The 107,753-nt window shown below is 46.3% G+C and overlaps 1 protein-coding gene and 1 non-coding gene across 5 annotated transcripts; both read left to right on the plus strand.

Moving 5' to 3' along the window:
• The first annotated feature begins 3,268 nt into the window (after window positions 1-3,268).
• Window positions 3,269-63,622, plus strand: Cdhr3 (cadherin related family member 3). Of its 4 annotated transcripts, none has more exons than XM_076942008.1 (20): window positions 3,270-3,431; window positions 10,216-10,418; window positions 13,779-13,944; window positions 15,458-15,555; window positions 27,733-27,827; window positions 28,566-28,670; window positions 33,816-33,964; window positions 37,107-37,296; window positions 43,401-43,572; window positions 44,733-44,835; window positions 45,891-45,989; window positions 48,353-48,579; window positions 51,123-51,294; window positions 52,719-52,963; window positions 55,200-55,381; window positions 57,406-57,443; window positions 59,000-59,031; window positions 61,352-61,400; window positions 62,844-62,995; window positions 63,234-63,622. In XM_076942008.1, the coding sequence occupies exons 1-19, from the start codon at window positions 3,326-3,328 to the stop codon at window positions 62,990-62,992; spliced, it is 2,580 nt and encodes an 859-aa protein (XP_076798123.1). In that variant the 5' UTR covers window positions 3,270-3,325; the 3' UTR covers window positions 62,993-62,995; window positions 63,234-63,622. The 4 variants fall into 4 exon arrangements, with proteins under 4 accessions (XP_076798125.1, XP_076798123.1, XP_076798124.1 ...); XM_076942009.1 differs by having other exon boundaries at window positions 63,399-63,622; XM_034514447.2 differs by having other exon boundaries at window positions 57,406-57,419.
• A 35,014-nt stretch (window positions 63,623-98,636) lies between these two features.
• On the plus strand, window positions 98,637-98,761 carry LOC117717430 (U6atac minor spliceosomal RNA). Its single transcript, XR_004607917.1, has one exon. It is a non-coding gene; the product is annotated as a U6atac minor spliceosomal RNA (small nuclear RNA).
• The last annotated feature ends 8,992 nt before the right edge of the window (window positions 98,762-107,753 follow it).

Raw genomic sequence — 107,753 nt, forward strand, 5'->3', positions numbered from 1 at the left:
GTGGAGGCATGTGGTCACTTCCAGCCCTGACCTCGTGCCCTCAAAACTGTTAAAGGAGCAGAACAATTCACTGCACCGCTTCAATGTCTTTGTCTATTTCTTTCAGGTACATATAGATTACAGGAGAAAAGTGTGTTCCAAGTTCTCAGCCAGCAAATGTCACTAATACACCAGACACTGGAGCTTCCCCCAGGGAGGTCCCTTGAAGTATTCCAAGCCTGACCAAGCTGCTGGGCCAGCCTGGACTTTGCAGAAGACTCCCTGGCTCCAAAAGTTCTGGCCCAAAGCTCTGAGGTCCCTCACTCATCTTCCTGTGGAGATAGATGCTGGTGAGTAGAACACTTAGCACCCTGAAATCCAAACAAGGAGCTTGGGTCCCTTGTAGCCTCTGTGACTTGTGACGGGGTGGGCTCCTCCATCTGAACCTTGTGCTTTTAGAAGGAGCAGCAGGAGCTAGCATCAGCATCCACTCTGGGGCTGGAAACAGAAGCTGTTTATAAAAGAAAACAAACAAACACACAGCCCCTTCCAAATTTGGCCCCCACGCTCCAGGGGAGCTGTGTTGGGTCAGGAGGAAGTGGGGTCTACACGAACCCAGTGAAAACAGGGCAACATTAAAACATTGTGTAGTCAGGCTGAAAATTAAACAGATGTGAGTTTCTTTAATTCAAAGCCTTAATTATTCTGACGTTTTCCATAACTTAATCTGAGCCGTCGCTTCAGCTTTAATTATGCATAATGAAATGGATTATTTACAGTAACTAATATGACAAGAAAAACTGAGGAGTGAGAATTGGTAACTTGGCAACCATTGTATACTCCTTTTACTCAGCCAGGGAATACTGCACACCTACTATGTGTCCCTTGCCTGCCTTGTAGATGTCCCTCTGGGGTGAACAGTATGTTAGGCGTTTATGAGCTGTTTGCTTCACTCCCTTGTCTCATTCTCTGTGCTGTAATACTGGATAGCAGCTCTTACTTTCCCTGACTGATGGGTGGGCATAAGAACTGAGATCTGAAAGGTTCGGTAATGTACTTAAGGTCACACAGTGAAGCTTATGTTTTGTTTTTGTTTATTTATTTTTTTTTTAAAGTTTAGCTGCTTCAAACAGAAGCCTCCAGACCAGCATTCCAAATCTTCCTGATTAAGTTAGCTAAAGGGCAAAGTGCTTTGTTATTTTAGCTGCAAAGTGAAGGATCAGAATCATGTTTTGGTGACGAGCCTTAAAGTTTCCTGTAGGAGGGCTGTGGAGATGAGCTGTCAGAAGCAAGGGCCTCAAGCCAGTGTGGAAACGCAGGCATCTTGGAGGAGACTGGTGAGAGGAGCCAGCCTTGCTGTCCTGGGTTTCTGAAGAGAGCACTGACTGTCAGTGTCACCTGTCTCTGAGCCTTAGTTTCCCCCAGCTGAGGAGGACCTGGGAGCAGCTCTCTGAGCAGCACCAACTCAGTGAACTCTGATATGCTTTGTTCCCCTCTCCTGGCTGTTTTCAACAAAGTTCTGTTACATTGTTCTTTTCTCTTTCCTTCCCCATCCTCCTCTCTCTCATCTGTTTTTGGGGTTGTATCTTCCTCTGCCACTTATGGTAGCCCCAAACTCACTATGTAGCCCAGGCTGGCCATCTTCCTGCCTTAGCCTCCTGAGTGTGGGGATTGCAAATGCAATGCTTGAATCTCCCCATCTTTCCCTTAAAGCACCTTCCTTTCCGGTCACCTGCAGTCGGTTATTCATAGCCAGCACCGATCAAGCGGCTACAAATATGAATCTAAGCCTCACCTCCTTCCTCTCTTCCACTTCCAGACTCGGGTAGCTGGCACTGGGACTCCGAGCATTCCGCATGGCTCCGACCACCTCTTCTCTGCCATACAGGTTTTGAGGAAAGGTTGGGCAGAGAAAGAGAAGGACAAAGGGCCATCCCATCTCTCTATTCTCTCTAATCTAACCTTTCCCCAAACCTGTATGGCAGAGAAAAGGTGGCAGAGCCTTTAGTTATTCATAGCATGCACCATTCAAATTCCTACAAATATGAGTCTGAGTCTCATCTCCTGACTGACCCAGTGTGCATGCAGGGTGCAATTACAGTTCTTGAGAGCACCTGGGATTCTCCTAACATTTCCATCCTGATTCGGGGTTTGGCTGGACTGTTCCACATCTGGGGCTACTGGGCTATCCCTCCCCTACAGCAGGCTGGTACCCATTGCAGGGGAGTGGGTGGAGAAGGTGGTGTTTCCACTGACCCAATTACTCTTCTCACTGCTCCTCAGCCTTCTTCCCTAAGCCTTCGGTTACCATTTTTCTGAGTGAAGGTGGAGCCAAACTGTGATAATTCACTCACCTCTCTGTGTACCCCAGCACAGTGCTGCCACAGTCACGGAAATGTTGTAAAGGACCATACTCCCTACTGGGCAGAAGCCTGACTCCAAGATTCTTCAGCCACCCTTTGGGCTCTGGAGGGGCTGTGGTGGTAGATAGCATCTGACATGGTTACTATTGTTGACAGTAGCGAGAATCACCTATAGCCTTCACCTCCGGGTATGTTTGTGAGGTAATTTCTAAACTGGCTAACTGAGGTGGGACATATTTAAGGTCTACGTGAAATATGGGTGGCACCATTACACAGGCTGGGGTGGCAGACAAAAAATGGGAACAAGCCAGCTTAAACCAGCACGCATCCCCTGCTGCCTGACTGCAGATGTAGGCAGTGTGACAGCTGCCTGCTATTCCTGCCATGATGACTACTCCCGAGAACTGTGACATAAAATAAGCTTTTCATTCCTCCCGTTGCTTTTGTCAGGTGTTTTATTATAGCAACAAGCGAAGTAACTAATTTACAGCATCAAAGGGCAACATCAACCAGGTGTCTGCTTTACGGAGCCATTTGGTCCCAGCGCTTAGCTATTGTCTTGAGAATGAGTTTCAGTGAGTTCCAAGTCTGCACCTTCACCTCAATTCAGGTCAGTAGAGACCCCCTCACTTGCGGCCCCCACCTGGGCAAATGACAACAGGCTCCCTTATAGGGCGGTGACGACCACCGTGTTCATGACAAGGATGTGCAGCTTTGACTACTTTTTTTGGATCATATTTTGCCCTCGTCTGTCATGAGTTCTCTATGGAGACTTATGGATAAGGGGTTTGGGGACAGACCTGGGGCTAACTAGGATGGGCTAGCTGGCCTATTGGGTAGCAGGTTATCACACATGTAGGTCATCAAGGAACAAGCAGACAACAGTGTTTAGAGTCTCCCTTGGTTACCATAAGAGCCTCTGTTTGGTTTCCTGCCTGGCAACAAAGTCAGGAGGGAAAGGAGTATTGTGTCGTCTAGAATACATGTGGACTAGAAGACTGGATGAAGATCTCAGCGGCCGTACACACAGGGAGCCGTCCAGCATGCAGGGGGCAGTCATTGTTCTTGTTCTCCTAGGGATCACCTCAGGTAAGAGTCCTGTGAGCCCTGTGCAACTGCAAAGCCTTGCTTGGACTGCTTGCTTTGCAGGACACCATTTCGTGAGACTTTCCCCAGAGGCGTGGCCACTGTGAGGGCTTCTCTGCAATGACATGGGAGAGGTAGCGACCCTGGGGAGGCTACACCCTAGGGTCAGAGGTTCTGGAACAGACATGCCTAAAGGACTACAGCAGAGTCTAGGCTTGTACAGACCACACTCTGCTATGGCTGGCCTGTGTGAGGAGTCTCTCTGAGAACTAAAAGTGCTTCTTAGAGCTTAGCTGACTGCAGACGCCTAGTCAGTCTTTGTGATAATTTGTCCTTCTTAGCGGCATTGAACTTGGCAAGTCATCCTTCAGGGAAACAGATATGGAGGGACAATTGTCTTCCTAAGAAGCAAAGGCCAGTCCTTCTGATAAAAGACCCAAGATTCCACCTGGCACTTCATATCCACTCTCTCTCCATTCAAGGGCTTCAAGAATGTTCCATGATTTTTTAAGAATACCTTTGGATGGTTGAAATTAAGCTTTTTAAATGAAATGTTATGTTTTGAATAGGTAATGTATGCATAATATATTTACTCGTGTTAATTTGCAGGTTAATTTAGGAGTGACTTACCTCCTTGATGAGTTATACAGTAAAATACTAAAAGCAGTGCCTAGGAACATAGTAAACGTTGTACTGATGACTTATGCTGCTCGTCCCCAATCGGAGTTCTAGGTATTTGCTCAAATCTTCCTCTCTTTCCCGCAAAGGTAGTTCAGTCTCCTTTATGTGAATATTTACATTCAGATCTCAATGTTTGGGTGTGTTTTTCTTTCTTTACTTTTATAAATAAAATTTTTTTTCCTCATTCATCCTTTTGCTTACTGTCGTACAATATATGGACACCTGTTAAATTATCTCGCCTTTTCTAACCGTGTCTCCTTTAATTCACTTGTACTTTCCAGGACTGAAGAGAATGAACATTGGCAGGTCCTCTGTGCTGGTGGCCATATGCGGCATTTTCTTTCTCTTATCTAATGGCCAGGCCCCGTCCTTCCTGGCCACTTTTAACTAATAAGAAAAGTGTACATTCCTGTTTCTGTGGCCCAAAGCATGATGCCAGCTTTTGGCATAAGGTAGAAGTGTTTTCTACATTTAGGAGATGGCTTTATCTAGATGATTAGTTCTAAATCAAAGCAGATTTTTAAATCAAAATGCTTTTTCAAGATCCATAAAAGTGAATATTTGATTTTCTTCTTTGATCTGCTAATAAAAAATAATAATAACCGAGCTTCCGAATATTGGCCCTCCTTAGCCTGAGGCTTTAGCTGTGGAGGGCAAAAAGTCTACAGAGTGAAAACAGGCCGTGACCGGTCCAGGCTCTTACGTGAAACATTTGGAAGTTCCCCCAGAAATATGAGCTTTGAGCTATAATTGAGGTAAGAGGTGACATTTAGTGTCACTAGGGAAGAGTGAGGTTAGACACGTGCTGTCAGTGGCTTTCACTTGAACACTGTCATTTGGAACGCTGTCATCAGATGTGTGGAAGAAACAAATTGCACAGGTTTACAAGCACTGTACTTGGGATTTCCTATAGAAAAGTTTGTCCCACCCTCTTCTGGCCTAACAGACTAAACACTCCCACCACGGTCAGGATTTTTGATGGACTTCTGTGATATAGTCTGTTTTTTTCTCTCATCTTTTGTGAGTCTGAGAACCTGAGTGTAATGATTGCTCTAGAACTGTATAGGTCTGGGGGGATCTGGGTGTGGGGGCAGACAATGTACACCTGCCTTCAGCATGAATGACAGCACCCTCAAAGAAAGCAAAGCAGCCTCCTCTTTTCTTTCCTTAGGTCTAAAGTTTCTTAAAGGCCCATGTCGGGCGTACCATCCCCTACATCCTTCCCACTTGTTCTGGTTCATCATAAACCTTCTTCCCACTGCACCCTGAAATGGTCCTTGCCTCTATCCAAACAGCTCAGTACTATTCCCAAATGCTCAACAAACTGTTGTGAGCTCTTTAAGTCATCTTTAACATCCTGTCTCTTCAACTTCAATGTCAGCCCAACAATGTCAGGCTTTCACATTTCTAGTGCTCCAAGGGCCTTACCGTCATGATGTCATGATGGCATCCAGAATGTATTTGGTTGGATTGAACATCACCTTTTTAGAGTCTGGTGCATGTGTGTCATTCACACTCACTGGTGAACATTCACCAAATGTAAAGCCTCAAATCTTCTGCCTACTTCACATCTGTATGCACATCTGTATTTGACTCAGCTTCTGTCCTCCCTGTCTCCTTGTGAGATGAGGAAAAGTGGAAGTTTCTGTTTGAGAAGCAATCACGTGACATTCTGACAATGACTTGCAAGGGAAATCCCCAGAGAACAGAAATGAGACAAGCTCTTGACTGTGTCTATGGGAAAGAGTTGAGACCAAAGTCTTTGCATTCCATAAGCACCAGAGGGCCAAATGTCCTTTGCCAGCCAGAAAATGGAGGAGCCCTCAGAGGACCCCAGTGTATTTAAACCCTCGGTGCATGGGAGATGTCTATGTTTTTAGAAAGCCTCCAGGGAACTAGATTTTGTGCCACATGGAAATGAGACAAGTCACAACACACATTGGGTCACTGTATAGAGTCAGTTCCCTCCTTCACGTGGGTCCTAGAAGTCAGGTCATCAGGTTTGTGCCCCCAAATGCTTTACCTGCTGGGCATCTTTCCAGCCCATGTGGCTTCACCTTAACACTCTCATTCTCTTGGTTTGAACATTCAGGAAGAGAGTCAATTTCCAGAAAGTCTTTCTGTGGTACATACGATACTTCAAGAGATTGTAAAAGGTTTCTCTTCCTTTTTTAGAGCTGGTCTCAAAAGAGCTTTCCTCCCTGCTTTTCCCTCTCCCCACCCCCATCGCCCACCTCTGTGGAATTGGGAAAAGTCTAAAGGAAACACCTCTTCTCAAGGCAACAGCAGGGTGAGGCTCCCAGAAAAACACAGTCTTTTCTTGTTAACTACAAGCTAATATGATGGTCAGAATCAATACTGAGGTCTTTTCTTCTGTGTCCTACTGGAAACTTGCCATGAATCTGAGGTCAGCCTGAGCTACATAGTGACTTCCAGGACAGCCTGAACTGCAAAATGAGATCCCATCTCAAACAAACAGCAAGCTGGGCCTTTTTCTCACTTGAAGAGGGCATATTATGGAACAACCAGAAGGCCTTGACCACATAGCAACCCTCAATTAGGACCTCCCAGCATGTATAAGTATAAGCCAAAGAAGTTCATAATGTCTATAAATTGCCCAGTTGGTGGTATCTTGTTATTGCACCACAAAATAGTCCAAGACAGTATTTATGCATGCATCAGTGGTTACTAATCCAAGAAAGTACATTATGCCAAAGCCCTTAGAGAAAAAGTGACAACAGATCCTGCCTGGCCCGGGCTCTCTGGATCTCTTGTTAAGAGGTAGCCTTCAGCTGTGATGAGTCTCTTTATGTTTTTGCTCTATAGTATTTTTTTTTCTCTGAAACAAACTATAGACTTGCAGATTCTGTCATTAGGCTCCTGTGGGCGTTCCTTAGCAACAGAACCCTGATTAGCAGCCACTTGGGTGGTTCCAGTGCCACAAGAGAGGTGACACTGGAGTCCCACAGAAGTCCAGCAGTCATATGTTTAAGCAGGAATGAAGTGGAAGGGTTCCCATTTCAAATCTTTGCTTCAAAACACTGGCTTCCTCCACACTCTTTGATTAAGGGAGAAAATGAAGGACTACGTGTTTATTTGTTATTACTGTGTATATGATGGGGGCATGCCGTAGCATGCACACAGACATTAGAAAACTAACTCCGAAAAGTTGCCCTCTGACACATGGAGAAAGAAAAGGCCTGTAAAGATGGATTAGCAGTCATCTCTCAGGTGAGGGTTGTTTTGTGCTCAAAAGCAGGGCTGTAATTTAGAGAAGAAGGCTGCATATTACCACTTAGTGTTGCGGGCCTGGAGTGGTCAGCTTTCTGCCCGTAACTGAAGCCAGTGAGGCCTCAAGGGTCTCAACATTGTCTCTTCAGGAGGATCCCCCCAGATGTTCATTCCTAGAAAGGCAAACAAGGGAAAACAAGTGCTTCATGCATCAAGATGTCGCAGCCAGCTCTATGACTGCTGATCCATTTTCAAGTGCCTTTTCTTTTTCCATGTGTTAGATGCCGGCACTTATGATTCTCAAAGCGTTAAGAATCACGTGTAAGTCAAATTCCGTTAAAGCCTCCTGTCTGCTCACCTAACTCCATAAGAATCTTCTAGAAGACCAACCTTAAGATGGAAATGAAGTGTCTTAAGAGGGAGAGTTGACCTTGGGCCTCTGACCACTCTGCCAGGGCTTGGCTGGTCACCTCTGGATACATCACTTTCAGCTGGGTGCCTTGGGGCATCCCTCAATCTTACCTGTGGAATGAATGGGTTAATGCTCTGGGTATTGCATCTCACTAATGCATGCAATGCCTCTTGATTTTTGTAATTCCTATCACTGTCACCACCTCTTTGTTGGCAGGGCACCTGGAGAATGGGGCATATAGATTTTACAGTGGCTGTCAGTATCTCCAGTGAATGCTTCCAAGGATTTTTTGTTTGTTTTTGTTTTCCTTCGTTTTCATTATCCTGGCACATGACCTTATCCTGAGAAGAGGTCACCAGAAGGATAGGACATCTTTTGCACGAATGTCAGCAAAAAAGGGCATAGCTAAGGAGAGCCTTACCTTTATCCGTAAACAAAATGAGCCGTTCCTGATACAAACTGCTTGAGGTTACTGGATCTATTTGCTTCTTCCAAAATCTCTCCCTTGCTGTCATTCAAAGCATGACATTTAAGAAGGACCGAGGATGTCGATCTTGGAGTTAAGCTCCTCAGTTGGAGTGCCATTTCTCCCAGGGAAGTAATCTCACACTCCGGTCTTCTCAAAGATACGATCAATGCAACAAAGTCAATGCGTCCATCCCAGCAACGCCAGGGGCTGTCAGTGGCCAACAGAGCTTCCCCGTGTGGGGAACCGAGCTTCTCTAGCCTTAAGGAGACACGCCAAGGTTGGCAGCCGCAGCCGTTTTCCCATTGGGTATGAGGCTGTGGAAACCCAGGTGAAGCTTGTTAAGAGCTTCAGGCTCCCACCAGGCTTACATCTTAGCAGAGTTGTTTGCATGTTCATAGGTGTGTAGTACTAGGGACTGAACCCAGACCCTTCGTGGTAGGAAAGTACTCATTTTCTGTGCCACGTCCTCAGCCTTTTTTTTTTTTTTTTTTTTTTGAGATAGGGTCTCACCGAATGGCCCAGATTGGCTTAAACTCACTCTGTATATACGTGTATCTTGAGCTTTTCATCCTCCTTCCTCTCTGGGAGCTAGGATTATTGGCCTGTATCACTATAACGAGCTTCCGGTCCAACTCCGTGCTTACATTTTTGCTGCCGTGGATGGCCATTTATTGATGGCTACGATGATATCTTCCCAATCTCTTCCTCCTCTGCCCCACACCCTTCTTACTTTGTATGTTTACTTATGAACTGACTGCTTATAGAGACGCAGGCCACTGGACTAAGTGGATGCCTTCATTCCGTATGTACACCTATAAAGAAGCTATTTCCATATAGGGAATCATTGAATTTCTGTGGGACATAAATCTTTGGAGGACACTAGTCACCCCAGCCCACTGTAATTAACAAGATTGTAAAATCATGAGAAAATATGGCCTCTGCAGTGGCCAAATCTGGCATAGTATCATAGCCACCTTGGAATGGTCCTAGTCTTTCCTGGGAGAAGCATGTGGTCACTTAAATAATAAAATCCCCTATCTCTAGCGAAGCCCAAAGAAATCCATGTGCCCTCCCGACTCTCTCATTTTATACTCTGTGAAATGAGGATCAATCACGCAAGAAATCCTGACTGACTCTCTAAAGGATGCCCCAAAACAGTCTCTAACAACAGCCCATTCACTCTCCTGACGTTGTTAATGGCTGAGGAGAAATCTCCCATGATTCTGGAGTTCTCTAGTCATGCACACTGGATTCTCAGATGACTTCATGAATTCAACAGTGCCTCAAGAAGGAAAAGAAATTTCCAGAATCTTCAGGGCTCCTATAAGAGAGAAGATGCCATTAGCATGCTATGGCCTTTAAGTGATTCTTTTCCCGGGGTTTTTTCCCCCTATTTATTTATTTATTTATTTATTGGATATTTTATTTACATTTCAGATGCTATCCCCTTTCCCCATTTCCTCTCCCTAGAAAACCCCTATCCCATGCCCCCTTTTCCTTTTTGCTTTTATACAATTTTTTAAATGTTAATCAAAGGCTTTATAAGTTTAGTAGTGCTCAATCAGAAGTGTAACCCAATACCCAACCTAGAGATATATCAACTATCTTTGACTGGTGGAGACATGTGAACATCTGCCTCCATGTCCCCCTCTCTTTCTCTCTCTCATCACCTAGCTTCTCCTCTCCTTCATCTTCTCCTCTCCTTCCTCTCGGTACTCCTTCCCCCTTAGCTCCTGGGAGGGCAGCAAGGAAGGGGTGAGGACTGAAGGCTTTGTTCTCCAGTGGCATCAGATTTCATACCTGTTTGGTCTGGCTGTTTCCTTGGCTCCCAGAAGACCCCATGTTTTCACTTCCTGTGCTTAGTGAAAGCATTCAGTCTTGGGGAATGAGCCATCTCCTTTGTTGCTACAAATGAAGTCACAGGTCAAGCCATGAGCCTGTTTCCAGCCAAAGGCTTTGTGTTTGTGTTACCCTGCCTCCATTTACATCTGCAGGAGGAGCTGCTCTACACCTGATCCACCTGCCTGCCACTCGCAGCGTGGCAGAGGATGCTCCACCTGCCACTTTGGTGCATAAGTTTTCTGTGAATTTATCAGTATCCTTGTCACCTGTGATCCTGGGATTTCCCATGGTAATCAACCCAAGGCCCTTCACGGAGGCCTTCAAGGTGAACAGCCTGTCAGCAACCAACTTTGAGGTAAGCTGCCTCTCACTTGTGCCCCCATGTCTGCAAAGAAGATATGCACAGAATCTTGATCCAGCCATACACAGGACACCATCTAAAGTGGCTCCCAGCAAACCCACCAGTGAGACAGAACAAAGGACCTGAACCCAGGGTGATGGCTACTTCCTCCATCTTTACGAGAATACTCCTGGGTGATTGACACCCACACCCCTCCACCCCCGCCCCCGCCCCCGCCCCTGCCCCCGCCCCCGCCCCCGCCCCCGCCCCCGCCCCAGACTCACAGGCTAGCAATTAGATTCAACAGGACAGCGAATGTAATTGCCCCTTTTGGCTCTTGACTATGTAACTGCATCCTAATTGGCTGAAAAGTTGTATCTAAGTTATTGTACTAAACAGTAAAAGTTAGGTCTGCACCCAGATGGTGAGCTCCAGAATCTGAAATCCCAGGTATTCTTGTGGGTCCTGTCTCTGATTTCCCCCCATTTCCTGGACCCGGCTCTGACAGGTGAATCTGACAGTTTGGGTCCTTGACTTTGAATCTAGGAAGTCTACTGTGCTGTTCTTAAATCCAGCTCCTCCTCCACATCATAGGAGAGCTTCAAAGAAGCAGGAAGTTCAGGGCCCTACAGCTGGTCTGCAGAACCCATCCCCTGGGTCATCGTCTTATGGAAGTTCCCAGGATCCAGACCCTGGTCCAGGACTCAGCTGCCCTGTCTATCTATTCATGACATCTGGCCTGCTTTTAGCAGCTGCTGCCAGTCTGTTCCCCTAAGCCCCGCCAACTGCTCACACTTACAGAGTGCTGGACACCACTGACAATGATTCTCACACTCCTGCTCTTGAAATCCTCAGGGCACAACGGCTGTGACTTAGTGTCCCCTCCTATCCACAGATGAGGAATCGAAGCACAGAGAGGCTGTGTAGTTTGTCCTAGCTTTCACAGCTAATGTGTAGCTGAGCTGTGACTGGAAACCAGGGCACGTAGCCCTGGGGCTCTCGTTTTTTAACTTCTTTATTGAACTGTTAACTCACAAGTAGACGTCATTACTGACAAGCTGAAGGTCTCCTCGGCCCTATAGGACTAGTTATGGGTCTGGAGTTTTCTCCTGGACTCTATAAGGAAAGCTCTGAACCATCCAGGCAGAGGAGGGACAGCAGGTAGGGCCCAGCAGCGCAAAGGAACTCTCCAAGGTCCTGTGAAGGTCTTTCTCTCCTTCATCCTCCCATGGCTTAGTGGGACTCCTCTTTTTCCAGTAACTGTTCTGAGAACTGTGGACCCAAACAATTTTTTTCAGCTTTGTTCAGGATGATGTCAATGTCTGCAAACCTAAAGCCAAATTTACTGTTTACCCCAGAATTCTACAGCCAGATTTCCATCAGCCAAACTGAAGGTCCCTATTCTCCTCTGGTGCCTCACTCATGAGAGCCCTTTTTCTCCCCTCCCCTCTTCTCCCCTCCCCTCCTCTTCCCTTCTCTCTCCTTCTCTTTCCCCTTCCCTTCCCTTCCCTATATGTGAAGCAGAGAGACATTCTCCATCTTACAGTTGTTGTGATAAACAAAGTGCCATGACCGGCTTGGCAAGAAGCAGCTGCATAAACATTTGATAGTCACTGCTAAGGACAGTTTTTCCATTCGGGTTGCTAGGAGCACCATCTCTTTGGTTCTAAGATATAAACGCTGGACACTTGAGAGAATCTTACCTGCTTCCTGTAGGGTGTTCAAGCTAGTTCCTGAGGGTGATGTGGAAGGAAAGGACCATCTAACTGGGGACACAGAGGAGGGCTCGAGCCCACTCAGGAAGCTGGTGTATAAATGAGGCAGCACTGGAGAGTCTCTACAGGAGCCTGGTCAGGTGGATGTGTACTCCTCAGGCAGGAAACCAACCCTGCCATAGACAGGATAGATAGCCCAGCTCTGAATGAGTGGCTATGAGGCTTATCCATAGACAGGCTGTCTGCCGACACCAGGCCACCTTGTCCCCCTTTCTGCCCTCATCCTGTCTTCCTCCACTGCACACATTCATTTGTGGCTGTCATCTCTTCTCATAACCAGCCTAGATCTTACAAGGTCAAACGTGGTACCCACCACCTCTTCCATGCAGCCTTCTCTAAATAGAGATATGGCTCACAGCACTCTTCTCCCCCCTTATCCTCACCTCTGCTGTAAAGTGTGAGTTGCTCACTTAGCACAGGAATGATTTTCTTTGTTATAATCACATGGGGGAAAAAGCTGAAGGGACAGGAACTCCCCTGGGTTTACACGGAAGTTCAGCAGAGGAATGGGACCAGAGCCAAGTGCTTTCATCACACCATGAGGAGTGTCTCAGTCTTGCGTGTAGTAGCAGCCAATGTTCTAGAAGAAATCCAGTGCTTCAGCTAGAGTTATAGTGCAGCAGTAGCGTACTTGTCTAGTGCTGGGTTCAAGCCACATTTGTGTGTGTGTGTGTGTGTGTGTGTGTGTGTGTGTCAGAGAGAGAGAGAGAGAGACAGAGACAGAGACAGAGACAGAGACACAGAAAGACAGACACAAAAAGACAGCGATAGAGAGATAGAGAAATAGGGAGATAAACAGAGAGGAGAGAAGATTTAGTCCAGAATGTCTGCCTCAGTCTGACTTTTACTACTGTAACGACATACCATAGACTTTTTTTTTTTTTTTAATGAAGAAAAGAAAGTGATTTTTCATGTTTCTGGAGGCTGGCAAGTCCAATGTCGATATCTGCCAGGTTGGTGTTGATATCTGCCAGGGCCTTCTTGCTGCACAAGAACATGCCCAAAACACTATGGTGAGGGGACAAGGAAGAGAATAAGAGAGTCAAACAAGGAAAGCCTGGGAAGCTGGCCTGAGTTTGTAACAGCTCGCTCTCAAGATAAAGCATTGGTTCAGTCTGGAGAGTGGCACCCTCACCACCCACCAACCCTTCTTACTGGTTACCTCACACTAGCCAGCGCTGTGACACTGCTCATTCCATTTCAACACGCATTATAGACGAAAATTAAACCATAGCAATGTCCCTGGGCTTGTAGGACTTGTGTCCAGGGCAGCTGAGGGGCCTGTCTGGGGGTCTAGTGCTAAGTACAGCAGGTTTTAAAATTCTGCCATTCCATCCCTGGTTAATTACAGCAGAATGTCTCCAGAATAAGTTTCTTTTCTATGAAGAGCATCACCACCCATGGGAGGGACTTCTGAGAAGTGTCACAGGGCTTAGTAACATTGGAATGACTAAGGCAGAAGAGTGGCTGCCTCTGACAGTGAGTGACAAGTGGTCACCAGGTGTGGGATGCTTCCTTCTTAGTAAAAGCCCCTTTCGAAATGCTTGCCCGAAAAGCTGGCCTTTCCTGTAGATGCTGAGAATCTTATGTTTCATTTTAGGTTGTCACCACTGGGAAAGAACAACTAGATTTCGAAACAGGACCAAAAATATTTGATTTGCAGATTTATGTTAAGGATGACGTCGGTGTCACAGACGTGCAAGTCCTGACTGTTCAGGTGACAGATGTGAATGAGCCGCCTCAGTTCCAAGGCAGCTTGGCACAAGGTGAGACATACCCAGGCAGCGGCATCAGGGAGGACCCTGCGGGACAGAGCCAAACAGTAAAAGTAAACGAACAAACAGCTGCTTCTGCAGAAAAGGCAGCTGCCTAACGAGCAGGGAGAAATGGAACGTCTTCCTCTCAGCATGCCCGGTCCTGACACCCAGCAGCTTTTAGAGCTTTGCATCTGTGCTTCTCTCTGCTTTCTGGGTCCCAGAACAATGCTGAATATGGGGAGCTCAGAATGGAGCATTTTAAAAGAACCTGGGCTCAGCCCACCATAGGTTTGTCCCCATATTCTGCACCCATTAACCAGCTGTCATATTCTCTCTCCCTCTCGGACTCTGTGGGTACTTCGTGCCCTGGGCCTGCCTGAGGGACAGGTAGGGGACAATCTACAGAGATGGAAGGCTGGGGATGTAGCTTTGTGGTGGGATGCTTGTATCACATGCCATGGGTTCACTTCCCAATCTCACAAAAAATAAAAATAGGGGTGAGGCATGGCTCAGCAGGTAAACCTTCTTACGCAAGCCTGGCAACCTGAGTTCAATACCCAGCACCTACATAAAAGTGGAACGAGAGGGCTGGCCCACAAAGCTGTTCTCTAACCTTCACATGAATCACATGCTCTGGCATGCAGACCCACATGAATCATACACACAGGTGTGTGTATGTATTCACACACACACACAGAGAGACATTAATGTTAAACAAACTTCAAAAACCAATAGAGATGATGGAACCTAGCGTCACTATTCATCAGATTTCACCAAGCTCCTGGCTGTGTGTGCTCTCTGCACAGTGAGAACCCCAAGTCCGCTGTTCCTCTTGGGATCTCTCTGAACTCACCACTCACACACTCATCTGTTTTACCCAGTGTCTCCTGGACCTCCAAAAGGCTTTTCAAACTTAGCAAGACTCTCAAACCAAGATCTTTTTTTTTTAAATCTTGTAATTATATTTATGTACAGAAAACTTAGTGTACATTTTAGTGGCGAGTTCTTTAGCCTTTGCCTTTTCCAGCTTGGCAATGCGAGCCACAGACTTAGGACCCAGGACATTGCCTCCCCAGTGGATCTCGTCATATCTGTCATTATAATTGGTCCTAGTAGCTTCCACCAGCTTAGTCAGAGCACCCTTGTCTTCTGGGTTAACTTGAGTGAAGGCAAGAGTGGTTCATGTCTTCTTGTGGACCAGGCGACCCAGCCTGGTCTTTCCCTTGATGATGCAGTAAGACACCCCCATCTTTCGACATAGGGCAGGCAGGAAAACCACCAGCTCAATGGAGACTACATCATGGGCAATCACCACCAGCTGAGCCTTCTTGTCATATTGTAGAGATCTCCATAAACAACTCCGTTCAAGTAGATTTTCCCAGGGTCTTATCCTTGCTGCTCTCTGCCCTCTGCCCCGTGATACCAGCGAGCCTAGTTGGTTCCATTTAGTTGCAGCATCTGGATGGCTGGTGTTGAAGTTCTGTCTGATGAGACACTTTTATGCTTCTTTGACTTGCAACAGGTTTAAACCTCTATGTCATAGAAAGAACAAACCCTGGATTCATTTACCAGGTGGAGGCGTTTGACCCAGAAGACACAAGCCAGAACATACCCCTCGGGGTAAGTATCCTAGGCTGCTGTTGTCCAAACGAGCTTTGGGGCAGAAAACTGATAGCCAAGCCTGGCAGGTGGGCATCAGGGGCAGCAGGTCTGGCCAGGGCTCTAGTGTTTTGTGAATTTTTTTTTTTGGTTTTTCGAGACAGGGTTTTTCTGTATAGCCCTGGCTGTCCTGGAACTCACTCTGTAGACCAGGCTGGCCTTGAACTCAGAAATCCGCCTGTCTCTGCCTCCCAAGTGCTGGGATTAAAGGCGTGCGCCACCACGCCTGGCTGGGCTTTGTGATCTTGTTGAGCACCTGTGCCCATGACAGCAGGCACGCCTTGCTCATGTGACAAGCTGCACGAGAACCCACCCGGCCCAGGCCAGGTCAAGCTGGAGGCATTTGCTTTCAATCCCATACAAAGCCACCTCTGTTATTTTAAACATAAGCACTAAAGTACACCCCGAACCAAGTACTAGCATCCTTTCTAAGATATGGAGTCAAGCTTGTAGCCAAGACATTTTTTTTTTTTAAGGGAAAGTAAAGAAAGTCTCAAGGGTTTTTTTTGGTGCAGAGCAGGGTCTGAGTCCAGAGAGTTGAGAGACAGCTGAGGTCTCCTCACTCCCATTTGAAATCAGATTCCTTCTTAGCTGAGGCTTTTAGACCCAGCAGCCCCAGGTGAAGCCTCTTAGCTGTACCTCAGAGGGCGCCTCTCTTTGCTTTGCTGAGGATGAACTTGCTCTGCAGCTGCCTGGACCTGGATAGAGGAAAACATAATGGGAGGAAAACATTCACCAAGGGAGTGAGTGCCCAGCTGCCAACCCTACCGTCTAGAGAGGAATATGCTCAAACGGGACAGTCAGCCATTGGTAACACCACAGCCTGCTGTTCTCATTCACTGTGGAGTTGCAGCTCCAACAGGACTGGTTTTTCTAACAGGAAAAGTGATCCGTGGGAATAATCTCCAGCACCAATGTAGGCACATGGGTCTGAAACAGCTGCTGGAAGATTATGGCGGGCATTTCTACAATAATGGATAGCTGATCTGCCTAGATGATGTCCTTCTGTTCAAAAACGTTCATTCATTCATTCAAGATACATTCGTGTCAGCATTTGCATAAAGAAGAGAATATGGGATGGGTGGGCATCCACTCTAATGAAAGTAACAATGTTGTGTGACAAAACTTTCCCTGGGGAGATGCTACACATACGTCAACTCGCCCTGAGACAGACCAAAGCATGGGTACTGAATCCTACTTGGTGAACCAATGAGTTTTATTGGACTTACAGTAATATGGGCGAGGGGTTACTTGTCGCAGCAGGAATGACTCAAAGACAGGGGCATCACCAAAGCACACCTCAGCATGGATGACAGCCTGGGAGCCTGGGGCACACTGCACGGCCTGCAGGCAGCCCAACAGGTTGGAGAGTGTTCTTTCCAGGTGCCTCCCCTGGTCTAAGCCTCTTCCAGGCTGCTATTGTGCTCTCTGTCTTCTTTATTGTTTACTCTGGCAGGGAATCTGGTCCATTTCAGGGACTTCCTGAAGCTCTTTTTGAGTTGTTTACCTTCCTGCTTAAGGAGCTTCCCTACAAGGTAGAATATTTCAATCTCTGAACAAACTGTTAAACAACAAACAGTAAGTGCTTTAAATGAGTGTTTACTAAAAGCATACTCGTTATGGAGGGCAAACATAACAGAAAATGTAACCACAGTGGAGGATAGGAGGTGCGTGCGTGTGTGCGTGTATGTGTGTGTGTGTGCACGCGTGTGTGTGTCTCGTGTGTGCATGCTTTCACAGAGGCCAGAGGGAGAACCTCTATCAGTCTTCGGCTTTATTCCCTTCAGTCAGGGTGTCTAACTGAGCCTGACGATAGGCAGAGGCCAGCAAGCCCTAGTGAGGCTCCCATGTTTGAACCCCACACTGTTAGGATCACAGCCACTTTCAACCTCACCTGGTGTTTGTTTGTTTGTTTTTACATGTGCCAGAATCTGGACTCAGATTCTCATGTTTGTATACCAAGTGCTCTTACCCTCTGAGCTGACTCTCCAGCCACAGATTACATGGTACATACTCATGTTCCATGAAGAAGTAGAAATTTTTCTATATAAATTAAGTTTTTCTATGTAAGGTATAATTTGATTTAAAAAAAAAAAAACACCACAAATCAAAAACAAAGGGGTGCCTCAGTGAAGTGAGCCTATTTAGATTCCTCTGAGCCTTGGTGTATAAAGCAGGAGGCCCCTTGTGCCTTTCTTCACTTTTCTCAATTTCTAAGGTGCCATGTTTGGGGTACTGTGTTCTGTTCGTGGTGTGCGTGAGCATTCAATGATGCTCACTGGGTGGGACAAGGACTGTAAAGTTAGCATAGGCTGCACTGAGGTCTCTATCAGTCACTTTTCTGTTGCTGTGATAAAATACCATGAACAGCTGGGTGCTGCTGGTGATGGCGTGACCTTTAACCCTAGCACTTGGGAGGCAGAGGCAGCAAGATCTCTGAGTTTGAGGCCAGCCTGGTCTACAGAGTGAGTTCCAAGACAGCCAGGGCTGCAGAGAGAAACCCTGTCTTGTAAAACCACCCTCCCCAAACAACAACAACAATGAAGACAACAACAACAACAAAAACCAACCAACCAGAGAAACAAACAAACAAAAGCCAATGTAAAAGAAACAGGAAAGAAAAGAAAAGAAAAGACTTCTTAGAGGATGACATAAACTCTATTTTAGGGCCAGGCCTGACTTCAAAAGGAAAGTCATCAGTTCCAGGAACTGGCCACCATGCCCCGTCTTTTCAAGCCATCAGTCCCAGGAACCGGGCTATAAGTCACCAGCTCCAGAAATAAGGCCATAAAATCCCCCATCCAAAGAACAGCCTGGAGATAAACACAAGGACAGGAACATACCTTATCTCAGGATGGGCCATCTATGCTGGGCATCCTTAGATGGTTTGGGTATCTCAACCTGTGGTTAAACATTCATGACATAGGAATGCAGACCACAGACCACCTGGCATAAGTTACCCAGAAACCAACCATGAACTTTTTCATGCACCCACCAATGAAATTTTAGATTACCTAACCCACTTTCTTAAGGTCTCACCAAATATAGAAGAACTTATATAGTAGCCAATCAAAATTGTACTAATATCAGGGCTTTGGCTCCTATCAATCACATTAGAGATCACCTAATCCTTCTAGAGAGATCCCCAGTTCCCTGTTAGAAGGCCTTTGTGCCTTTGCCTGTGGTCGCCATCTTGATGCAGTGGTGACCCCTGCATGTTGGTTGTTTCTGTGGAATGGCCACTATTTGCCTTTGCATACTGTTTGAGTCTCTGCTCTTCCTCCAGCTCTTCTTCAGTTCTCGGCCCCTAACACTATGACCAATGAAACTTAAGTAAGAGTTTATTTTGGCTTATGATTCCAGAGGGATAAGAAGAGTCACTCATGGCTGGGATGGCAGCCAGCTGCAACTGCTGGCACACCTCTTAAACTGCAGACACAAAGCAGAGAGCAAACCAGAAGTAGATAAGGCTTTGTGCTCTCAAAGCCCACCCTTAGTGCTATACACTTCCTGAACTTCCCAAAACATCACCACAAATTGTTCAGATTCCCAAGACTCTGGGGAACATCTATCATTCAAACTACCACAGGGTTTGTGTGTGTGTGTGTGTGTGTGTGTGTGTGTGCAGACTGTCTTCAAACTCACAGAGATCCACCCATCCCTACCTTCTGAATGCTGAGACTAAAGGCGTGTGCCATGACACCCGGCTGTTTCTTTGTTTTTGGTATTTTCAGACAGTGTCTCATAGCCCAGGCTGGCCTCAGCCTTGCAATCCCCCTGCAGCAGCTTCTCAGGTGCTGGACTACAGTATACTCTACTATACCTAGATAAATTTCTATTTTAAATTTCCCTTTTAAAACATCTCCAAGTTATACAGCTGGCATAAGGGTCCATTTTGTCAGAAACCCATTCCAGGTACAGTTGCCCTGGAAGGGAGGCAGCCCTCTATAGCTATAAGCCAAGGTAAAGTCTTACGTTCCTTGTCTCCAGTGCGACAAAGTAGCTCCTTTTAAACTGTACAGCTACGTCAAAGTTGTTTGGAAGGAAATGTAAATCTAGGGCATGTACAGACTGTGGGGTTGTTTGGAGAGACGGACTTCTGGTTTGTCAGAGAAAGCATTCATTAATGCTCATGTGTGGGACGATACAGCTCTATGGATAACTAACACTGTCTAGAAGGATCAAAGACTAGAAAAAAAAAAAAGTAATTTTGGTTTAGGCAGTACCAAGTTCTCCCTGGCCTTTGTACTTAGATGCTTGTTTCTGGGAGGGGCAGGGAGGGAAGGGTGCCAAGAGGCATGGTTTTCTATGAAAAGCAGAAAGAATACAGTTAACTCTCAGTTGATTAGGTCTATACCAATCCCCTTTGGCTTGAAATTGCAACCTCCGGGGGACTTCAAACAGTCCCAGGTGTCCTGCTTGCTCAAGTTACCAAGAGTTTGGAGTTGCAAGGTCTAGATGTAGTGGGGAGTCTGCACAGCGGCCAGTTGTTAGGTCAGAACGGCTAGGACACTGATCTTGAACGCTTTCTCACGTTTAGCATATGCTGAGAACAGATGAGGCTGCATAAGGCATGCAGATTCCTGCACTCAGCAGGCAAACACTGAATTAGCATGCAAACTTCAGAATGGTTTGTAGTACAATGCTCAGAACCCCAGAGCTGAGCTGAGCGAGGATAGACTTGAGTAAGCAACCAAAACACATCCTGAAAGCCACCTGGGCTATGTCTGTGCCTGTTCCCTTTGCTGATGGGCTCTGTAAGATATTCATCCCCCGAATGAAGGGTAGATTCAACAAAGATTGAACACACACACACACTGAAATCCTGGGCTCTCCGAAGGGAAGAGCATTCCAGTCCATACCCACGAACTTACTCCTTCATTGGATCCTTTTAAAAGGAACCTGATAAGCATTCCATTGTGTGTTGTTTCTGACCACCCTTGCTCGTTACTGTCCAGACCTATGCAACTAGAGATGAGTACTGCGTATGTTGTTTTAATGTTTTAGTGGCCACATTAAAAATACAAGAAGCCAGGAACCATTGATTGCTGTTAGATCACAGACATTCTAGCTGCTCCTTTCTCCATCCCAGAAATCAGGCCACACACAACCCTGCAGTCCGTCCCTTGGGACAAAGAACCGAGAGGTGTCTGCAGTGACTCAGCTCAGCCCCTTCCGCTCCTTTTGTTGCCCAGTCTGAACTAGTACCTGCCTCCTGGAAGGAGGCTTTCACTCCCACTGCATCCCTCTCATTGCCGATGGCCTCCTTGGAGACTCTGGGGATACTAATAGGTTTTACAGCTGGAGGCAAAGTGATCTAGTCCACGGTCCTTCCATCAAAGGGCTTTCTCAGACCCTTCCATTAAGGAAGGCCTTTTGCATGAAAGGAAGTATACTTTGTCTTTGCCAGGGCAGACAAAGGATTAAATTAAAAGAGCAATAACCTCACTGTGAGTAGAGCCACAGAACATCCTCACATCTTCTTGCTCGTGGCTCTGAGGGGAGCCTAGCTGGTCCTTCTTCCCGTGAGTACTCTATGCTGAATGGACCGATAAAGTTCATGAATAGATGGCATGCTTATCTGTTTATTTACTGTTGGCGTGTTGGGAGCATGCATGTGAAAGGCCAGAGAACAACTTTGAGGAATTGTGCTCAGGGATTGGTGGGTCTGGGTGGGTTTTCAAGCCTGGAAGTGGGCTCAGACCTTTTACCATACACTGCCACAGTGCCTCATCCTTTTCTTCCTGATAGCTTTTCCACCACATCCCATCCCCCCCCCCCCCCCCATGTCTTGCCTGGGAACTCTGAGGTCACCCCTTGAAGTCATAGCAAACAAAAGTCACTGTACTCTAGGTCTTCATGTGAGGCTCACAGAGGAAAAGCCCTCAGTCTTGGACAATTCCACCCCTAAACCCACAGCTGCTGATGGCTGTGCATGCTTTTGGGGAGACTCTCGGGTCAATGGAGATTTAAGACTGGCAGAGCCAGGGTCTCAGAGACAGGACTCAAGACTCCTTGTAGCTTTCCTCCCAGAGAAGGAACGGGCATTAGAGCTGCAGCTTTATCAGTAAAGCAAACACTAGTAAATCAGCGTTGGGCGCTGAAGATGTAGCTCAGCTGTTAAAGGGCTTGCTTAACACGCACAAAGCCCTGGGTTCAGTCCTTAGGATGCCATAAAACCTGTTATATAGCAAGGTGGAAGCCAGCCTGGGATACATGAAATGCTGTCTCTAAAAACAAATAAGCAAGCCCTACAGAACTCCCAATACACAAGTTTGTCAACGTCTCTTAAAAACACTTAAGTGGCTGCCATCCCCCACTTAGCTCTTCCACACAGACAGACACCAGGGTGCGCCAAAGTGGGGCAGCTTTAGACCAGTGTTGCTTTCTTCAGTAAAGTCTTCCTTCTCTCCCCTCACCTGCCACGCCAGAGCTGGAGTGGGAATAGCATAGAAGAAAAGAGAAAGGGGAATGGTTGGGCTTTTTTTGTTTGTTTGTTTGCTTGCTTCAAAATATTCCGCTTACACCACTTACACCGATAAGTCTAACAGACTCGTGGTACTGTATTTTTAACTTCCAGCTTGATTGAAAGACCCCATTTGGTGTACTGCTCCTCTGGGTAAGGCTAGGTTTGTGTGAAAGGTGGTGGCTTGGGACTTCCCAAGACCAAGTTCTCCACAGAAAGGAGATTTATTTGTCCCATAGATACAGAGGGCAGAGAATAAGAGAAAAAGATAGGAGAACGAGGATGAGGGGGGAAGGGAAGGGAAAGGGAGAGAGGGGTAAGGGATATTTGTCCTGGAAGGAAAATAACTGTCTCTGGACAGAAAGGAGACAGATGTGGCCCATAGACAAATGGCAGTTTATAACAGTAAAAAAAAGGAAGCCCTGTGTTAGGATGAGGTGCTTAATTTTAAATTGGCCAAAGGGGGTCTCGTGACTGCTGGACTGCAATACTTCGATAGCTGGACTTTGGTAGTCAGCCTCAGGATGATGACATGGCCAAATAAGGGAATAGACCTTGCTGGCTAGCTTTAAGAATGTAGTCTAATGGTTTTCAGCGAGGCAGAGGGAATGGGGAGATGGCTAGTGCACCTTGAGGGGACAGGGGTCCTGAATTCAGTGTCTTGAAGTGTCATTGTTACTCCCTGGACTTGGGAGAACAAGAGTTCTCGCTTCTGTCTGGAAACTAGATCAGTGTGGCGTGGATGCCCTGCTCCTATGAGACAAGGCTGAATTCATGTTGATTTTTGTGCTGAAGGGCTGACAGCCAGGGATGGCTGGGTAAGACACCCCTGGTTATATCGCCAGCTGCTCCCACGCTGTAGCAAGGAGCCGAGAAGAGGTTGCTAGCCCCCTGGGAGCTGACATTTCTGGAAACTGGGCCACTCCCCCCCCTTCCCTCTGGCTAAACAGAAAGGATTCTGCAGAGTGAATAGGGCAGGAAGGATGGCCTGTGTCTTCCAAAAGGAAGCTTTTGTGACCAAGAGCAACCAGGAGCCACCAGGAGCCTACAAACAGAACAGTGGGAGGCAGGCAGGGATAGTCCCAGAGGAAAGCAGAGTGCTTGTCTGACGAGCAATTGTTCGCTGAATTGATCTGATTACTCAGGACTTTTCTCAGCCAGGATTGGGGCAGAGAGGGGCTGCAGTTGCTTTTCATTCTATTTAATTTCTGTTTTCCAAGAATGAATATCAAGGGAGAGCTTTGATTAAACAAGCCTTTAAAAAGGAGGCGAGGATGCCAGGTTTTACAGAAAGCCTTACTGAGTCGCTGGCAGGGGGCCACATGACACAATATTTCTAGTCTACAGATAGATATTATCTTCTTTCTGAGCACTGTGTGCCCGTGAACAAAGAGTGGAGACAGAAGGAAACGAGAATTAGCCTAGCACTGATTATGCGTATATACATACATACATACATACATACATACATACATACGTACGTATGTACATACATACATGCATGCATATATACATACATTCATTCATACATACATGTAAAGATTACCAAGATTCTAGGAAATGAAGAATAAACCCTCGTGCTCCCAGTCTCTGTTCACCAATGCCAATTCTACCTGTTGCTCTTTCCTTGATTCTTTCTTTCCTATAGCAGTTGTTGAGACTCTAGGCCAAACTCATGGTTTCAAATCCATATAGCATTACCGCACTTAAACAAAATGGTTGGCATGATTTTTTTTTTTTATTGTTGTTTTTGTTTTAAAATTTTTAGTGATGCTGTGGTTGGCTTTGAGACACCAAAGGATCTCACTTTGAAATGCAAGCTGACCTGGACTTTGTGGCCATGGCCCCAGCTCTGCCCTGTGAGTGTTGGCATTACAGACGACACACAGCACCATGCTCTGCTTTTTAAAGATTTTTCAGAGATAGAAATGTTGGTCTCTCATCAGTGAGAAATTAGAAAGAAGAAAACCCCATTTTTTGGATATCTAACAAACACCCACTGCACACCTGTGTAGGAGAAGCTTCTGTTACACACTGGGATCCTGGACACAAAGGCCACCTTTTCCTTCAGGAACTTACTCTAATTTTTAAGGTGCTGGGGGTCAGGGGTTGAACTCAGGGCCTTGTATATGTGAGGCAAAAGCTTTGCCCCTGAGCTACATCTTCATAACAGAAACTTAGATTTTAGCTGAACAGTAGAGACTACCACCCAGTATGGGTCCAACATATTCCAAGCATTATCATGACAGTATGGAGGTTTGAAAAAGAATGGCCCCCATAGGCTCATATATCTGAATGTTTAGCTACCAGGGAGTGCAAATGTTTGAAAAGATTAGAAGGACTGGGAGGTGTAGTCTTGTTGGAGGAAGTGTGGCCCTGTTGGAGGAAGTGTGCTATTTGGGGTAGGTTTTAAGGTTTCAAAAGCCCATATTAGGCCCAGCTCCTCCCTGCTCTCTGTGGGATGTAGCTTTCAGCTACTGCTCCAAAGCCATGCCTGCCTCCTGCTGCCGTGTTCTCTGCCGTGGTGATAATGGACTAAACCTCTGAAACTGTAAGCCACTCCCAAATGAGTGCTTTCTTTTATGAGTTGCCTTGGTCATGGTATCTCTCCACAGCAATAGAACAGTGACTTAAGACAAGCATGTTGTAGACTCTTCCATAGTAGGTCCTGTTACTATTATCCTACACAAACTCACAGAGCTAGAAATGGTGGGACCAAGGGTCAAATCCTGGAGGCCTTTCTCCAGAATCGCATACACAATTTACTGTTTATGGGTCCAACATATTCCAAGCATTATCATAGCAGTGTGGTGGTTTGAAAAAGAATGGCCCCCATAGGCTCGTGTTAGGTGAATGTTAGCCACCCGGGAGAGCACGTGTTTGAAAAGATTAGAAGGATTGGGAGGCGTAGTTTATGACATTGTATCTCAAATGTGTGTAAGAGGTTTTGGTTCCCATAATTGCCTATACCAGCTCCTCCTGCAGTGCCTCACCTGTATCGCTCTGCTCCTTCAGGTTACCATAAGCTTTGAGAGGCAGAGCATATTTGCATCCCAAGGTTCCCGCTGCGTAGAACCCAATGGATAGATTTGTTTCCCAGAGTTTTATAAAAACACTTGCAAAGTTTTGTAAAAGATTCTGATTCTGATGTGCGTGGTAAATGTCCCCCGTGGATCCATACAACCTCATTTTCCCATCACGCTCATCAGGGGCCTCTGATTACTGGTGTGTGAGGATTCTCTACAGGGAAGACTCACCCCAAAGACACAGGACTCCTCTGCATGTGGGTAGCTTATGGCCAACTATTGCTGTTCAGGCAAAGAACTACTGAGATGGTGGGGCTTGCAAAGTTGTATCTACAATAGAGAGGGGTACAGTCCTGAGAGAAGGTCCCAGAAGAATGCTTCCTGGCATTGCCCAACTGTCTCCTCTTGAAACTGGGGGGGAAAAAACCCTAAATGAATACCAAGAGGATATTGTTAAATAAACCCATGTTTAAAATGCTGTGCTGTCATTAGCTAGTTAGACTGGACAGTCAGAATTAAGGAATGAGTCTGAGTCTCTGGGCATCACATCTGGATCACACTTGGTCTCTTCCAATATCAGAAGTTAATCCAGGTTGATAGGTGACACAGGGCTATGAAGAAATGTTCAAGACAGAAATAAAAAGAACACAATATTGCCATTCGATTAGCATATCATCTTGAGATTTTGAAAGGTGTGTATTTGCACAGAAGGAACAAGAAGTAATCCATCAAAATGATGAGATTTCACACATGGATTTCAGTTAGTGACTTTTTAATATTTTTCCTGTCTTCTCCCATTTTTGTGTAAATGTGTGCTCATTACAACAAGAAAAATATCATTATATAACAAAGAAAAAATAAATACTTCTCAAGCATGGTTTAAAGACTCTATATTGGCCCAAGATGAAACCTTTAATCTATTTTCTGGCCACTCTTTTTTGGTCCTAGGAGCTCCACAGTGATCACACGCCACATCCGTGGTTGAAGACCTTGGCTGTGTGTCTTTGATCCTAGTCTTTGGGGTCCGTAGTTCTAGTTTCAACCCCTCAACTGCATATTGAACTCACCATCTAAGGCCTTAGGGATAGATCACCTCTCATCTTAGCCATAGATAATGAAACCTCCTAAGCTCAGAGCCCTTTGCAATAAAGGGTTATAAAGTGTGCTCTTATTGCCCCTCGTGTTTAACAGCATGGATTCTCATTTAGTTTCCCAATGGAAAGTGCGGCCTTTGTTTGCTACTTTGTGGGTTCTTTGTTCTTCCATGACTCTCCACCCTTTCAACCCCCTAACATTAGATAGGAGAGGAAAAAGGATAGAGGGGGAAAGGGGGGTCCTTATCATCGGACTGCTTCCTGGTGATTACGGTGTCGAGTTCCTTGGGGTAGGTTTGATATTTGTCATCAGGATATCTAATTTTTTTCTTGTTTCTTCTTTGTGCCTGACTACTTAACAAACCTCAACCATCAGTAACCCATAGCAACCAATCACCAACCAACAGCCAATAGCACACCAACAACAGAAAGGAGTGGAGCCATTGGTATTGTCCATAAGTGACAAGGCAAGAGAAGGGTCAGATCATGTACTCAGCCCATCTGATGCAAGCCCTTCTCCTACTTCCTTGACTCCATATCCCAGACAAAAAAAAAAAAAAAAAAAAAAAAAAAAAAAAAAAGCCATCTTGATGAGCACTTGTAGAGGAGCACAGACATAGTCCTGTGGCCTGGACCTTAGTGGGTTCTATGTATAAGCCTGTGTTTCTATTAGATTTCATGGATGTGACAGACAGCTGTCAAGAGAGTAGCACTGGGCACTGGTATCAAGGACAACAGAAATCTTCAACTACCCACATACACAAGAAGACTACTTTTATTGGTGGCCCTTTACCAGGATAAAACCAGAGAGCAGTGTATCCTCAGTGCTAAGTCCTGCTGTCTCCCACATTCTCAAGTCACAACTGTCTCTTCTCTTTCCTTTGTATCATTTCAATGAATAATGCTTGGGTACATGTTTGTACTTCCTTTTTGTTGTTGTTGTTTTGTTTTTGTGTTTTTTTTTTTTTTTTTTTTTTTTCCGATACAGGGTTTTTCTGTGTAGTCCTGGCTGTCCTGGAACTCACTCTGTAGACCAGGCTGGCCTCGACCTCAGAAATCCACCTGCCTCTGCCCCACAAGTGCTGGGATTAAAGGCGTGCGCTACCACTGCCCGGCTATGTTTGTACTTTCTAATTGCCAACTCTTTCAAGAATAAACACAAGGTCTCATACACTCTGGGCATGGTCCTACTATCTAAGGTGACACAGCAGTGTTGATTAAAGTCAAGTCATAGTGCTAGAACCTGGTAAGCAGAAGTCAGATGACAGGGACATGGAGAGGGAGAGAGCTAGCAGCAGAACTTACCCAGGCAGCAGCGGCCTTTGGTAAATTTTCAGTAGTTGGAACAGCTCTTTAGAGAGTCCTCCTCAGAGGCAGGCACTCAGAAGGACCACATCTAAAAGTCTTTCTCCTCAACAACCATGAAGTCTCAGACCTGCCTATTTAGACATCTTCTGAAATCATTCAAAATGTTGTACACACACAGACAGGACGTGAACAAATGCACCTGAGGCTGTACTGACTAATTCTGACTTTCCCTTCTTGTGTACAGTATTTCCTCATTTCTCCCTCGAAGAACTTCAGAATGTCTGCTAATGGCACCCTCTTCTCCACCACGGAACTGGACTTTGAAGCAGGGCACAAGAGGTAACCTTGCCAATGACCTCCCCTGAGGAGTGGCTATCCAAAACACAAGGAAGATGAGGGACTAGCCAGATTCCAACAGGTTGCTGGGTCCCTGCGCAACCTGGGGTATGGCTAGGAGTTCATCTTCAGAATGCCAAAAACCTTGGTCAGACACAGGTGGTGCAATGGAGGATATTCCCAGAGCTGGGGACCAAGAGAGGGAGAGGAGTGACTGGAGCATCAAAGGCAGAGAGTGTAACAAGAAAGAATTTGAAGAGAGGACAGGCTTTGAGACGGAAGCCATAGGCCTTGGGAAAGCCAGGTGAAGCTCCTGGCTCTATACTAGTCAAGAGAAGTAGAGTAGTTATTGAGGCTGGAGTATAGGTCAATGGTGGGGTGCTTCCCTAGTACAGGAGGCCTTGGCTTCCATAGCCAGTATCTCAAACAAATGAATGAATCAAATGGGAGCCTCGTTTCCTTGAGAGTGCAACAGGCCCATTGCAGGGACATTGTAAAGGCAGAGGCTTGGCTGGCTTGAGTGGACATTTGTCCAGGGAGATAGTAGCCATGAAAAAAACCCTCCAGACTGAGAAATGAGAAAGGGTAAGAGGCCACGTTTGACCTTTGGAAGTTGCATACGAAGCAGGCATCTGGAAAGGAGGCTGCTCGCTTTACGCCTTCCACTGTGATCTTTCCCACTCCTCTTTATAGTGGGGTCAGCAAAGCTTGTTTCTCTCCCTTGGAATTTTCCCCTGGCAGCTTCAACCTCCTTGTGGGAGTAAGAGACAGCGGGGATCTTGAAGCCTCCACAGCACTCCAGGTGACTATTGTGAACATCAACGATGAGATCCCTCGCTTTACCAGGTAGGCCTGAGAGCATGCAGGACAGGCCTCAAATGGTTGGCTTTACAGCCCTCACAAACACATTCCTGACAAAGCACAGAGCTGTGCTTTGCCCTGGCCTAGACAAGAAATCCTCAGTAGAGATCTCCAGTGTTCTTTACGCCTCTTATCCCCATGTTCCCCTTTGCTCTCCACAACTCCTGACCCCCACATTCACATGCACCGTGGGACTGTGGGCAGGGTGGAGAGAGAGGTGGGGCTGGGCACAATACTTCTGTGATTCACTGTACACACAGAGAAAATAAGTGCAAGACAGGCACCTGTTTAACCAAGTGCCTTATGCTAATGGAACCCTAAAGCCCACATTGGTGTCACCATAATGGTGTCCTAAGGCCACTGGCATACCAAAGTTTCTTCTTGGCTTGGTGGAACCAGAAAGACACCTGGCTATGCCTGTTGCTTCCACATAGATCTGAGATGAGGGAAAGAGCGTGTGTTGGGAAAGAGGGTAGACCTGGCCTCATCTCGGGTCCAAAGGAAGACCATGGCCTACTGCACACAGGGATTCAGGAAAATAACTGGGGATTTAGAGCCAGCAGATGACCTAAGCAGCCTGACTTTCTGCTGCCCTGGGTGGGTTCAGGCCCCAGCCACAGGGAAGCACAGCATCATCTTGTGCTTGGGGGTCAGCAGCATTAATGACTATGAATGAATAGAGCACAAGCTACTCTAGCAAACGTAAGGGCAGGAGACAGTTATCATCTGAGAAGGAAAAGTAAGAGCAGAGCTGGAAAGATGGCACAGCAGTAACGAGTGCGTGTTGCTCTTACAGAGGACTACAGTTCAGTTTGTCAGATTCCAGAACCTATATTAGGCAGCTCACAATAGCTTATAACTTCAGCCCCAAGGGATCCAATATAGCTCCTCAGTCACCTGTACCCACGTGTTTGCACATACACACACATACACACACACACACACACACACACACACAGAGAGAGAGAGAGAGAGAGAGAGAGACAGAGACAGAGACAGAGACAGAGAGACAGAGAGAGAGACACAGAGAGACACAGAGAGACAGAGAAATAAAATCTTTAAAAATATTAAAAATAAAATGAAAATATTTGGAAAAGCCACAAGCATGAGAGCAAGGTAGAACACTTGCAAAAACTTTTTAAGAGTACTGGAGAGAAGGCCCAGTAGGTAGAGTACTTGCTATGTTCCATCCTTGGAGCCCATGCAAAAAAACCTGGGTGTACTTGCACACTTATAAATTCTGGTGCTGGGGAGATAGAGACAGACAAACATGGGGCTCACTGGCCAAGCACTGTCTCCAAAAAAGAAAACCTGGTGGACAGCCCTGAGGAGTGGCATCCAAGGATGTTCTCAGTTTCCATATGCATATGTACCTGCACACATAAAAACATGCAAGTGCACATGAAAAGAAACATGCTTTAAGACTGGGAGCTATTAAGCCCACTGTATCTCCCAGGTTAACCTCGTGGCACTTGGTAAACACGCCACAGTTGAAAAGTTTCTGGTCATTTACACTAGCCCCAGACTAACTCTGGTATGGTGACTACAGAAACAAGCAATCTTCCCCCGTCCCCACTCCCCCGCCCCCCAGGATGTTTCCATCAGGTGCCCAGTACTGGTTTCCAGAGAGCCTGGACATTTCTACAAATGGGATAGCCTAGAAACACAGCAGTAGGTTTCTCAAGCCAGTTGGTTGAAAAACGGTTGTGATATACCTGTACAAATTCAGGCTGAATCATTAGTCCACCCAGCTCTGTGGTTTCACCCAAAAAGTCTAGGAAGGTGATAGCTATGGGGTTGGCAATCAAAGAGCCTGAAATAGTCTCCATAGCACAGACTTAGAAAGGAAACTGATAGGATGGTGAAGAGAAGACAAGCGCTCCTCTGGGCTCCAATCTGCTTTGTACCGTATCTTCTAAACTGTTAGCAATCTGGCAGAGAGAGAAGATGGCCACCCAGAGGCAGCTTCAAACTCCTTGGTCCTCACTTGTAATTTTAGAGATGGACCTTTTCGGTTCTGAGTCAGCTTTGCTTCAGTGTTTATGGATGGCATCGGGGTGTGTGTACAGGAGCCTGCACTCAGGAAAGGTCAGGACACCACCTCGTTTTGCTCAGGGTGTTCACTTACAAGCACCCCCATCCCTCAACAGCCATGAGTTGAGAGGATGCATTTGGGGTTACACTGGATGCTGAATGGAGAGCTTGCCTGATCTCTTACGTTTCTTATTTCCTTGTCTCTCAACACTTCTGCTAGTACGAACCATAAATTATTGCGAGATTAAATATTCAAGCTGACCAGGTACGACCAAGTCTGAGTGTGAGGCAGCCACGGCAGACATGGAAACAGCTCTTCATCTTTGTGTCTCGTTAAGGCCACTGCAGCAAGTGCTGTTTCTGCTGTTGAGACTGTCTCCCCATCTCATCCCTGAGTGAGATGTCTGACTGTCTGCTTTGTGAGTGTGATGTGCATGCTGGGAGATTGAAAACACGGACATATTTACTCTTTCCCTGTGTGTGGTGCTGACTGAAGATCGCTTTATTTCAGATGTCAGCAAGTAACTCTTCCCCACTCTGCCTGTTTTCTTTGTACTCACTGGAAGTCCTCTTGTAAGGGGCCTGGCGGTGCCTTCATGCAAACTCATCCACAGGGAGGAAGTCTCCCCCCCCCCCCCAGAGAATGTGGTCACTGGTCCCACATGTTGTGGCCCTGAGTTCTGGCAGTCAGGTGTAGTGAGGAGCTGAGTGTGGAATATGAATGATAATCGTATTTGTTCTCTCTGTTTTGGAGGACCTAAAATTAGGCCATTTTGTTGGATAGGTGTGTATATATTTACAGACATAAATCTTAGATCCCCAAATCAAATACTAAAACATTTAATCTTCTGCCACACTTGCTGCCAGAACAACCAAGTAAAGACTGTTTGGCATGAGAGCCTGAGACACTGTCCCCAACAGCTAGCCCTGTTCCTTTCATGGGGACTTGGCACACCCAGCATACACTATAGAGGCTTCAGCGCAGAGTTTAAGTTGCACATCTGACTTGAGCCAGATGCTTCTCTGTGACAGGGCTGTCCCGTGTGAAGGAGTGTGTTTAGCAGCACCTCCCTCAATATGGGAAGAGCAGCTCCCTCCCCAATTTGTGACAGCCAAAAAATGTGTCTAGGTATGATCATCTCCCAACTTGGAACCATTGCCTAGAAGGAGTCAAAGATAGGGTTAAGGACACATTCCCTCTATGTTGTCTTACATTGTCCTAGGAAGCCTAATGGGCACCTCTGACACTGGCTTTCTCAGTGGATATTCAGATCTCCATTAAGGGCTCATCAATCCACATTTCCACTGAGCTCACTAGTGATGCTGGCATTGCTGGTCCGGGTAGTAATGTTGAAAGCCAGGACCAGTCTGTGCAGGCAGCAAAACATCTGTATTATCCTTTTCGCTTGCCGTGGTAAAACATCACAGCCAAGGCAACTTACACAAAGAGGGGTTTAATTGGAGCTTATGGTTCTAGAGGATAAGAGTCCATCACCATCATAGCAGGAAAACATGGCAGCAGGCAGACACGGCAGCTGGAATAACAGCACAGGGCTCACACCTCTAACCTTAAACTGGAAGCAGAGATTACACTGGGAAGGTGGAGCCTTGGGTAACCTCAACGCCTGCCCCTAGTGACAGACTTCCTCCAGTGAGGCCACACCCTCTAAGACACCCCCCACCCAGAGAAAAGTACCAACTGGGGAACAAATATTCAAATGCCAGAAACTCTAGGAAACATTTTATCATTCAGACCACCAAGCATCCTGTGACCCTGGATAGGAAGTTACTAGACCCAATCTACCAGATGGGAGAAAAACCATTCTGCAGTAGAAACAAGATTCTGCTGGTTATAGAAGACATGCTGCCTCTTTCTTCTAACTCTGTCTCTGGTCCCTGCTGCCCCTGGCTTTGCTGGTTCAGCCCACCAAAGTCACAGACTCTGAGGGATACTGGGCAAGGAGGCCCAAGCATTGGTGCTACCTTTTAGACAAAATAAGTTCACTCCTCCCCAGTGATGAGATAGATGATGGGAGAACCCTCTTCATGCACGATATTGGGCCCAGAATTCAGGGCAGGGCCCAGTGTGAGGTGCTGGCTTCAGATTGTCTCTGCTTCTCTTGAATCCAGCCTGAGGCTCTCTCTTGTGTCTGTTTCCTCTGGCCCTCCCTGTGGGACAGCTGTGGTGAGACAGGAGCAGCAAAGTGATCTGAGCCCCCAACATGAAGGCAGCCATTTAGCGCAGAGATGATGATTGCTTCCCTTCAAGGAGGGGCCGCATGGGAAAGTGGCACCTTAAGGAAGGGAAACTAAAGGTGACTCCGCTCCTCTGAAGTGATCTCACTGCTGACCTTTCACAAAAGCATGGAGGTCTGAGAAAGGTCAGTAAGTGGGCGTGTGGAGTTATAATATGCACAGTGCCCCTTGAAGAACAAGGTGGTGACTCTGACTGCCAAGGGGCCTAGAGAGCTGGCTTCATGGTAAGTGCCACCTGGAAAGATGCCCAGGTTCCATATGGAAGAGTTGTATCCTCAGGCAAAGAAGAAGGAAGAGGAGGAAGAGGAAGAGGAGGAAGACAAGGAGAAGGAGGAGGAAGACAAGGAGAAAGAAGAAGAGGAGCAAAGGCCAGAGATTCTAGAGTAGACACAATACTGGGCTTCTGGCATCATCCACAGAGTGGGAGTCAAGCACAAATTAAGAAGCCTGAGGCTCTGAACATCTTATCCAGATGGGTTTTTAAAAAGACACCTTTTGAACAGAAACTGGGAAGGGAGAAGCTGACTGGGTAGAGGAAGTGTCTTTATGCGAGAGGATGTTAACAGATAGGAAAGGCATCAGGCAGGCAGGCAGGCAGCGGCTGTGGCCTTCTAAATTGCTGCAGTAATAGCCTGGCATTCTTCTTTGTATCCGCAAGGATGTGATCTTTGGAAATACAGACAGCAGTCACCCCTCCTCTCAGCTGCTGTGTTCTCTCTGCATGTTGATGCAACTCAAGCAGTGCAGTGCTATATTTAGCGCACACCAAAATACCTACCACCCAGTCTGCACCCTCCCCTGCCCTGCAAATTAGCCACGGCTGCAGTGTTTCTGTTTCAGCCCAAGGAGAGTGTACTCCATCCCAGAGGAAGTGCCTCTAGGAACCATGGTGGCGAACATCACAGCAGTGGATCCTGATGATGAGGGATTTCCTGGACACCTCCTCTACAGCATCAGCACCACCAGCAGCTATTTCATGGTGGACCAGTGTGAGTCATGGGCAGTACCCTCTCCTGCATCCTCGGATGCAGCTGCTGAGTGGTTATTACAATCCTTTCTCTTCCCTCTGGCACTTGGTGTGCCTTTCTGTCTAGGTTCACCCTTTCTTGTCAGGGAAGGGGTATATTAAAGGCAGCAGACACCAACCAAGATACATCTGAGCTAGCAGGGCTAAGTGTGAGCAGCTGGGTCACCTTTCACCTTTATGGGGTTTATGAAAGTTTTTTCTTAACTGTCATTATGATTTAAGGTTGAATACCCTATAAATAGAACTCGTGCATCTTCATTTGTATAGAAATGAAGACTTCAGGACATACGGAAAATTATGTTTTGTGGTGGGTTGCTTTTTGTTTGTGTTTGTTTGTTTGTTTACTTATTTATTATGTTTTGGCTTTTTGAAACAGGGTTTTTCTGTATAGCACGGGCTGTCCTGAAACCTGCTCTGTAAACCAGGCTGGACTCAAACTTAATAACTACCTGAGTGAGGGATTAAAGGCATGAACCACCACTGCCCAGAGATATAGATGATATAGCATAGAGAGGAATGGGGAGGGGGAGGGGGAGGGGAGGAAGGAGAGGAGGGGAGGGGGTGGGGATAAGGATAAAGATAGAGATTGGTTTTTGTTTTTTTTTTTTGTTTTGTTTTTTTTTTTTTTTTTTTGGTTTTTTCTAGACAGGGTTTCTCTGTGTAGTCCTGGCTATCCTGGAACTCACTCTGTAGACCAGGCTGGCCTTGAACTCAGAAATCCGCCTGTCTCTGCCTCCCAAGTGCTGGGATTAAAGGCGTACGCCACCACTGCCCGGCGAGATTGATTTTTTTTAAGACAAGGTCTTGCTATGTAGCTCTGGCTGGCCTGGAACTTGTAGCTATGAATTATAGCAACTCATGGCAATCCTCCTGCTTCAGCTTTTTGAGTACTGGAGTTACAGGCATCTACCACCGCACATGTCTGGAAAAACTGCAATTTTTATACTGAGTTTGATGAGGAAGTGAAAGGACAATTATAATTGGATGACCAAGTGTCTAAGGCTGGAGTAAATTGTGAAATTGTCTGGTGCTCAGGTGTCTCTGTCCTCCTAGACGATGATGCTGTCATCTCTGGGAGAATCTCTCAAATGAAGGCCTGCTGCTCACTCAGAGGTGAACAGAGTAAGGGCAGAGAGGTCTTCCTGCTTCTGCTACTGTCTAAGACATCAGGGCGCCGTGTTGTAGGGTAGCATGCCCCAGCCCCATCACTCTGAGGAAGGTGGGCCTGTGAAGATACATGAGCTGCCTGCTCCATCCACATATTCCTAAGGATCCAGAAGAGAGGAATGATATCAATGCTGAGATAGAATGAAAGCAGATGTGTAATTTCAGTATCTTCATTAGTCTCATTTTTAAAAATGAAATTGAGCCGGGCAGTGATGGTGGATGGTGCATGCTTTAATCGCAGCACTTGAGAAGCAGAGGCAGGCAGATCTCTGTGAGTTCGAGGCCAGCCTGCTCTACTGACCGAGTTCCAGGACAGTCAGGGCTACACAGAGAAACCCTGTCTCAAAAACAAGCGAACAAACAAAAGAAGGCAAAAATCAAAAACAAAATTACTCTTAGGATCCAAAATATTGTCATTACAACATAATTGATATTTAAAAATAATAATTGAAATATTTGTGATATTTTGTTTGGAAGCTTGTTGTGTGTTTTATACTGAAAGCATATCTTACTTTAGACTGGCCTCATTTCAGAAGGTAAAACATTGCCTGTGGCTGACAGTGGTGCACAGGGCAGTGTCTCTACATCAGCTTGCTAGATTGTTGGTGGTTATGTTTCCATATGAATAGCTGAGTACAGAGAATGAGCTTCTTCTCCTCTGAGACAGCCACTTTGGTAGGGTATTAGTGCATAATACTCACCAGAATATTAGTACATAATACTTACCAGACATTATGTAGAGGGGCCACATGCATTCCATGCTAGGTACTCACACAACCCAATGGACCAACACAATCCATAGTTTATAAAGGAAAACCAAGGGCTAAGAGATCCCCAAACAAGTTCAGTGGTTGCCCAAGAGCCCCAGCTTATTGGGTCACCTTGACATCCAAGATAAATAATTCTAGAGCCTCTCCTTTTAGCCACTATACTGTCCCATCACTATAAATCCAGGTCATGTCAGCCCAATGAACTTCACTTTACATCATGGTTTTGTGGAAGCCAGCATTGGACAATCCCAGACCACATGGCATCGGCCATGGCATTGGCCCCATACACTGTTGAGCAAAGAATACCTATTCTAGGTCTATGGAAATGACGGACATGCAAAGCCAGCAGCTGGGATGAAGGAAACATCTGAAGGCTTTGACATTGACGAACTCACACAGCTAAGAGTATAGGGACAGATGATGATCTTGGATGAGAATTCTGTTCACTCTGATGTTGCAAAATGAACTTTTAACAAGTACACACACACACACACACACACATACACACACACACACACTCACACACTACATGGTAGTGCTGGGGGTTGAACCGAGGACTGCATCCATGCTAGGCAAACATTCTACCTCTGAAACACCCACACCTGTTTTTGAGTATTTAAACTAAGACTCTGGTTCCAAGTGATAAAAACAACAGCAAATCTAGCTAAGTGCAAGACAGTAGAAAGGAAGAGAAGATAGGAGAGGAGGGGAAGAGAAGGGAGGGGAGGAGGAGAGGAAGGGTGTGAGCCAGCACTGCTCCTAGGGCCTCAGCAGCTCAAGCTCTGGGCTTTTGCCTGCAGCTCCAGTTGTAGCTCACTCACTCTCCGATGTGTGTTTCTTAGCAACAGATTCTCCAATACAGAATCCAGTGGATCAAATTGAAATCAGCTACCCACCAGTTCTGTCAGCCATGGACAGTGCTGTAGCCAGGGCCCAACCCCGAAGTCTAAGGTGTGACTTTAGAGAAAGATCAGGTCTGGTGTTCCAATAAATATCAGACTCAGAAACACATGCAGTTGTACAGGACATGTCTGTATAGAGGCTACTGCCAGTGCAAGCAGGTCACTGTTCTGGCACAGTCTTTTCCTGTGTTCTCCATGTTTTCCATGCTCTCCATGGCCCCTGAGCTTTTATTCTTCATTTCTCTCCTAATGTTTGCCTTCTTAGTGACAGGGACAATCCAAGTGGCCCAAAGGCTAGATCGAGATGCGGGCGAACTGAGGCAGAATCCCATCATTTCTCTGGAAGTTGTGGTGAGGGACAGACCCTCTGGAGGTCAGGAGAACCGCATGCAGATAACCATCATCGTGGAAGACATCAATGACAACCCTGCAACATGCAGAAAGCTCACCTTCAGGTAGTCATGAGTTGGAATGTATTTCCTCTTGGGTGGCCCTTGACCCCTGGCCTCTCTGATATGGCATGTCATTGGGGAATGGCTCTCTACAAGCAGATTTGGGGTGTCCCGTTTTGTTCAAAGATGGTTTTGTCATTCATTTTCCTTACCCCTTTCCTTCCCTCCTCGTTATTTCTCCCTCACCTTCCACTTCTGGACTATGTCTTTTCTTCACTTATTGTCACTAGGGGTGAAATGGTGCTGTTAGCCGTTGTAATAGATGCTGGAGAGTCGAGATTAATAACCAGGCACTCCCAAAGAAATCTCAGAAAATAATATGAGTAAATCAAAACAAGTCGGTGGGTAAAACAAAACAAAAATCTAATTCACCTGATGCGACCTAATTGCATATGTGTGAAGGGGAAATGCAGAATGCAGGTGGGGCATGGGTTATTACATATTTTCCCTTGTTCTTTGACTCACAATTCACAATAAGTTTCAAGTAAAGCCTTTTAATAATTTATTTTTATTTTATGTATGTTAGTGTTTTGCCTGCTGTACATTACATGCCTACTTGGTTCCCTACAGAGGTCAGAAGAAGGTATCAGATCCTCTGGAAATAGAGTTATACACAGTTAGTTACGCGTCTCCATGGAGACGTTGGTCCTCTGGAACAGCAGAAGTGCTCTTAAACACTGAGCCTTCACTCCAGCCCCATAAAGTTCTTTTTGATTCTGGATTACTGCACATACACACACACACACACACACACACACACACACACCCTAGCTTGTCTTTCTGCTATTTTGTCAAAAAGCCACACAATTGGGAATTCTTCCATAATAGCTTCACCTATATGGTTTCCTGCCAGCCAGTCTCTGGAAATCTCAATTGGGTCAGTTTGGGGATGGGGTGCATCTCGGCAATGACCCTTTGTGGGCAGTGTGCCCTGCATCCGAAGTGAGGCTGAATATCAGAACTGGCCTGTTTTGATGACCCTATTGGCAGAGTTTCTTGGGGGTATCTTTGACTGTTCTTTCAGGTTTGCTCCCAGTGACTTTGGGCAGATTTAATACATAGCCTGGCCACACAAAAGACAAAGAAAGCTAGACAGAGGCTATCTGGGGTCATCAATAGCTATTATATTCATTTCATCAGTTCCCAATTTTCCTCAACTTTCATGCTCTACTCAGTGCTAGAGGATCTATCTGTGTTGTGGCTGGCAATCTGTCTAGACACAACTTAGATCCACTCTGCAACTTGCCCTATGCCCAGAAGGCTGCCCACTACCTTCTTTGCAGACCATCTTCTCCTGACCAGTGGGGGAGCTTTCCAAAAAAGGGGGAAAGAGTGAGACTGGCTGTGGTCCATCAACTGCCTCCCTTTCAACCCTGCCCCTTCCATGTTCTGAAGGGCTCAATTCCTGTAAGGCAGCCCTTTGCACACACTTAAAGTCTCTGGGTTCCAGTTTTAGGGACTTCTCCCTCCACTGGTACCTTCCAGTCTCTGGGTAGCAAGGATGCTCCAGGCTTATTAGACCTGAGAGATGTACCAGTCCTTTTCTACACAATACGCTTTTGCAATCATCTGAATCTCCTAGAAGCATCCTCATTTGCTGTCTATTTCCTACTGAAGTCCTCCCTGGTTAACCCAGTCACAGGCTGAACCATGCTGTAGACCACTCGACCAGCTTGAGCATTCAAGATGCTCAGTCTCTTAGATGGGCAGGGACGGGGGTCATAGATAATTAGGATGTAGCTTACACAACATCCGTGCACAAACTAAGCCCACACTCCGCTAAAGGAAGTCTGGACCCTAGAGATAGAGTAGAACTTTGCAGTCACCCACTTCCCTTGAAAATCTACATCTATGCTAGCCCTCTGCAGGGGTTCTAGTGTATCCTGGAAAAGTCTTCTCTCCTAAGCCCTCGGGCTCTTCTTTGTTCCTTTGCACTTCGGGTATCAGTGCCTGGAGCAGAGTGTGCTATCTCGGGATCCTTTGTTTGTTTGTTTTCTCTTTTTCTCAAATCACTTCATTGATTCTGGCTTCCTGTGGTCCAGAGTCCCCTGAGGTGGTAGGACAATTTGCAGTGTTCCATATTACCTGGTGAAATCACATTTTAAGGTCCTCCAGGCAAGCCCACAGAGTCCTGATCTTCTCTCCAAATTAGCCCTGAAGTCCATCACACTAAATCAGTAACTATGCTAATTATATTCATTACTGAAGATAATTCCAAACAGTGTGGCCATCATCTCCAGGCTTTTCCGATGAGGGTAACTCCCAGCTGGGCCACTGAAGGCTTAGAAAGTGAGGGGGGTTCTTTCAGCTGGAGAGTGGAAATCTTCACTTCAGGAGCTCAGCCTGCATGTCCCCTCCCCCCAGCCCCTGTTCCTGAACATGCCAGACCCATCCAGTGTATCCACCTCTCCAGCCCCACCGTTACAATGCCAAGCACGAAAGCAAAACAAAACCACAGGACAAAGAAAATGGAGCTCCACATCCTCTGACATTTATACTAGAATACTGTGACTTTTGAAGTCTCTGCAGATAGGCTGGGGAGTGGGTGGGCTGGGTGCCAGCATTCATTAACAGCAGCTGGGGGATAGCTGGAGGCGCAGAGTCTGTAGGTGGGTGGGGCAGGACAGCCAGGAGGAGGCAGGCCCTTACAGGCTCCCACGCCCTTGCACTGAGGGCACAAGTATTTCCCAGGTGGATGATGAATGAGCCCAGGGCTCCAGTGGAGGCATCAAAGGCAGCTCAGTGGCCTCTGCTCAGGTTGTACATTGTCAAACACTTGGCTGAAACTGTTTTGCAAGCTGCTCATGAACAGGGGGTGGAGTCAGAAAGCTACCGAACATAGTCATCTTTGCACAGGGAGGGCCCCAGTGGTCCGATGGCTGTGAGAGAGAGAGCACGGCACAGCAGCTCCCCTTGGAGGAAGGAAGGGAATTGATGGATGAGGAGGGTGTGGCTTTCCAAGAGAAATGTTTGTGGGAAAAATACCAAGTGTCTGAGAAAAATGAAAGAACATGTCAACACTGCTGATGTAGTTTTAAGTGTGTGCCTAGCATGCAACAGGCAGAGTGGTGTGTGTGTGTGTGTGTGTGTGAGAGAGAGAGAGAGAGAGAGAGAGAGAGAGAGAGAGAGAGAGAGAGAAAGAAGAAGAAGAAGAAGAAGAAGAAGAAGAAGAAGAAGAAGAAGGAGGAGGAGGAGGAAGAGGAGGAGGAGGAGGAAGAGGAAGAGGAAGAGGAGGAAGAGGAGGAAGAGGAGGAGGAAGAGGAGGAGGAGGGGAAGGGAGGGGAGGGGAAGGGAGGGGAGGGAAGGGGAGGGGAGGGGAAGGGAGGGGAGGGGAGAGGAGGGGAGGGATAGAATCTGACACCAGGATCCCGAATTTTCTAGATGATGCACTCCCCCACTTCTGCAGTATTGTATTCTGATCTTAGATCCACAAACATCTATGGCCTAGATATAATTGATATAATTGATGACATTATGGGGAGCTCACAATAGATGACCACTTAGACATAGTGTGCAGCCAATTAAAATTGATTTATTCAAACTAGATGGGACCACACCCAAGTGGGTATGGACCTAGGTGTAGCCTGAAGTATCCAGAACATGGAGTGTTTTAAGGCAGAAACCGTGCCCTGCATCCCTGCAGCTGCAGGGGCCTTGGCAGAAGTAAGCCCTTTGAAGCAGGCAGCCTCACAGAAGCAAAGATATGTGATTGGCTAGAGGGGGTTCCACAGAAACGAGCAGTTTACAGAAGCTGAAATAAGTTAGCTAGGATATCCTGACCTTCAGTTCCTAGAATAGAGCTGGGTAGTTTTCCCTTGATCCTGACCTTCTGTTCCTAGAATAGAGTTGGGTAGCTTTCCCTTGGGATTCTCCATCAAGATCAAACTCTAGTTAAACCTGAAATGGCCTCAGCAGGAAGACAAGATGGAAGAGCTTCTGCACTGTCTTGCTCCATCACAATGGAACCTGAAGTCTGCAATAATCCTAGCAGACAGCAAAGAATCATGTCCAGAGGCTTTCACTTTCTTAGATTAGCCTTGAAACCCCTTCAAACTCCTCTTTGCTTTCCTGTAAGATGAGGACAGGAGTACAAACCTCTTGAAAATGATGGAATTATAGATACTTCTTAAAGCACACAGTATATAATAAGTAGTCCCTATTCAAAGAATCAGTGACTGAAACCATGGCATTGCACAGTGACAACATAAACAAAAGGGCAGATATGCTTTCTGCCAGTGTGGCCTTGTTGACATACAGGGACACCTGCGCTCTCTCTAGCAAGCAGATGCTGTTAACGGTCACAGCCCAACACTCTCCTTGCTCCAGAGTTGCTGAGCTGTCATAAGAAGAGACTGTAGAGTGTAGAAGGAATATACTTTGGTTGGAAAGAGATACTGAGAATCAGAAGACTTTACTTACACCCTGTCGTAGTTTGAATGCTCTGAGAACCAGATGCAATCCTTTTCCACCCCTAGTCCTGAGAACAGGCCTACCCCAAACCTCCATCCCTAATCCAGCTTTCAGTGATCACAGACACTAGCCATGTCCAACCAGAACCCAAAGAGCTACCAGATGACCCATAGAATAGTGAGCAGCAGTAAATGCTGTTATTTCAGGCCACTAGGATCGGGGCCAGTGTGTCATGTAGCAAAAGCTAATGCCTGTTCTGAATATGGAAAAGAAGAAACTGGAGATGTGAGCATAGCCCTCTAGAGACTGAAGCCTTCAGGAGTTAGTTTTCCTCAGCCTCTCTCTCACAAAGCTTGGCTAGGCCAGAGGCTGAGGCTAGGACTTAATGAACATCTTTTGGATAAAAGAGACAGGAGAAAAGAAAGGAAGAAAAAAGAAAAACAGACAGGAAAGAAGGAAGGAAGGAAGGAAGGAAGGAAGGAAGGAAGGAAGGAAGGAAGGGAAGAAGGAAGGGAAATCTGAGTCTGTATTAAAGATTCTATGATACCACATGGTTGAAGTTCATGATTATGGAGAGTTAAAATATTGCAAACCAGAGACAAATTATCTTGGGCTACTTTTAGTTCCTTTGAAAGTCATTTGTTGCCCACCTGTGTTTGGTCTAACATCTTTGTGACGATCAAAATTTTAAAATGTATTCCTAGCAGGACACTGGGTTACGGCAAAGCAGAGGAAACTGCAATATGTTTCAGATGCTATCTGATGCATTCTTTGGTCTCAGATTGGTGGAAGCCAGTGTCCTGCTAAGAAATGAAAATACAGATGAAACAGTGGATAGGAATTATTAATATTTTTTTTAAAGAATGTGACATTAGGTTAGAAGCTCAAGGAAATGAAAGAAGGAGGGCGTTAGTCAGTTTTCCAGCTCTGTAACAAACACCCAAGAAAGATTAGTTCAGCTCACAGTTTTGGAGATTTCAGATGGTAATTGGTTGGCCCCACTGCTTTGGATCCTACAGCAAGATAACAAATTATGGTAAGAGCCCACAGTAGGGTAGAACCACTCCCCTTATGACTGAAGATTGAAAGAGAGAAAAGGGTGGAGTCCCACAGTCCAATTTGAGGGCATGCCCACATAACCAAACTTACTCTCAGATGAGTCCTCCACCTTTAGAGATTCCACCACCTCCCCAGAGCAGCACCCTAGGGACCAAGCCTTTGCTCTGTGGGACTCTGAGGAACACTCTGGAGATCTGCCAGAGGAGCAGTACAAAGGCAGGAGCAATGGCCCTGGGGCTAGAGCCTTGGTGGCCTGTGTCAGGAGCAACAAGAGGCCAGAGCAGTGGTGGAACCGTGAATAAGGAGGAGCTGAGGTCAGAAAGATAAACTGGGGGTGGGGTGGGGTGGGGTGGTTTGGTGGCCCAAAGTTAGGATGGTGACTGAATGGAGGAGCTTGCCAGGTCTCAGGAGCATGCTGTCATGACCTGACACTAACAAGATACCTTCAGCTGCTGTGTTAAAAGCACTCAGAAAGGACTCAAGGGCAGGGATGGTGAGACCAGTGAGGAGGATACTGTGACAGCCAAGAACTTGCAGAATTGGAAATGAAGTAGAGGTAGCTAGCCTCTGCCTAGGTTAGAAGGCCTACCCAGTCACCATTTGTTAGGGGAAAATATTGAATTATGTCTTTTTGCCAGCATTATGTTGCCTGAAAGAGCAGCCAACGAGACGTTGCTTTTGGACCTGAGCAAGTTCTGCTTTGACGATGACAGCGAAGCTCCAAACAACAAATTCAACTTCACCACGCCATCTGGAGTGGGGAGCAGCCGCAGATTTTCACAGCATCCAGCTGGCTCCGGGAGAATTGTGGTCAGTTTATGGTCATTGTATCATTAAAAGGACACCGGGGAAGCTGGTCCAACATGCACTGTGCTTTTGCTACCCTGCAGAGAGAAATTTGCAAGGCAGCCTCCTCTCAGAGGCAAGGTAGCAGAGAGACTTAATAGTGGCTGTGTGTTCCTGGGAGCTCTTTATCTCACCCAGGCTTCAGCCTCTGTTCATCACTCAGAGCTGTGCTGGGGGGCTCAGGACTTTGCTTGGCTTGTGTTTGCATTCGGATTAGTGAGCCATTGTAGACCCTGCAGTGCCCTCTGTACCCAAGCTCCTCTGTTATTTGAGTGCCTGATCCTCAAATGAGGTACAAGGGAGAGAAAGCAGGGCCTGGGCTATCTTGATGGATTCCGTATCACAGAACCACCAAATCCTACAGAGAGTCAAGCGAGGAGCAGGTGGAAAGTATGTACAGAGGCAAAGGCAGATTGGATGGACAGCCATGAAGGGCAGGGTTCGGCAAGCTTGTGAGGCCCTGTTCACACCGGGTGTGAGGAAAGGAACAAGAAGGAAGGACAGGGCAAGTTGTGGGGCCTTGAGGGGTGTTTCCAGTGGCCCTTGGGGATGAGAGCAAGCTGCCCCACCACATTCCTCCTCAGCCTGCCTCCTTTCCTACATCCCATCTCAAGCTGTCTTCAATCCCCTAGAGAATAATGGTATCATAAAAAAAATCTCTATTTTGGGGAAATTCATATTTTTCTTAGGTTCTTAATCCATATCCATCATTTTAAAATGTAGGGAGCACTGAAGAGCATCACCATGTCAACAGTGTGATACATTTTTCTTGTTTCTTTTCTATGTGGTTTTGTGTATCTCTATATATTTGTATAAGTACATTAAATAATGGAACTCTTCCTGTATAAAAGGTTCAGTACTGAGCTTTTCTTCCACTGACCTGAAAGTCTGAACCTTGTTTGTTGGGCAGAAGTGCTCAGTATATGGACATCCTTGGAGACAAGTTTCTCTGCTGCCGAATCCTGCGTGAGTTCTCTATAGGTGTCACAGTGTGGTCTCACAGCTCAAGTGCCCTGGCAAGTGCTTTCTCAAAAGATGCCAGCCACCGACTGTGTGAAAACAGATCTGTCAGCTCAATAATAGGGCTGTTTTTGCCATGTAACCTATTATCTGTCTTGACCTAGCTGATTGGTGATCTAGATTATGAAAATCCAAGCAACCTCGCAGCTGGCAATAAGTACAGTGTGATAATCCAGGTACAAGACGCGGCACCTCCATATTATAAAAGCAAGTACCTTTTTTGACTTACTTCATATGGCATCCCCATGGGCATCAATGATTAAACTGCACTTAGTACTTCTAGGTTTGGGGCACAGAGTCTCCTTGTTACATCAATTGGTCCCCGATAGCTACGCCCTCTTGGCTGAGTTACAGCACTTGAGTGTTCTTCAATTTTGCTCCTTTTCCACAAATGGTTCTTCTACAAATAGCTTCACCATTTCTGTCAGTGATTTTTTTTTTAAATGCAAATGCCGATGTACCACTCCCTGTCAAGTTCTTGGTTAAACTCTTGGGTTTGGCACACAGCACTTCCATGATCTGACTACTGCCTAACTCAATGGCTGCACCTCCCCGCTCCCTCCAACTCCCCCTTTCTTCAAATCACTTGCAGCTGCCCTGAGAGAATCAAGGAGGTGGTTTTGTACATGGCTAGAACTCTTCTTCCCATCCTATATTCCTCCTTTTTGTACTATCCTAATTTCACACTCTCCTCTCTCCATACTATCCCCATACCTCATTGTCCACCGTTAGACATTATTCCCCAATGCACACCATCCCATCCCATATTCTCCTCCACCCCATACCATCCCCTATCCCACACTCACCCCATCCCACACCATCCCCTATCCTACACCATCCCCCATCCCACACCCTCCCCCATCCCACACCATCCCCCATCCCACACCATCCCCCATCCCACACCATCCCCCATCCCACACCATCCCCCATCCCACACCATCCCCCATCCCACACCATCCCCCATCCCACACCATCCCCCATCCCACACCATCCCCTATCCCCCACTCTCCTCCATCCCACACTGCCCCTGTCTTTATACTGCCCACTTGCCCCTCTTAATCATTGTCAGGGTCATCTCAGACTTTCTCCTCCAGGTTCCATAGTAGCTTGTACTTGTGTCAGAGAGCCTACAACCAAGCTTCTTGAAGACAGTTTTCCACCTGTATCCCAGAGTCCACACACAGCACAAGGTACTTTCACAATGCTCACAGAACAAATGAGTACACGTTGTGATTTGGATTTGTTTCTATTTCCATTTTTAGATAACATCTACATTTCTATCCTAACAAGCCCAGAAAATGAATTTCCTCTCATCTTTGAGAGACCATCCTACGTGTTTGATGTGCCAGAGAGAAGACCAGGTAGGTAGGGACCAAGTCCCTAATCATAGACTCTTGCCAGGCTTCATCTGACTTCAGGCTCTGCAGAGGCATGGCTTCTGCCTCTCCTTCTCCTTCTCCCTCTCCCTCTCCCTCTCCCCACTTCTGTTCCCCCCTTCTTCCTCTCTACCCCTCTCTTGAATTGCTCTCACCACTGCAGAGACCTCCAGGTGAAACATGGATTTTGAAAACTTGATTAAACTGCATTTCTCTGAATGGCCTGATTGCTTCCCTTTCTGTCTGCTTGACTCTGTTGATCTGTCTGATTGATCCTACAATCCTTGGTGTTGTAGACTGAGGTTTTTCTTGGTCTCTTCTGTGGTTTTTAACCTGCTCACTGGTTCACCAGCTGGAATTTCCAACTAGGGAAAAGGTTTCCCACTTCTCTAGTTTCTTTATTTAAAGGCAAAGAGCACTTCCTCCTTCTTCCTTAGTTCACTGACAGTCTTATTTTCTGCCTTTATAACTGTACTTTGATTTTTATGGGTTATTGTCCCATCAAGAAAAGATTCTCATGGCTGACATAGTGGCACACCCCTGTAATCCTAGCACTTGGGAGGTGAAGGCAAGAGGAACAGGAATTCAGGGCCATCCTCTCTTACATAGCAAGTTCAAAGTCAATGTGAACTACGTGAGACCCTGAGACACACACACACACACACACACACACACACACACACACGGTGGGGAGAAAGAGATGCTATAGATGATAGATAGATAGATAGATAGATAGATAGATAGATAGGTGATAGATAGATAGATGATAGATAGATAGATGATAGATAGATAGTAGATAGATGATAGATAAATAGATGATAGATAGATAGATGATAGATAGATAGATGATAGATAGATAGTAGATAGATGATAGATAAATAGATAGATTGATAGATAGATAATAGGTAGATAGATAGATGATAGATAGATAGATAGATGATAGATAAATAGATAGTAGATAGATGATAGATAAATAGATAGATTGATAGATAGATAATAGGTAGATAGATAGATGATAGATAGATAGATGATAGATAGTAGATAGATAGATGATAGATAGTAGATAGATAGATGATAGATAGATAGATGATAGATAGATAGTAGATAGATAGATGATAGATAAATAGATAGATGATAGATAAATAGATAGATAGATGATAGATAGATGATAGGTAGGTAGGTAGGTAGATAGATAGATAGATAGATAGATAGATAGACAGATAGATAAATGATAGGTAGATAGGTAGATAGGTGGATGATAGGTAGAAGATAAGAACACACACATATGAGAGAGAGTCAGAGACATTTCGAAACACAGAGAAAATCCTTGCTCCCAGCTTCAGTTTCTCCTCCTCTTCCCTGACTTGAAGATAATAAGTGTTAGCTTTCTATGTTATCTGGCATATTCTGTCAGATATAACAGATCCTCCCCAGCCATGTGCCTTGAGATCATGGGTATTTCTTCTATAATGAAAAACAGAGCCAAATCAGAAGTAGAGCCTCCTCCGATTATTCTGATTCATTTTCTTCTCCTTGTGACAGTCTCTCTTTTTCCGATATGATGTTTCAAAACAAAACACACACACACACACACACACACACACACACACACACAAATGGTCCAGGGAGCACGTTTAGCTCCTTACACTTGCCCAATGTGTTCTACATATTCAATAGGACGGAACATTTAATAAACCCGTTGATCTCGCCACTGTGACTCTGGCCTTCTTCTACGGTCACACACTGGATGCTAGCCCATAGGAGTGAATAACACGGCCTCCCTCCCACAAGAATGTAATTTATGATAAAGAATTTCTGCAAAACAAGAACTTCAGTAGCCATATCAACTCTTATAAACAGAAATAACAGAATTTAAACATCTACACTCGTTATTCATCAATGTTCTTTTTCTAAGATTTATTTATTTTATGTATATGAATGTTTTGCCTGCAGGAATGTTAGTGCATTGTGTGAGTGCCTGGTGCCTGCAGAGGCCAGAAGAGGGAGTCAGACTTCCTCAAACTGGAGTTACAGATTGTCACAAGCCACCATGCAGGTGCTGACAGTCAACCTGGGCCTTTTGAAAGAGCAGCGGGAGTTCTTAGCCACTGAGTCACCTCTCTAGCACCAGTAGCTCATTATAGAAAATTTGAAAAAAAAATGCAAGAGACTTTTAGACAGCACAATTACTAAACGTTGGGAGTGGGGATGACATGCTCACTTGTACCATTTGAACTTCATCTATAAAACACACAGACGTGAGACAACTAGGCCACTTCTAAACATCTGTCCGTGGCAGTGAGGATACCTCCCCCAGGTCAGAACTAATTTGTACTCTATTCCTGCAGCTAGAACCCAGGTTGGGCAGGTGCGAGCAACCGATGCAGACTTCCCCCAGAGTCCAGTGGTATATTCCATATCCAAAGGAGGGGCCAGCCTCCAGTACCCAAACATATTTTGGATTAATCCCAAGACTGGAGAACTCCAACTAATAACTAAAGCGGACCATGAAACCACTCCTGTCTACATTCTCACAGTCGAGGCCTCCAACGGCGAGGACAGGAACTCGGTCACTGTGAGTGGGACGGTTGGGAACTGTCTCTTAATGTTCACCCAGCTGATTGACTTGGGGTCTCCTTCACACCCTCAGCATGTGGCTACGGCAGAATGAGTAGATAAAGCGAAGAGTAAGAAGCAGTCCCCAGGACATAAAGGTCCACAGCTATTTGAGGCTCACATTTGTGAACAATTGAGAGACATGCTAAGACTGATGGCAAGACACTGGCATATCTACTGAAGCCACAAAGCCACTTTGTGGAACAAAGTTTCTCTTAGGGCATCTTAGAATCTTGCTTTTCTTCTGTGGGCTGGTGGTGAGTGGCAAGCTGCCAGAGTGATTGGTTTCGTAGTCCTTGATCTCTTCCTGAAGTAGCCTTGCCTGATACTGCCCCACCCCCTACACACCTGATGGAGTAGATATTACAATGATCCTGTGACTCAACCTTGTACCATGATGATAAAATCACATAGTGACTATGGCTGAAGTAAAGACAGGTACCCTTTGGCTCCCGCTTCTGAGAATTCAAGCCCATCTGTTTGCACCTTTTGGTGAAGGTGGCATGTGGTGGGAATATGTGTTTTAGATAATGCTCGTATTTCAAGAGTCTGGAAGCAAGAAGAAAACAGGACAGGGTCTCACAATCCCGTTGAGAGTGTCCCGTCAATGAACCATGGGCCTCCTACATGCCCCTACCTCCCAGAATTATCGTGTTCCACAGCAGAACCAGATTGGTTACAAGCCTTACTCACATTCAAACCACCGCAGATGCCTGCTGAGACATTGCTTCTCAGAGGTCTATGTTGAGGCTCTTGTTGAACACAGGTTCTCAGTGCACAGTGTGTAGAGTTCACACATCACATCAGACATGCTTCCAAGGGGGGGCTGGTGCTGCACACAAGCATCCCATGAGTCCCTGGTGGGCCTGTGGGGGCAGTTCTTAGGATAATCTAAGGGCCATGTGATGGCCATAAAGATCCATTCGTGATGGGAAAAGGTATTAGGGAAGTGACTTAGCTGGCAGCCCTTTGTGGGAGGGGCAGCAACGGTCTTGCAATGAGGAGAATGAATTCATTTCTTAGTCATGCTCCCAATTTTCTGAGAGGGTATGGACACGGTTTATCTCTGTGACCCTATTTCTGTGGAAAGTCACATGACTAACCAGTGCTGGATAGTTCAGTTCCCCTGGCGACCTGCTTTGAGTTAATGGGATGGTGCACTCAGTGATTCATGAGGCCCAACATTCCTATCCAGGGAAAGTTGGAGATAATTGCTGTGTTTGTTAGGGTGTTCTTCTCTCTCTCTCTCTTTCTTCTTCTTCTTCTTCTTCTTCTTCTTCTTCTTCTTCTTCTTCTTCTTCTTCTTCTTCTTCCCTCTCTCTCTCTCTCTCTTTAAGACAGAAATGAATGGACTCCACTCTGGAAGCTAACTAGAGTGAATATTTCAATTTATTCCCAGTATTAGAAATAGCTGAGATCCCTACATTTCAAAAGTAGAATGAATAGGACTCAAAATTCATAAGCCTTTATAGAACATGATGAGCCAAAATGATCACGTAAGTCCCTTTCAGGACTGAGACTGTGGGGTCCTCTGCTGGCAGGTGTCCTAGTCAGTTCACCAGGCCTGAGAGAGACTCAGCAATGAAAGATCTGCCCTCCTGCTCCTGGCAGCCCAGCTGGAGACTCACTGCAGATCTATCAGCCCAGACCACAAGTGAGGCCATGGCAAAAGCAGGCCAGGCTGCATGGTACAGCTGAAGAACATAACAGAAACTGCCTGGGCCTCACCCTCCAGGGACTCCAAGTGGGCCCAAGAAAATGGATCTAGGGTTGAGAACCATTGTGATGTACACCAAAGTTAGAGACTGATTGCAGGTTCACAAGGGACAGTATGCACACACACACACACACACACACACACACACACACACACACACACACACGAAAACTCTCTCTCTTTCTCTCTCTCTCTCTCTCTCTCTCTCTCTCTCTCTCTCTCTCACTCACACACACACACACACAGGGACACAGGGCAGGGGTAGAGAGAGAAACGGGGAGGGAGAGGGGAAAGGGGAGGGGAGAAGGAGAGGGAGAGGGAGGGAGGGAGAGAGAGAGAGAGAGAGAGGCAGAGAGAGAGGCACATGCAATTGGAGCAAGACAAAACCACACTAAAATTTTAGCTCAGCCTCTCACTATTTGAATGGTTTTATGTCAATTGCTTGCTGTCTCTGAGTTCCCTCTTTTCTCATCTGTAGATGGGAGTTATCACTTTCTCTCTCCCCCATGAGGTTAAATCAGTGAATGCATGCAAATTGCATATCCCACGCAGTGAGCGAGCAGTGAGCGCTTGGCTTGGTGCATTTTAGCTTTTAAGGCTTGGGCTGATGTTACGGCTCAGCAAATAAAGGCGATTGCTGCCAAACCTGAAAACTTGAGTTTGATCACTGGGATCCACATGGTGATGGGAAAAAACTTCCAACCACAAGTTGACTTCTCCCCCGCCCCCCACATACACACACCGACTAACAGGTAATATTCTAAACCACCCTCCTGCTGTTCTAGGTTACTGTGAACATCATTGGAGAAAATGACGAAAAGCCAATATGTACTCCAAATTTTTACTTCATGGCCATCCCAGTGGATCTAAAAGTTGGTACAAACATTCAGAATTTCAAGCTGACGTGCACTGACCTTGATTCTAGCCCCAGATCGTTCCGATACTCCATCGGCTCAGGTACTGCACTCAGTATCAACCATTCTGGGCTATTCCGGAAGGAACCAGGCAGTGGGTCTTTGCTCACACAGTGCTGGCGGGCACAGTGTTGGGGTGGGAGGGCATATTTTACATGAAGACTCCCAGGGTCCCTGTGCTTCCCAGTGCTGTCAGCTTCTCTGTCTTATCTAGTTCTCCCAGAACTTCCCACAGCCAGACTTACCCCCACGTGGCTGTTACAAAACCCCAGGAAGGATGAATCCTTTTAATGGAAGGCTCCCCCCAAATTCCCAGACTATAATGAGTATGACATTTTTTTTTATTTCCTCTCTTCAACTACCTCTTTTCCTGAAAAAAGTGCCGTGGGGGAGGGGACTCCCAGGCCTCTCTCGGGATAAGAATAGATTAAGTAGATTAAATGCGTTCTGAAACACGTCCTCAGCAACACTCCTCTGCTCCATTCATTTTCTTCTCTTCAAAAATATGCCATTGTGGGAAGGAGGGGGGTAAAGAGCGCCCCTCAATGGGAATGAGACCAAAATAGCTCATCTAATGAAGTGCCGGGGCCAGAGATTTAAACCCAAATAAGCATGAAAGACTAAAAATCCGTCTCTGCCACCCGCTGAGCCTGGCAGAGCAGTGGGAAACCTCTGAGCCAGTGTGCCACAAAACCCAGGGGCAGACAGCGCCTGGAGACCGCAGCTGCCTGCCGAGGATGGAGCTAATCCACGCTGTGTCCCGAGGACTTTACGGAGCATTTTTGCTGCTGAGGAAGTAAAAATTGCATCATCTGCTCCATTTTCTGGTTTTTCAGTCAGTAATGAGTCTGGAGACACTGGAGAATGAGCAAGAGCCATGCTTGGGCTGGCGTTCTTCCTGCCTTTTAAGTTGTGGGCCCCAACAGAGCTCTCTCTCTCTCTCTCTCTCTCTCTCTCTCTCTCTCTCTCTCTCTCTCTCTCTCTCTGTGTGTGTGTGTGTGTGTGTGTGTGTGTGTGTGTGTGCTATGAGCATGTGCACTCAGTGCGTGCATATGTAGGAGGGAAGTGGAGTGAATTCACACAAGGACGGGGCCTGAAGTCCTTGTGACATCAGGAGGTATCTTCCTTTAGAGGACTTTAGGACCCTTGACACCAGGACGGCCAGACAGGCTCCACAAAAGGCATAAAGAGAACATGGTCCATGGTTAGGGGTATGGCTCACTCTGCAGTCTTGCTGCCCACACACCAGGACAATTAACTCTCCCCCTGGTGGCCCTAAGACAGGGTACTATGGTTTCTTATCCAGTGCATCCTTAGTTGCAAGATATCACAGACTCAACCCTGTTACATAAAAAATAAAGTGTAGACATTTGAGAGAATAAAAACAAATGCAGTTTTCTTCTGAATCTTTATTTTATCCTCTATTTATTTCTTTTTAACAACATTCTTGGGTCAAATCTCCTTTAGGCAACATCAACAATCATTTTGCCTTCTCTCCCAATGCTGGCTCCAACATCACACGCCTGCTGCTGGCATCCCGCTTTGACTATAGTAGCCTCGATACAGTCTGGGACTACAAGCTGCTTGTCTATGTCACCGATGACAACTTGCTGTCTGGCAGAACAAAAGCTGAGGCTCTTGTTGAAACAGGGACAGTGACTCTGAGTGTTAAAGTTGTTCCTCACCCAGCCACAATCATCACAACTCCCAGGGTAAGGATCTGGGACCTGGAATCTCCAGCCATAAGTCCTTAGGACGTATAGCAATGGAACCCTTTGACCCAGGCAAACAGACTGTGTGAGGCATTTGTTTGGAAGGGCCATTGATTGGCAGATGGACATCTGTGCAAGAGCTTGGACACGTAGAGCCACTGACCTCTCACAGAAAAGAAAACTCTGAGCTGGGCAGTGGTGGTGCATGCCTTTAATCTTAGCCCTCAGGAGGCAGAGACAGGTGGATCTCTGTGAGTTCAAGAACAGCCTGCCTGGGCTTCAGAGCAAGTTTCAGGACAGCCAAGGATACCTAAAAAGAAAATAAAGGTGGGGGGGAGAGGTGGGAAGAAAAAGCAAAATGAGGAAGAAGAATGTTTCTATGTGAGGATATGTGGTAGACCAAAGATGGACCACTGTGGGAAAGCCCCGAGGTAAGGAACTTCAGACCACAGGGTATGGGCCTGTCGTGAGGGAGGGCATCAGGACAGAGAGGGTGCACTCCTCCCTTACCCCCTCCTCCTTCTCTTCCTCACCTTCCCCTTCCCCCCTCCTTCCACATCCTCCTCCTGTTAGAAAACGGCCTATGAATGCAGCTATTGTCTGCTTCTCAGAGCCTTGCCAATAGCCGGTAACGTTCACCTCTCCTTTGTTGCAGTCAATCGACCCCAGTAGCAGAGTGATAATGGCACGTACCTTTAATCCCAGCAGGCAGAAGCAGGTGGATTTCTGAGTTTGAGGCTAGCCTGGTCTACTGAATGAGTTCCAGGACAGCCAGGGCTACACAAAACATGCACGCGAGCGCGCACGCACACACACACACACACAAACAGAAAGCAAAAAAAAAAAAAAAAAGAAAAGAAAAGAAAGAAAGAAGGAAAAGAAAAATAGACCCCAGTGAGTAGAGACCAGGGTAGTCCCATTGGCTTTCTTTTGCATAGCAGTGACCAGTCTGACAGAGGAACTGGAAAGGAGGAAAGATTTACTTTGGCTCATAATTTTAACAAGCTCCCAACTGTGGTTGCATTACCATGTACACTTGGGCAAAACGTCATAGCAGCAGGAGTGTGTGGTGGAGGAGGCCCCTTACCTCATGACTTACAAGAAGCAGAGAACCTGTAGCTAGGCCCCGCCTCCTAAAATTCCCAGGGCCTGATAACATAGTGCTAACAGCTTGGGGAGCAAGCAGTGCTTTTAATGTATTCAATTGCAGGTTTCTTTATGTTTTATTTATGCTCATGTGTCTATGCTTGCATGTGTGTCTATGCATCATATACATGTAGATGCCCACAGAGGCCAGAAGAGGGCACTGGGTTTCATGGAACTGGAGTCACGGGTGATTGTGAGTCACCTGGTGTGAATAATAGGTGCTCTTAACTGCTTACCCATCTCTTCAGCTTCTCCTCTTGAGATTTCTATGGCATTTCTTTATTTCTTTCTTTATTTAGTGTGTGAGTATGTGTGTATGTGTGAGTATATGTATGTATTGTGTAAATGTGTGTGCATGCGTGCACGTGTGTGTGCATATGTGTGTATGTGTGTGCGCATGTGTGCATGTGTGTGCATTTGTGTGTGTGGGTGTGTAAACCCCACATGTGTGGGAGTAAGAGGACAACATGTAGTAGTCGGTGCTCTCCACATACCAGGTGGGCTCTAGGAATCAACCTAACCCATCATGCTTGGCAGCAAGCTCCTTTACTTCGCCTGTGGGGGTTTCATTCTCAAACCACAACAAACACTGAGGACCTTTACAGTGGGGAGAGCTGGCAGGCGCTCCTCGGGAAGAAATTGCCAAGTCTCTTAGGTTTACAGCATAACCGACCTCGACATTTCTGATTCTGAGATCTCCATGACTCATTGGTTATCTGTCTCCCGCTCTAGGAAGCAGATGTCGAACTTGAGGTCTCACTGTGATCACAGCCCACTCATGTGGCAGTGGCAGCTGGATCGAGTGAACACTGAAAAGCTTACAAGGTATTAAAAACAAAAAAAAAAACAAAAAAAACCTACAGCCTTCATGGCTCCTGCCTTCCCAGTGAGAGACAATTCTGGGTTCTGATCTAATGGATAGAAAATAAAGAGGCCAGGGCTGGAAGCAGGAACTACAGGCTCACGGAGGTTGGATCTGCAGAGCAGGAGGGAAGAGTGGCCTAGACACTTCACATGCTGCAACACTGAATGTCAAAGATGCTCCCCACCCCCCACCCCCATCTCACTCTCCATTTCTCCTCCCTCCAAGCCCAGGATTACCTACCAGATCCTCAGGGAAAACATATACTCTTCATCTGCATGGTATGTGCCATTCACCATCACTCTGGGCTCCATAGCTCTTGTCGGTCTTCTGGGGTCCCTGATGGTGCTGCTGGCCAAAGCAGTCTACAGACATTGCACCTCCACAACCAGGAAAGACAAGAAACCTCTGTAAGTTCTGGTGGACTGAGACTTTCCTTGTTTTTGCTTTTGCTTTTTTTGTTTGTTTGTTTGCTTGCTTGCTTGCTTTTTGTTTTGTTTTGTACAGGGCAGGGTACCCAGCTTGAAGGGGAGAATAGGAAATGAAGGAAAAGAATTCTAGCTGCCCTTGGGCCTGGGGTAGCCACTTTGTCACCTGTGGGGCTAGGACTCTGGCCTTTGGCTTTCTCTGGCAGCTTACTCCAGCCTTGATGGGATTTAGTAAGTGGGCTTCCAATGACCTTGCCCTGGACAAGTGCTCCTGAAAAGCCCCTCACCCAATCCCCCTGAAAAGCAGTAGAATATAATGTGTTCTTCTCTGCAGAGTATTTACAGGAAGGGATGTGAGTAAAGGAAGCAAAACCAACCAACAACAACACAACAGATTGAAAATTAAATTTTGAGTGCCAGTAGCCCACTTAGGCCCGTATTTCATTAGACTATGTCTGTTCTCCTGCGTGTGACTCTCATCTCCCGCCATCTTGGAAATACACAGTAATTGCACACCAGGTTTCTCTCTTCCCTTCTCTCACTTGCTCAGACATGTGATTCCTAAGAGAAACTGTGTGTGTCACAGACTTCTCCAGGGGCCAGATTTATTCTCAGTAACTCTTATAGTCAGAGCACAATGGTTTTGAGCCAGGTTTTTTGGAGTTGGTCAAGTTCCAGGTTCAAATCTAAGCTCTCTCATTTTCTGGGCACCTGACTTTGGGCACATGAAACTCTCTAAGCATCAGTTTCCTCCTCTGCAAAACTAATGGAGCAAACGCAGGGAAAGCACTGGGAAGCAAGCGTTCCTGACACCAAGCTAATGCTTCCGCTGCACAGCAATGGTTTTGAAGTTGCTGCAGTTTTAACTTCATAGACAAGATCCAGTGAGCTCATGGTTCTAGACTCCAAATTTAACCATATGCCTGAATGTCCTGAGCTGGATGCCCTGACATTCAGGAGCTCTCAGTGGCAAAAAAGAAATGAAAGATAAGACTCAAATGCCTCTTTAGAGTATTCGAAGATTAACTATAACTGCCCAGTAATTTTACATGTCTAGATGTAAGATGGTTTAAAAGACATTAGCTTAAAGCTGTGCATTGCATTCCACTATATTTATTGGGGGAAGTTTGCACAATTGGAAACCTTGACTTCGGGTAAGAAATCCTTGAGCATCTACTGAAATTTAAAAAGACATTTTTGTTTGCATTCTGTTTACAAATGACTTTGAGAAAGGCAGAAGAAAACCTACCATCTTTCTAAAAGGGCTGTATTTAAGCCTGTAAGGATGATGATGTCACATATGGAATTTGAGTAGGCATTCTTAAAAGATGTATAGTGATCCAATAGACACAGCAACTTACATGCAAATTATAGCTTTGTGGTTAATATGCACCTTGAACCTGGTTGTTCCTATTCCCATTCTAAATACAGTCTTTATCATGGCCCAATCCAAAAGAGAAAATAGCTAAAAATTCAGACTCAGACTTGTACTCTCAGAAAGTTAGTTGTACCATGTGGCAGTCAACACTTGTCAAATAGTGAGGAAAGAAATTAGAATTTTTGGACCCCAGGCTTTTATGAGAAGGGCACTAAGACCCAGTCCAGCTATTTCATGTTATAGGAGACTGAAGTTGTCAGCCCTCTAACCTCCCTGTTCTGAGACAGCTTCTCTGCTTTGATGGCTACTGGGGGGGATGGGCAAATAAGAATGGGCTGGTGGACTCACTGGACTGGTTTTGCCTTCACCAAAGTCACTGTATTCCCTGGAGTTGTAAGAAGCAATAGTTTCAAACTCCTAGACCCTCTGTAATTCCAGGCTATCAACTGCCAAACTGCTTGATTCAGAACAGCTAGTGGCCAGAACTTTTTGATCCCCATACCTAGCCCATTTTCAAACTAGTCCCCAAATTCCAAGAAAGCAGCGGCCTAGAAGTCCTGTGTTGTCCTGTGTGCATATGTATGTAGCATACTGTCCAGTCAACTAATGCTTATCCTTTCCCCCTTAGGACAAAGAAAGGAGGTATGTACAGCGCATGTTCTCATGGTTTGTTTGCTGTCTTTTGCTTGCTCTGTTATACTATGCTAAAAGGCTCAAATTTGGATTCAGTCAGGGAATATCCATGTCTTTAAGGGGGAAGCAGAGAGCACCTATTGCTGGAGGAAGGAAAGGCAGGGTACAAGATGCAGGGTGCAGGTGAAGGGTGCAGGATGCAGGGTAAAGGGTGGGGTGCAGGGTGCAGGGTGAAGGGTAAGGTGAAAGAGGCAGGGTACAGGGTGCTGAATGCAGGGCACAGGGTGGAGGGTTCAAGGTACAGGGTGAAGGGTGAAGGGGAAGGGCAAGGGTGCAGGGTGAAGAGTTAGGTGCAGGGTTAAGGATGAAGGGTGCAGGGTACAGGGTGCCTTTGGCTTACTTGGTCCACTCCCTTGGGCCTTGCCCACTTTCTACCCATGTTCATCTCCAGCCAGCTCAGTTTAATCATCTAGGTCTACCTCCTATGGGACCTAGTTTGTCCTTAGTGGAACATGCATTACACACAGCCAGCATTTCCTGCCTGCTGCTCATGGAGGGAGTGGCTGCTCCCAGGGACAGTGAATGTCATGAACAAGTGCCTCTTCTGAAAGAACACTACACTCTCTTCTCAGATTGTAATGGATTTGATCATCGTTCCATAGTTCATTAGGTCAGACTAGTTACCTGGTAAATTGAGCAAGATCTACCAAGAGCCCCAGGCCCAAGGAGATATCTCATCCTAACCCAGATGAAGAGTTGTCACCTCAAGGCTATTCCAAGCTATGGAGAGAGACAGGACATAGAATTTACAATTCTATAATTATATAAAAAAATTGCTTACGTTATTGTATCCATGGGGGTATGTTGATATGCACAAAGTATATAAATGCAGGGCTTAATTTTTTTTATTGTAATGGTTATTGATTACATGGAGGGAGTGTATCTTAATAGAAATGCCATAGACTACCTGGATTCCTAGTTTTTGAAAATAGATTTATTCATTTCATTTTGTGTGAGGGTTAGCACCAAGCATATCTACATGCTTGATGCCCTCAGAGGGCAGAAGAGGGCATTGGAGCCCTTGGAATGGGGTAATGGATGGTTGTGAGCCACCATGTATGTGGGTGCTGGGAACCGGACCTGGGTCCTTTGCAAGAGCAACAAGTGTTCTTTGCCACTGAGCCATCTCTCCATCCCCAAACTCAGTTATTTTTAATCAGGCTATAGGGAATGGATGTCAAACATCCCTTGTTATAAACATATAGTCTTCTTTTTTTCCTATCTATAAATCATTTGAGAGCTAACTTCCTAAGACCAGTATTAATAACTTAGAAAAAGTTTTGAAATTTTAATCATGTGGTATCCATAAATGTGTATGATTTCTAAGAAAGCTGAAAGCTGTCAAGTAACAGGCATGCAGACAAACAAACAAGCAAACAAACAAAAACAACAACAAAACAACCAAAAACTTTGGTATGTCTGTAAGACTGAAGTCAAAGCCTGTTCAGGGAAATCACATTGTGAGTGGAACACTAAGGTCAGTTTGGCATCAAAGAAGCTTCAATGCTGGCCTGTTCTTTTTTCTGCAGATATGAAGAGTATGAAGAGAGAGGCCATGGTGGTAAGTGTGGTCAGCCACAGGAAACTTGCTTGGGTGCTGGGTAGTGTCATCCTGTCTCTGTCTACACACAGAGAAACCAGGCCCTGGAAGAGTATTTATGCATTCTGGGAGGTTCATGCCTTTGGCCACTAACATAGCTTGTTGCGTGGTGATAGGATTCCTTCCCTCACTGAACATGTCTGCTCATAATATTTGCTCTTGGCTTCATAAATATTGAGTTGTGGTGTTTATTATCCACACTAGCTCTCCAACAGGGTCCTTTGGGGAAGCAGAGCTTAAGGACCAGAACAGGTGCTGCAATATTCCACGGGATTTCATTTTTCTCAACTCTTTCACAACCTTGCAAGAAAGTGACAGAGAAAGTCCACAGCATGGTCTGGTCTTGGCTCTACCCACCCCTTAGCCACGTGATCCCGTGAACCCCCAAGTCTTTGGAAGCTTTAGGTTCCTCACCATGAAATGGGAGGCAGGACAACCACTCTGAGACAGCAGCTGGGGAAATCTCATGAGAAGTGCCAGATGTCTCACTATGTGCAGCACACAGGCAGGCTAGAGTCACGCCTTCACTGACTTACTTTTCTATTGCTGTGATAAAACACTAAAGCAACTTAAGTGATTTATTTGGGGCTCACAGTTCCGAATGACTTGAGCGCATGGCTGTCATTGCAGGGAAACATGGCAGCAGGCAGGCAGGCAGGCATAGCACTGGGGCAGTAGTGCCATCTTTTTAGGAGCTGAGGGTTATATCTTGAGACACAACCTTGTTGGGGGGATGGGAGAGTTAAGGGGGATGGGAATGGTATGGGCTTTTGAAACCTGAAAGCCCACCCCCAGTGACACATCTCATTCAACAAGGCCACACCTCCTAATCCTTCCCAAACAGTTCTACCAATTGAGGACCAAGTAATCAAACACAAGAGCCTATGGGGGCCGTTCTCATTTAAAGCAGCACTCTTGTCTTACTCTCTCCTGCTTTCTCTTACTGAGCATGATAGACTCAGTGGGAAGAGATAAAACTTGATAACTTCTCTGATCTCTTTTCTGCTTCCCCCATGACAAACCTTGTTATGATCTAAGACACACACTTTTGGTAAATATGTATCGTGGGGAGGGGTGGTGGTCAGTGCAGCTAAAGGGAGAGCTTTGCTTTATACTCAATATCTTAGTGCTTCTACTTTCAGGTTAGTCTACTAATGGGAGGAAAAAACAACCTTGGACCTCCAAGGTCTTACCATCTAAAATAAGCACCCTAGGGTACCTGGGTAATGCCACTCATAGATGGCCTTCAAACTATGCTGCATTGATCTATTAAATAAGTAAATAAGCATATAATGTAGGGCTTCTTAGATGATCTAGTAGTTGAAACACACGAGATTCTTACTTTTCTTCAGCATCCAAGAGCTATGGGGAAGTGGATAAGTGGTACCTGTAAGGAAAAGACACATTGAAATGGCTGCTACTCCCTAAATAGCTTCTTGCTAGCATGTTGAAGACCTTGTTTTTGCTACTTTGGGGGCAGGGTATCAAATAGTGAGAGGCTGGGCACAGGCACCTTAGACAGAGCTCAGATCTGAGGGATGGCACACAATACCAATCATGGAGGGTGGAGCTTAGAGAAGACCTAGCTGTGGTACCGTTGGCTTTTGTGAGGGCAAGCAGTAGGGCAAGGCAGGTAGCTTCAGGGCAGAGTGCTTGGCTGGGATGCCAAGGCCAAGTAAGTGCTTCTGTGGGCCTACTTCTGACTCTGCCTGGCGGTGATGCCCTGAGGAGATGTGAATCTTAGTCCAAGGCACTTGGCATTTTAACTCTTGCTTTTACATAGCTTAGGTAGTATTTTTCTTAGGGCTCTTTCTTAACCCACAGGTCTGGATTAATTGCTTGCCACCTGTCCCATGGCATCTGACACTTCTCCTATCATAGCCATGTGTCTTCATTATAGCCCCTGTTGGTCAGTGGCAAGTTATGTAGACAGACATACCTGCTTGGCTCACCGTGGTGTCCCTAACATATGGCCCAGTGGCTGTTGAATAAATCAATATCTCAAAGCTTGCTTTGAGCAAATAAAAGTCAGGCATGGTGGTAAAAGCCTGTAATTCCAGCACTTGGGGGTAGAATCAGGAAGGGCAGATTTGGCTACATTTCAAGTTCAAGACTAGGTCTGGGCTTAGCCTTGTTTAAAAATAAATAAATAAATAAATAAATAAATAAATAAATAAATAAATAAAAATAAGCCTTTTGTGAGGAGATCAGCCTGAGAGAATGGGTAGCCTTGGCTGGGGAGAACCTTGGAATTGTGCTTGAAGTATTCTGTTTGCCTTAGGAATCTATCCAGATGAATTCTGTCTTTGATGGAGAAGCCATAGACCCAGGTAACCAAAAGATAATACCACCTATGGGAATGCTGCCTGTGTTCTGGGCTAGAAGAGTTGGGAAGTGTATCTAGTATCCTTTTAAGTACTGGTCAGCACCTTGGCCACTCATTTATAATGTGAGGCTAACCGTTTTAGGCTATAACATGGCTGAGTTGGGTGCGGAAGGGAGCTGGGACAGACTTGTGGGCGTGGCTCGTCTCCCCACCCCGCCCCGCCCCGCATGCCTCAGCGCTTCCCACCTGCAGGCTCGCTCTCCAGGGTGTGATTTCCTCCCCCTACTGCCCATTTACAAACTAATATACGAAACTAGTTAATTCAAGAAGTCATATTCTTTCCCCTGCTCACTGATCCTCTCTCACCTACTCGGTCCTTCCTGCATGCGTCTGGTGCCATCTTATTAGTAGCAGAAGTGGCAAGTCTGGCTCCCCCACCCCCAGACCGGGGCCAAGAATTTGGTTGACATGAGGAACATAAGGTAAAGCTGGCCTCCAGAGCTCTCATTGCCCCCCTGAAATCGGCTCCAAATTTAGCTCCTTTACACACATCCCTCGGCTTACAAAGGCTCAATTATAGACGTGAATAAAGGGAAGGAAACCAAATTCAGGAGGCAAGTGTGCTGGCTCCCTGCCACCCTCATATGCAAACTCCAGTCCTCGGAAGGAGGATGGCTCCTCTCCAGTGAGAAGCTGCTGCTGTTGGAATTAAATTTCCCTCTATTATTAGGTACTTGTTACCATAATGTGCCCACATTAGCATAAGTGCTGGTGGGATCCTGAGCCGAGAGAGGCCACTTGTGTTGCTTTGCAGTGGCAGGAGCCCGGCTTGCCTCAAACCCAAGCTTACAAAGAGAAAGCCAGGGAGGACTTTTGCAGTTCTTATGTGCCTGAGAGAAGAAAGGGGGAAGAAATGAGCCAACTGGCCTAATGTGAACAAACACATCAATTAGTGTCTGCTGGCTCAGACACAATAAAAATGGCAGCCCCTCCTCATCCCCAGATCAGTTTTTCTGTGTCTACACTCTGCCAGCCCGGTGGATTCAAAGGCTCCTGCACTTACTTAATGAATTCCTTTTTTTTTTTTTTTTTTTTGATGGAGGATACAAGGATCTTTTAAGAACAAAAATAAATCAGATCCTAATGGGTAACCCCACTAGAAATTGAACCTAATTTATTGGACGGTCACAAGGAACTCGAAATTTACATGGCCCCCTCATTTGCTGAGCCTGCAAACCTTCCTATCCAGAGAAGCACTGTGTGTCTGGGCTGCACAGCTCTGGGGGAAAGACTGTCTGAGCTCCTCACAAACTGCTTTCCACCACAGGAGCTTATGTCTTCTAGCCTTCTGCACCCTTCCCTGATGATCAGAACAGGGGAGAAGTAGGTACAAGCAGAACTGTTTAATTTTTTGTTTCCTATGATTGCTTTATTATCTGCCCTCTAGTGACCGGGGAAATATATGAATTCAACTCAAAAACTGGTGCCAGAAAGTGGAAAGGCCCATTAACCCAGCTGCCGAATTGGCCCGAGCCCAATGCCCAGCACAGAGGCATAGCTGGAGAAGCATCAGTCCCTAAACACACAGGGAAATAACAGGTGTGTATTTGCCAGCCCCCTCATGAAGGGCCAGGGCAAGTCTGTGTGTGTGATGGAGGTGGGGGAGTGTCTCCTTAAATTCCACAGGGACGGTATCAGTGTTTGGTACAGAGGCACAGATATATGGGCTGAAGGGATTCAGGCAACTAGAGTCTCAAGTAGGAATCTGCCAAAACATTTAAAAGTAGTTCTGGAATGGGGTTTGATAACATAATGCTCCTTTTCTGAAATGGCACAGGAATGTTTTCTCGCCAAGCTCATAGCTACCTGGGTTCATCATCAGAGAGTGTCTACAGTAGAATGCCAAGCTACCCCTTACGTGACAGCCTGGAAGCCCTTTCAGCTCAGCCCTCCACCCCATTTCCTCTAATATGTCTGTCCTTGTGTTCACTTATAAATACAGCTCAAGAGCTAAAGAGATGGCTCAGCATTTAAGAGCACTGACTGCTCTTCCAGAGGTCTTGAGTCCAATTCCCAGCAAGCACATGGTGGCTCGAGACCATCCATAATGGGATCTGATGCCCTCTGCTGGTGTGTCTGAAGAGAGCAAAAGTGTACTCTCAACACTCATATACATAAAATAAATAAATAAAGCTTTAAAATAAATAAATACAGCTCAACATTGTACACCCTTGCAAAAGACCATGAGTCATTTTTAAAAGACATAGACAGTACACAGTGGGCTATTCATTTGGGAAGAAGAAATACGTTATTAGTTTTTTTTGTTTGTTTGTTTTATTTGGAGGTATCTTGCATTTGGAAAGCATGCCGATCTGAGGTGCTTATCCTGTTAGTATGCATGTGTCTCCCAGAGACAACCACTATTCTCTTTCATTATAGATTAGTTTTGCTTTTAAAAACTCATAAAAGTAGGAGACTACCATGGTGAGCTCATAGCAGTGAGCCAGTTCTCTATCTGATGCCCTTCTATGACTTTGCCCCAGTTGGAGGAGGCAGAGAGCCACGGGTGGACACAGCCTCAGAGCTCTCAGGAGGTAGCTCCATCATCAAAGACAGAGGGGTCCATTTGCTCTGCTTCCTTGCTGACTCTTGGGATTGTCGGTCCTTTTCATTTTAGCTATTCGAATGAAGATGACACATGGAATGAAACACATATTTTTTTCAAAGCTGAAATAATACCAGGCTAAAATAATATAACCCCTGCCTGCTTCTTCCTGCTTTCTGCCATCAGGTCTAAGTGTATATACCCGGGGAAGCTCTGCCCAGCAGCAGACCTCAAACTCGCTGTTGGCCTGAGCACGGAGGTAAAAGTTGTCATAATGGGTTTGAACGAAGCTGTGCAGCAGAGGCCTGGAAGAGCTGCACAGGTCTCAGTTGCTTTCCGTGTCTTCTTCCCCGGCTGCAGAGGCTTTAGTGCAATAATTACCAGCAAATGTCAGTGAGCATCCATCCCTGCAACACCCAGTGGGGAACACTGTGGAGGTCTCACAGCAGAATCCTCCCAGAAGACGAAGACCTCAGAGAGCATGAAATCAGGTTTTCTCTGTGTGCCCGAGCCAGCGCAGCCTCTCAGGAAAAGCAGACGTTTGTAAAACTGACCTAGCTGGAGACATGATTTATTAATAACATTGGGCTGCCAGGGAACTCCCTTGAATGGATATAAATCTTGCAAAACAAAGCTGAACCATTCCCTTGTGGGGTTAGAGTGGGTGAAATGGCTGATTACCCATTTTAGACACCCCCCCTTTTTTTTTAAGTTTGTGGAGCCCTGACTCAAACACCTGCTTCAGAAATTCTCAGTATCCATGCAAGTAAAATGAAGTTCTGTGACAGCATGCAGGCCACTGGGGCTTCATAGCAGCTTACCAGACCATTAAGGATATACAAAGTTGGATGTAGGAAGCTCTCCGTTCTTTGTGACAGAGAGGCACCAGGCTTTGAGAGAGTCCAGGTTTGTGTGAAGAAGAGAACTGATTGTCCTCAGCTGAGATCAGAGGAGTTCAAGGAATGGGGCAAGAACTTCCTTTTGCATATTTGGCCTTGTGAGTTTAAAGTCCATGGCTGAGAACACTTGGAACTAGCTGCCTGCCCTTTGTCTGTCATGATAGACTGTAGGCTGCAGATGAACTGTCCCATTTCATTTTTTAAAAAATTTAGTTCCTTCAGTGTCAATCTGAAAGGTAAGTGGACCCAAGCATGGAATCTCCTTTCTCCTTTCTATAGGAATAGGTAACTCAGAATTGTGTGTGTGCGTGCATGCGTGCATGCGTGCTGTGTGTGTGTGTGTGTGTGTGTGTGTGTGTGTGTGTGTGTTTGCTTACTGAGAAGCCTTTGTCAAAAAGTACTGGAGATGCCCAAGTGGAGGACCAGCCTCAGGTGATGTAACCACATTCCCATGTGGCTCTTCTGTATAACGATAAATCCTGAGACCAATGGGCTTTTAAATCTGGAGCCCATGAGAAAGTCAAGAGGGGAGGGGAGGGAGACCCAGATCACCCAGACTTTCCTATGTGTCACCTGTATCAGGACAAGCTGTGGCACTTACTAGAGTTGGGTAACAACCCAACTCAAAGGATGACCAGCTCACAGAGGAGAACAGGTGTTAGGAGCCTCGGTGAGCGTGACAACATTCGCCATTACAAGATGGTGCAGGCATCCTGTGCTCCCACAAGTAAACAACTAACTGCGCAGGTGCAAAAGGCAAAAGCGCGCCAAAGTCACTGCCCATCCCAGGGCGTAATAAGGGGAAATGAGTGAACAGCCAATCAGAAGTGAACACACCACTCTAGGGTACATATAGCAGTGCCTTTCCCGGGCCTGGTGTCTTTCCGCTTCTGCTGATACAAGAATAAAGCCTCGCTGTAGTAACCACCTGAACACTGCCTCATGTGTCTCTTTCGTGGGCGAAGGGGACACGGAAGAGGCTCGGAATAAACAGGGATATTGGTGCAATGGTGAGCACCGGTGTCCCAATCTTCCCTGTCCCTCTCCGATCCCAGTCCTCCCTCCCTCAAACAGCTCCCTCTGCTCTCCTTTCTTTCCACATGGGTACGTCTTGAGAACTGAATGAGGGCTGGAGGAAAGTAGACACAGGCCAGAGAGTATCTGAAAGTAAGACCGTGAACCTGAAGGGGCGTCAAAGGTGGGAAGAAATCAAAGTTGAGGATTCTTGAGCATATATCGAAGCACCAAAACTGCCATTTGATACATTCCCAAGCTGTGTTTGTGTTATGCAACCTGGAGTGGCCACCATAGTATGTAGCAAACACTCAGCAAACATCTGAAGGACGGGGCTGAACCAGGAGGAGTTGAGTTGCATCTTCTAATCATATATGGTCGTCACAGCTTTTCTGTCTAGATCTAGATAAGCAGACCCATAATCAGCTAACTGCTACCATGTGTCTACAAAGTATGAGGACACATTCTGAGCTGTGAGGATATAGCTCAGATGTAGCAGTGAACCAAACACTGTCCTTTGTGTTTATATTCTAGTGACGGGTGAGAGCCATGTAAGTAAAAAATGGCTAGGCCATACATAAAAATAGACCTGCCCCACCACCTCCCTTGCTTACCCACAGTTCTCAGGCCAGAAAGCTGCCTGCTAAGTATCAGTGGGGGGGGAGGGGGCAAGATTATTGATGCTACCACAGTCTAGGCTGCTAAATGTAACAATGGGCCACAAATGGGCGGGCCTTGGTTCTAACTTAGGACCAATCAGAGAAAAGCAAAGACATACCAATCCCACCCACCCACCCCACCCACACACACACACACTTCATTACAGCATGGTTGACTCCTTTAACAGTCTTTGCTTTTCCCTTGAGACTTAGCCTTTAATTAAGATTAAGTCTTTAATTAAGATTAAGATTTCCTTCTCTACTGAGAGAAGGAAACATTTGCTATAAATATGATGTAGAATTTACAGTCTATGGATGATATATTAATGGTAGTAAATACCCTTGAGAATAAAAGCAGGTGTTCTAGTGGACCAGGAGCACTACTCTAAAGAGAAGCTCAGGGAAGCCCACACAGTGAAGGGAGACTCTGTCAGTGGAGGTATGGGGAGGACCACTCAGACATCTGAGAAGACCCTTCTAGACAAAGAGCTACAGACACAGGCAAAGTGTGGGGTACACACAGAGATGTGTTGGGTGTTGGGGTCATGATGTCATAGGTATCTAAAGAGGAGTCTGCACATCCCAAGGGCCTTCTGGATTGCTACCATGGCCTTTTCTCCACATGCAATGGGGAGCCATTGCAGCCCCTGGGGAGCGGTGGGGTGGGGGGGGTAAAGCACCACCGATTGCTGATATGGGACCAGATGTAAGGAGAACGAAGACCCATGTAGAAGGAGAAGATCAACAAGCAGTTCTTGGATTAATCCAGGCAGGAGACAGTGGCGGCTTGGGCCAGGCAGCAGAGACAGAGACAATGGAAATCTTGCAGCTCTGTATTTGAAGTAGGGTCTCAGGTAAGTGCTGGGTTCTCTCGGGCCCTGTTCCTGTATCAGGTAAACGGTCCTTTGTGGAATTTCCCCAAGTTACTTCAGATTACACAATTAGTTCCCCTGAGGGCAACACCCGGTATCTAGCCCACTATAGCCATGACTGTCAGAGATGTATTGGCAGAGTAGAGAACCCTTCTGTGTTTCTGCAACACTGAATTTCCTGCCAAGATTCTAAGCAATGCTACCAAGAAGCAGAGAGACAAGCATGGACAGGGCTTCTTAGTCAGAATTCCTCCCCTGACTCCAAGAAAGGCTAAAGGCTGCTTGCTCAACCCAAATAAGCAGTATGTTGGATCAGCTCAGGAAAGTACAGTTCTGCTTGCCTGCTTCCAACTGGGGACCTGAGCTGCTAGGAGACATGCTCACTTTAGGGCATGACTCCACATAAGTTCTTTGGAAGAACTCAGGACTTGAAATGGTGCATCCTTCCGTTTCCATGGGTACAGACTCCCGGTCTTGGGTCTGGAAAACCCAGAATTCTCTTCTAGAAATCTCCAGATCACAGGAGGCAAGGCATGCTTAGAAACTGTGTCATCTTTCTGAATAGTGTCTAGAGGAGAAGCAGACCCAAATACAGAGCAAGTCCAAGTTCTAGACCTCAGCGTGCTCAGAAGTGTTTAAGTTTCCACGAAGTAGCCTGTGGCGGCTGTGGCTGCCTCGGAGCTGACACGGCCGGCAGAGGCTCAGCCGGTTAATCTGATTTATAGGCAAAGCTCACAAGAGCCCCACGCCTGCACTGCCCGTCTCATCTGTTCTTCCAGTCGGAGCACACGCACTCCAGCTGGCGTGCCAAAGGGCTTTTTAAAAGTAACCGTTTTATTGTGAATTAATTCACATACCGTAGGATTCAGTGTGGTTGACTGTATTCACAAAGTGATGCAGCCTAGCACCACGATTTAATCCCCAGAATGTTTTCTTACGCTCGTGAACAGTCATCTCCCATCCCCAGGCAGTGGCACCTGCATCTTTCTGTCTTATGGGTTTGCCTACTGAGATATCTCACACCAATGGGATCCTTCGCTATTTACCCGTTTCTGTTCTGTATACTTCACTTAGCATAGTGTTTCCAGGATGCAGGCACGTTATAGGTGTATCAGTACGTCATCCGTTTCCTAGCTACATAATTCATAGTTCATCGCGTGCATGCACCACCTATTTATTCATTCACTAGTGGGTATTTATTTAGTTGTTTTCATCTTTTTTTTTTTTTTTTGATACAGTGAATATTGCTGCAATGAACACTGTCCTACAGGCTTTTGCATGGACACGGTTCTTATTTATCTGGGGCATGTGTCTCAGAAAGGAACTAACAGGTCACATAGTAACAGCTTTTATGATGCTGTCAGAGATGCTGCCAGATTGCATCCCACAGTAGCTGGTCTGTTGTACATTCTGCCCAGCAGTGCATGAGGGTCTCACAAGGAATTTGAACAGATAGGTGAAAATTTGTCTGCCCAGCTGCAGAGTGTGTCATTTGACTCTTCCAAGATCCCATCCAGTTGACTTGAGGGGCCAGACTTGGTCTGGAGTACCTCTCAGCAGACATCCCCTGTCATAGCAGTCTTCAGAGTGCCCTGGACAAGCCACTGGGTTGCCATGGGCCAATAAGTGAGGCCTCTCACCTCTCCCCACCTCATTGCTGACCCTCACAGCTTTCCCTGAGTAGGGTCTGAGTTTCATCTTCTTAGTACAGATGAGAAAGTGAAGATTGGAGAATATGCCCAGGAGCTGGGAAGCCAGCTGAGCCATGTGTCCTCTGTATGGGGAGGGCTCAACTGGGGAGGCCTTTGATTTGTGGTCTGAAGGTGTCAGATGACCAGACCCTAGATGGATCTTTTGACACTGAAGAGCCTCCCACAGCCCTGCCCAACCCAGGGCTTTGCTTTGGATGGTGTAAAACGGAAGTATCTGGGAAAGAAAGTGTCTCCTGCTCTCACGGCCTTAGAGCCGGCTCTCCTGTTCTACTGTGCTGCTTGGGAGAGGTGCAGCATGCTCTCCCAGAATGCCAGAGCAGGTGAGGGGCGGGGCCAGCCCCGGGCAGCCCTTGAATATCAACATGGCAGCAGGGACATTTGCGTGGTCTTTAGTGGTAACATGTGTCACTAACATCGACTCAGACCTCTGCGGCTGTAAGTCCACGGACTCAGACATGGGGTTCAGCAGCAGCACTGGCCTGGACCTCACCATGGCCTCAGATGGCCTCTCACATCAGCCCCTTCTGTAGATCCTCTAGTGCCTTCAGTTTCACTGGCCTTCGTGGTGCATACATCCTTCTCTTCTCTTCTCTTCTCTTCTCTTCTCTTCTCTTCTCTTCTCTTCTCTTCTCTTCTCTTCTCTTCTCTTCTCTTCTCTTCTCTTCAGCTCCACTACACGCCTGTACATCATAGTGAAGCCCAAGACGAGAGGACCACATGGCATACATGCAGTTCAGCAAGGCAGTCTCTTCTCGACTCAGGTGCCTCCCAAGGCGGAGAACCAGAACTTTCTTCCCCAGGCTGAAGGGAAGCAGTTACGTACGTCTGCCAGCAGAGGCGCTGCCCCTTTGCCCCTTTGCTTCACCTGTCTGATTCAGATCTGCTTCTGGGGAACGTCCTTCCAGGTTGGTCACTCTCCACTTTTGCGCAGGAGGTTCTGGGGCCTGTGGTCTCAACACTTGCAGAGAGCAGCCTCAGGCACCCAAGGTCAGGATCTAGCTTGTTGCTACCTCCCCCAAAGCAAATCAGTGCGGTTATTGGAAACCAGGAAATGCCAACCCAAACCTGGAGAGAAGACAGCAGCCAGCTACCCACAAGTGATCTTTTCCGGGAAAGCTCAAGGACAGTTATCACGGCCCTTTGCCAAGCAAACTATGGCTATTGACCAAGGCAGCCCCCAGCTGGTCTTTTCACCTGCTGGGAAGCCCCATGCCTGGAGTGGAGCTTCCAGGAACAAGGACAACCTCCGTTCTCTCAAGCAGGACCAACAAAGGGCAGCTGACTCACAGGGTTTCTCAAGAAATAAAAATTCCTAGCACACCCCTGGGGCCTCAGGGAGAAAAACTGACAACGTGTTGATTGAAAACAGACCTAGCCACGTCCTTCTCAGTGGAAGGCCTGGCTCTCATAGGTTCACAGCGACACCTAGTGGTCTGCTGAGGCACCTGCCGCTTCCTCAAAAAATGATGACCCTGGAGGGTCACAGGGAGAAAGATGTCTGTCAAGGCCTAGATTCTGCACGTGTCCACAGTGTAGTGGAGCATATCACACTCACGAGGTGAAGGGTGGGCTCCAATACTGCCCTTCCCGACACTTACTAGAATCTGTGTATGCCTGGCACGCTTGAGAAGTTCTGCAGTGGTCATCATTTCCTCTGGTCTTATTCTTTTCATTTATTAAATATAACTATGTGTTGGTGACACTGATGTTTTCCACCAGGAAATGCTTTTTGCTTGGGTTATGTGTTCAGAAGCTAGAATGACTATGCTCCTGTGTTAGGTCGGAGACCTCTGCTTAAAAGGGAAAGCTGCACATCTTTCAAAGTAATAGCACATAAACAACTCTGTCCCCTGCCCCTCCTCTCTCACTTTGCTTATGCTCTGGTTAATCTGAGGGGTTCACAGGGGCAGAATATGTTCAGTGTTATCTCAGCATCTGGAATATTGCCATTACTCAAAAAAAAAAAAAAAATCCTTGATGAGGGACTTGACTCCTTAATAAAGCAGTTCGAAGACATAAGCAGGGCGTCAAGTTTATCAGCTGGAGCATCCTAGACTCCAGCAAAATTTGTCAAACCAGGAGACCCTTGCTAGGTTCGCATTCATGGCTGGGGAGATGGTTTGTTGGCTGAAGCAGCTCAGAGCAGCATGTGTACATGGTCATGACAGGCTGATTAGCTACTTGCAGTGGTTCCAGGGTGAGTAGGGACATAGCCATGCTCGAGACCCACTTGGATATCTTCTTTATAAGGAAACTGTGAGCTTCCAGTCAGCAAGTCTCACTGAGAAGAAATATCTTCAAGCCACATTTTAATTCAAGTTTTATGGGCCAATAGTGTTAACTAGGCTCCCTTTGTTACAATAGACCTAGGTTCACGGGCTAACTGGGAGGGCCCATGTGGAAGCAAAGAGCCTTCCTGGCCCAATCTCTCAGTTTCTCCAGGGCCAGGAAGAGATGAACAGCCTGACCTTTTAGGGACGGTATAATGGGCACGGTCTTATGGATGCCAGCTCAGCATTTTAGTAGCTCTCCCAAGCCTGGGAAATATGGCATGGCTTTGTGCACCCAAAGGTCTGTGGTAAGGGCAATCCCCTGCTCCAGGGTGATACAATTGGGAGGCAGTGGACCCATTAGGAAGTGGGACCTGGTAGGAAGGGTTGAGGTTGTTAGGGATTTGTTCTTGAGAATTTTGGACAGCCCCTTTCTATCCCCCCATCTCTGGGGTAAATGCTTTTCTCTGCCACGTGTTCTCTGTCTTTTCCATCTTGCACCCCCAACAGAGGCCCAAAGAAATAGATCTTCCCAGTCATTGGACCGGACCGTCTAGGACTATAAGCCAAAGAAAGCATTTTATTTTTATAAAGTAACTGCTTCAGGTGTTGTATGTATTATAGTAACAGGAAGCTGGCGAACAGCTGTGTTCTAGATGGCACCTCACTAAGGCAGATACCAGAGCTCTGTAAAAGACTCTTCTGAGCTGGGCCTTACACATATGATCTAGGCCCTGGGTTCTGGTGAGTCTCCCAAAACTTGCTGGATCTACAACTAAGCATGTGACCTACACCAGGCCATTCAGATGGCTGCTGCTCCCGCGACTGTTCTGTCGTGGATACATCTCTCAAAGTGGACCAAGGAGACTAGTGCTATAGTTACTGGCTGCCCCTCTGGAAGCTGCAGCTGGAAGGGACAAGTGTGACAAGTGTGTTTCCTGAGTGATGTCAAGCACATGGTCCAGCATTACCGAGACTGGTCCTGGCCTTAGATCACTTTCCTGTTGTGGAAATCACCGAATGCCTTTGTCAGTTCATTGAGTTGGTTCTCATTACTTTAAACCATAGGGTTCTGATGAAAATGATGGCTCATGTTCAAACACTAGATTTTCTTGGCAATCCTTTAAAGGGATTGAATTACCCTACTTACTGTAATAGTCACCTGGCTACTCTTCCAACCTATGCCTTCATTGGAAAGTAACTGATATGGACCTGCTCCAGGTTGAATGGGGTTTGTCCCCTTTGAAACTTATGTCGGGACTTGATTGTCACTGGGGCACATTGGGAGGTGGAGCATCCAGGGAGGGCTTTGGTGTTAGAGAACAGAAACCTCATGAACAGATTGATGCTTTAACTACTGGGGGAGTTTGGTCCAATGCTTTCTGTCTTCTGCATGCACCCACTTGCCCCTCTGCTTTCTGCTCTTAAGTGAAGAAACTTGAGGCCCTCACCAGAAGCCAAGTAGATGCCAGCCTGTGGCTTATCTTACATTTTCTTGCCTGTAGAACTCTGGGCTACATAAGTTCCTTCCCATCAGCAATGGCCTAACTTCAATATCCTGTTACAATAGCAGCAAACGGACAGAGACAGGCCCCGACTGTGCTCTCTTCTGTATTAGCATCCTGGGAAACATGGTTGTATTGGCATACACCTTGTCCCTGTGAATCTTCCACCTTCCCGCAATGTAAATGTCTGCCGATGTAAAAGTCTGCCTTTTTCCATGAAGCACCTCCGCTCAACACTCTCTCTGACAAACACTGTTGTAACAATATATACCTCTGTGGCAGAAACAGGTCCGTGTTTACCCTTAAGCACAGAGTGGTACCCACCTGTGATAGGTAGGCTGCCAGCCACCACACGCAGGCACTTGGGTTTAGAACTGCTACCTGGTGCGGTGGCATCTGCATGCCTGAGTGTCTGCATTTTTCATTGAGCTCTTCTGCATGTATCCATGACTCCTCTCTGCTGCCGGTCGACTCGTTTTCTTTTTGTTCTTAAAATCGGTTTCGAATTCTAAATCCGTGAAGGCTCTCACTGGGGCAGAATTGGCTGAGTAGAGGCACATCAGACAATGCCAGGTGGTTTCCGCACAGGTTCACATGGTGAGGACACAGAAAATTGGATGAGGAAACTTTGGGGACAGTTCCCTCCTTGGGGACAATGGCAATTTTCCTCAGGTGGAAGATGAGAGTGGCAACGTGTCAGCTTCCGTGATCGGTAGGTCCAGAACACTCCCTGGTGTATTAATAACAGCAGATGGTGGTGGGGAAGATGAGTGTGAAGGGCTGGCTCCCCCTGCAGCGTCTCTTCTTCCTGCATCACACTTATTGGCTCTCTGAATGGTGTCAGATTTTCTCAGAAGTTGGTTTGTGAGTCCCTGGTGACTTTTGTTCTATGGGTTTCTGGAGTGATGTTGAAGGGCAAGGAGTGTTAAACATCCATGGACCCCAATATTTCTTTGAAACAAAGAGAGCGCATTATGGTCCTCTCTGTGGGACTAGTGGTCTCTAGATGGGGCATGGCAGTGCGGGTTGAGCCATCTCCGCTCTTTTTGAAGGCCTGTGTAAGGGGATAGTTGCCCTGTAATCATCCTCTGTGATAGGGAGCAGGGCTGTGGATAACCACCCGCTGCCCTCAGTCTTGACCTGGGTAAATTCTGTAGTGTTGTACTGTCAAGACCTCTCCAGCTTCAAGCCAAAGTCCTGTAAAGTTCCCAAAAGGCTCCATTTGGAAAACCTGCCTGGGCCTGTAACTCTGGAGGTGTAGAAAGTGCCACTTAACTTAGTGTGTGAGCTTTTAATGAACTCAAAGACATGCTAATCCCCCTTTTGTGAAAAATAAAACCCTTAACCTCCAGGGTTGGCTGTAGGAGGGACTCTGATCGGAGGGTAGGCTGTACCAAAGGTCCCCTTTACATGTCATGTCCTTGGATGGAGAGAGTATTAAGGCTGCCAGTAACTTATCTCCTGGGGGAATGTTAATCATGGAAGTTAACTCCTTCTGAGCCTAAAGGATCCTATACAGCCAGAGTTATAATCTGGCAAACCTGTGGGTCATCTCACCAGAGCTGTGTCTTAATTTAGAGTTGATTGTTTCCCCCATTAAGGGAGTATCCCAGGGGCTAAAGAGATGGTCCAGAGGTTAAAGCACTCGTTGCTCTTGCAAAGAACTTAGATTTGGTTCCTAGTACCCATACAACCACTTGTAATCACCTGTAACTTCAGTTCCTGATGCCATCTTCTGGCCTCCACAAGCATATACACAGACACAGACACAGACACAGACACAGACACAGACACAGACACAGACACACACACACACACACACACACACACACACACACACACACAGACACACACACACACACACAGACAGACAGACACACACACACACACACACACACAGACACACACAAAGACACGCACACAGACACGCACACAGACACACACAGACACAGACACACACACACACACACACACACACACACACACGCAACACATTCACAAACATATACCTAAATAAAATAAATCTTTAAAGGAGTGTCACAAAAGAGGCCCTCTCTTTTTCTCTCTCTTTCTCTCTCTCTCTCTGCACATAAGTATGTATGCATGTGTTCATATATGACTATGTATTTTGTGGTTGTGTGTGCACGTTTGTATGCAAGTGCATGCGATCACCAGTGGACACATTTGGGTGTCATTCCTCACGTACCAATCACCTTGGTTTTTGAGACAGGGTTTCTTTGAAGACTGAAAATTGCTGAGTAAGCTAGTCTGTCTGCCCAGCAAACCCAGGCATCTACCTGTTTCCACACCACAGTGCACACACTACCACATCTGGCTTTTTACTTGGGTTTGGGGAATTGCACTCATTCCCTAGTGTTTGCAAAGCAAGCAGTTTACTGACTTATCTCTCTAGCCCAAATTAAGTTTTTTAGTCTGGGTAGCCCCAAGGTGAACTGTCTCCGCACTGGAGATGTGGCTGATTAAAAGAGCGGACTCTGCTATTGCCTGAACCCTTGATTAAAAAGCCAACTCTGCCATGGTTAGGGTGGGGTCTGTTTCTTCCTGAGTAAAAGGGAGATTTAGACAATAACACACCTGCCCAATAGTAATGTGTACATTTAATGAGATTCTGTGCATGAGATGTACGTAGGAATTAGCCCCCATTTTCCTCTGGCTGGAGGTATTTCCTGGGGAAGCTTCTGACTTTCCAGGAGACCTCTGGGGGCTGCCTGCACTCTGGAACCCTTTCAGCAGAGGATGGCAGAAAGACCACATCTGGGCACCTTGGAGTCATCCTCCAACTCCATTTTTCTGCCAATAGACACTTTCAGGTCAAGCATCAACTGGTTCTAAAGAAAGCAGCCAAGGAAACAGCCGGCTCTGGTGTACAACCTGAGCATGGGCCATTTATGGAGCACAAACTGCATTAAGCTTGGATTGGCCCAAGCTTTTCTGCTTGATGTCACTGGGCTACTGCAAGCATGGTGACTTGAAGTCACCATACTTCCAACTCAGGGAATGTCATGGAGCATTTCCACCCCCACCTCAGCCTGGTTATATTGCTCTAAGAAAATGAGTCATCAAAACAGACTGTGCATCCAGCTCTAGGAGAACCAATCCATAAATCAGTCAGCCTTTGGTTCGCTCGGTGATCTAAGAGGCTGGCAATGTGCTAAGATCAGTATCTGGAAGGTGACAGCCTGGCAGATTCAGGGCTTGGGAACATCGCTGTGAATGTTGGTGTGAAAGTGCTTTGTCGGCTGCCAGACTGCACGGAGCTCACCTAACCCTGTAGCTTGAGCAGAATTTAGAGAGAAAACTCTCCCTGGAATGCTCAACCTATGCTGGAACCTGAGGTCATCTGCCTCACTCTTTGTTTCATAGATAAGGAAAATTAGAGAAGACCGTATCACCCCACTAATTATAAAAGGTCCCCGGGGCCAAGATCTGAGACTATCTATCTTAGTTATGGTTTCTATTGCTATGTGGAAACACCATGACCAAAAGCACTTCCATATTATCGCAGGAAGTCAGGACAGGAACTCAAGCAGGGCAGGAACCTGGAGTCAGGAGCTGATGCAGAGGCCATGGAGGGGTGCTGCTTGCTGGCTTGCTCCTCCTGGCTTGCTCAATCTGCTGTCTTGTAGAACTCAGAACCATCACCAGAGATGGCACCACCCACGGTGGGCTGGGCATATCTCCATCATCACTAATTTTAAAAAATGCCCTATAGGCCTGCCCACAGCCTGATCTAGAGGCTCCGTCTTTGATGACTCTAGCTTGTGTCATGTTGACAGCAAACTAGACAGCACAGGAGCCTTTGTTCTCCCTGCCTGACTAAGCACTTCTGAAGCAGTGGAAATTGTGAACTTGCTTGGGATTTATTGCACCAAAAGCCTGGCGGACAGGTTTTGCTTGCTGTGTGCCTTAACTGCTGTCCTCCTTACCCATGCAGCCTTAGGAATAGTATTTGTCCTAGAAAGGGGACAAAGCCAGGCTGGGTGACTTTTCTAGCGTTCAGTTTCCACAAGGAACCCCTTGGAGTCTTTGAGTTTGGATGGGAACTCTTCAGTTCTTGGGGTGAGTCAACACAGGCTCGGCTCAGCTAAGTGTTCCTTGGCTTGACCCTCATGCCCCAGTATGCCAAAGTGCTGAGTCATGACTGGGATGAACTTCAAAGCCTCTGGCTTTAATCTACTAGAATGACTGATCATTGAAGTGTTCCTTGTGCCACATGATGTACAGGGCGGTTGTCTGTCCCTTGTCCTTAGCCCAATGCCTGGCCAGTGTCCCTAAGAAGGGGAACACTTTATGAAGGAGCAGCCCCTAAGGAGAAGCAGGGGGTCTCCCTGAAAGAATAGCTGCCCTGTGCCCACCCCCAGACACTGCCAGCTGCCTGTGCCTAGGGCTTTCTCTTGGGGTTCCCCTAGGTGATGGTGGTAGGGTGCCGCCGAGAGTTCCATTTAAGGAGACATTGCTCACACACACTCATTTCTCAGAAACACATCTGTTCAGCCAACTACGAAAGCTTTTTGTTGACGTACTTAGCGCTTGTGCAGTTCGTATTCAGATTAACAGGATGGGAGAGAGGAGGGGTTATAACACCTGAACAGGCTAGCAAGGCATGAAAAAAATGTGTCGAGATCTGGGTACCAGATGTTTGTCTCACCTACATAAAATAAGTAAGACAAAGTAATGAGACAAAATGTTAAATCCAAAATTCTATCACGGAGAGCATGGAGGGACTCTGGAGTCTCTCATTTCTTTCTGGGCCTCCACTTGGGGAGATCACTGCCAGCTTTGGCAGAAGTAGCTTGATACCAAGGAGTAAGTCCGCATTGACTAATTGACAATTAGTGTGTATACAACACGGACCTTGAGTGACTTGGGGACCTCACACCCAGAGGGCCTCTGGTGCTTAGCTTGCTGCTTCCAGAGCTAGGTCAGAGGCAGTGCTACAGACTAGTGCAGATAGATGGCCCTCCTGGGACTACCCAGCAAAGAACAGGCATTTCAGAGCCCCTGGGAGCTGTCTGCAGTGCTTGAATGGTGAGCCACCAGGGTTCAGGTTGCTTCTGGCACAAAAGGCTGTTTACAACCTCAGCTTCTTATAGGACTGCAGGTTTTCTTCACCCAGACATCCCAGTACCTAGAGCTTGTGTATCTCCTCTGCTTGCAGCCAAGTACCTCATCTGTTCCCCATGTGCCAAGAGAAGTGTCCTCCACACCGTAAGCCCAGCTCATCACAATCCTGGGGACAGAGGTAGACTGGGAGGCACACATCTGCTTTGTTTCTTATTCTCCTTTAGTCTTGTGATTTGCCACACACTTCCATCCCACACGGCCAAAGTCCAATCCTTAACCCATGTTACATAGTATTATAGAATGTACGACATCTAGAAGGAAACTCAAGATGACCCTACTTGAAACATGCCCCTGCCCCCAGATCAGAAGTCATTCTGAAGCCTCCCTGTCTGAGCCAGGAAACCTCCTGACATGGCATAGTCACTGCATCGTTCGTTCCTGAGACACAAGGCCAAGGGAAGCATAGGTCTCTTGAAAGAGTTCTGGAACATTCCTTGAAAGAAGACTTTTACAAGAAAGGGGGCTAGAGATCTGCTTCTGTCCATGCCCCTGGCTCAGTCCTCATTTGTTCCTTTAAACCACAGCCCCCAGCACAGACCACCCCATGTGACCTCAACACACATGCCACCACTACCCACTTTACTTAGAAGTCGATCTCCGTGCTGCCTTGTCCTGAAGTGTGTTCCTGTCTCCCAGAAGCTAGAGACTATGGAGAATAGCTGACATTTTCATGGCCCACTGGAAACTCACCTCTGTTCACACCAAGTGAGTGCTTCTGAGTCTGTGTGTGTAGCTTATATTCTTGGGGAAATCTTCATCACCTGACCAAGTGGACAAGAGAATACGTCTTCTAAAGTTGTCCTAGGCCTTCACTACATATCCTATATAAGATTAAGACTGCTGATATGGTTAGGTCCTATCTTAGGGTTTACTGCTGTGAACAGACACCATGACCAAGGCAACTCTTATAAGGACAATATTTAATTGGGGCTGGCTTACAAGTTCAGAGGTTCAGTCTCTTATCACCAAGGTGGGAACATGGCAGCATCCAGGCAGGCATAGTGCAGGAGGAACTGAGAGTTCTACATCTTCATTGAAGGCTGCTAGCAGAATGCTGGCTTCCAGGCAGCTAGGATGAGGGTCTTAAAGCCCACACCCACAGTGACACACCTACTCCAAAAAGGCCACATCTACTCCAACAGGACACCTTCTAATAGTGACACTCCCTGGGCTGAGCATATACAAACCATCACAGGAAGCAACACTCATGTGCCTCTCACTGAACTTCAGCCAGTCCCACAGTTGTGTTCTGCTTCCACACATTGCAAGGCCTTTGTCCCTGAAACCTTAATGCCTGGAATTCTATCTTTTACTCATTCATCATATATGTTTTGAGTAGCAGCTGTATATCAGAGACCTCATTACAAGAAGTTGGGTAGACAATAAGACATGGGTAGAGAATATAGCTATTTTCAATAAAAGATATGTATTTTAAAATGAAAATAATATTTCAAGTCCTTTGAAAGGAAAAAGGGAATTGTTTTTTAAAATAACAAGAAAGACATTGCTTCTGAAATCTATAAATAGCACCTATTGCCTCAACATATACTATGCCCAACTAGGGAGGTGGCTCAGTAGTTAAGATCACTGACTGTTCTTTCAGAGGACCTAGGTTCAATTCCCAGCATCTACATGGCAGCTCACAACTGTCTGTAGTTCCAGGGAATCTGAAGTCTCTTTTGGACCCTATGGGCAATAGGCAAGCATACAGGGAAAACACTCAGATACACAAAATTAAAAATTTGAAAACTATGCCCAACTGTGTTCTAGAGGTAAAGCTATAGGCTTTCTAAACAGAAATTTCTAAACAGAAAGGAACTTCTAGTGTGTTTTTCTCGAGGATCATGCCTCTACCCATGTCAGTTTTTATCCTAATAATTAACATTATTTATTTGATGACATAGGCTCATGCTGCTAACCTGAACACTAGAGAAAACAAAGCCCATCTCAAGTCTAGAAGGTGTTGGTGGAGAGATGCCCACAGTTACTCTGTCATCCAGCTAGTGTGGTCTACTTGATTTCTTCCCTGTTCTGAAGAGCAGGACATCACTCACGACTCTCCAGCCTCAAAGTTTGAGAGCTTGCCCCATGTCTGAATCGACATGTCACAGTGATGCTCCTTGGGGAAATACACACACACACACACACACACACACACACACACCACACACCACACACCACACACACATACATGTTGTGGCCCGAGCTGCCTCACGCTTGGGTGTCAAAATGTTGAGAGCCTCTCTGTCAGTGTTGGAACCCGCACTGCCAAAAGCCTTGGGGACTAACTTGTTAGCCTGCACTGCCCCAAGCTGCTCCAGTCCACGGGTCGGGGTTCAGCAAGAGAGAGAGAGAGTGAGGATGGACTCGAAGAATGGAGACCAGACAGACTGTGATTCAATCCCGTTTATTCTTCAGTCTCTCTTCTCTCCAAGTCCCTAGTTCCTAGTGCCTCCAAGTTCCAAGGTACTTCTTCCAAGTGCTAAGTGCCTAATGTCTAATTCCAAGTTGTACTCTAACCTAATTCCTAGTTCCAAGTTGTTCTCCTAATTGTACTCTTCAGAGTGTCTAATGTTCTGTTGCTTTCTTCTGAGTTCTCTAGTCCAAGTGTCTTCTTCCTCAATGCCTAATTCCTACTCCAGTGTCTGAATCTCTGTTACTCCAAATTGTTCTGAACTCTCCTGTCTACCTCTCGCCTTTTATATGTCTCACTTCTAAGCCATGCCTCTAAGTCATGCCTTTAATCATGCCCTTAGGTCTTGTCTCTAAATCTGATCTCTAAGTTACACCCTTAAGTCACACACCTTTAAGTCTCACACATCCAAGGGAAAATCCTGGGTATCTAAAGCAAGATGTTATCAGAGTGTGCTCAGCTGTTGCAGGCTAATGTAATCAAGTCTCTTATCAGGGTATATGGCTCAAGATGGCTGCAAGGATGATAGCTGCCTTCTGTCGGCTCCCCACACGAACACACGCATGCATGCACGCACATACACACACCTGAGGTCCGTTTCTGTTGGTAAGTGCTGCACTTTAGAAAGTCAGTAGTGGATGCTCCAGTGGCACAATCAGTAAGTCAGTAGCTTTGGCTGCATTCAAAGAGCCTTGGTTCACACCTCCAGAGTCAACTCTTTCCTAAGTCCATCTGCTCCAACCTACCTTTAAGAAGATCCACCCCCTGCTTTAGAGTTGACTCAGAGCCAAGATAAGTTTGCTGTTCTGGTTTGTTTTGTTTTGTGGCCTGGGAACTAAGAACAATTTTAAATGAAAACCGTCTGAAGAGGAATAATTTTACAGTGAATGAAAGTGAGACCAAACACACATTCTGTGTCTCCCCATACTGACCCACAGCCACACTTCCTCATTTGCATATTGTCGCTGCTGTCACCCCACGGCTGAGCTGACTTATTGCATTTGAGTAGTGTGGTCCACAAAGCTTAAGTCTGTGTGTCTCCTGTGCCAGGATAAGATGACCTGGAAAGAAATGGGATGGCTGGGAAGTGGCCTTATTTAAAGCTTTGGTGGAATGAGAAAGATCTAGTTTTTCAGAGCCTTCTGTTTGACGAGCAGGAGCATCCGCTGAAAGCTGCTGTTCACTGATTCCTGCCATCTGAGACATGGGTGAACTGATCTCCAATAACTGCCCAGCAATCAAGCACCATTGGCCTGGCCCAGGGGTGCTCGTGGGCGATGGCTCAGAAGGTACAGTTTTGGAAAAACTCATCAGCACCAGGGATGAGGAGATTGCTCAGTAGCTAAGACCACTCTCTGCTCTTCCAGAGGACCTGGGTTCAATTTCCAATACCTACACAATGGCTCAAAATTGTCTATAACTCCAGTTCCAGGACACCTGACTCTCTCTTTTAGCCTCCTTGGGTACCAGGTAAATGCTTGCTGCATAGACATATATACAAGTAAAATACCCATATACACACACACACGCTCATACACACACATACACCCACACACGCACATTTGCACGCACACACACACATACACACACACACACACACACACACACACACACACACACACACACACGGAATTTGACCAGCGTTGGACTCTGACCATTCAATCAGTCTTTTCCTCCTTTTCTGTCCTGTTACCATCTTTTTCCTCCTCTCCTCCCTACCATCGCCATGGGTTTTGTTGGTTTATATAAGATAGGCCATTATTTTCTAGCAAAGTATAAAAACAAGTACATGTTTGAAATATTAATGAACACACTCCTTCCAGTCTTTTCTTTTTCCTCTCTCATGTCTCCTCAAATTCCCTTCCACTCCAAGGAAGTAGCTAGACCGTTCTGCCTTTCTTTTCATGAAGCAAGGGAGTGGAGTCAGGAGCAGAGACTCCTTTTGACTTTAGCTTCAGGTACAGGGAGAGAGAGATGCCCTGAGGACTCTCAACAGAAACTGTGTCCAGAGAACAAGAATGCACAGCACAAGGCTTCCCTGACCTGCATCTCTGTTAGGGAAGTGGGTGGGGGTGGGTGGGGGTAGGGGGTGGATGCTAAAGGTGAGAGAATCACATGGGAGAGATTTGATTCATGGACAGGAGATGGTTCTTGGAGAAGACATTCTGTGATGGACATATAAGCAGGGTTATGAAATATAATGTGGCAGTGGTGGGAGGTAAGGAGGTACCTGACAGACCCATGCTGAGGTGTCCTCTTGAGAAATCACGCCATGTGACGGACCTCATTTAAGGAAAGTTTACTGTGGGGGAACGGAGGGGAGTGGGGACCTGGAAAAAGGACAGAGGCAGAGAAAGGGAGGGACAGAGAATGACAGAAAGAGAAGGAGAGGCTTGCCAGAAACACATTAGTAGAAGGAAAATGGGAAAGGGTAAGAGAGGAGGGAGGAAGGGAGGGAGGGAAAAAGGGGGAAGAGAGGAGAGAGAGAGAGAGAGAGAGAGAGAGAGAGAGAGAGAGAGAGAGAGAGAGAGGGAGAGAGTGGAGGCTGTGGTAGTTAGCAGTCCTCTTATATGCTACCAGGCCACTGGCATCTGGTACACAGGTGATGATGAAAACTATTGCCAGGTCTTGCTAGGTCGCTGTTGGGATGAGCCGAGCAGAATTGTCTGTAAGCCAACAAGCAGCATGCTCAAAGCCACATCCTTCACTCAACCTAGCTCATCTCTGGTGACAGCCCACACCAGCACTTACCTGGGTGACTTCCTACACGACAAGGTACACCCTAGCTTCCAGCCTTGGCTCTGTGCCTATCTGGCCTGCCCTTGCAGTCTCCCAAGATCTGAATCAGACCAGAAACTAGGAAAAGCACTGATGTTCTGGAAACCTGGTGAGTGGCATGTTTTAGAATGACATCACTGGATTGCCACTGGGCAGCCAGACTGGGGGCAACTCCCAGCAAGTATGTTCCTGGGAGCTCACTTCTGTTCGAGGCTGCATGATGAGATCTGGGCTTTGATGGAGGAGGAGAATTAGGGGATGGGAAGTTAAGTGACAGGCAGAAGGCAGAAGCAGAAGTTGGGGGGGCAGAAATGATCCTCATCACCAGAGTCTGTTCAGAGTATCCCAGGTGATCGGGTCTCACTCTCCTTGTGTTCATGGAAAAGCCCATACTTAATGCTGGCTTCCCCTTTGCTCTCGTGCCCATGTACCAGCTCTGGCATAGAGAGTTCCTGCCTTTTCTGCATTAGTCCCAGCTCAGCTTCTTCCTAAGAAGACTGCACAAGGGAAGGATGGCTGGGAGAAAGGCCCTTTCTTAGGCTTTCCAGATTACTGGCCACAGACCCTCAGGAGGTAGTGGGAGTCTGCAGAAAGCTTCCTTCTTACTAGGGGATAAGGGCCAGCTCCTTCCCTTTCTGAGCTAGAGTTTAAAGGCCAGCTCTATCTGCCTTTCATCCTTTCTACTCAATTACAATAGATCGCTTGATTTCATTTATTTTCTCCTATATGTTTGAAGTTAGGCAGCTTTCATTTGAAATGGAAATTCATGCAAATACTATGTAAATTAGGTCATTCCCAGATTAACTGAGGTGGAGGGGAATCTGGTCTTTTTAGCAAGCGCCATCTGTCCCCTCTTTATTTTTTCTGTATCGAACCCCACCCTTCCCTTTCTCAATCAACTTCGAAACTTGTTTCTTGGGGCTAAGAGATCTTTCAAAAAAAGGAAAGGAATCACCTGTGTTTCTCAGGTGGGCTGTCTCTGTCCTGAGAGAAAAGAGTCTCTGGTGAGAAGCTGGCAAAGAAGAGTCAGCTTGGCGTGAATGGTTCCAAGTGAGCTGCCATATCCCGAATGCAGGCCCCAGGCTCTGGTTTTTCTGTCCTGATTCTTTTTTTTTTTTTTTTTTTTTTTTTTTTTTTCCATCAGCTGAAGTCTTCTCATGAACCCCGAAGCCCTCCTGCCTCATCTTGTGGCAGACAATATTTTCAACAAAATAATAAAAGATGTCCCTAACCTAAAGAAAGAGATGCCTATAAACATACAAGAAACTCACCAAACACCAAATAGTTAGGGCCAGAAAAGAAAGATCCTCTTGCCACATAACAATCAAGCACTAAATGTACAGAAAAAGGAAAGAATATTAAAAGCTACAAGGGGAAAAGGCCAAGTAACTCCCTGTATTTTATAAAGGCAGACCTATCAGAATTACACCTGACATTTCAACATAGAAACTAAACGCCAGAAGATTCTAGGCAGATTGTCTTGCAAACCTTAGGAAGCCACAGATGTCAGCCCTGACTACTATAGCCATCAAAACTTTCAATGATCATAGATGGAGAAAACAAGATATCCCATGACAAATACTCATTGAAGGAAAATCCACCAAGACAACATCACAATTCTGAATATCTATGCCCTAAATGCAAGGGCACCCACATTTGTAAAAGAAACATTGCTAAAGCTTAAATCACACATTGAAACCCACACATTAGTAGTGGGAGACTTCAATATCCCACTCTCATCAATGGACAGGTCATTGAGACAGAAACTAAACAGAGAAATAATGGAACTAACAGAGGTTATGATTCAAACGGACCTAACAGACATCTACAGAACATTTCACCCAAACACAAAAGAATACACCTTCTTCTCAGCACCTCACTGAACCTTCTCCAAAATTAACCAAATATCCTTCTCCAAAACTGACCATACTCAGTCACAAAGCAAGTCTCAATAGATACAGTAAAATTGAAATAACTCCCTGTATTTTATCTGACCACCATGGATTAAAGCTGGATTTCAACAACAACGGAAACAACAGAAAGCCTATAAACTTGTAGACACTGAACAGCTTTCTCTATTCAATGATAACTTGGTCAAGGAAGAAATAAAGAAATTAAAGACTTTATAGAATACAATGAAAATGAATGCACAACATACCCAAACTTACGGGATACCATGAAGGCATTGCTAAGAGGAAAGTTCATAGCACTAAGTGCCTTCATAAATTAGTGAGCTATCATACTAGCAACTCAACAGCACACCCGAAAGCTCTAGAACACAAAGAAGCAAACAGAAGAGTAGACTCAATAGTAACGAAACTACATAGTACTGACATAAAAAACAGACATGTTGACCTATGAATCAAAGACCCAGAAGTAAACCCACACACACAAACACTTGAATTTTGATGAAGAAGCCAAAATTGTATACTGGGTGGAGAAAGCACCATCTTGAACAAATGGTGCTGGTCTAACTGGATGTCTGCATGTAGAAGAATGCAAATAGATCCATATCTATCATCCTGCACAAAACTCAAGTGTAAGTGGATCAAAGACCTCAACCAGGTACACTAAATTGGGTAGAAGAAAAAAAATGGAAAATAGCTTTGAATGCATTGGCACAGGAGACAGAACAGTCTTGAACATAACACCAACACTCAGGGACTAAGATTAACAATTAATAAATGGGACCTCATGAAACTAAAAAGCTTCTGTAAGGCAAAGGACACTGTCAAAAGGACAAAATGGCAACCCACAGAATGGGAAAAGATCTTCACCAACCCTACATTCAACAGAGGAATGATATCCAAAATATATAAGGAACTCAGGAAGCCAGACATCAACAAAATAAATAACCCAATTAAAAATGGGGTACAGATCTAAACAGAGAATTCTCAGCAGAGGAATCTCAAATGGCTGAGAAGCCCTTAAAGAAATGTTCAGGGCTGGAGAGATGGTTCAGCCCTTTAAAGGCTAGGCTCACAACCAAAAATATAAGAAATGTTCAACATTCTTAACCAGCAGGGAAATGCAAATCAAATGACTCTGAAATTCCTTTGTACACCCATCAGAATGGGTAAGATTAAAAAAAAAAATCAAGTGGCAAGTCATGCTGGTAAGAATGTGAAGCAAGGGGAACACCACTCCATTGCTGGTGGGAGTGCAAACTTGTTCATTCACTTTGAAATCAACTTGGCAGTTTCTCAAAAAATTGGGAATAGACCTATGTCAAGACACAGCTATACCACTCCTTAGCATATACCCAAAGAATACTCCATTATACCACAGGGACACTTGCTCAACTATGTTCATAGCAGCTTTATTCATAATAGCCAGAAACTGGGAACAACCCATATGCCCCTCACCTGAAGAATAAAGAAAATGTGGTACATTTACACAATGGAGTACTACTCAGCCATTAAAAACAATGACATCATGAAATTTAAAAGCAAATGGATGGAACTAGAAATGATCATCCTGGGTGAGATAACCTAGACCAAGAAAGACAAACAAGGTATGTACCCACTTATAAGTGGATATTAGCCATAAAGGATAACCCTGCTACAATCCACAGACCCAAAGAAGCTAAGTAACAAGGAGGACCCAAGGGAGGATTTGTGAATCTCACTGAGACGGGGAAATAGAATAAACATTTCAGGTGGATGGGGACCTGTGGTAGGGTGGGGTCTAGACTGGGGATGGAAATGGGAACAGGAAGTGGGGGATCGAGGGAGAGAGTAGTGGGGAGAGAGTAGTGGGAGAGACAACTGGAATCAGTGGAGGAAAAGGGTCATCTCTGGGACAAGCTAGAAACCTAAAGCAATGGAAACTCCCAGAAATCTATGAAGGTGATCCTAGCTAGGGTTCCTAGCAATGCAAGCTATGGAGCCTGAACTGGCCATCTCCTGTAACCAGGCAAGACTTCCAATGGAGGGATTGGAACACCAGTGCTGGAACAGAACCTTGACCTACAATTTGTTCTGCTTATAAGATGTTCTGGGGTAAAGATGGAACAGAAAATGAGATAATGGCCAACCAATGACTAGTCTAGCTTGAGATCTATGCATTGAGATGGAGCCCACCCCCGAGATTCTGCTATACTTGGAGACAGGGGCCTAGCATAATTGTCAGGAGAGAGGCTTTACCCAGCAACTGATGGAAACAGATGCAGAGACCCAAAGGCAAATGTTAGGCAGATCTTGTGGGATTCTAAGGAAGAGGGGGAGGAAGGATTGGAGGAATCAGAGGGGTCAAGGACACCACACACACACACACACATACACACACACACACACAAAACCCCACAGAATCAACTAACCTGGGTCCATAGAGGCTCACAAAGAACCGCCAACCAGAGAGCATGCATGTGACTGAACTAGAACTTCTGCACATATGTAACAGTTATGTAACTTGGTCTTCATGTGGGTCTCCTAACAGCAGAAGCAGGGGCTGTCTCTGACTGTGTTGCTTGCCTTTGGGACCTTTTCCTCTTGCTGGGCTTCCTTGTCCATCATCAATAGTAAGACCTAGTCTTACTGCCACTAGATACGCCAATGCTGATTCATATCCATTTTCTGAAGAGAAAGGGGGTAAGAGTAGGTAGGGGGCTGGGGAAGACTGAGAGGAGAGGAAGGAGAGGAAACTGATGTCAGGATGTAAAGTTAATAATTAATTAATTAAAATAAAAATGTTTTTATTGACTCATAATATGGCTGTAGAAAACACACGTCTACAGATAGCTTTGACACTAGGCCTCCAAGAAAAGAATGATCCAAGCAACCTCCCTGACTATGAGGACTGGGGTTGGGAAGTCACAGCAGGGAGTGGGCCCATGGACATTAGCCCCATGAAGGTGCAATTTCAGGACTGAAGCAGAAGGTGGCACCATGACACCCTTCATCGGCATTATGGCCAACACATGCTGGCGGTAAGGACACATTTTCTCACTTCTGTGGTGTCTTTGTCATGAAATCAGTCTAGCAGACCGGAAGCAAAACCTAAGGATCAGAACTGGGAGAACTTTGGAAATGCCTTCATCTATGGCGTAGCCTTGTGGGGTCACAGTGCCTGTGTCTCACCTCCAGGACTCCAGAACTCCCCCACATTTTAAAAAACGCACCTATCAGAGGAGCCTCCTAGCTTTCTCTGTGTGGGGTTTGTTTCCCTTCACCTACAAATGTTGAAGAACCTTCTGACTTCAACCAGTGTTACCATTCTGATGGGTCTTGACTTTCCTCGGTAGCAGGCAGTCTGGGCCACATCCACATTAGTACAACAGGGTTCTAGAGTCAGAAGCCCTGAGTTGGCTCTGTGGGAAACCCCAGAGAAAGCAGCACACTGCTCGGCCTAAGGAGACTAAGGTACTCTTCAAGAAGAGAGTGCTTTGGGGCAGCCAGCAGACACCCACACACTCTCTCGCTGTCTTCAGACTAAAGATACTAACCATGCTTTTGGCATCTGTGATCTAGCGGCTTGCAAAGGCATCTAGCCGCACCCGTGTAAGACATAGCTGCATTTGATACGGTTCCCAAATTCATGGTCAATTTCCTCACTGGCAAGTTTCTATCTCCTGGGTCGTCTATAAAACTCTGCTATGTAATTAGTTCACGGTACACCCAATATATCTTAGAGTATATAGTAAGTCTAACAGAATGGGTGGGATGGGGTCTGTTAAATATTTTGAATGGGAAAGTTTACATTTAACATGGCCAGAATCACTGCCTGTGCGGGAAGAGAAGCAGAGAACAGTGTGAGAAGTTTGGGGAGGGAGGGACTCGGGAAGCTGAGGTGGGCCATGATGCACATAAGAAGGCAGAAGTGAGAGTGTGTGAGAGTGTGAGGCTGGCCAAGTGGAACCCAGAAAGAGACTGAGGCTGGTTCCTTTGATGAGGGACAATGCAAATTTATACTTCAGTACCTTCTAAGTATAAAAAAATAAACCCCTAAACAAAAGCCCGTCCCCCAACAGCCCTTCTTGCTATTGGTGTTTGAAAATATTCATCAAATGCAACATTTACCAGCACGCCCCTTGAATCCCCCGTACCCTGGCAGCTTCCCCAGCCCCACCCTTACTCTTGGTACACACACCTTCTTACCTGGATTTAGAACCTAAGCACCACCCAGCTCCTGGTTCAGGTGTTCACACCTCAAGAGGTCCGCCCTCCACCCCTTCCTCTCAGGCTCCTTAAATACCACACTGGCAGGGGAAAGAGACCCAAGTACAGGTTTCCTTTAAAGACTGACTTCTTTTTGGTTCAGTGCTTAAGAATGTCCCCCAGACCTGGCTCAAAGGCCAGAGTGCTGGCGAATTTGCCAGGTGTCTCCCAGCAGTCTTGACAGGCAGAACAGGAAAATCAGGCGAGGGCAGGTGTCTGCAAGCTGCCTGGGAGCAGGCCTGGCATTGCTAGCTCAGAGCTGAGTTTACACTCTGCCCTGTTCTGGCCCCTTCCTGGGAGGTGGGTGTGGACCTGTTGGCTGCAGGGAGTGGGCTTCCGTTCTCTAAGCTGCTTCCCTTTCAAGCCTAGCTCCGACTATGGCTCCTTTGTCCACAATGTTCTGGGGTGATCTCGGTCTGGACTTCTACCCTGGGAAGACACAGGCTAACACAGCGTTACAATGCCCTGCTTTGTGGTCTTGACAGGAGGATTTGTCCTGAGCTAGGAGATTGGTCCCTGGCAGATCCTGGCATGCGGTGAACAGCTGTGTGACAGCCACTATATTCAGAGGACATTCCATCTGATGCAGCAGCTGGGCTTTGAGATTTTTCCAAGATGGGCTGCCTCTACCTCCCCATGAATGTTTATGGCTTTCCATTCATTGACACGTTGTATGCAGAGCCGAACTTGGGGTTGTTCGTGGTGGTGGCTTAGAGCTGGGGCTTGAAGCTAGACTATAGTGGAAAGTTATTCCAGTTTATAGGGACAGGGTCCCCACGGTCCTCCTAGCACCAGGGGCAACAACATGGTAAGTTTAGGATCTGCCTATCCCTGTCTTGGAACACTAACCAGCAGCAGCAGCCCCGTGGGTGGGACACTCATCCAGAGAAAACGAAATCAACTGCTTCTTTGCTTGTGGGGTTGGAAGTTTCTTTCCTCTTCATGTGACTTTAATTAATTGGCAATTTCCACACATATAATAACACTTCCATCAGCAGCCCCATTACTGTCTTCCTGCTTCCTCTCCCACTGTACAGCTTCTTCTTAGTGATGGGTTCTCTACTTTCATGGCTGTGTGTGTGTGAGAGAGAGAGAGAGAGAGAGAGAGAGAGAGAGAGAGAGAGAGAGAGAGACAGACAGAGAGAGAGAGACAGAGACAGAGAGACAGAGACAGAGAGATAGAGAGAGAGACACAGAGACAGACACATATACATAAGAGAGACAGACAGAGAAAGAGGCAGAGAGACAGAGTGAGACACACATACGAGAGAGAGACAGAGAAAGAGAGAGACAGAGGCAGAGAGAAAGAGAGAGACAGACAGACAGACAGAGAGACAGACAGACAGACACACTAAATTTAATAAGGGGGTAGACAACTAACCAGCAGCTACACCACTGAGGAAAATGTCTCTACTCCTCAGGAGACCACACGAAGTCAGTCCTCCTGGGTCCAGGACAGAATACTGATAGGTGAGTTTTAGTCAGAGTTCCTGCAGGTGAGCAGCAACTTCATGAGTGTGGCAGCCAGATCATGCCTGAAATAGCATCCCACAGTGCTTTCCCAGCCTCCAGCTCTTATTCATTCTGTCTCCTCGGGGTCCTAAGTTTTTTTTCTTTTTTAAAGATTATTTTACTTTTAAATAGGCGTCTGCGTTGGTGGTTATAGGTACATACGTGAGCTGAGTGCCCTTGGAGTCTAGAATCATCCGATTCCCTAGAACTGGGGTTTGGGGTGATTATGAACTGAAGTAAATGCGGAGAACTGAACTGAGGTCCTCTGCAAGACCAAGAGTGATATCTCCAACCACTGGAATTTCTTAAGAAACACGCACGCACGCACACACACACACACGTGCGTGAGCACACACACACACACACACACACCATAGATCACAAATCAAGCCACGTGTGGTGACATATTAATCCCAGCACTCAGGAGGCAGAGGCAGGCAGAGATTTGTGAGTCTGAGGCCAGCCTGGTCTACAGAGTGAATTCCAGGCCAGTCAGGGCTACATCATAAGACCCCATCTCAAAAAAAGGAAACAAAAACAACAACAAATCTCAACTCATTGAATACTTATAATTTCACCTACATTACAATGGAAACTCTTGGTTCATTGCAGATACTATAAAGAAGCTTAAAAGATAAACCATAAACTAGAAAAAAATAGGTATGTATATAGCATTATAAATACAAAAAGGCCTAGAATCAAGAAATACATGGAGTTATATAATCCTAGTGGAGCAGAAAGGATTGGGGAGGAAGTGTGGATGGGTATTTTTACATACAGGAGAACACACGGGACAGTGAATGCAGTGAGTCCAGGCCCAATTCCTTGCTAGACTGAAGTCCATCTCCCCCAGCATGGATCTTTGTCTGTGAAGCCTAGCCTGGACTCTGCCGAACCCTCCTGAATTCTTCTCAAAGCCTTTCCCTCCTGTCCATGGTCACAACACACACACACACACACACACACACACACACACACACACACACACACACAGTATTCTTCTGTTGTTCTTCCAGTCCCAGCCAGTTGAACTGTAAGGATCACAATTCATATATGAAATTCTCCTCCCCATCACTGCTCAAGACTGAGCTCCATGGGGACTTTGGGCGGGGAAAACACGGCTGGTAATCAACATCTTTTATGTCAAAGTCAGGTAAGAAATGGCTTCCCTAAGCCGACAAAGCTTTGCTTTCCCCTGTGGGCAGCCCACACCCAACAAGGCACGATGTAGAGACAGGGGTGGCCTCAGTGGCAGTGGGCACTTTTCTTTTGAGCTTTCCAGGTTGAGATGCCTATCTTGATTCATCTTGGAACCCTTACACAGGCCGTAGAAAGCATATCCCAAATGAGGAAAGCCATTCTGGAATAACCAGCAAGGTCTGTACCATTCTATGTCCAAGAGAGAATGAGTGCTGGACAAAAACAGGGCTTGGAAGTCACTTTCTGATGCGACTCACTTAGGAACCTGTGAACCCTTTGGTCATTATGGTGGCTGACGGGCCACCGAGCCACAATCTGTGTCCTTATTGCAGTGCCTTCCTGTTCTGAGTTTACTCTCTCTGCCTCGTGTCCTAACCTGTTCTACAACCGAGGCTGCTATCGTTTCGTGACCTTTACATAGCCGGCTGGCTAGACAGGTCTCCAAGCAGCCCCAGCCAACGGCACAGGGAGATTTTACTTCTGGGGTTCTTAGTCCTTCTCCCTTTGGTTTCTCTCTGCAATCTAAGCTCTCACTAGGCACCAGGCAGCCTTGCAGGAATGGAGACTATATCTGTGGGCTAGGCAGCCTTAGAGCCCTGCCCGTGAGGATTAAATTGCAGTTGACGCAAGAAACAAAAGGAATGACATCTATTGCATGTTAACAGCAATATGTAGTTCTGAGAAGAACTCCTGAGTGTCTGAGTGGCCACACCTGTAAAAACAGCACTGTTTATTGACCACTTACTAATCACGAACACTGATGGAACAACCATGTGGTAACTTGCTCAGATGGTACCGGGCTGTTGTTACGAGGTTACAGGGAGATACAGTGACTTTCCACCATCACCTATAGCCTATTGATTGATTGATTGATTGATTGATTGATTGTATATGAGTACACTGTAGCTGTCTTCAGATACACCAGAAGAGGGCATCGGATCCCATTACAGATGGTTGTGAGCCAACATATGGTTGCTGGGAATTGAACTCAGGACCTCTGGAAGAGCAGTCAGTGCTCTTAACTACTGAGCCATCCCTCCAGCCTGTCGTCACCCATATCCTGAGAAATGGAATTGAATTGAATGCAAAACCAGGAGACTATGAATCTTTATGCTTAGTCTCCATGTGCTACAGTTTGAATGTCCTCGCCAAAACTCATACTGAAGTTTAATCACTGTTTTAGAGTATGACCCCCATAGGCTCATATATCCGAATGCTTTAACATCAACAAGTAACACTATTTGAATGGATTAAAAGGATTGGGAGGTGTGTCTTGTTGGAGGGGGTGGAATTTGAGGTTTTGAAAGCCCATGCCAAGCCCAGTCTCTCTCCCTGCTGCCTGTGGATCCCAGTATAGAACCCCAGCTACTTCTCCAGCACCATGTCACTTGCAGGCTACCATGCTCCCTGCCATGCTGACAATGAACTGAACCCTGAAACTGAGGCAGCCCCAATCAAACGCTTTCTTTTATGAGAGTTGCCATGGTCATAGTGTCTCTTCACAGCAATTGTCAATGACCAAGACAAGAGGTAATATGACTCTTCCATAGAAGTGATCATGCAGTGGTCTTTTGGTGAGTCTAAAGTGGCCACTGTCGTTCTTCTCTGAAGAGGCGTTGTGTGTTCTCGATACACCCATCTGACCTGACCTGCCAAGAGCTGCCTGGGAGTGGCTTTTTAGACAGGTTATGCTCCTGTTATGTGTGAGGTTCACAGGAACACAGGGCTGCTCTGGACAGACTACTGCCTTGCCTGACATAGAGCACAGGGCCAGAGGAGCATCTGGAGGCTTCTGGTGCAGGACTTTCAGAACAGGGCTCAAGGCAGACTTGTTGAGTTTGCTGATGCAGTGGGCACGTACTACGAGAGACTAAATGTCTTAGAATACAGAAGGCCAGCCACCCCAGCAACCCCTCTGTACTGCTTCCCCAAAGTAGAGTCTACAGCCTGGTCTAAGGGTAGTATTTCCATGTCCCTTCTGTACCAATAGTCACAAGAGGTTAAACCCAAGGGAGAAGCAGATTGCTTACATGTATGCAGAATGCATTGCTAAAGCTCTACAAGACAAACCATAGTGCTTGCTTCTTCCTGATCAGCAGTGGGAGAATAGCAAGACACCAGCAAACTGTGTGACCTTGGGCAAGCTGTCCGACCTCTCTCCAATTTGATGTCTTTGCTGAAAAATCAAGCTAAGAACTTCCCTGCCTCTGGGATTTTAGTAGACATCCCAAGAAGAAATGTCTCTAAGCACCACCTGTAAACCCTATAGTGACTCCAAGGTGTGTAGTGACTTTGCAGTGATCAAATCCTCGAATCCCATCAGAGTAGGACACAGTAGAGCTTGTTTAGGTGAGAGCCAGCTGAGGCTGAAACTGCAGCTCATCAGAACAAGTCAAAGCCAGTAAAAGCCTTTCTGCTTTGATACAGAAACACTCTTAAGATTAACATACGGCCTGTAAAATGGCTTCATGGGCAAAGGTGTTGCCTGTACAAACTCAGGGATCTGAGTTCACTCTCTAGAGTCCATGATTCTAGAATCTCCTAGTACATGCCCACTGTGTGTGTGTGAGTGCGCACACACGCACACATGCACACATGCACATGTACACGTGCACATACGGCATGCATACCGGCCTTTAACAATGTGCACACATGCACAGTAATGATATTCAAGTAACTTCCAAAGATTCACGTTTTCTTTAAAGGTTTCTATAGTGACTATCCCAGCGAGTCCTTTCCTCTCTCCTCTAGCTGAGAGGCCGTGGGTCCAGGAGGAGCTGGAAAGCCAGTGTGGCAAAAACAGGTGTCATCAGGACTGGGCTGTAGATTCAGGGATCATGCCATGCTGTGCTGAAACAGAGCTGCACTGCAAACATCACCCAATGGGTCGCTGTGGCAACAGCTGCAGTATAAGGCCTCTCCCTAGGATGAACGTGACACCCAGCAGATGTGTCATTCACCCTCCACAGTGACAGATGTGACCCTAAAATCCAACAGGGTCCCTCTCCTGACAGGTTCCACTGGCTTCCCTCCCTCCTTTTGAGGAGTGATCAGGCAGTTCAGTTGCTTAGATAAAGGAAACTCTCATTTACTGGGCTCCCTCCTGCTTGCCATATGCTTCTGGTTTAATCCTCCCATCAGCTCCACGGAGAATCAGCCATAGTTTATATCCAAGAAAGCTGAGCCTTAGAGAGACTCAGCATCTATCTCAGCCTCACAGACAGCAGACAGCAGCGCGGCTTACATTGGAACTCGGATTTGTTGAAGCCCAAATTGTAGTCTCTGACAAAGCTCATTGCTAAGCCTGCCATCAATACTTCTTCCTAAGGACATGTCCCAGCCCTATACTGTGGAGAAATAAGAGAATGAGAAGCTCAGGAGGAAAGGCCCTGGGTTTGTGGAGTTGGATTTGTGGAGTATATGACCAGGAAAGCCCACAGCTTCATGCTCCCATCGCACTCTAAGGTCAGTGGGGAGCCTAGACTAAGAGCCATGAGCATTTTGATGGCTTGGCAACCACTCTGGCTGAAATTGCCAGGTTAGTTAGCAGAAGGGCTGTGTGTCACCGCATCTCAACTCCTTGGTGGTCAGAGGGTCCCAGGTCAATGATTCATGCTCATGTCAAGGCTTGAGTCTTCACTCAGTCAAACATCTACTTCTACCTCTACCATCAGGCATGAGTTGAGCCTCAAAGGGTGGGGTCGGTGGTTCTGCCAAGCTCAGGACACAGAGCCTGGACTGCCCTTTTTCCTCCAGCATCTTTGTGGCCCACCCATGCCAAGCTCTGGCCCAGCCAGCAGTTGCTTCCGTTCTTCCTGAAGCTTCCACGCTATGCAGCAGGCTAGAACTCTGAGCCTTTCCCTTTCTGGGAAAGAGAACATTGCCCAGGGCTCCAGAGCCAGCATCTTACTGGACATGTCCCCACTGTTCACAGGACTGGAAGTCATCTCCTCCTGGGGCACCTGACACTGTGGTCATCCATGCTGAGCCTCCCAGTCTGGCGCTCCTGACTCCTTCCCTGCAGTTGCTGTCTACTCAGACCTGAGCCTCTCACCAGAGCAACTTCTTGTCTGTCTGACAGAACATTAAGGGAAAACTGGTTCATTCTACTCAAGAGGATGAAATCTCTGGCCTAGATAGAGACCCAACATTCTAATCTACCCAAGACAGAAAAAAATTGAATTCAGCCAGACAAGTCAATCATCTGGCCAAGGGGTGGCCCTTAGGAAAGTGGGCTCACTTTAAGCCATGCTAAATTTATAGGTGGGGGTAGTTAATGAGATGCTGCAGGTTCTATCCCAGAATTCCTTCCTGTTAGCACAATCCCCACTGGGTAGCCATGAGGTTTGGCTGGATCTGTCCACCTCTCTAGCTCCCTGTTCTTTTTCTTTACTCCATCTCTTGGTTTTTGTTTGTTTGCTTGCTTGTTTTTGATGTTGACCTTTTCTGGTACTGTGGGCTTCCTTATTTTACAGTCTTTCTTCCTGCCATGTGGTTGTGTGTCCACTGTGTCTGACCTCCATGCCAGTGTAACTGAAGTAGTAAGGCCTTTTCCCTTCTCTTCTCCATTCTCCTTCCCGGGGCAGCTGCCTACACTCACTGCCTGTGTGCCCTTGGGGGTTTACTTTTAAACACTATTGACATTGTTTGAGAGTCTGATCATGAGACTGAGAACCCCCAAAGGGGATTCTGATGTCCAGGTATCAGCTGGCACCCCAGCATGACTCCTTTGGACTCCATCCCCTCCTTTCACAAGGGTTGGCTTCTGCACTTGCTACTCCACTTTGAATAGACTTTGGCTTTGTTTGACTTTCAAACTCTTTCCTGACGTTTAGTTCTTTAATTGGTGGAGAAAACTAAGTGGGTTCATGCACCTTAGGCGGTATCACACTAACAGCTCCAAGGATTCAGAGTCCAACATTGGGGTTCCAGAAAAAGGGTTCTACTGGCCGTAGTGCCTTGAATTCATTTAAAGATAAGATGAGAGCACCCCAATAATGTCTGAAACAGGGCTTCACCTTGAGTGGCTTGAGATATATCTAAATGCTGAGTCTGACACCAGGGGAAAGACACCTTCTTTTACCTTTGTCTCCTGACCTTTTCCTTGTCTCCAAAGCTTCCTGTTAATACTTGAAATCCTATGTTCAGGACGAGTGGAATTTCTTTCTGGAATGATCTGTAGAATGTCTGTCCATTCTCCTGAACTGCTTCTCCCAACCTCATACTGCCCCATACTGACTGCAGATTGTTCCGTGTAATACAGAAAATATTCATTTATACACTTACTGTTTTCTTTTCCTTTCCTTGAGATAAGCACTCTCTGTGTAGCCCAGGCGGGTCTTAAACTCAGGTTCCTCCTGCTTCAGCCTCTTGAGTACTGGAATTCTTGGCATGGCCACCATTCCTGACTAAGCCACTTGTTTCTCTAAGTGATTCTCTGTGACTGTTCCTTTGGAGAATTTTCTCTAAATGAGCTTCTGTTAATACAAGGAGGCCGACTGGCTGTCCTCCGAAGTTAGAAAATATGAAATCATATTGGCGCTGCCATCAGAAGCCAGGTGTGTATCTGCTTGAGGAAGAGGAGTGTAGACTCAATAAAGCTCGCAGGAGGCGAAGGATGTGATTGCTCTCTCCAAACCCTCGGCTCTGGCCAAGCTGGGGTTTTGCTCCTTCGCTCTCCCCATAAGCAGCTGGTCAGACTTAGTGCTAGGCCATAGGGCCAGAAGTATATAAGATCATATCCTGGCTCTGCTGTGTGTCTTTGGGTAGATTATTCACCTCTCTGAGTTTCTGTTTCTTTCTTTAAGAGGAACAATAAAAGCTGTGTCTCTGTGTACGGGTTAAGTTAAAATTAGTATGAGCTGCCTCATGTGGTACCCACACATAGCAATTTCTTAATCAGTGACCATCTGATCGTCTGAAGCCTGGGATGCCTGAGGAGGCTAGTATTAGGAAACTGGATATTTACTATTGATGTTGCCATGGAGGCGAGAATCACTTGGGAAACACAGAATAAAAGTTCTTTGCAGAAATTAGGGAGAGTCCATCTTTCATCTCAGTTCTGGGAAATGATGCTTTACAGGGTAAGTGATGATCTCATGGAGGTGAGGACATCCTTCACATATGATGTAGGAAGGCTGCTTCCTTCACTTGGGGACACACACTGTAGGTGGCTCAATGCCATTTCCCAAGGACATTGTTGTGTTCCTGAATTCACATCTTATCTCATCGTTCTCCTGGTCCAGGTTAAGAATGCAAACTCCTGCACTGTAGAGTCAGAGGCCAGCCTGGTGTACCTAGTGAGTTCCAGGATAGTCAGGTCTTTGTGGAGACCCTGTCCCCTCTCCTCCCCAAAGAATGCAAACTCCTTTGTAAGCACATAAAAATGATACTTCGAAGCTGTGCGTGGTGGCACCCACCTGTCATCTCAGCACTTGATTGCTAAGAGTTTGAGGTCAGCCTAGGTTACAGTGTGAGACTCTGTCTCAAAGGGAACAAAAAGTGTTGAATGAAAACAGAGAAGCTTAGCACTCCCCTTGACAGAAATGGAAGAGGCCCTTGGGCTTAACAACACCCACATGCTTAAGGTGGTGCCACCTACTTCAGAAGCAGAAGCAGAAGCAAGGGCAGAAGGGCAGAGGGGCAGAGGGGCAGAGGGGCAGAGGGGCAGAGGGGCAGAGGGGCAGAGGGGCAGGGGGCAGAGGGGCAGAGGGGCAGAGGGGCAGAGGGGCAGAGGGGCAGAGGGGCAGAGGGGCAGAGGGGCAGAGGGGCAGAGGGGCAGAGGGGCAGAGGGGCAGAGGGGCAGAGGGGCAGAGGGGCAGAGGGGCAGAGGGGCAGAGGGGCAGAGGCAGGTAGATGTTTGTGAGTTTGAGGCTAGTCTGGTCTACAGAGAAAGTTCCAGGATAGCCAGGATGTTCAAAGGAACCTTGCCTAGAAAAACAAACTAACAACAAAAGAGGGGCAGGAAAAAAAATGAAACAAAACAATCATCTAAAATCTCTTGTATCTTCTCTCTCAAATCCTCTTTTCTCCAATAAAACATAAGTGGCAGAGTAATATGACATCACCTGGGTCAGTGGTGACTGAGTTCCTGGTACAGAGCTCCTCGAGGCTTCCGCAGGCCAAGCCCAGCTACTGTACTAGAGCCTTGTCAGGGCTTCCCCTTAGTAACATTCTCATGGGCCAGCGAGATGATTCAGGGAGTGAAGGGTGAAGGTGCATGTCATGTAAGCCTGGGAACCCGAGTTCAATCCCTGGAACCCACATAAAGTTGGAACTGACTCTACAAAGTCACCCTCTGACCTCCACATGTACTCTGTGGCACATGTACCACACACACACACATACACACACACACACACACACACACACACACTGATGATGATGATGGTGGTGATGGTGATAAATTTTAAAATAAAATTTAAAAACCACACACACACAAACAATGCAGCCTCCATGCAATGGGTCAAAATTGAGCAGCAGGCTCGCCTGGTGAAATTTGATCCTCAGCATCTGTGTAAAAAGCCAGGCGGGTGGTGTGCGCATATAGTAGCAACGGGAAGTAGGTGGAGACAGATGGACCAAGATAGTCTAGCCTAATGGGCAAGCCCTGGATCCTAGGAGAGATCCAGGATTAAGAAAGAAGGTGGCAGCACCCGAGAAGGAGCAACACCTGAGGTTGCCCTCTCATCCTCTGGCCTCACACGCACACACATATGTATGTGAACCTGCACATGCATGTGTGAGTGTGTGGATACACCCCCCCACACACACACCATATGTAGGCAAACACCCCCAACACACACGCCACCCACGCACCTGCACCACAAACACATGCATGCAAAGTGAGTAGCCACAAAAAGACTTGTACGAGAAAGTCGAGTGCAGTTCTAGACCAAACAACCCCCATGCCCATCAACAGGAAATGGTAGACAAATCTCGGTATGTTTATACAAGGGATGATTACAGCTATCCACAGAAAGCAAACCCCGAGACTCGCAGAAGTGTGAACCTCACAATAATTGTGTTGAGAGATGGAGAAAGCATACAAATACACAAGACAACAACCAAACAACCATGTGTGTGGTCCTGTTTACACGAAGCTCAAAAGGAACGAAGTAGATGACAATACTCAGTAGCAGTTGCCTGGGATAAGAACTTGCAGGGGCATAGAACCTTCTGGGGTGGATGCTCAGTACCTTGATTTGCACAGTGTTTATGTGGTTGTCTGCAGAAGCATTCACAGAGACATGCCTCTTCTGCCCAGAAGTTTAAAATGTAAAAATATTTTAAAAAGAGGCTATCCGAGGTAGAGCATGCCTTTAACTGTGGCACTCAGGAGGCAAAAGCAGGCAGATCTTTGTGAGTTTGAGAACAGCCAGGACTACATAAGCCAACAGGAAAAAAGAGAAGAAACATATTTTAAAAGGGAAATGTAAAAAAGCGGAGTGAACTGGAGCCTCTCCAACCTGCAGCTGACCACAGGAATGACAGCTAGAGCCCCATCACTGACTCTTTGGCATTCTGTGAGCTACGCATGTCTTGCGATGCACACGCTGGCCCTCACACCAGCAGCAGATCAATTTTCCATGGATTTGGGTCAAGCAGTGCTTAGAAGAGAATGGCTTCCGTGCTTTTACAGGTGGTGTTGAGCCTGTTTAAGCACCCTGCTTGCAATCGTGTTCTCATTTTCTGCTGGTCAACCAAACAGCCGTCTGTGACCCCCTCAGTGCGTTCTGTGCTCCATCAATTATCAGGCCTGTCAGGAAGCAACCTTTTATATGCATACATACATATTTACACATATACTTTAAAATATGCATTTGTATGTACTTGTAATACAAAAGTATATAATATATAATTCTTATATCTTATATATACTTCTGTAAGTATATATAATGTACTTACAGGTAGTATATGTTTATGCATATAAATAATTGATGTTTATATGTGGATATCAGATCCACTATTGAAATGAGTTCTCCTCTTTAAAGCATGGATTTCCAGGGAATGAACTTGAATTTTCAGGTTTGGCACTAAGCCCACTTATCTGATAAGCCATCTTGTCAGCCCTCACCTAACATTCTTAATATATTTAATGTGAGTTCACTTCTGCTCTAATGACCTATGCAGAGTACTTTTTCCTGATACTCCAAAAGCCTCCCCTAATGCCACACCATCATGGTCCAATCATTCACTATCAACATGGCTGACATGTTAGGGCCCAAAGGGACCCCCATACTTTTCAGGAACCAACCAGGGCTAACATGCTGGTGCATGGTACAAACAAACCTGCCTGTCCTGATGGCCTGTTCTGCTGTGTTGGCTTCTGTGTAGAGAACTGCATCAGTCTCTTAATAGAACTGGCCATCGTGTGGGGTAATATAGACAAAGGACACAAACATATGAAATCATGTGCTGTCAGTAGAAAGCACAGAAGTAGCACATGGATGCTGAGTTACATGGATAATTCAGGGAGACCAACCTAATGAATAAAAGATCACTTACTACATCCTAGACCAAGCATGTGCCACAGCCAGTCAGCCCTCCTGACAATTCTAGAGCTGGAGCCAAGTCTCTGGGTCACTGCACTTTGCTTCCTCTGCCTGAGGTGTACCATGTCATCCTGGAAGGGTCTGAGTTTACCTGACTGCTGGGTGACAGTCAGTGAGTTGTCTTCTGGCTGTTTCCAGGAGACAGAGAACCCTGAGTGAGAAGAAAGCATAGCAGCAATAGCAGTTTAATACTGGTTTCTGAGCCCAGGTTACACAACACTACAGCTCAAGAAGACAGATGGAATTTAAATACGATGTTTGAGGCCACACACCTTTAATCTTAGCACTCCCAAGACAGAGGCGGGCAGATTCCTGTGATTTTGGGGGCAGCTGAATCTATATATCTAAATCTAGTCCATCCACGCTTACAATAAAAGATGCAGTTTCCAAAAATAACAAAAGGTAGATAGATAGATAGATAGATAGACAGACAGATAGATAGATAGAAAGATAGACAGACAGATGATAGACAGGAAGCTTAAGACCACACAGGTTAAAGATGGTTAAGAAGAAGGTCCAAATGACATTTACAGTCAGTGTTGGCTGAGAGCGCCACAGCAGCAAAGGCAAGCTTCACCCTATAGAATCTGCTCAGGACCTGGTGGAGAGACAGAGAGGTCCACAGATGGACTGCATGGCGGAATTTTTAAGCTGTGGCAGAGGGCAAAGGCTGTGGGAGCCCAGGGAGGAGGAGACCAGTGAACTTCAAGTTTTCATCAGAAAAACAAATATTGGTTTCGGAATGAATACACCAAGTGGACAAAGAAATACAAGAGGTAAAGCCTCTTAAGATTCGAACTTCACACAACATCTCATCAGGTGTGAGAGGAAGAAGTGATGTCCCTACGGAGGAGCCTGTGACCTTTGGGAAGAGGGAACATTCTGTGGGGCATTGGGTATCAGTGAATGAGAAGAGAGGGTGTCAGGGTGGGACACTAGGGGACACTTCCTGAGATGAGGCTGGGCAGGGTGCTCACCATCCCAGGAAAACACCAAGAAGCAACAACCATAATTCATTCTGGGTCTCTGCTGAAAACATGTCTGGAATTCCACCTGCCCTGCTCGCCACACCCAGTAGGCAGGATTCCAGATCATAGGCTGCCAACAGCTCGGCTCTCTACTCCTGGCTCACAAAGCCATTTCTGCACCCCGGTGGCCAATGGTATATCTGTCTGGAGTTCCTAGAGTCAAGATGAGCATGACTTACTCAGTTCCACCACAGGGCATGCCCCAAGGCTGAGCTCTGACCCGTAAGCCATCTGGTTCCAGAAGGAGATAGCGACCACAGACCCAAACTCAGAGAACTCGCTTGAACACCCTCTCTCTAAATCTTGTATCTGGCAGGGAAGCAGTGGTGACTGGAAGCTGGGCAGGTAGGAGTGTGGCCAGGTCACACAAAGGCTCAGAGAATGAGTGCCATCCTTACCTAGTTCACTGCACTAAACCTCTCACGAGCTTCCCCTACCAGCTCAGGGATCTTTTCTCAGTGGTTCCCTGATGGGCCTGTTCCTCCTAGTTGGACTCTGAGCTCCCCAGGAGGGAGCCATATCTTTCTCATCTGCCACACAGCAGAAGCTCTACACACATGGGTGGAATCATCGACTAAAGGATAATAGCGCCCAGCCTTAGGAGAGTGACTAGTGTCTAGTGTGGGCATAGCCGGACCCAGTTCAGAAAAGGAAGGCTTGTCTTAGTGGCAACAAGACTTCTTAACTTATACTTAAAGTTTAAAACTAAGCATTTCTTTTCACTCTGGAGAAACAAAAGGGGCTTTGCTGCCTTTCTTCAGTAGTTTACTCAGGCTCACCGCACCCCTGCTGTCCTCCAAAACACATGTACCCTACTTTAAGAAGCTGGACTGGATATAACTTATTCCTCTCTGTCTTTATTTTATTTAGCTGGGCCTTCATGTGTCTCAGGGACAAGCAGAGTTCATCCCAGCTTCCCCTGACCATTGCCTTACACTGTTGAGGAAGGAGTTAGGATCACAGGTTTAGTCACTCAAGAACATCAATTTCTTAGGAGACAGGGGAAGGAAGACGAGGGTAGACACGAGATATAGCCACTAGGCCTGTCTACTTCCATGCCTCAATGCTTTGAGCACCCTGTGCTAATTCTACAGAAAACAGGAAGCATGGTACATCAGACGTCCCTGTGAGGACATTCTGAGCAGCTCAGTGAGCTGGTATTTGAGGATGAAACTTTGCATAACAAGTAAATACGGTGTTCTATCACAGAGCCCTGGCCCAAAGATGCTTTAGCAGCCATGAGTACCTCATAGGCATGCACAAATTCTTCTGGTCTCTTTGGAAACCGCCTGTGTAGATGTTAAAAACAAGAGTATTTACACTCACCTCACTGAGCCTCTTAGGCAACAAGGAAAGCTTAACTGCCAGAAATGGAAGCTGGTGTGGAGTTGCACCTCACTGGAGACTGACACTCACCCAAATGGGGTTCTGTTGAAAGGAGATTGGCTCTAAGCAGCCTAGGCCAGGGGAAGGCATTGATTCCTGTTTAATCACAAAGGTAAACAGTATGGGGGCTGGGAGCACAGAGATCATGTATCTTATGACCAAACTTTTTATCCTTGAAAAACACATTTTATATATTGCTGGCAGAAGCAGCCAGCCCTGATCAAGCTGGCAGGCCTCTTTCAGATCTCCCCCCTACTCCTGAAAAAAATTTCAAGACAGGATTTCCAGAGACACTTTTCCCCTGCATCATGGGAAACAACCAGAGGACCACAAGGAGAGCTGGAGCTGGATTTCAGGGGCTTACTACCTCCCTGAAGGCCAGGCCCAAGGTCCAGCCAGCTCATTCACTAGTACTGTTTGCAGTTCAGAATTCTAATAGGACTCCTGAGGCATTTAAGGATTTTTTTTTTTTTTTAACATGTCATTAACTTACTCCTCAGAGCAGCTATAGGGCAGAAAGATTTCAAGATGACATTTGGGGAGTGGCAGCCTGAGAGGGTAATCAACCAGAAATAAGTATGAAGAGCCTTTGGTATGATAATGTGAAGCAATTGTGACAAGCACCATGTCATTAGCCATTTCAGAAACATCTACAGTTCTTCACTGACTAGGTAATTAAACTTTCAGTGACCAGCCAGCCTCAGTCATTACCATGAAAAATTTCCAGTAAATTTCATAATAAATAGCAGGCCAAGGGCTGCTTAGAGCAGATCTTTGCCTTTCCAAAGAGAACCCCACCATCTGAGTGAGTGTGCCAGGGCAGTCTCCAGGGAGGTACAACTCCACACCAGCTTCCATTCTTTCAGTTAAGCTTTCCTTGTTGCCTAAGACGCTCAGTAAGCTGAGTGTGAGTACTCTTGTTCTTAAAGTCTACGCACAAACCAAATCACCCTAAAACTGGTTACCACAAAATAGATTTTGTTTTTTTCTTTCAATCCTGAGAGCAAGTTTTTCACATCTGGAGCTGCATTCCTGATCAGGGAGTCAACATTAAACACATCATATTTGATTTGATGTTTTCCCTCAGAACCAGTGCACTTTACAGTGAGCCCACGTTGCAAGGGAGAGTGGAGGTAGACTTACTGTGTGCCCTGTATGTACCATGCTAAGAGTGGAGGTAGACTTACTGTGTGCACTTGGTGGCCTCCTACTGTACCTGTGACCTTGGCATGCTGGCTGCCCACAGACCTTATACTAACCCCGAGGTTGGAAGGAGGGTCTCAGTCCCGAGTTCAGATAGTTGGAAGCATAGGAGAAACTTAGAGTAATGAGTTTTCTTTGGAATTCTGTGTGTGGTCACTTACTTTTCACAGTATCCCATGGCTACCTATGAGACTCTGCCCATGACGTGGTAAGCACGGTATATGAGCTTGTCTAAGGATATTGTTTTTAAAGCACTTCCATGAACCATGGGATCATAGTTGAGAGTCTGAGACAGGAGGATCTTGAATTCTAGAACAATAGGGCTAAAACAACAACAACAACGACAACAACAACAAAAATCTAAAAAACAAACACCACAGAGACTCTCTTAAGCAACAAGAACAAGCAAAACTAAACCCTACATTTATTTATTTATTTGTTTTTTTATTTACTTTACTCTTTTGGAATTAAAACTGCTTTCTATGTTGCAGTATGGAAAATGAAGAGTGTATAATATAAAAACTTCGATAAATGATCACACAGGAGAAAATTATAAAGCATATGACAGTATAAACCTGATCTAAGACAAGTATTATTAGCACTTAGATGAATACTTACCCTGCAATTCTTTCTAGCCCTTGAATTTAGATGACCATTTTGGAGCTCAATTTTAAAATAAACAAATGGAAACCCGTCCCCCCAGAGGCTTACAGGACACTTTGTGGTTGTTTCTGTTATAAAGTTCAGAGCCAAGGTTTTCTATCTCCTGGTCTTAACTGTAGAGAGTATCACAGGGCTCTGCTGGATGATATGTTGAGGAGAACTGCAACACTTCACACTTCACTTGAAAGCTTGTTCCAGGTCATTAGCTGACCCTAGTCAGGACCCTAGCTGTTTGCTGCCTTTGGGTAGTGGGATTAAGGGAAAATTCTTTTACAGTTCTCATGGATATATGCTTTTTAAAAAATTCACTGAAGTGTGTCGAAGCATTGATAAACACTCTCGGTGGATGGTCCACTGTTACTAGTGTACAGTTGACCTTTTGCCATTATGTCACCCTTATACAGTGATGAACACAGTGAGGCTGACACCCAATCCTGAGCTAGATGGCTGGCCCCATTCCTCCCACTCTCCCCACCCCCTCTGACTCTCCCTGTCCCCTCCTACTATCCCTGACCCCTCCTGCTGTCCCCACCCAGAAGAGGCAGCAGCCTCTACTTTGTCCTAACCTGTCAATATTTTCTCCTCCTACATTGGTGCTTGATATTCACTGCTTTTCAAAAATGAACTTGCAAGATGGCATATGCTCATAATTTCAATACTCAGGAGGCTGAGACAAAAAGGTCACAAGTTCTGGGATTGGTAGAGCTGTATCAAATAAACAAAACAAACTTTAACATGTAAAAAAAGGAACTCACTGGTGTGATGGGCTGAATAAAAATGGCCCCCATAGTCCCACAGAGAGTGGCACTATTAGGAGCTGTGGGCTTGTTGGAGTATGTGTGGCTTTGTTGGATGAAGTGTGTCACAGGGGGTGGGCTAAGTCTCATATGCTCAAGCCAAGCCCAGTGTGTCAATCTCTGCTGCCTTCCTATCTGGATATATAACTCTCAGCTACCTCTCCAGCACCAAGTCTGCCCATGTGCTACCATGCTTCCCAAGATGATGGTAACAGACTGGATCTCTGAACTGTCAGCCAGCTCCAGTCAACTGTTTCCTTATACGAGTTGCTGTGGTCATGGCATCTCTTCACAGCACTAGAACACTAAGACAACTGGGGGTGAGAAGTCTCCTTTGCATAATGTTTGACCAAACCAGTGAGAGAATCTTTCTTCAATTCCTTGAACCTACATTAAAAAGCCACCTTGGAGACATCCACTTGCAATTCCAGTGCTAAGGAGGCCACCACTTAGCCACAAAGCCACACATAGCTGCAAATGAATCCAGAGAGTACACAGTGACCATTGGGGTCTGCTATATCTTGCTGATGTTCTGACGCCAAGCTAGGCCATGAGGTGAGTCTTTCATGGATATCTGCAAGCCTTCGGCCCTCCCATGAAATTACAAAAGCAAGTAACATTATAAAAAGCAAAGAAACTTCCTTAACTCCTAGATTAGTCGTATTTTCTGAACTTAAGGTCTTATTCCAGGTCACACCCACCCCCAAATTATGGGTCACTTCTTCTCAGATACCCAAGTTTCCAAAGGGAAATTGTAGCATTTGTTAAAATTTTCGTCGCCAGTATTGTTTGTTACCCCTCTATCCATATTTCTTGATGGCGTTTTCTTCAGCCTGGAAAACTACAGTACTACATTTAGTGAGTTGTTCTTAGGCACAGTTGGAGGAAGTCATCTGTGTTTATTCAGATGGTTTACTCAGCTATGGTTTACTCAGAACATACTCTGTAGTCGTCCCTTATCAGTTAGCCCCAAACTCACCCGGTCTG

The sequence above is a fragment of the Arvicanthis niloticus genome, chromosome 11, assembly GCF_011762505.2.
Source record: "Arvicanthis niloticus isolate mArvNil1 chromosome 11, mArvNil1.pat.X, whole genome shotgun sequence".
Lineage (NCBI taxonomy): Eukaryota > Metazoa > Chordata > Mammalia > Rodentia > Muridae > Arvicanthis > Arvicanthis niloticus.

Coding starts and splice junctions, on each gene's coding strand:
- Cdhr3 (XM_076942008.1), top strand. CDS start 3,326: ATGTGGACTAGAAGACTGGATGAAGATCTCAGCGGCCGTACACACAGG. Junction 55,382..57,405: donor AGGAAAGACAAGAAACCTCT/GTAAGTTCTGGT, acceptor TTTCCCCCTTAG/GACAAAGAAAGGAGGTATGT. Junction 59,032..61,351: donor TGAAGAGAGAGGCCATGGTG/GTAAGTGTGGTC, acceptor TGTTTGCCTTAG/GAATCTATCCAGATGAATTC.